This window comes from Sorex fumeus, unplaced genomic scaffold (assembly GCF_029834395.1).
Source record: "Sorex fumeus unplaced genomic scaffold, SorFum_2.1 ptg000078l, whole genome shotgun sequence".
NCBI lineage: Eukaryota > Metazoa > Chordata > Mammalia > Eulipotyphla > Soricidae > Sorex > Sorex fumeus.
Window position 1 is genome coordinate 3,126,679 of NW_026606135.1, and position 144,179 is coordinate 3,270,857.

Sequence of the window (144,179 nt, forward strand, 5' to 3'; positions counted from 1 at the left end):
TACCTCTTCTCTACATTGATTACATTCATTATTTTGACAAAAGATGCACCGTTATTGTTTAGAATTTCCCCCCCAACAATCAGAATTGCTGAAAAGGCATTGTGAAATACTTGTTTTCTATAGCTGGTATGAGAATCATATAATGTCATATAATGATTTTGGATTTCTGCAAAGAGCCAGATCATTACGAGATTGGTTTCTGTGTGTCTGGTGTTATGGCTGTGCCGGAGAGCCACTCATCCAGGGCAACTTGTGAACTCGGTAGGGTGTGAAGAACGAGCCAGTACAGCCCCCCTTCCCATGAGACTGTAGTTGCCCCTTCACTGCTGGCTCAAACCTGGCTTTCCTTTAAGCTCTGAGGCAGCGGCCACCTTGCTGCCCGGGGGCGGGGGGGGGGGGGGGGGGGTGGCGGAAGGGAGCAACACCTTTTCCCTCCCGGGGAGACGTGGCGCTGTAGTTTAACGCATGGAATATTCACTTTTCTGCTGCAAGCTGTCGGGCTCTGGACTAAGTCCTTTTGCCTCTGGAGCCATGACCGTGCCAGAGAACCGCTTGTGGGGGACAACTCGTGACCTAGGTAGGGAGTGAAGGACTAGCTGGTACCGCCCCCCTTCCCATGAGACTGCAGTTGCCCTGTCACCGTGAGCTCATATCTGACTTTTCTATAAGCTTTGAGGCGGTGGCCACCTTGCTGCTGGGGGGGAAAAAGGCGGAAGGGAGCAATACCCTTTCCGTCCCGGAAACCCCCCCCCAATTTTTTTCTTTTTTCTTTTTGGGTCACACACCCCGAGATACACAGGGGTTACTCCTGGCTTTGCACTCAGGAATTACTCCTGACAGTGCTCAGGGGACCATATGGGTTGCTGGGAATTGAACCCGGGTCGGCCATGTGCAAGGCAAATGCCCTACCTGCTATTCTATCTCCAGCCCCCAAAACCCCCAAATTTTTTTCAGAAGAAAGGATATGAAAATTTAGGGTTTACCATCTCTTTTTAAAATTTCTCCTTTCTTAATAAATTAAGTGTTAATTGTATATGCTTGGCTAGTTTGGTTAAGTTTTCATTTTGGTGCATGGTTGAATAATATTTAACAAACATTTTATCAGCTCTTGCTTAAGGGTTCTCTCAATGTTGAAAGTAAACATGAGCTATCGTAATGGAATCTTTATCCCTTTAAGTATAGCATTCAGACAACAAATAAGGTCTCAGAAATTAATTGCACTACCATATGATTCTGAACTCATCTGTGTGTTTTTATTATGTGTGTTTTAAATTCATATGTTTCATTATGTAGGCATTACATATTCATCATATTTATTGTTTTTTAAATTGAGATAATTTTTTCTTATGTCTAAGAAGGATAGCATATTGTTATTCAAAATACTTCTCCATTCAGTTCAATTTATTTATCTATGTGATTATTCTATTAAAAAAATACTTTTCATGGGGGTATGTTGTCCACGTTGGAGATTAAGCAGTCTCTGTCTGAGATGTGAATGCTCATTCTGTTTTTCTTTTTGGAGGAAATCCTTGTTCTTTATTAAGCACATGTCCTCTTCCCTCTTTCTCTCTCTCCCTTTGTCCCTTTTTATTCCTCTAAACAGATTTCTCTGATAAAACTTAACACACACACACACACATACACACACACACATACACACACATCGTTTATTTTATCTTCAGCATATTCTCTTCGGAGGATTGTTTGAATCGTTGGGGGGAAAAAGGCTCAAAATTAGGACATATATCTGATGCTGTTAAAAACAGACTTAAATGAAATATTTACCAATGAAGCAAAAAGTCTCTTCCCAATGACCAACATGGAAGAGTTGCAGAAGAAACAGACTTTGTTGTGAATGTAGATGTAAGCATAATTTAGTTTCTTAGTGAAAAATAGAAAATAAAAGCATGAATGAATTAGTGGGGATCAAAATAGAGACATTAGTTTTGACTAGAGCCTGGTAAATGGCAGAGGTCTAATTTCTAATCTAAAAACATGGAGTTAAGGTATTTGCTAGTGAGGATACTTCTATGCTTAAGAAATATAGTTAAATAAAAGTGGCTTAACTAAAGCCTTAAACTATCCAAGATAACTGTTATCTGACAAGAACCATTGTTGATACAGGCTTTAGTGACACCATCAGGAATCCACTGCTAAGTTAGATTCAGTAAGTTTTCTCATGGCAGTACCTTTGCTATAGCTGTCATATAGAAGCATAACTAAGTACTTTGAGAAGAGCCATTTCTCCTCTACATATATTTTTGTTGGTGAAGAGAACACTTTTAAAAGGCCTGCCAGTCAGCTTTAAATCTTTTAGGTTCCAGTATTTAAGGTTGGGTTATATTGCTCATGCCTTTGTCATAAGGGAGGTTAAATGGAGGACTTTTTGGAAAATCTGGCTCCAGAAGTACAGGTGGGCTTTGCTAGCAAGGAAGGCACAAAGGATGAAAAGAGTAATGGTTAAGTGGCAGTCAATATTATTTGTCACATTTGTCACAGGGGGAAAAAAACTGACCTTAGGGTACCAGAGCAATAGTACAACAGGTAGGGTATTTGCCTTGCACGGAGCTGACCTGGATTTCATGCCAGGCATTCCAATGGTTCCCTGAGCTTTGCCAGGAGTGATCCCTGAGCACAGAGCCGAGAATAAGCCCAATCACAGCCAGGTGTGTGGCCTGAACATTAAAAACTGGCTTTGGGTCCTTAGAGATATTACAGCAGCTAGGGTGCTTGCCACATATGGTCCACAGAGCCCACCAGGAGTAATCCCAGAATGCCGAGCCAGGAGTAAACCCTGAGCACTGCAGGTTGTACTCGCCCCTCCCCAAGAAAAAAACCAAACAACAATAACTGATCTCTTTGTTATTTTATTGTGGTGATACATTTCCTTTGAATATAAGCACCATTCGAGGTATGAAACACTCTTAAATAGTATACTGGGAAGAATGATACTTGTGTTTTCACATTCTCTTTGTTGAAAAGTCTGTAGATTGTAGTTCCCTTTGAAAACTATAATCACCACACTTTCATGTTCTCTTCATTGAGCAATGTGCAGGGTTAGTTCCCCTTGAGATGTCACAAAATAGTTCTCCCTTTTCCGTGGTTTCACTTCCATGGTTTTAGTTACCTGAGGTCAAACGTAGTCCAAAGACGTTATGTTCGGTAAGATATTTAGAGAAAGAGGTATAGAGGAATCATGAGAGGACAAAAGAGCAGTTACATCAATTTTATCACAGCATATTGTTATAATTGTTATGTTAATCTCTTAGCTATGCTTAATTTACACATTAAACTTTATCTTAGCTATAGGAAAAGTAGTATTTATGGATTTTAGTACTATCTATGACTTGTAGCATCTACTATTGGAGACTGATGTTTTTGGAACAAATTCCTCACAGATAGGAGGAGTACTCCACTTTGGTATTACTCTGTGATGTCAAATAACAGGAAGATTAATCTAACACACAGAAATGATAAACATTTCTTGTCTTTGTCTTAAGGGTCCTAAAGGGTTCGGTCTCACTGGAGTCTTATATACTCTCATGCGCACAATTTCAATTAGTTTGGGATAAGACCTTTTGGGGAAATGGCCTACCGGAGCAATGCACAGAGGACCCTGAGGTCACCTGGGCACTCTATGGTGCTTGGGTTCTAATAGTGCCATGATTTTGGTGGTGTGGAAGGGGACCATGCGATGTTGCAGATTAAATTGAGCCCAAGTATGCAAGGCATGCGCCCCTAGTCCCTGTGTTATTCCCCCTGTGCAAGGATAAGAATCAGAAGATCGTGGAATGGATTTTCAAAGTGGCCTTTACTTTTAATCATTCTTGTCCACAAAGTTTTTTCATCAAACATAGAATCTTTATTATTTCAATCTTGGAGGGCCATTTGAAAACCAGTGAAGGACAATAGGATTGCATCTTAGATTCTAGTAATTGGTTCCTGCCAGACCAGTACAATGCAAGTACCAGTCATAGAGTGAAGAGAAAGAAAAAAAGACAGTGACTGTGTCAGTGGGAAGACTTATAGAAGAAATTGTGGTGGAAGGGTAAAGTTAGCGCAAGGTCTGTGCCCGCATATGTTTTTTTCTAGTTAGGATGTAAAATGGTTAAAGGTAAAGGTAAAGGCCCTCCTGTTGTTCATCGATTTGCTCGAGTGGGCCCAGTAACGTCTCCATTGGAGACTTTGTTGTTACTGTGTTTGGCATATCGAATACATCACGGGGAGCTTGCCAGGCTCTGCCGGGTGGGCGAGATACTCTCGGTAGCTTGCCGGGCTCTCTGAGAGGGGCGGAGGAATCGAACTTGGGTCGGCCATGTTGGCTGCATGCAAGGCAAAAGCCCTACCGCTGTGCTATCGCTCCAGCCCTCAGGACTTAATTCTGACTCTATCCTCAGGTTTCACTCCTGGTGGTGCTTGGGAGTTGTATTTGGTGCCAGGGATTGAACCCAGGTCAGTTGCATGCATGGCAAGCACCCTACTCCCTGTACTATCTCTCTGGCTCTTAAAATGGAGAGGGTGGTTTTTTATTTTTCTTTGTATACTTGGGTTTGATGTTACATTACTACCAAAGTATATAGTATTGTTGTGTGAATTTCTACCCCCAGCCCCTGACAAAGTCCCCATGATCTCTCACCCCATGTCTGTCCCTATGTTACCTCTAGTAAGTCATTATTCTCTGTCATTCCTCCCCCGCAGGGTTTGGTAATCAGTAATGTAATGCAAGGTCAAGGGTTTGATATTGTCTTTTCCCTTGTTGTCTCACTATATTCGGTACTGAGTGATATTATCTAGTATTTGCCCTCATTTTGACTTCACTCAACATGCCCTCCTTTTCTGTCCTTGCAGCGAATTGCAGGATTTCAATTTTTCTAATAGCTGCCTAGTATTCTGATTGGGGTAGGGTGGAGGTGGGGGGGAGGGTGGCAAATCTGACAATCCTAAAAGCTTAATCCTGATTTACTATTAATTTCTGACTTACTATTTCTTCATCTGGTAATACTAGCTCTCTGCCCAGTATTCTTATTTATTTATTTTTTTAGAGCCTTACCCAGTAATCAGTAATGTAATGCAAGAGACATCTTATGGTGCCAGGGATTGAACCTAGGAATCCTGGATACAAAGCATGTGCTCCAGTCCTTTGAGTTATCTCCTTAGTACCTAGCACTGTAGCATTGTCCTTCTGATGTTCATCGATTTGCTTGAGCAGGCCAGTAATGTCTCCATTGTGAGACTTGTTGTTACTGTGTTTGGCATATTGAATACGTCATGGGGAGCTTGCCAGGCTTTGCCGTGCGGGCGAGATACGCTTGGCAACAGTTCTATATAAGGACTTGTTTAAAACTGAGTGAAAAAAGCCCAACTCAAACTTTAAAGCAAAACGAAATAAAGACCACAATTCCTATACTTAAGAGGGACAAATTTCAGGGCTGTTCTGCAGTCTCCAAGGTCTCAGGAACTGAACCAGAAACCTTGTGCTACCTAGAAATCTTTCTATTCATTTTCCCAGCTGTCTCCACAATGAGGGGATACTTCACACATCGTCACATGGTCTCATTTAGGCAGAACTTGTCTCAAATTTCCAACAAAAAAAGGACATTGATGTGCCTTATGTAGGTCATTTGTCCACTCCATGGACCAATTACTCTTGCTGGGTTATAATGTCTCTTCACTTCAGTTTTTCATAAGATGATCTGATTGGACCAATCGTGATATCTTAGTACCTATATTACAATTTTATATAGAGCCTTTCTTTAAAAATTGCATTTTTCTTAAAACAGAAACTTATTTATAGTCTTTATTTGACTTATCTAAAACTCGATGGTTGTCTATTTTAGCATTTTAGTATTAGAATTTAAAGTTTAAGATTAAACTTTTTATCTTTTATTTTCATTCAGCCATTCATTTCATTTAAGAATTCTTTATTGATGGTGGTGGGAAATGGGCACTGGTGGAGGCATGGGTATTTGATCATTGTATAATTGAAACCCAAGCACAAAAATGTGTAAGTCTGTAACTGTACCTAATGATGTCTCACTATTAAAAATTTTAAAAAAATACAATAAAAAAAAGAATTCTTTATTGAGTACTTGTTTAAAGAGATACTGGAATAGTTTGTGAACTAGGTAGAGAAGGACAGAGGTTTCAATCTGGTTGGGGAGATTAAGTTGTGAGGAGTACTAGTTTGGAAATAATAGGGTACTACTTTACTGGATAACAAGAAATTCCTACTCTGCATGATAGCCAGGGAAACCTCTTTAAGGAAGAAACCTTTTTTTTTTTTTTTCCAGAGAGGTGGGGGCGCTTTTTGGCCGCATTCAGTGGTATTTAGGGTTTACTCCTGACTCTGTTCTCAGGGATCACTCCTGGCAGGATCTGGAAGATTATATGTGGTCCCTGGGATCCAACCTGGTCAGCTTCTGTGTGCAAGGCAAACACCCTGCCTGCTGTACTATTTCTCTGGCCTCAGGGAGGAAATATGCATTTAAATTAAGACTAAAGATTGAGTTTGAACAGACCCTGTAAAAACTATGGTAACTAGTAAAAGAAGCAGTATTTGGAAAAGCCACGATATAGAAGACTTTGACATTTTCTTTTCTTTTTTCGAAACATCTGAAAGTGCTCAAGAGTATTCTGATAGAATTTTCATGGCTGTGGATATGGGTTCAGGGATCACTCCTGGTAGTGCTCGGGGCACTCTGTGCTATGACAGATATCAAACCAAGACTGGCAGTGTGGAAAGCAAGAAAACTTAACCCCTGTACTAGCTTTCTGGTCCAGAGCTTTTTCCTTGCTAAATTGTGCTTAGTCTTGAATGACACTTCTTTGCAACTTTTATGACTGATATTCTTGCTCCTGTGGGTAACCCAGTCGGTCTGTTTTGGCCCAGTGGCTCAAAACAAACTTCTTAATTGTTTTTTATGTTAGGCTGGCATGCTTTCAACTCTGAGACAGCTTTATAGCAGTATGATCTAGGCATGTTATTGGCTATTGCATTGCTATGCATCTATAGAGTATTGTAGGTACAATTTTTGCCAAAGGACTTTTAGTTCCCTGGGCTATTTCCCTTGGTAAAGGGAAATGTAGTTACCTACTATTTTTGGTTCTCTTCCATATCTTCTATTATTTTTTTCACCCTTCCTTACCAAGATTTAGACCCAGATGGGACAGGGGAAAAAATTTCCAGCATATATCTATGCTATATTCTAACTCTTTCCTTTTCATTCTTTTTTTTTTAAATAAGTATCTGTGTGTGTGTGTGTATGTGTGTGTGTGTGTGTGTGTGTGTGTGTATGTGTATGTGTGTGTGTCTGTATTTATTAAAATCAGGTTGTATTTTTTCCTTGTTCTTTCCTTTTTTAGTGTGTGTATGGGCGCACACTTGGTAATGTTCAGGGATCACTCCTTGTGAGCCTAGGGGACCATATGAGGTGCCAGGAATCGAGTCAAACCTGGGTTGGCTCCGTGAAAGGCAAGCGCCCTACCCACTTTACTATCTCTCAATCCCCAGCTTTATGATATTTAAAATCATGGTCTAAGAAATTTATGTTTCTAAGCTCTTAGATACTGCAATCGAAAGGTCACTTAATCACTTAATCACTTAACTTCCCGTTAATCGTTAATCGTCGATTTGCTCGAGCGGGCGCCAGTGACGTCTCCATTTGTCCCTGTTGCATGCTAGTGTAGCCCAATGGCGTCTGTTCGCTCTAGGAACATGAAGAGCCTCAAACCGATCGTTCATGATCTTGATGAAGAAGTTTGACCATTTGGTAGGTGGGCGGTCACGCGGTCTTTTGACATCCCGTGGAATCCAGTCGGTAACAGCTCTAGCAATTGAAAGGTAAGCATTCAGAATTTTGGTTTGAATACCATAAATATAGGAATCAAAACTATGAAACTATTAAAAGGTAAAGGTAAAGGCCCTCCCGTTGATCGTCAATTTGCTCGAGCGGGCCCAGTAATGTCTCCATTGAAGACTTTGTTGTTACTGTGTTTGGCATATCGAATACTCTCGGTAGCTTGCCGGGCTCTCCGAATGAAACTATTAGGCAAAGAAAACAGGAATCCATCATCTTAGAGTTGGCAAGTTTTTAAAAAATATAACCCAAATGAACAACCAAAGGAAAAATAAGTTGAGCTTCATCAAAATCAAACATTTGTGCATCATAAGGCACCATTAAGAAAATGAGATAGAGAAGTACCAAAATCTTCTCCTTTTTGTTCTTTGATGGGATGGGAATTGAACCCTGGGACTTACACAGTGCAAGGCAAGTGCTTTACCACTGAAGAACATGCTCAGCTTTACAGTATCTTTTTATAGAGAGTAAATGGGTTCAGACTCAGAATAGAGTTCTACAGCACTATATAAATTTTGCCATCATCACTGAATAGGTAACAAATATAAAATTCTGGGTTGGATATGAGAAGAACAAAGAAGGCAGCCCGAGTGGAGTATCAGCACCTAAGGACTGAGTGAAGAAAGGAACAAGTGTTCTGAGAAGTAGAAATAGAATGTTAATTATCACAGAAGCTCTCCCACTTTATTTTAAGCTTCACGAGGGCTATGGCTCTGTCATGTTCATTATTTTATCTTTCTCTTCATAAAGTTGGTTTTCAGTTAATGTTGTTGAATGACTGAATTTTAACAAGAATAGGCAGCAGTGTTCAATGTAGCAAATTGGTAAACGGGTATCAGAACAGAGCAATTAGTAGCTAATTCATCATTTATTGCACTGTCTGCACTGCATTGTCGTCCCCTTGTTCATTGATTTGCTCGAGTGGGCACCAATAACGTTTCCATTGTGAGACCTGTTGTTACTGTTTTTGGCATATCGAATATATCAAGTGGAGCTTGCCAGGCTCTACCGTGCAGGCAGGATACTCTCGGTAGCTTGCCACCCAGAACTCTTATAACGGAATTTGTAACTTCTTACAGTGGACTGGACTTAATAATAAATGAAAAAAAAACACTTATTAAGAATCACTTATTGAATACACAGAATTAGAATATTTAATGTCTGAAATTATAAAAATGCTTTAATTAAATGTCTAATACATGCTTAACCTATGTCAAAATATTAAAATTCTTTTGGTAAGATTTTAAATATGCTGTAAAATGTATCTGTTTGCAGATTAAGATACATTAACTCCTTTCTTCTCAACAGGTCAAATCTAATCAAGCACATATACATTACTTTAAGATTGAGTTAGTTCAAAGATATGACCCAGATTGAAAAGTAGTTCTTAATTGGCTACCTTAATTTTGCTAATATGTTTTACTGAAATTTCAGACAGCAATCTAAATCGATCAGTTATCTGTCTTACTGAAGTAAGTTTTACTAATAACAATACTCACGAATAGCAAGGAGAAGAATGCTGGGCACAAAACAGCCCGCACCTACACTGAGGTAATAAACACTGACTCTCACCTCTGCGGGCCAAAGAGGGAAGAGGGTGGCTGGTATTACTGCAGTTACAAGAATTAATCCCATGCATCATCTATTGCATCATCTATTGCAGTAGTTCCTAAACTTGAATACATACTGGAATCACTGGAAAAACTTAAACTATTGAAACTCAACTGCTTCAGTGTCCTTCAGAGAGTATTCTGATAAAATTGTCGTGGTTGTGGTCTGGCTCTCAATCATATTTCTAGGAATATGAAAAAGATTGTTTAAAAGCTAAAAATAGTTTCCATATGACCCAGTGATTCCACTCCTTGGCATCTATCTCAAGAACATTTATTTACAAATATTTCTTTAAAAACATATGTACACCTACATTCATTGCAGTGTTATTTACAGTACCCAAGTTCTGGAAACAATCCAAGTGCTCAACAACAGTTGAGTAGATAAAGATATTGTAGATAAAGAAATTGTAATTTACATACACAGTAACGTACTATTCATCTGTAGAAAAAAATGAAATCTTGCAGTTTGCACAACTTGGCTGGAACTTCAGTGTTTTATTCTAAGTGAAGTGAGTTAAAAGGACAAAAAAGAAAATTGTGTGTGTTTGCATTCGAGTGTGCATGTGCCAGCCTGTGGCTATTTTTGACAGAGTACATGTGTATGTACTGTGCAGTAAGTGTGCTGTACTTACTTTGCATCCTGCTAGTCCCTGAATACACAGTGCCAGTTTGAATCCCTGGCACTGCATATGGCCCTCTGAGCATTACCAAGAGTCACCCCTGAGCACAGACCCAGGAGTAGACTTTAAATACTATGTTTGTGGCCCTAACGCACGTGCGTACACACACACACAAGAAAGAGAGAGAGAGAGAGAGAGAGAGAGAGAAGGGAAAATGCCAAATGATCTCAATCGTATGTGGAGTATAAGGAGGCAAAGCAAGGGAATAGATAATGATCACAGAGAACAAATCTGACATTCTGCCTATAGAATGAGTTTGCAAAGGATGAAGGAAAAGCAGGAGTGAGAAGGGACAAAGGACTTCTGGTATTATGGTGGTGGCTGTAGTACCATAGTATTATATGACTACACCATTAATATTAATACCATTTTAAATAATAGCTCAGGTAAATTCTGAGGAAAAAAGATTGATCATGGGGAAAAAAAGTGGGGTAGCAGGAAGTAGGTAGAGGGATCTTCTGTGTCAAGATAAGAGAAATTTCAGTAGTATGTTTATATGTTAAATAGGAAAAGTCAGTAAAAATGGAGAAATTGAAACTAGAGTGAAAAGGAGATTTGTGAGACTGCACAGTGTCCTTGAGATACAGGAAATGGAGTGAAGGTATTGGGTTTAAATAGGAATATAAGTTCCATTCACGTAGAATAAAGGAAGAAGGGGAGTGCAGATGGGGAATTTGGAATATCAACACAAATGATAGCATGTTTTTTGAAAGAATTGGGGTATAACATCATTAGCTGAAATTATAGGGGAAAAAAGATGGTAATTTGAAGGAGAAAATCTGAGGAGAAAAGGAAATTTTGAGACGGCCAGTGAGGAAAATTAGAAATTAACCAAATGGGAGGTAGTTCTTGCGTTAGTTCTTTTTTTTTTTTTTTTTGTGACTGGGATAGGTAAGTTGTTTGAGTAATTTTCACCCCTTCTTTCAAGGCTCAGAACCTTCAGTATCTGGGCAGACAAGTTGCACAGTGAATTAATCTTGGTATGGGTTTTGCAGTGTGGCAGAAGAGATAGGGTGCCAAGATTCAAATAATGAGGGTGTTTGAAGTGATGGGCCTTTGAGTCTATACTGAAAAGTGCTGAGATATGAAGTGGTTGAGATTGTATATTGAAATTTAATATTTTTATTTATTTATTTATTTTAAATATTTTTTTCTTTTTTTTCTTTTTCTTTTTTCTTTTTAATAATTTTAAATAAAAACTTATTTCTTTCTTTTTTTTTTCTTTTTTTTTCTTCTTTTTTAAATTTTCTTTCTGCTTTTTCTCTTTTTTATTTTCTACTTTGTTTTATTTTTTTTTCTTTTTTTTTATTTTTGTGCTTGGGTTTCAGTTATACAATGATCAAGTCCCCAGAAATTTAATATTTTTAATGGGAAATAGCTCAACAGGCTGGAGCACATATTTTGTGTACAAGAGGCCCTGGTTTCTTCCCAGGCACCATGTTGCAGCCTAAGCAACCCTGTGTACTCAGAACCAGGAGTAGCCCCTGAGAACTCATAGGTGTGGTCCCCCTACACCTCCTCCCCCTTAAAAATAGGAGAAACAGTTCAGACTGAATCAAAGACATGACTAGGGAAAGGGTTTCTGAAGTGTAGAGAAAGTGAAGGTTATTGGAGTACGGATAAGGGAAATAAAAACTAATGAATCCGCTATATAGGAAGAGAGTTACTCCAAAAGGTGGCAAAGCAATGTGTGGAAAGGTTCAGAACCGGTTCCAAAGTCTTAAGCTTATGTGGGACAATGATCAGTAGGTCAGCAGATGACAGAAACAAGAAATAGGGACAGATGATGCCAACTTCAAAAGACACCAACTTCTACATTATATGAGAATGTAGAACTATGATAAACAAAGAATGCCATCCATGCTTTACATTTGTAAGGTGAGAGAAAGAATAGCTTGCTCTTCATTTTAATTTAGATAAGACTGAATGTAAAATTGTTCAGATTTTAAGGCATTTATTTATAATAGAATAGCATAATGGACTGCTAGGAAATAAAATTATTGTGAAAGTGTGATGGTGGTAGAGGTGGAGGGTACAGAGAATACAACAGAAGTGAATGAGATCAGTGCAGTAGGAAAAATGGGTTTTATTTAGAGGGGATTAATTATTGAAAGGGCTTACATTTTGGGTGACTGTAGTAGTGGTAGTCTTAGCTGATACCAAAATTATTATTTTGTGGAAAAATGTATTTTATATTGACAGACTGATATGCTCAGTTATACACAAAACTTGATAATTTCATTGTTTTCAGCTCTACTAATCAATGTGTAGCAATCTGGATCTTTGCTCAGCATGCCATAAAGAACCTGAGCATGGAGTTGTTTCTCTTCTGTGTCAAGGTTTAACCCTGGGTGAGGAGAAATGTAGAATGGAAGTTATTTGGTGTCACTTAATCTTTTGACCTTGACAAGCTTGCTTTGAAGGGGTGGTGATGATACTGAGCCCAAATTAGGTGTGAAAAATCACTGGGACCTCAGGCATTTGCAAAGCTTGATGCCAGGTTGAAGGGGAGTATGAAAAGTTACGAGTTCCAAAAGGAAGGAACAGCAATAATCTGGTTTCGTGATCTCTTTGTAAGTCTAATATCGCAATAATATTTAGGTCATAAAGCATAACCCCTGGTATTTGGGAATTAGAAAATGTCAATAAGATAGCAAAATAGTACATTTAAAGCTTAGCTCTCCCAAAATGTTTTTTTAAACCAAGATTACATATTACATTATTTTGGCATATTTAAAATATATTGGGGTGGGTGGGGGGATTGTTCTCTGGGGACGGAAAGATAGTACAGCAGATAAAGTGCTTACAGCCACACCTGCCATCCACTATGATTCCTTGTGCCTTGCCAAGAGTTATCCCTGAGTTCAGTGTCAGGAGTAAATCCTGAGAATAGTCAGGTGTGGCCCCAAAACGAAATATCACTTGATCACTTGCCAGTCTGTTACTCATCAGTTTGTTCAAGCGGGCACCAGTAATGTCTCCATTTGTCCCTATCGCGTGCTAGTGTAGCCCAATGGTGTCTGCTTGCTCCAGGAACACAAAGTCTCAAACTGTTCATTCAGGGTCTTGATGAAGAAGTCTGACCATCTCGTAGGTGGGTGGCCACACTATCTTTTGACATCCTGTGTAACGGCTCTAGTCCAGCAGTCATCTTCAAATCGTGTTACGTGTCCAACCCATCTGATTTTCAGTGCCTTGGCAAACAAGACAGCGTCCCTGATTTTCAATCGTCGTTGGAGGTCGGAACTTCGGATTCCTTCTCTCACTTGAGTGAAGCGTGATATTCTAAGCATAGCTCTTTCGATTCCTCTTTGGGAGACCCGTTCTCATCCTGTTTTTGTAGGGCCTAGGCCTCTGAGGCGTATGTTAATGCAGGAAGACCGGTGGAGTCAAAGAGATGTGCCCGGAGCCATAGGTTCTTCCGTCCTCTTAGCTATTTCTTCTACACTCATTCCCTTTAAAATGAAATATATTAAAATAAAATGAAATATGCGCTCAGACTTTCTTCAGTTTTGGAATAATTAGAATTGTGGTGTTTTGTAGAAATACTGATATGTGTAATTTTATGATATCATCTGTCTGACATTAAATAATATATTACACCCCACAAGTTTCAGGCACTGAGTCTATGTGCTGGTTTCTATAAAGCAAGATTGCTGGTTGAATATTAAGGATACAAATAAGGGGGTCAGAGAGATAGCTCAGTGAGCTCAGCAAGTACTTTGTTTGAAGGAGGCCCAGGTTTAATTTCTGCTACTGCATATGATCCCTCGACACGAACAGGAGCTGCTCCTGACCATAGACTAGAGAGTGGCCCCTGAGCACCGCAGGATGTACCCTGTGAAACCTCCCTGCCCCCTAAGGATATAACTCAGGAGTAGCCAGGTGGAAGAGCTATGCCTAATATGGTATGGAGGAAAGAAGTATTGAGCTATTCTATGCATATTTTATATGATTCCCTTTTATTACATCGATACACTCATTTCTTAGAAAACATTTTGTTTTATAGATGGAATTCTCCATTGTGCTTTTAAGTTTTGCTTTTTAAAATTGTTTTGAAAACTATTTTGTGCTGCATTTCTCCCATTATATCAATATGTTAATTTTTGGAAGAAAGAAGACTAGAAGGGACATCAGGATGTGGTAGAGGTTCTTGGGCATTTTGGTAGTGGTGAAGATGCAGGAACTTTTTACTTGAAACATAAAAGTTAACACTGTTATACCCATGGTACCTAACTATAGTTAAAAAAAAAGTAATTTTCTAATGGATGGTTTGTAAAGTGGGTTCAATATGTAAGTTTGGGAAACTATGACCTTTCCTTCTTGGCAATTCATAATGATTATTAGCTTAATAAAACTATACTATTAATAATTTAATATTTATTAGACACTTTTTAGGTTTTGTATTTTAATTTTTCTGTTGTTGACTTACTCCTAGCTCTGTGCTCAGGGGTCACTCCTGGTGTGTTTGGGGTACGATATGTCATTCCAGGGATCAAACAGGAGGTAGGCTGCATGCAAGGTAAATACCTTAACCTCTGTACTATCTCTTGGCCCAGCACCTATTTTAAGGCTCTAACACCACATTTGTCACTATTTCTAATCTGTGCAGAAACTCTAGATTCTACAGTTACCTTATTATTTTTATAATGGGGCTACATCTGGGCATTAGGGTTCCTAAGGCCATTCCTGGCAGAGTTCAATCTTGTGAGAGCTGCTGGTGCTCAGGGGACATAGGGGCCACTGGTCCCACACCTGGAGTTGCTGGGGAGTGGGCACTAGGAGGTGCTTACAAGCCGTGCAGTGCCCAGGATCAAACTCGGGGCCTTTGCATGTTAGGCATGTGCACTACACTTGAACTATCTTCCAGGATCCTATTACGTTTTTCTAGATGAGAACACTGAGACTCAGAGTGGTAGGTAACATGGCCAAAGTTACATGATAATGCTAGTAGGTTTTAGAGCCAGGATTCAAATCCAGATAGATTGACTCCAGAGGACGTCCTTTAAAGTATTGCAATGTAATGTTTGTAACTGGTAAGGGAACTAGTTTAGCATTAAGTTCAGCATTTCTCAAACTTGTTTGACTATGGAAACTCATGATCTTCCAGTATTTTTGTAGGGATTAGTCTTCTATGGATTTAACACCAAGGAATGCTGCTTTGAGCCAGCTTACTCTGGTGATCTTTTAATATTTTCTAAACAGGTTTGTTTTGGATTAGAAATAGTTATGTCTTTTTTTGGGGGGGGGGGGGGGAGTGCTCTCTGTCTATAATCACTGTCCTGTCACTGTCCTCCCATTCTTCATCGATTTGCTCGAGTGGGCACCAGTAACATCTCCATTTTGAGACTTATTGTTACTGTTTTTGGCATATTGAATACATCATGGGGAGCTTGCCAGACTTTGCCATGCGGGCAGAATACTCTCAGTAGCTTCCCGGGCTCTCCGAGAGGGACAGAAGTTTCGAACCCAGGTCAGCCACATGCAAGGCAAACGCCCTACCTGGTATGCTGTTGCCCCAGCCCTCTGTCTATAATAGTAAATGTTATATTTATATTACTTTTTTCTACTTGACGGCCTAGTATTTTGACTTCAAGGTGTTTTAAAGTATCCTTAAAGTACCCTTCACGATGACCTTTCCAGAAATTTTTCAAAGGCCAGTATAACTTTATTACTAATTTTGAGGTACTAGAACAATTTATAATACTCTGTTCAGTCCTTAGAATCTGTTGTATTTTCCCCAGAGACGTTACTGTACAAGAAACAAGAGAGCTGCTTGTGCTTTGGAACATTATAATAATTGACATGAGTTTGAACCTTGGCTCTGCCTCCTTTACTAGCTATGTGACCTTAGTCAAGAATAATGTTTCTTCTCTTTTTCTAAGAAACACTTGGTGTTCAGTGGATCATATAGTATCCAGGGATCAAACCCAGGTTGGCTTAGTGCAAGGCAAGCACCCTATCTGCTGTACTATCTCTCTGACCCAAATGTTTCTTTCTTTGAAAGACAAGATAAATATTTTGCTGGTTGACTATGAGAAATTAAATGCAAAAATTCAAGTGATATCTTGCATATAGGAGATTTTCAGCAAATATAAATTACCCTTTCTAAGAAGGTTATCTCAGTTCTATAACAGAACAAATTATGAAAATAGAAAAGGAAGGTCAGTTTTAAGCATGAACTATCTCAGTGTTATGCTGACATCAGCCACATTTCTGATAAAAAAATGTTGTCATGATACAGGTTGAATGGGAGTTAAAACCAGTTCCCTTCCTGCTTTCCAACTGACATAATAAGCAAAACCTGACTGGGCAAACATAGACCTATTTATTAGATCACTTATTATTAATGTTAAACTAGCTTTGGTGCTGACTTCTCCTGTTCTTTTTGAAATTTCACGGTTGTCATTTAAAATCTGACAGCCCTTCAAAAGCTTCCTATATTGCTTAATGGTTTAAAATCATTCTCCAAATCATAGAAAGTATATTTTCCAAAGTGGCCTTCGTCTAGCAGTTTGTTCAAAATCAGATGAGGATAGAATTGCTTATATTTTCACATTTAGTACTTGAGGTTTATATAGTTTTTAAAATTTTTTCATTTTTATTTTTTGGTTCAGTTTTTATTGAATGATAAACGTTTGGGCTTTATAAATAATGCTTAACATGTATTACCAAAGCATAAATAATCATTTAAAACAAAACTATTAAGGGGAAAATCTGGGAATTTTCAGTTTCACAATGACCTACCCTCTAACAAAAAAAAACGGTATATATGGAGGATCCTTAGTATTATATTCCAATGCTCATCTCACTGATATGTCATAGTTATTGATAACTGAGTTTCCTAATTCCAGTTTTGACCCTTGCAACTTCTGTAATTTTAGACCTTGTTCAACCTAGGCTTCAGTTTTCTCAGCTAAAAAAGGGAATGCAAATATTAATTTATTTGGTTTTTAGTTTGGGGCCACACCTAGCTATGATGCTCAGGTCTTACTCCTGGCTCGAGCTCAGGGATTGCTCCTGGCAGGCTCAGGGGACCATATGTGGTGCTAGGGTTGGAGCCCGGCTTGGCTGCATGCAAGACATGCCTCAGTATTATCACTCTAGCCCCAGAGATACCAATATTTGTTGCTCTCCCAGGACTATAATAACAAATGACTTGTTCACGAATTCTTTTTTATTTATTATTATTTGGTCATTGTCTGGGGCCTCATCTGGTGGTGCTCAGGAGTTATTTATTGCTCTGTGCTCAGGAATTACTTCTGGCAGTTCTTGGGGGCCACATGGGATGCTGGAAATCAAACCTGTGTTGGCCACATACAAGGCAGATACCCTACCTGCTGTACTATTACTTTAGCTCCTAGAAAGTATATTCTGAGAGAATATGATCGTCATTTAAACCAAAGATATGATCCTATAGCCCACACTTAAAATGATTTAGCCAAAAATGATTTCTGACAGATCTTGTTTTGAATCCTAACTTTGCACTGTATCAATATTGTTACCTTACACAAGTTACTACTGTGTGTAAAGTATTATGAAGCTTCAGTGAATACTAATAATAACATATATATGTATAATCTATTTTAATGGACTGGTTTACATATACCCAAAATACTTATTATTTGGAGATAAAACTTTTTTTGGCGGAGGTTTGGACCACACTGTTGCTCAGACCTTACCCCTGGCTCTGTGCTCAGGGATCACACTGATGGGGCTTAGAGGACTGAACAGAGTGCTAGGATCAAACCAGCGCAGCAGTTTGTACAGTGGGCAGGGTACTGCACATAAGGCAATTGCCCTGCCCACTGTACTATTATTCTGGCCCCTTAAGAAGAAAGGTATTTATTATGATACTTTGCATAATTTTGTATGTCAGGGGTCTACTTAAACTCCTTAAAAGCAGACAGGAATGGGACCAGAGCAATAGTCAGCAGGTAGGGCATTTGCCTTGCACATGGCCAACCTGGGTTCAATCTGCAGCATCTCACGTGGTCCCCCAAGCACCACCTGGAGTAATTCCTGAATGCAGAGCCAGGAATAACCCCTGAGCATTGCTGGGTGTGACGCGCCCCCCCCCCCCAAAAAAAAAGCAGACAGGAAGATCAAAAATGAGCATTGGATATATTATGATGTAGGTGACTGAATTTTGCCCTGCATAGAATCCACTTTGGCAGAAGTGATGCTTTCTTTTGTAAATGAAATAAAGTAGTTGGCTGTTACTTCATTTGGCCAAATTGTTTTCTTTGATTTTTGCCTTTTTTTCCCCTTGAGTATCAAATTATTTTCAGAGGTTGGTTCATAAAGTTTAGAGCAGACCAGATAAATTTTTCTATTTAAAAAATATTTTTTTTTTTTTTTTTGCTTTTTGGGTCACACCTGGCGATGCACAGGGGTTACTCCTGGCTTTGCACTCAGGAGTTACTCCTGGCGGTGCTCAGGGGACCATATGGGATGCTGGGAATCGAACCCGGGTCGGCCGCGTGCAAGGCAAACGCCCTACCTGCTGTGCTATCGCTCCAGCCCCATTTAAAAAATATTTCTATTGAAAAAATATTTCACGACTGAGGAGATAGCTCAAAATTTTCAAGTCCATGTTTTGCATGTGAGAGCCCAAATTTGATTTCTAGTACCACTGGAAATGGTCCCCTGCAGAGAAAGTTTTTCATCTTTTGCTACGCTTTAACTTCTGTATGATACTGGTTATAACATTTTTTGCTCATCTTATTTTTAATTAATAATGGAGTGGTGATCCTTAAGCATTTCTTATGAGGACCAGGACCTAATCCCAGAAATACTTACCTAATCTGCCTGATAGTTCAGTTCTCATGTCCAGCAGAGTTTTGGGTCACCAAGGTCACTTTGGCAGTGCTTGCGGGCCACCAGGGTCATATCTGACAGATCCATATGCATTCAAGGTATGTGCTCCTGACCCCTGAGGCCTGACCCCTGTCTTTTTGCCCTTTCTGCTCATTTAAAAATTCACTTTAGGGTCTGGAGAGATGGTACAAGGGTTAAGGAATTTAGCTTGTCTGCAACAGACTGGTTTGACCCCCGCCACTACAGAGCACCACAGGAACAATCCCTGAGTTTAGAGCCAGGTGTAAGCCCTGAGCATAGCTGGGTGCAGCTCCAAAAACAAACAGCCGCCCCTCCCCCAACAAATTAACAATTCACTCTGGGGCCGCAGAGATAGGTCATCAGCTGTATGTATGCTTTGCATACTGGAGGGCTGGGTCCACCCTCAGACTCTTCATGGTCCCCTGCACACTGCTGGTTCAGCCCTAAACCAAAAATTAAACAAAAAACAAAAGTATATTTGAATTGTTTACATATTATTTAAAGTTCTACCTTGGTAGACTAATAGTGGCAAAATTAGTAATTAGAGTTTTATGAGAATTCCTAAAAAAATAGAAAAGCTTAAGAATAGTATTGGGTAATATAGAAAAAGGTTTAATTTTGGGAATTTTTATAATGTCCTTGTCAGACTGACAGTATTTTAGTGGTATCAGGAAATCTAATCCAGGGCATTATGCAGCTAGGCATGCGCTCTGCCACTGAGTTATATATCCAGCCCATCCCATTTTATTTTGCAAGTTAACTTTGATAAGATTTTGACTTTTTTTTGTTATGTTCAATTTCTTATAATGATTAGATGATTCACATAACATAAAATAATATCATATATGTGTGTGATATATATGAAACTATTCATATAGGTAGTTTTTATATATGAACTGTATATATATGGTAGGGGATAGCACAGTGGGTAGGGCGTTTGCCTTGCACGTGGCCTACCCGGTCAACTGGAGTTCGATTCCTCCACCCCTCTTGGAGTGCCTGGCCAGCTACCAAGAGTATTCCGCCCACACGGCAAAGCCTGGCAAGCTACCCGTGACATATTCAATATACCAAACACAGTAACAATAAGTCTCACAATGTTACTGGACCCTGCTTGAGCAAATCGATGAACAATGGGAGGACAGTGACAATGACAGTGATATATAGTTTCATATATATATCAACATCAGAACTTCTGAAGGTACTATAATTAGGGAGCAAAATTCTGCTGTCCCTCAAACATGTCTTTCGTAAAAGGTTCATTTTATGGAAGGGATCTTTTCTTTTTTTTGCGTCACATCCGGCGATGCACAGGGGTTACTCTTGGCTCTGCACTCAGGAATTACTCCCCGCGGTGCTTGGGGGACCATAAGAGATGCTGGGAAGCGAACCCTGGTTGGCAGCATGCAGGACAAATGCCCTACTGGCTGTGCTATCACTCCAGCCTCCATGGAAGGAACCCTTAAGGGATCCTTAAGGCATAGTGAAGATCAACTTTGTAGAAATATTTACATATAAACATCCCCCTAAGGTCTTTCTCCTTCTAATCTAAGATCTAATCCAGAGGTTTTCAAATTTATTTGGTTTATTTGGTTTACTAGCTCCTCCTTCCCCAGATCCAAATCTGCCTCTTCCTTAAATGAACAAAGAGAAAGCACCCTCTAGTTGCATCCGAGGCTTCTGCCCCCCACCCCAACTTTCCCATGCTCTGAAAGTGGTATTGTGTGTATAGAAAAAATTGCAATATGTAGAATGTAAAAAACACCCAGGCATAGAATAATTTGCTTGCTAGAGGCAGAAGAAATAAGGGAGAATGTTTAAAGGTAAAGGCCCTCCTGTTGAAAGGTGGTCAAAAGATACAACTTGTAAGAGTAGTGAGTTCTAGGGATGTTATATGCAGCATGATGACTGTAGTGAATAGCACTATTGTTTATTTGAATGTTTCTCAGTTTTTTGATTTTAGTCATGGGGGCCATGCCAGTGACACTTCTGGTAGTAATCTACATAGTCTGGGGACCATGTAGTGTTAGGAAATTAACCCAGGGCCTCACACATGCCTTGCATGTGTCTAACCATTTTTACTATATCTCAGCCCAAGTGGATCTCAAAAGTTCTGGTCTCAAGGTAAAATATTGTAAGTATAATTGATAATAGATGTTAACCAAAGTTATTGTCATTATTTCAATATGTTTATAAAAACAATGTATACCAAACTGGGCAAGGGATACCTGGTAATTTTTTTCTGAAGTGGGTATGTTAGGCCAAATAAGGTAGGGAACTAATTAGTACAATTTTTTGTTTGTTTTTGGGTCACTCTCGGTGCTCAGGGCTTACCCTTGGCTCTGTGCTCAGGGTTTACTCCAGGTGGTGATTAGGGGACCATACGTACTACTGGAGATTAAACATCATGGTTTACAAAGTTGTTCATGATGTATTTATTACAGGCATTCAACATTGCAACACTAGTCCCATCACCAGTGTGACCTACCCCTCACCACTGTTTCAACTGGGGGAGTCTCAGTCACCTCCCCAATCCTGATTTCTTTGTGGACACAAAATAATTTATATTAACTTGTTGCAACTAAATGGCTAATGGAATTACTAAAAAATACTTCAGTAAAAGAAAATTTGTGAAAATTGTTATGTCTAATCCTGGGATTAGACAAAACAAACAAAACAAAAAAACCCAAAAAAGCAACTGATTCAAATAGTACTCTTATTTCTATTTATTCATTTATAGATATTTTTAAATTCCTGATATAAGACAGGTACTTTGTTATCTACTGATTATGCTTTGCAAGGATACAAAATGAATAAAGTACCAAAAAATATCCTGGGCCGGAACAATAGTACAGCGGGTAGGGCATTTGCCTTGTAAGTGGCGTACATGGGTTCAATCCCTGGCATCCCATATGGTCCCCTAAGCACCTCCAGAAGTAACATCTGAGCATTGTTCAGTGTGACCCAAAAAGCAAGAAAAAAAACCGCAAAAAACAAAAGACTCCTAATCACAGATAATAGCTATTTTATTGCTAACTGTGGAAGCACAAAAGAAGTTTCTGAAAGTAACCTAATATAGTTATATGTATTGCTTTCTTATGGGCTAGAGTGATAGCACAGCGGGTAGTGCGTTTGCCTTGCACGCAGTCTACCTGGGCTGACCCGGGTTCGATTCCTCTGCCCCTCTCGGAGAGCCCGGCAGGCTACCGAGATTATTCCATTCACACAGCAAAGCCTGCCAAGCTACCTGTGACATATTCGAAATGCCAAAAACAGTAATAACAAGTCTCACAATGGAGACATTACTGGTGCCCGCTTGAGCAAATCAATGAGCAACAGGAGGACAGTGCTTTCTTATATCTCTTTTCTTCTTTTTTTTCCACTGACCTTTTGGATCTCACCGGGTGATGCTCAGATGTTACTCCTGGCTCTGCACTCAGGAAGCCCTCTTGGTGGTGCTCAGAGGACCTTATGGAATTTGGGGGATCAAACCTAGGTTGGCCACGTGCCAGGCAAACACCCTATCCACTGTACTGTTGCTCTGGTCTGATACTTTTTTTTAGGTATATTTCCAGTTATTGGTAGTTATGGATTAAATTGCCATAGCACAGCGGGTAGAGCATTCGCCTTACAAGCGGCCAACATGGCCGACCCGAGTTCGATTCCTCCGTCCCTCTCGGAGAGCCCGGCAAGCTACCGAGAGTATTCGATATGCCAGACACAGTAACAACAAAGTCTCCAATGGAGACGTTACTGGGCCCGCTGGAGCAAATCGACGATCAACGGGAGGGCCTTTACCTTTACCTTTTAATGTCCAGGATCTCAACTTTATTTCATAATTTTGTTTCTTTGGAAAGATGTAGCACTGTCCTCCCGTTGTTCATCAATTTGCTCGAGCGGGCACCAGTAACGTCTCACAACAGATTGTGAGACTTGTTACTGTTTTTGGCATATCGAATACATCATGGGTAGCTTGCCAGGCTTTGCCGTGTGGGAGGAATACTCTCGGTAGCTTGCCGGGCTCTCCGAAAGGGGCGGAGGAATCGAACCTGTGTAACAAACATTAAAAAAAAAAGTGGGGCTGGAGTGATAGCACAGTGAGTAGGGTGTTTACCTTGCACCAGCAGACCCAGGTCCTATTTCCAGCATCCCATATGGTCCCCTGAGAACCGCCAGGATATTTCTTAAATTTTATACAGTGAAGTAAAACTGAACTTGCAGAATTCAATATGTTTGTAAATTGAAGATTTTGTCTAATACTGTTTTTTTCCCCCTTGTTGTTGTTTGTTTTGGGGGCAAATCCAGCAGTGCTCCAGGACTCTTTTTGACTCACTGATCAGGGAACACTCCTGGTGGTGCCTCTGTCAGCATATGAGGCAAGCACCTTAAGTCCTGTACTATCTCTCTTGTCCAGACACTTCATCTAATTTTGAAATGAAAAACATTCACTTCAGCACTACTGAGTTAATATATAGTTGGTACAAAGAGTGATAGATTGATCAGGATAAAACTTGAAAGTATAAGATAAAATATGGTGACCTGAGGGGCTGGTGAAATAGTACAGTGGGTACTTGCCACGTACATGTACCCTTGCCATGTACAACTACAAGTGTATCATGAAATAGGACCGGTACACTTGCAATGCACAAGGCTGGCCCAGGTTCAATTCCAGGCACCCCATATGTTCACATATGTGAACAAAAGTGGGTGTGGCCCCCAAACAAACAAAAAGTATGGTGATCTGAGTATTTTTTTCAGGTAGTTATAATTTTAATTATGATAAACTTATAACAACTTTTATTTTTTGTTTTTAGGGCCATCCCCAGCTGTGTTCAGGGCTTAATTCTTGGTTCTTCACTCAGGAATCACTCCTGGGAGACCATATGTGGTATTGGGGGTGAATCAAGTTGTCTGCATAAAGGACAACCTGCTGTAGTGTCTTTCTAGTCCTTATCAACAACTTTTATTAATTTTTGTTTCTTTTTTTTGATAAATAGATTTTTTTTCTATACTTCTTTTTCTTTTTTAAAAAATTGAAGTATCATGATATATATGGCATCATTACAAATGGTTTTATGAAAGACTGAGAAGAAATTTATTGAAGACAAAGTGAGGAAAACTAACTTAGATACAAATGATCCTAACAAAAATGAAGTTAGTTACATTAATAAAAGCTGTTCTTATCCATAATAATATGTTGTTGTAATTTTAAAAAATTTTGGCATTAATTTGATTTATGAAAGAATATCACCTAATTCCTGAGGTGATATTTGTTACTATATTATTTAGAGTTCTTGTTAGCTATCAGGTCATATCTTAAAGTATTTTTATGAATTATCTTCATTCGTCGATTGCCTCGAGCAGGCCCCAGTAACGTCTCTTTCATCCTAGCCCTGAGATTATATTCAAGGCTCTTTAGGAGAATGAGACCCATCATTGTTACTGGTATTTGGCATATTTGGTACGCCACGGGGAGTTTGCCAGACTCTGCCCTGTGGGCAGGCTACATTCGATAGCCTGCAAGTTATCAAGTTATCTGAATTATCTTCATTAATCTTTTTCATTGCTCTATCCTGAAAAATGTGTTGAAGTGACTGTGAAGTAGATGCTACTTTTTGAGAGGTTAATTTGCCTAAGATCACATAGTTGTAAGTGGTAGAGACAAGAGTAGCATGGAGTTCTTATTTTGACATTTATTTATTTATTTCCGATTTGTTTCTTGCACCATACCTAGTGGAGCTTGGGGCTGTTCCTGGTTCTGTGCTTAGGGAACAGTGATGGAGCCTGGACCTCCTATGTACAGAGCATGCACTTAGCCCATTAAGCTCTCTGATTAGCCTTGCATTTCTTAAATATATTGCTTTTTAGGGAGTTCTGCCACCAATTTATAGAGAGAAAATTCCCAGTGAGTGAAAAATCTAACTTTGAGATTTAGTATTTATTTCTTTAAAATGAATGTGTAGGGGGCTGGCACAATAGTACAACGGGTAGGATGTCTGCCTTGCATGCAGTCAACCCGGGTTCGATTCCCAGCATTCCATATGGTCCCCTGAGCACCACCAGGAGTAATTCCTGAGTGCATGAGCCAGGAGTAACCCCTGTGCATAGTCGGGTGTGACCCCCCCAAAAAATAAATAAAAAATAAATAAAATGAATGTTTTGTTTGTTCATAGAATATGTTCTTTAGGTTTCTTCTCAATCTGAGGAAGAATTTGGGAAGCCAACCTGAGAAAGTCCTTACAGTTAAACATCAAACATTGTATTTATTTCCACTTACACTTAATATCTAGCCTAAAGACAGAGTGACACAAATTGCATGTGTTTGAAAAACCTTAAAAATTTTTCTCTGATAAAAGTACTGTTTTCTTCAAGAAGTCTCACAATGGAGACGTTACTGGGCCCGCTCGAGCAAATCGATAAACAACGGGAGAACCGTGACCGTGACCATATATTATTCAAAAACTGCTAATAGTAAAGTTGAAAAATTAAGTCAGGGCCAGAGGGAGAGTACAGGGGTTTCAGTGCTTGCTTTGCACGCTGCCAACCCAGGTTCTACTATAGACACTGTATATGGCTCCCCCAAGAATTGCCAAGAGTGATCCTTAAGCACAGAATCAGTCAGTATTAAGCTCTGAGCGCAGTCAAGTGTGTGTGTGTGTGTGTGTGTGTGTGTGTGTGTGTGTGTGTGTGTGTGAGAGAGAGAGAGAGAGAGAGAGAAAAGTACTGTTTTCTTTTACAAAATTAAATATTATGTATTTATGTAATTTATTTTAAAATAGGCTAAATGATTTATAATTTTTAACTAATCATATAGGCTTTATAGAAGAGGGGAACGAAAAAGTGGAGGTAGTGAGAGGGAGAGAGAAAGTGAATATGAGAGAAATTAGAGAATATGTCTTTCTATTAGTATTTGGAAGGAAGAACATAGAAATTAAGTGGTTTTCAACACCCAAAAGGAGAGAGAGAACAAAAGGGTATGCCCTGCCACAGAGGCAGGGTGGGATGGGGGGGATGGGAGGTGGGAGGGATACTGGGATCTGTGGTGGTAGGAAATGGGCACTGGTGGAGGGATGGGTACTTGATCATTGTATAATTGAAACCCAAGCACAAAAATTTGTAAGTCTACAACTGTACCTCATGGTGTCTAATAAAAATTTTAAAAAAAAGAAATTAAGTGGTTTTTATTATGTCTTATTATTATAAGAGAATGTGCTGTCAGTATCACTTATAATGTTAATGTTGAATCACTTGGTCTAGAAAGTCTTTGCCAATTTTTTTTTGATTTTTCAAGGTTTTTTAATGATAAAATTAAAACTCTTCTCTCTTTCTATAGCACTGTAGCACTGTCCTCCCATTGTTCATTGATTTTCTCGAGCGGGCCCAGTAATGTCTCCATCGTGAGACTTGTTGTTACTGTGTTTGGCATATCGAATACATCATGGGTAGCTTGCCAGGCTTTGCCATGTGGGCAAGATACTCTCGGTAGCTTGCCAGCCTCTCCGAGAGGGGCGGAGTAATCGAATCCGGCCCAGCCGGGCCAGCCGTGTGCAAGGCAAACTCCCTACCGCTGTGCTATCACTCCAGCCCGTCTCTCTATACTGTTTTTTTTTCCTCAGTGGGGCGGGGTTGGAGGTAGAGAAGGTGCAGGTTGCTACACTGGGCAGTGCTCAGGGCTTGCTCTTGGCTCTGTACTCAGGGATTACTCCTGACAGTCTCAGGGACCATACTGGATGCCAGGGATTGAACCTGGGTTGGCCACATACAAGGCAAGCACCCTACCCTCTGTACCATCACTCCAGTATCGTTTCTCTATTCTGTATTCTTTGCAAGGAAATCACTTAAGCACAACTTACACTTAAGGAGTGGTTAGTTATGCCCCCCATCCCCCACCGCAATTCTCAAGGGTGGTATAGCTACATTAAAAATTTTGCATTTTTGTGCATAAGAAAACTGACTCTTTGCTCTCATTTACTTATTTCATTTTTGTTGTCTTTCACCATCCCAGGCAGCACTGGAAGCTGGAGGCTACTACTGACGTTAGTGCTCAGGAGCTGTTTCTGGTGGTGCTTGGTAAACCATGTGGTCCTGGGAATTGAACCTAGGTCTCCTGCATGCAAAGCATACACTCCAGCCACCTTTTGAGTTATCTTCCCAGCCCTCTAGTCTTTTTTTTTAAAATTAGTCTGAACTCATGGATATATACTTTATGCTCTTTTGTGTGTGGGTTGGGGGCAGAGGGGGGACACTCCCAACAGTAATCGGGTAGTGGGGGTATATGTGTTGGAATCAAACTCAGTGATTCCACTGGTAAAACACGTACTCCATCTCTTAGGGACCTCCTTTATGCATAAGAAAAAACAGCCCTACACTCTCTCCTTCCTTTTATGGTTTGTTGTGGTGGTGGTGAGCAAATGTTGCACATACTTGGTTTCTGTACTTGTACATTTTTTAGTTGCAGTTTGGTTGTGGAGTACCGGAGTTCACTTTTTGTAGTACTGGGATCATGAACAGTATTGTCATCAGCATTGTATCTGCATGCAGGTGGTACTGGGCCTCAAACTCACCTCTTTGTGTCTTAGCTACGTCTGTAATTCTCCTTGTCTTAATTATTTCAGTTATCATACAGTTATTTGTGGCTCATTTATGTTAGTGAAATTGTTCTAGCTTTGGTCTTTGGGAACATTTTCAGTTGTTTTCTTGTCTCTGTCATGGTCATGGTCCTCCCGTTGTTCATTGATTTGCTCAAGCGGGCCCAGTAATGTCTCCATCATGAGACCTGTTACTGTGTTTGGCATATCGAATACATCACGGGTAGCTTGCCAGGCTCTGTCACATACCCCAAATATACACGTGTGCGTGTCCACACACACTCACACTCATACTCATACCTCTCTTTGTGGTGTCACATGATGCTTCAGGTTCATCTTGATTAGGTCTTGCCCCAGTCCTGAAATCAACCATTTCTTTAAGGATCTTTGCCTTCTTCAACTGGAGAAAAGAGAAACCAAGATACAGGTGCTAGATATGTTTGTTGATACTGGAGTGTTGTTGCTTGTAGACTCCCTTAGCTCACAGAGCAATGAAATAATATGTGTATATCCTAACATGTATACATATATATGTCTTTTAAATCTTTTAAATATTTCTGTATGAATCCATTTATATATCTATTAAACTACCTGAATTTATACTGATGTACTTATATAATTTTTATTTTTAATCTTTTGGGTCATACCTAGCAATGCTCAGGGGTTTCATCTGACTCTGAATTCAGGAATTACTTCTGTTGGTGGTTGGGGGACCATATGGGATGCTGGGGATTGGACCTGGGTTGGGCACTTGCAAGACAAGCACCTTACCCTCTGTACTATCTCTGCAGCCCATGTATTTACAAAGTGAGTCTGCTCATCCTATCTTCCTTGCTTTATCTAGAAACGACTCTAATAGTGGAAATGTGTCTCACACCATCTGTCATCTGTTTAATTTCAGTGTACATGTGAATTACTCCCACCATTTTGAAAGCTGATGACTTATCTGTGAAGTACAAACAGATCTCTACAATCTTACTTGGGCTCATATCCCAGATCCTGCTGAAGTGAAAGTCATGATTCTCACCCTCTAAATATTTAAAGCATGTGATGAACTGTGTCTAACTAAAGTGCATCAGAGTTCAGACCCAACTCAATTGCAGGTAAGATCAATTCAGTTTTCATTCTGGTGGTCTGGCTATAGTCATATCTACTTCTAGTGGAAAAGTACTGCTTATGTCAATAAAAATAAATTTTGGTATAAAATACCTGGCTTATAAAAATGTTGCTATTCACAAGAAAATGTGACCAAAAGTAATACAGTGAAACTGACAGTGTTTTAAGGTAACTGAAAAAATTTGCTTGTGGATTTAGTGAAAAGGCATACAGAATGAACAAACAGGTGAAAATTTTTTATAGGTGTGGAAACTATACTAAAGGACAAAAATCAAAATTTTAGATAATAGCAATATTAGAAATTAAGATAATTTTAGACATTAATATAATATATAAGACATCTTTTACACTATATATAATCTTAATAGCATCCTGGCATCAGAAGAAAGGGTTAGTGGATATAAAGACATGTTGATAGAACATTTGATTTAACAGATTGATTTAAATTTAATAAAAAGAGTAGGAGAGTGGTAGTTAAAGAGCTTACCAACCATACCCGTGAGATAATTACAGATAATCTGGTAAATGTGCAGTTAGAATTTTAGAAAGAAAAGGGAAAAGTGGTAAAGGACATACTTGAAGAAACAGTGGTTCAGAATTTTGATAATTGGTCCAGAGAGGCCAATAGTATAGCAGGTAAGGTGCTTTCCTTGCTTTACATGAGTATCACCTGGGTTTAATCCCCACCTCTACATACGGTTCCCTGAGTTCCACCAGGAGTGATCCCTGAGGCTCACTGAATGTGACCTCCCAAAACAAACAGGAAACGTCTAATTTGATAAATTATATTAACTTACAAATTCAAGAACAAGATCCAAGTAGGTGAAATCCCAAACAAGAACCATTATCTAAGCAAAAAAATAGTATATTACATATACATATGTATTCCAGCAAAGCATATCATTTTCTTACCAGCAAAAGAAGAGTAAAAGATGTCTTAAATATTTGGAAGTGCAATAATAATTATGGTAATGACTCACCATAAGGAAAAGGAGGCTTGAGGATACAGGAATGACATTCATAAAAGTGTTGAAAGGGGGGAAAAAAACAGCCATGTCAACTTATAATTTTATATTCACTAAAAATACATAACCTATAAAATAAGGTTAAAACAAATATTTATAGACATTAAAAAGTAAAATAATTTGTCTTTAGTAGACTTGAAATGCCAAGAAATAATATAATATAGTCTGTGAGCTAGAAATAAAAGTGATCAGATGGAACCTTGAATCTTCAGCAAAAAATGAAGAACAGTGGGACTGGGAACGTAGTTCAAGTGGTAGAGCACATGCCTTACAAGTATGAGGCTGTGGGCTACACTCCAGGAACCAAGGCACTGGATGTGGCTCTGGCCTTCAGTACCTCCTTTTTTGTACACTACCACTACCATATTGGCTGCAACCATAGAAGTAGTGTAAAATTATAAGAATTCAAAAGGTGCATTTGTAATCATACAGCCATGATTTTCATATTCTAAATTATTTTTGTTTGAAAGTGCGCTGTAAAATCTTCAGTATGCATTTGCTTTCTTTTGGAGCCATGCTCAGCACTGCCCAGGGGCTCCTCCTGGCAGGTCTCTGGGAACCATGTGCTGCCAGGAATGGAACCCAGACATCTTTTACATGGAAAGCCCATTGAGCTATCTCCCTAGGTCCAACATGCATATTTTAATTTCTAGGGCAAATGCTAAATGTAAAAAGTACTGTAAAAAGACAGTATAGATACTAATGTAGGATTAACTGCTGTGAAAGTTTCCCTTATGCTTGAAACCAGTGGTCTTGAACTACCAGTCCATGAAAATTACTGGTCTAAGGCCTTGGTTATAACTGCTGGCCTGTAAACTAGGTTAAGTGCTTGTCCACTGGTAAAAAGATTGAAGAAAGTTACTATAAATAAACAAACAAACAAAAGGGGGATAAAAAATGTGAAACAAGTTGTTTTAGACATCAGACAACAAAAGTTATAGGACAGTGATTGTTAAATAAACAAAATAAATGACTTGAATCTTACAGGATCCTAGCATATTGCCTGCAGGCATTTTCCAGATTATATCATTTTATAGGGGAACCTAATTAGAGCCCAGAAGTCTGAGAAGAAGCTAAAGCTGTCAGTATTTGTGGTGTAGAAAACTAGAACAGAGAGGACCACACAGAAATCTACAGAACAAAGAGTCCTGGAGTTCCTTAAAGGATCATTTAGAATATTTAGAATCATCTTCACATGCAAAGAATGAAACTCCACAGTGCTAGGGAATGTCACACTGTAAATATGTTCATCAATTCGAGGAGCTCATACATTGCAACAAATAGTTTGTCACTCTTGACAATAGTGGAGAAAAGTGGAAAAGACTTTTCAGTTTTGGGGTTACACCCAGCGATGCTCAAGGCTGTACTATCCTTTTGTCCCTAGTGAAGAGACTTTTGTACTTGGGATATTGTCTAGAAACCTTGAAGTAGAGTTAAATAAGCTATAAAGACCTCTTTAAAATTAAAATAAAAATTTGTGTGTTTTGGGCCACACTTGGCTGGTGCTTAGGGGTTACTCTTGATGGGCTTGGCAGACTGTATGGGATGCTGAGGATTGAACCTGTTGGCTGCATGAAAGAAAGGCAAGTGTCCTACCTGCTGTACTATAAAATCACCCTCATAGGGCTTAAAAATCACCTTAGTAGCGCTTATAATTTAGTGGACTTTTTAGGTGTAATTCTTTAACAATGAAGCCCCCTTATATTGAAATTTTGTTCTTTTTATAACCTTGTAGATAAGTCAGTGCGTTCTTAATATATTTTACATAACCAAGCAGTGTTATGTCTTGGATTTTAATACCACAGTTTTGCAAAGACAAAATACTGGAGAGATAGGATGGATGAATAATTTTAAGACTTGTCATATATTGCCCTCCAGAAAATTTTTTACCGGTTTAAACTCCTATGAGTTTGAGTAATTTCCTGGTATATTTTTAACTTGTTAATGAGTCTTTGCTACTTTGATTGGTAGAAATATTTTATTTGTATTTTTTTTATTTTTTGTTTTTTTTTTAATGCCAAGGATTGAACTTAGACCTAGACATGCCAAGTGCATGCTTTGCTGTTGACACACCTTCCCAGCTCTTTTCATTTTTTAAAGGAGAGTAGATGTTTTCAGGTTTTTTTTTAATTGGGATCACTGCAGTGGTGATTAATCCTTGTATAGACATGCTGACATTTCCAGTCTTGGCCCTGCAGTTGCTCAGAGTTTGCAACTGGCAGTGCTGGTGATGTGGGGGCGTGTGGTATCAAGGATCTAATTCAGGGCTTTGCACATGTTTATCGTGTCCTCTGCTACTGACTATCTCCCCGACACTGTTTTTAGTATTTTAAACCACATATTTCTCTTAATTAATTTCTTTTTGTTTGGAAGCACAACTGGCAGTACCCAGAGGTTTCTTCTGGGCCTGCACTATGAAATTATTCCTGGCTGTGCTCAGGGAACCATATGGGATGCCAGGGATCAAACCATGGTCAGCTGTGGCAAACACCCTACGTGCTCTACTATCTCTCTGGCTCCTATATTTCTTTTTATATATAAACCTACTTACCTTTATTAAAAATGTTTTAATTTAGGGAGGAAAGTGAGTACACTGGTGATGGCAGTGGTATTGGAATTATGTGCATGAGAAATCATTATTAAGACTATTATAAATTATGCAATCTCAGATACATGAAAAGTAATTAACTAATAAATTAACATCTCCCGAGCAGTGCTCAGAAAGCCCTGGAGTTATCCCATAAATTCTTGGTCTACTGGGCCCATGGCTCCATGTTAGGATTCTGTGATGTGATGCTACTTAGGCCCAGCAGTTCTAGGGGTCTACCAGAGCTACACTGCATAGGAGATCAAGAAGTGCCCAGGTAGAATTGGGTCCTTGTGCATAAAAGATGTGTACTCCTCAGCCCTGATCTGTCTCTCCCACCCCTTGCTTATCTCTTTAACTAGCTATTTTTAATTAATTTGTGTTTCCTTGTACATGCTTACATACAATTCCTAATTTACTAAGGGTAGTACTGTAGCACTGTCCTCCCGTTGTTTATCAATTTGTTTTAGCGGGCACCAGTAACGTCTCACAACAAATGGTGAGACTTGTTGTTACTGTTTTTGGCATATTGAATATGCCACGGGGAGCTTGCCAGGCTCTGCTGTGTGGGCAAGATATTCTGGGTAGCTTGCCGAGTTTTCCGAGAGGGACAGAGGAATCGAACCTGGGTCAGCAATATGCAAGGCAAACGCCCTACCCTCTGTGCTGTAGACAGTTTATGATTTTAATTATAAAGTATACATTAAAAACAAAACTTGAAATTTGAAATTTTTAAAAATTACTACAGTTATATTGGTTTCTAAGGGTATAAATGCTTATGTGTCCTATGGGAATAGTGTTATTACACCAGGCCTACCAGCAAAGGGCCAATATCCCTCCACCACAGTCCATCAGACCCTGTCATTTTGCTGCCCATCGTCCTGATAACCTCAGTCTATGGTCAGAGTCTAAGGATTTCTTTTCATTGGAAAGTATATATCCTATACGGGTTGTTTTTTCTTTGTGCTTTCAGGTATGTGTGTTGAATTTTCAAGATTTAGGATTCAACATTTGTTGAGTAGCTGCTTTGTGCCCATCTCAAAATAGCACTATAAGTTAGGGATTGATGGTTGCTCTCATTTTTCAGATAAGAAATCATGATTGTCATTTGACATATATACAAGAATTTAATTTTTATTTTGGTTGTTTTAAAATATACACAGAGCCAGAGTAATTAATTGAACCCCGTAACTAGCAGAGGAGTTTTAACCCACATAGTTCTTACTCCCAATCCCATTCTTCCAATTACAATTCAGTGCTGCCTTTTCATTTTGTCATTCAGTGATATTGAATAACTTACACGGCTTAGTGTTTTTGGTAAAATAAATTTAGATGGATATGTAGTATTGTTTTGGATTGGTAATAAGAATGAGAAAACACTCTCTTTACACCACATATATTTTGTAATAAGCATTTTTAGTGGAGTGTTTGGCAAAGACAAAACCTGCTGATACAGTTCTTCCTGTTTTATAAATCTTTGACCCATTCATCAGACTCTGACCACTCTAAAGATAAAGGGTTATGGTTGTATTGGTCTATCTGACTGAAGTGGCCTTTTACAGATTGAGAAATTGTGTAAATTATTAACTACGGTAATGGATATGTACTTGCAAGTTTCATCTGGTATCTTAATGAGTTTTAACCCTTTTAATACACCTAAAACATATTCTAGAATCATTGAAATGTGTGTTTTCCTAACAATGCTTCAGTCTGTTTTTGCTAAGACAAATGTTTTATTTACCCCCTACCCTGATCGCATCCTTCCGCTTATATACTCACAACTTCCATAAATTAAAAATACTTTGTAGTAGTAGTCTTAGCATATACACTTAAAATTCTTTTTTTAAAATTACGTGACCTTGCTTTCAAAACAAAACGAAACAAAACGAATCAGTTTTGTTTTGTTTTGAGAAGGGGAGAGTCTCATCCTTCTGGAATATATATATATATATATTTAGAAAAATATATGAAGGTATACTGAGATAATGATTATATATAAATAATCTTGTGTTCTATAGAACTTTGATTTATTTCCGACATTTCTAGTCCGAAAAAATCTCTTGATTCTCCCGACTGCGTTGTGTCATCCCATTTTGCTTATACTATTTTCCCCTGTCTACAGAACAGCAGGTCTCTGAATCTTGGAGAGCTCGGGCTCATGGCCTTACAAATCAGACCAATTTGCATCCACAGACTATGTAATTTACTCTGGATGTAGGGTGATTTAATATGACATTCTTTTGAAGAAAAAAAACTAAATAAAATACTGCTTTTTATTTAGTTTGCTGTTATCTTGTCAAATATAGAGATACTAGAAATAAAAGTGATACTAGGATAGTCAGTGGCTGGTCATATAGGTTGGTAAAATATAATCAGATGTATTTTTTTAAAGTATATCTGTTTTATTAATTTGGGGGTGCTCCCCAGCAGTGCTCAGGAATCCAGAGGTGTCTCCAGTGTGGGCTTGAACGCTCATCCTGGAAATGCTGTATGAGGGCTTAATAGTTTCAAATGGCAGTAAGATAGGGGTTGAAAACTGACCTTTGGATTTGACTATTAGGGTTACACCTGACTGTGCTCAGGGAGTTTCCATGGGTTATCAGGACTACAGCTGGCAGTGCCCAGGGAGTTAGTTGGTGCTGGAAATTGAACCTGGAGCCTCACACATGCCAGACATGTGCTCTGACCTTTTGACCTATCTCCTTGGATACCAAAAAGTTGAACATTTGGTAGTTAGATGAATGATATTGGAAGAATTTCTGGGGAGATGTGAGGAATGAGAAGAGAGGGTCTAAGGAAAAGGAGGGAAAGGGAAAGGAATCAGAGAGGTAGAAGAGTTAAGAAAAGTAAATCTTCTAGAAGTCAGTGAGCTTCATAGGTAAAGTATGGAAGTACCTATTTGACCGTTTGGAATTTGTTGTCATCTTAATAGAAGCAGGAAATAGAAAATTGAAGGACATTTAGGAGAAAATGTTAAGTGAGAACATGGAAACAGTGTCTTACATTCTCTTGAAGTATTTTGGAAATATTTTCGAAGTTACTTGTTACAGGTCTGTGATTTGGGTTAGGCAATTAAGGCTGCTTTCCACCATGCTGGGTGGTGGGGAGGCATGTCTTGGAGAGTTTATTTAATCCACTTAATAAACATTATTTAAGTTTAGTTTAAAATTTTGTAATTTAATGTTGTCTAAAGAACCTATTAAAAAAAAGTGTGTAAAGGCAGAATTCTACTTTGGTTGATTTGACCAGGTTTTTTCCTTCTATAAACGACATTACATTTAATTTTGTGGCAGCTCAAGACAACCATGTTATAATTGTCATATAATCTCTTCCATTAGACTCTAACTGCCTTATGGTTACTGTTGAAATAGCTTAATGCCTTGCACAGTGAGTAAATCTCTTACATGAATGATTGAATGAATAAACTAATGATCTGTTTCTTAAACACAAAATAATTCTAATTTTATGAGCTTACAGAATCAAAAAGGTAGAATGTTTTAGGAAAGAGGGCTTAATAGTTTCAAATGGCAGTAAGATAGGCGTTGAAAACTGACCTTTGGATTTGACTATTAAAGGTCATTAGTTTCTTTTAAAAAAGTGTTAAAGCAAAATGATTGGAGTAGAAGCTGCAATTAAATGGGGCATGAGGCCTTGGAAAATCGCTTAAAAGACTGCAGTGCTTGTCTTGTGTTCAGGAGCCCAAGTTCATCAGGCACCACTTGTTTGCCCCAGCATCAGCAGGTATGGCCAAGAAAAAAATAAATGTCAATGGGACATGAGAACAAAGAACATGAGATTGTAAAATACTTTAGATTTGAAGCTAACCAGAAGACGCGTTGGGGAGAAGCCCAAGATTTGATAGGGGTAGCTCATTATTAATGTCATGCATTTTTTTTTTTTTACAAATGTGTCTGAATATTCCCACCTGTATAACAGATAATACTTTTCTGGTGTTTGATCTTTTGAACGTAGTTTTGCTGTGCTATTTGGAGCCCCCTAGTGACTATTATAAAAATAACATTTAAATGTAAAACCTGAATTAGTAAATGGAAAATGGCTATTATTTTCATGAAGGTGCAATATATGGTTATAGTGATTAATGATAATTATTTCTTTGACTTTTTTTTGCCATACTCTATAGTGCTTGGATATTACTCCTTTTTTGTTTTTATTTATTTAGGGTCACACCAGCAGTGTTCAGGGATTATTACTGGCTCTATGCTCAAGGATCACTCCTGGGGGAGCTCTGGGAACCATATGGTGTGCTGGGGCTTCAACCTGGGATGTCTGTGTGCAAGCCAAGTAACCTACTCAACTGTATTATCATTCCGTCCTTATTCTCAGTTCTTATTCTGAAGTTTATGTTTATGGTTATATAACCTTGCAACATTGTATTTAGTTTGAAGATTTTAAAAGAAAGGCTTGAATTACCAAACAAAAGAGATTTATTTAATTATTGTTAAAACTATCCTATAGTACTATCCTCCCGTTGGATTTGGTCGAGTGGGCCCAATAACATCTCCATTGTGAGACTTGTTGTTACTGTGTTTAACGTATCAAATTCACAAGCTTTGCCTTGCGGGTGGGATACTCTCGGTAGCTTGCCGGGCTCTCTGAGAGGGGAGGACAAATCGAACTCGGTTTGGCCATGTCTGCTGCGTGCAAGGCAGATGCCCTACCACTGTGCTACACATTCACTGTTCATCACAGCAAAACTTAAAATATAGAAATCTTTTAAAAATCATCCTTAATCTTGCGGTTTTTTTTTTTTTTTTTTTTTTTTTTTGCTTTTTGGGTCATACCCGGCGATGCACAGGGGTTACTCCTGGCTCTGCACTCAGGAGTTACTCCTGGCGGTGCTCAGGGGACCATATGGGATGCTGGGAATCGAACCCAGGTCGGCCACGTGCAAGGCAAACGCCCTACCCACTGTGCTATCTCTCCAGCCCCTAATCTTGCTTCTTAACATTTTCTTTCTAGGAATTTTTTGCATTATAATATATTTCTAAACAACATAAGGAATATTTTTGTAACCACACCTGGGTAACCATACCTGCGTAGTACTGTAGCACTGTCCTCCTGTTGTTCATGCATTTGCTCGAGCGGGCCCAGTAACGTCTCCATCGTGAGACTTGTTACTGTGTCTGGCACATTGAATACGTCACGGGTAGCTCTCCAGGCTTTGCCGTGCAGGCAAGATACTCTTGGTAGCTTGCCGGGCTCTCCGTTAGGGGCGGAGGAATCGAACCTCACTCAGCTGGCCGGCTGCATGCAAGGCAAATGCCCTACTGTTGTGCTATCGCTCCAGCCCACACCTGGGTAAAAAATATATTAAATATGAAATTTCTAATGTATTCTTTATCACATCCCCATTAGCCTCTCCTAGAGATAATCATAATACTGATATGATGTTTTTTTTTTTTCTGGCATATTTAAAATCTCAATATATTGCTCGAGCGGACCCAGTAACGTCTCCATTGTGAGACTTACTGTTACTGTGTTTGGCATATCCAATACGTCATGGGTAGCTTGCCAGGCTTTGCCGTGTGGGCGAGATACTCTCGGTAGCTTGCTGGGCTCTCCAGGAGGGGCGGAGGAATCGAACCCAGGTCGGCCGACCTGGCCGCGTGCAAGGCAAACTTCCTACCCACTGTCTATCGCTCCAGCCCCTCAATATACTGATATTACAAATTAGATGTTCTTCAGATTGCTTTTATGACAAAGTTATGTTTATAACATGTATTCATGTGACTTGTAGTCATTTATTTTTGCTGCCATATTATTGGTACTTTCTTTGGAGAGACCTCCTAATAGGTACTCTGGGGGTCATTGTGCTGCTCCTGGAATTTCTCATTCAACTGTGCCATATGGTTAAATATTAGGGCACTGGCACGTAGTGCTTCTTGGGATCTATTACGCAGGTGTTTCATATTAATATTTTTTCTTAAGAGATTGTCATTTCTTATTTGTAGGTGATAGTATTTATTATATAATTTTGGGACTCTTCATTTACAATCACTTCTTTTGGGTGTCATACCTGATGCTCAGGACTTTTTCCTGGTCCTGTGCTCAGGGATCATTCCTGATAGTTCTTAGGGACCATTTACAGTGCTGGGGGTCAAACCCAGGTTGGCTGCATTTGAGGAAAGCATCCTGCCCACTGTGCTAGCTCTCTAGCACTAATAAATACTTTTTGAAGGTCATTTATGTTCAAATAGAGGTATGATTTTTATCTCAGTGAAGGTGAGTGCTTTAATTTTCTCGTGCTAAGTGACATAGTAGTTAAAATTTAAAGTTAGAATGTATTTACCCACAGATTGCAAACATAACTTGTATTTTAGAGACAATTAAGAAATTAAAAAAACAGTGCTAGGGAAGAAGCTAAGATGGATTTATCTCTGGTACTATGTGGTCTTATGGCCCCAAGCATCACACTGCTGGGCTGAGCACCAAAACATTAGGCCAAGCATCTTTAGAGGGGGAGGAGGGAAAAAAGGAAAAATAACACTGATTGTGCTAACAGTTTGGATTTAAAATAGATAATACAGTCATTTGCACATTATCTTCTATTTTTTGGTTTTGGGGCCACACTTGGCAGTGCTCAGGGCCCCTGGCAGTGCTGGGGGAAGCCAAGGATCAAACCCAGGTTGGCCCCATGATAGACAAGTGACCTGCTATGTTATCTCTCAAGCCCCTCATTTGTACATTTTGAAGTGAACCGCATTTTTTTTTCCCTCTCTTACTTTCACTATATTCTGATTTGAATCTTTTTTTTCTTTTCTTTTTGGGTTACCCTCAGTGATGCTCAGAAATTACTCCTGGCTCTGCACTCAGGAGTTACTCCTGGTGGTGCTTGGGGGACCATATGGGATGCCAAACCTGGGTTGGCCACATGCAAGGCATACAGCCTCCCCACTCCACTATTGGCCCCTGGTTTGAGTCTGAATATTGGTCTTGGCAATTAATTTTAAAGGAAGGAGACTCTAAATTTATGAAGTAACTTGAAATATGAAAAAAAGCAGAATTTAAAGATGGCTATAGTACAATTAAAACAAGACTTTTGCACCTTTTTTACTGACTTATTTTAAATGTGCAAATATAGGGGCTGGAGTAATAGTACAGCAGATAGGGTGTTTACCTTCCACTGATGACCAAGGTTCAATCCCTGGCATCCCATATAGTCCCTCAAGCACCCCAGAAGTAATGAGAAGATCCAGGGTAACCCCTGAGCATCACCAGGAGTGGCCCCCAAACCAAAAAATTAAAATATGTAAGTTTATACAACATAAGAACTAAACATACTAAGAATTTACCCATTTGATATTTGTATACTTGAATTTTTTTCACTAAAAAAATCTATGTGAGGGGCTGGAGAGATAGTACACAGGTAGGACACTTGCCTTGCATGTGGCTGGCCTGAGTTCAATCCCCAGCATCCCATATGGTCCCTAAAGCACTACTAGGAGTAATTCTTGAGTGTAGAGCCAGGAGTAGCCTCAGAGCATCACTGAGTGGCCTCCTTCCTTCACTTCCTCACCCCCCAAAAAGAATATGTGAGTATTTTTTATTTCTTTTTTGATTGTTTCCCCCCAAAATGCTTTCTTATACATTGATGAATTTTATGATTAAGTGGAGTATGAAATAATCTCTGTTCATTATGGTTAGGGCTCATAATTTATTTTTGTGAGGGACTTTCTAGATGCTCAGAGGACCCGGAGGTCACTTTGGGCTGTACTCTGCCAGCAGGCCTGGTGGTTCAGTGCATGGATCAAGGAGTGCTGAGAACAAATAATGTCTAGAGGCCATATGTTCTAGGGATTGAACTGGGATCTCAAGCATGCAATCCTGAGGTACTAGCCCTTTGAGCTACTCTCCTGTCCCTCGAGTTATAGTTTATATTATTTATTTTTGACATATTATGAAGTTAATATCAATGTTTAAAAGCCTACTGACAAAATTCTCATTTTAGGTATTTCTTTTTTCCCCCCAGAAACCATGAATGGAGGATCTCAAATTCACATTTTTTGGGGGGCTCCAATTAGTTCATCGGAAATGACAGTACCACAGGAATCAACTTCTTTAACTTCAACTGCTGATCCCTGGAAAAAAATTAAGCTTTTTTATGATCAGCATTCTTTACATCTAAAGGATGAAGAATGCAAGCATAATCTTGAATATGATCAAGTAACAGATGTTGTTGACCCAACAAATCCTATGAATAGATCTGTTGATATGAAAGATAAACTTGTACATTGTATGTCTGAAACACAGACTCTTAAATCTCAGAAGATTCACTCCTTTGGAATGAGTGTTACTACTAATTCTGATGTACAAATATGTGGATTTAAGAACAGAGTTCAAGATTTAACTGAGGAAGAAAAGTATCAAAAACATTTCAGTGAAATCAAGAAGATCACAAGTGAACAGCATAAAAACCAGTCAAATTTATGTGGTCAAAACTTTCAAAGTAATTCCTTTCAGTTAGATCATAAATTTGAAACCCTGTTAGATTTGGAACGTGATACTGAACAGGTTAAGATAGGCCCAGTAGCAACTGAGACAAAATGTATAGCAACAGAACATCATGAAATAGGAAACAGAAGTTTGAAGTTTTTTTCTTCAAATACAGTAGATAAGCCAGTGTCTGCAAGGTCAGTTAAGATGGTCTCAGATCTTAAGATATCTACTGATACTGAATTTCTCAGTATAATGACCTCTAGCCAGGTTGCTTTTTTAGCTCAAAGGGAGTATGAAAAGCAAAATTCTACAAATAAAAGGGCCATAAGCTTGGATATTGAATCAAAGGCAGGTGACGGGGAAATAGGAGTAACTGAAGAAAAAGAGATTCAACCTAAGGATGATTTGGCAGAAGGCTATGAGAATGAACAAACCCAAGCATATTCCCTTGAACTTTTTAGTCCTGTTTGTCCTGAAACAAAAAGTTGCCATAGCCACATCGAGTCTGATAAAGATCTTAAAGGGAATACAGCATTTCAGCAGATCTTCACTTCTGAAGCTAAACTGCCGCCAAATGAGATATATGTTGAGTCCTGTAACTCGGGGATACTATATTCACAAGTAAATACCTTCCACAAAAGTCCTGTTAAAAGAAGTTGTACTTCTCAGGATAAAATGTGCCTCTCTAAAGCTCAGTCTAAAGTTCTCCAAGTAGCTAAGAAAATTAAGTTAGTTTCTAGTACTGAAGATTCTACTGTAGCAGTGAACCAGAGGAAGGCGTATGGATTTAAGGGAGTTAAAAAAACAACATTAATAAAAGATTGCTTTTCTAAAAGTCAGAAGTATAATTGTTTAGTTATGGTGTTATCTCCGTGTCACGTGAAAGAAATAACTATAAAATCAGGACCAAATTCTGGCTCAAAAGTACCTTTAGCAACAATTGTGGTGATTGATCAATCAGAAACTCAGAAGAAGGTTTTTTTATGGAGGACTGCAGCATTTTGGGCACTTACATTGTTTCTTGGAGATATTATATTACTCACAGGTAAGGTCATCATGGTACAGTGGTAATTTATTTTATAAAATAAATAACCCCCCCCATCCAGCCAGACTCTCTTAAGCTTTTGAGACCTAGTCTTTTTTTTTTAACCATCTACCTTTCCTGGACGCTAGCATGATACATTTCTATAGCATTGGTGTTAGTTTCCTTATCATTGTTAATGATGATATAATGATAACAATACTGTACACTGCTCTCTGAGGACCTTTGTTCTGTTCTAGTTCTATTCTTCTTTTCTACTGAATTGTCTTTAAGAAGCGTTCCTTTGAAACCTTCTAACTTTGTATATTAGCATCCAGATCATATCATCAGGTTCTTTGTTTTCTTACAGTTTTATCTATGTGAACTTATTATTATTATTATTATAATTATTATTTGCTTTTTGTATCACACCCAGTGATGCTCAGGGGTTATTCCTGGCTCTGCACTCAGGAACCACTCCTGGCAGTGCTTGGGGGACCATATTGGATGCCAGGGATTGAACCCAGGTTTATTGCTCCAACTTTGTAGACTTATTTTTGTTTGTTTTTTTTGTCTTTTTTTTTTGCTTTTTGGGTCACACCTGGCGGTGCTCAGGTGTTACTTCTGGCTTTGCACTCAGGAATTACTCCTGGCGGTGGTCAGGAGACCATATGGGATGCTGGGATTTGAACCCGGGTCGGCTGCGTGCAAGGCAAATGCTCTACCTGCTATCACTCCAGTCCCAGTAGACTTATTTTTAACCCTTTTTTTATTTACTAGTGGTGTTGAGTGCATGCATAATATTTTACCATGTCTTATAATCACAGTATGAAGAAATTGGTGGCATGATAAAAGTTTTCCTTTTTACTTTCTAGATATTACTGTTCATGAGGATCACTGGGTTGGTGAGACAGTACTTCAATCAACATTTACCAGCCAGTTATTAAGTCTTGGGAGTTACTCATCTGTCCAGCCTGAACAATGTAAGACACGGTTTAAAAATAAAAAATTTTTTAATACTTGAAATATTTACACATAGTAGGATAAGGGTAGAGTTAAAATAATAATTTAAGAAAATATTAGTCATACAGGGAAAAGGTGCTTGCTTTGCATGCAGCTGATTGCATATAGTTCTCTTGAGAGCCATGAGGAATAATCCTGGAGCATAGAACCAGGAAAAAGCCCAGGGCACTGACTGTTTTGGTATCTACCCCCTTCCAAAAAAAAAAAGGAAGCCAAACAAAAACAGATTTTAATAATTTTTCCCTAGGAGCATTGGTTTATTTTATTAAAAATTGTTTGTTGATTGCAGCACTCTTTACAATAGCCAGAATCTGGAAAAAAAACCTGAGTGCCCAAGAACAAATGACTGGTTAAAGATACTTTGGTACATTTACACAGTGGAGTACTATGTAGCTGTTAGAAAAGAGGAAGTCATGAAATTTACATACAAGTGGTACTGCATGGAAAGTATCATGCTAAGCGAAATGACTCAGAAAGAAAGGAATAGACATAGAAAGATTGCATTCATTTGGGGAACATAAAGTAACAAAATAGGAGACTAACACCCAAGAATGGCCGAGATTAGTACCAGGAATTTTACTCCATGGCTTGGAGGCCAACCACACATGCTAGGGGAAAAGGGAGCTCAGATAGAGAACGGAGCACCAAATAAAGGGTGTTGGGAGGATCCTCCCAGGATGGGAGAAGCATGCTGAAAGTAGACTATAGACCAAACATGATTGTCACCCATTGCCTCTTTTGCAAACCACAACACCCAATAAAAGAGAGAGAACAAAAGGGAATACCCTGCCACAGAGGCAGGGTGGGATGGGGGGCTTGGGGGATGGGAGGGATACTGGGATCCGTGGTGGTGGGAAATGGGCACTGGTGGAGGGATGGGTATTTGATCATTGTATAATTGAAATCCAAGCACAAAAATTTGTAAGTCTACAACTGTACCTCATGATGTCTCACGGTCATGGTCACGGTTATCTCGTTGTTCATCAATTTGTTCGAGCAGGCCCAGTAACGTCTCCATCATGAGACTTGTTACTGTGTCTGGCATATTGAATACGTCACGGGGAGCTTGCCAGGCTCTGCCATGTGGGCGAGATACTCTCGGTAGCTTGCCGGGCTCTCCGAGAGGGGCGAAGGAATCGAACTCGGGTCGGCCATGTTGGCCGCTTGTAAGGCAAATGCCCTACCGCTGCACATATACAAAAATTGGAACGATACAGAGAAGATTAGCATGATGGCTCACTAATAAAAAAAAATGGGGCTGGAGCGATAGCACAGCGGTAGAGCAGCCGGCCCGGCACAGCCGGTTCGATTCCTCCGCCCCTCTCAGAGAGCCTGGCAAGCTACAGAGAGTATTTCACCCGCATGGCAAAGCCTGGCAAGCTACCTGTTAAGTATTCAATATGCCAAACACAGTAACAACAAGTCTCAAAATGGAGGCGTTACTAGGCCTGCTTGCGCAAGTCGATGAACAACGGGAGGACTCTATCTCTCTATCTCTATTAAAAATGAAAATAGAGGGGCTAGAGAAACAGCTCAATAGGCTGAGCATGTTCTTTAAATGCAGAAGGCCTGGATTTGATCCCTGCCATTTCTTTCTCTGAGATAATGGAACACCCTCGGTTTTGGGCCTGAGAGACAGTACAAAGGGTAGGGTGCTTGCCTTGATTTGGATTCAACCTTTGGCATACCATATGATCTCCTGAGCACTGCCAGGAGTGAATCCTGAACACAGAGCCCAGAGTAAGCCATAGGCATAGCTGGATGTGGCCCCAAAACATTAAAGCAAAACAAAAGCCTGGGCTTTATTAATAGTTGTGGCTTGGAAGCTTCTTCTGTTTACCACTACTAAAAAAAAAACCTACCATCTTTTTTTTTCCTACCTTCTTCTATGATATCTATTTTTTTCCTTTAAAATAAGCTTTTCCATGAAAAAAAAAAGAGTCCTTTAAAAAATTCAGGAAATAGAAAAGAATACAAAGTGAGGAAGACAGTATAAATTGTAAGTTATGATCTATGAAGTCAAATAGACCAGCATCTGAATTCTGGTCCTACCACTTCCAAGTCTGTATGTTTATGCCAATTATTTAACTTTATTATGCTCCTGTCCTTTCATCTATGAAATAAGTAAAAGTACATGTATCATGGTGGAGAGATAGTACGGGGTAAGGTATTTACCTTGAATGCAGCCAACCCAGTTTTGTTTCCCAGCATAGTGTATGGTCCCTCGAGTACTGCTGTGAGTGACCCCTAAGTACAGAACCAGGAGTAAGCCCTGAACTTTAACAGGTTTGGCCAAAAACAAACAAATACCCCCCTCCCCCAAACTGAGAAATTAACAAAAAACCTAAAAATATAATCATCACAATATTGTTAAAATTAAATGAAAACAAATACAAAGTATTGAATCTGCATAAAATATGATCACATTAGGGGTAGAAATAATAAGATGGTAAACTATATTTCAGAAAGTATTGATGTATCAGAAAATTGCTATGGAAATACTTTGATTGTACAAGAGATTATTAGAATAACAAAAAATAATTTAGCACGTGGAAGGTATAGCATGGAATTTCATTGTGTGAATAATAAGAATTATCTAAGATGGAGAAAGCAGAAGAGAATAATAATTAAAGCAACAAGCATGTTTGGGAAAGTCAAGATTTCCCTAAATCCAGGAAAGCTAGTCTGCAAAAAATCAGTACTGGACTTTCCTCATAAAACAATGTCAGGTTCTTTACTCAAAACGTGTATGTTAAAAGAGGACATAAGGCACTCTACACTGGCTTGTTACAAGAGTGGTCACAACATAGATCTCATGCCTGCTTTCATGGAGCTCGTATTCCTGGGTAGAAGAGAGACATGAAAACAAATCATAAACAGAAATGCAAATTAAACATTTCCAGGTAATAGCACTGTCCTCCCGTTGTTCATCAATTTGCTTGAGTGGACCCAGTAACGTCTCCATTGTGAGACTTGTTACTGTCAAGTAATCAAATATGTCACGGGGAGCTTGCCAGGCTTTGCCATGCGGGCAAGATACTCTTGGTAGTTTGCTGAGCTCTCTGAGAAGGGCGGAGGAATCGAATTTGGATTGGCCATGTTGACCGCGTGCAAGGCAAACGCCCAACTGCTGTGCTATCGCTCCATGAATGCTACTAAGGACACTAGCAAAGGACTGATATATAGAAGACCAGGGTTTTCATTGGTCATGAAGTGGAATCAGGGTTAGAAGTGTGCCAAGTGCCCTCTCTCTCCACCAGTGTTTTCAAGCTTTCCTAGCTACCACTCCTTCCCATGTAAACTCAGTTTTGTAGATGAAATTTTTAGTTCTGATGATTTTGACCATTTCCCCATCTTCTGGGCCCTAGCAGGTATGTTTCCACATAATACTACTAGTATTGAAAATAACTTGAGTAGCACTTGCAACCATTGCCACTTTGAAATTATGGTAGTTGTTACTCTGCTATATTTTGTTACTTAGTATATTAAGGAGACATATAAGTTATATTTTAAAAATATGTTTGTTGGGATCAGAGTAATAGTACAGCAGGTAAGGCATTCGCCTTGCATGCAGCCAACCCGGGTTTGATCCCTGGCAAAGCATATGGTCCCCCGAGAACCACCAGGAATGATTCTGGCTGTGAACTCAGAGTATTCCCCGAGCATTGCCAGGTGTGACCCAAAAAGCCAAAAAATATTTTTAAAATTGTTATTATATTTCTGTATAATTAGTATTGTAATACCAGGGCTACAACAATAGCACAGCGGGTAGGGCATTTGCCTTGCATGCAGCCCAGCCAACTGGGGTTCAATTCCCAGCATCCCATACGGTCCCCTGACCACCGCCAGGGGTAATTCCTAAGCGCAGAGCCAGGAGTTAACCCCGTGCATTGCCAGGTGTGACACAAAAAGCAAAAAAAAAAAAAAAAAAAAGAAAGAAATTATTATTATTATTATTATAATTTTTGCTTTTTGGGTCACACCTGGCGATGTGTTCAGTATTATTTTGGAACAAAAATATTGTAAAGTTAGATAGCAGAAATATAGGTAAAGGTAAAGGTAAAGGCCCTCCCGTTGATCGTCGATTTGCTCGAGCGGGCCCAGTAACGTCTCCATTGGAGACTTTGTTGTTACTGTGTCTGGCATATCGAATACTCTCGGTAGCTTGCCAGGCTCTCCGAGAGGGGCGGAGGAATCGAACTCGGGTCGGCCATGTTGGCCACTTAGTAAGGCGAACGCCCTACCCGCTGTGCTATCGCTCCAGCCCTGCAGAAATATACAACTTTGAAATACTAAAAAGAACCCTGTGTTTGTATACTTCTTAAAAGGTAAATTTGGAGCTGGAGCAAATGTATAGCAGGTAGGGCATTGCCTTGGATGTGGCCAACTGGGGTTCAATCCCTGACACCCCGTATGATCCCTTGAGTACTGCTTATTCAGGGAATGATCCCTGAGTGCAAAGTCAGGAATAATTCCTGAGCCACCGTTGGTGTGGCCGAAAAGCCAAAAAAAAAAAAAAGAAAAGAAAAATTTATTTATGTGAGTTATAATCTCCATAAAGTTATTATAAAAATGGCATTTGAATAATTGGCCTTTATGCTTTATTATACTATCACTGTCACTGTCCTCCCGTTGTTCATTGATTTGCTCAAGTGGGCCCAGTAACATTGTGAGACTTGTTACTGTGTTTGGCGTATCGAATACATCACGGGTAGCTTGCCAGGCTTTGCTGTGCAGGCGAGATACTCTCGGTAGCTTGCCAGGCTCTCTGAGAGGGGGGGAGGAATCAAACTTGGGTCGGCCGGGTCAGCTGCGGGCAGGGTAAACACCCTACCCTCTGTGCTATCACTCCAGCCACTATCACCCCTTTTATAAACCTGAAAATAGTTGTCACCAGTTAATACCTGGAAAACTCTAAAATATTTTCCCAAAACCATTGTCTGAAATTTTAACTTCCCTAGGCAGTTTTCTGTGTGTACCTAGAATGCTTACTTAGGTATACCCGTGTATGTTATCGATTTTCTCTACATTGACAATATGGAAATTGTGAAATATATGAAACTATGTCCCTAGCACCTGCTATAATTCCTGGCACATCTGGTGGTCTACTGAATGACTATCAGTAGGTGGTCTATTGATAGGTGAGTGAATATGGAGGCTTCAGTGTGGTATAAGAAATGTACCAGAAAAAGGTGCTTGCTTCCCTTCCATATGGCTAACCCTGTTCAATCCCTGGCCTCATGTATAGTCCATGAGCTCTGCCAGGATTGATTGATTCCTGAGCATAGAACCAAGAGTAAAGCCCTGGAAAAAAATTTTTCTTTTTTGGCTTTTTGGGTCACACCTGGAGATGTGCAGGGGTGACTCCTGGCTTTGCACTCAGGAATTACTCCTGGCAGTGCTTAGGGGACCATATGGGATGCTGGGGATCGAACTTGGGTCAGCTGCATTCAAGGCAAACTCCCTACCCACTGTACTATTACTCCAGCCCTCACCAAGGAAATTTTTATCTCAAAAATATCCATCTATCAGGTACAGAGAGAGAGAGAGAGAGAGAGAGAGAGAGAGAGTGAGAGAGAGAGAGTGAGAGTGTATGTCAGGCAGGGTGCTTGCTGTGCATGTGGCCAACCAGGGCTGTATCCCCGGCACCACATATGGTTCCCCTGCACTGTACCAGGAATGATCCCTGAGTGCAGAGCCTGGAGTAAGCTCTGAGCACTGCTTGGTGTCTCTCCCCTCAAAACCAACCAAACAAACAAACAACCAGATCCATCTATCTGTATTTAAAATGTGTCTACTTGATTATAATATAGTTCAATAAAAATGAGAAAGAGATAAACATCTAAATAGCATAACGACAAATTAAAAAAACCAATATAACAATTATGAGAAATATAATGCAACACATGCTCAGATGCTAAATGACAGATATAAAAGCTGTCTCAGCTCAGGGGAAAGAAATCATTTGCAGAATGTACTGGTTGCTCTTCTATGTGATATGTAGGCCGAAAGGAGGATAACAGCATTGCAAACTGAAATGCTGAGGAGGGCAGCTAAGGAGTGGAAAAGAATAAGGCTTATGCAGTTAGATAATGCTTAGTGTATTAAAGGGTAAAATGTTAAGGGTCTTGGGAAAGAATGGCAGTGGTTGACATAGCAGGGAAGGTGTGATTAAATCAATCAAGAGCCAGGGATTGGGAGTTAATTGAAAATAAAAGGAAGCTGAAGACAAAAATTTAACTAAAATATTGATCTTGGTTAATAGGTAGGAAAATGGTATCATTAACAAAATAGAGAAGAGAATAAGACTGATATTTTTGAAAATAATTCCCTCTCATCTTTTCCACTGATTGAAAAATAAGCATCTAACTCAAGAATAAGCTACATATTTTGCACGAATGAAATAGTGTTTATATTTAATCACACTTTCACAATGTAGAGTTCTAAGAAAATATGTATTAAGAAACTATAATGTTGCCATCTTTTTTGAGTGTTTTTCTTTCTTTCTTTCTTAGATTCTAATCTAGTTAGTTATATGGTACTTCAAGACTTATTGCTGTATTTGTCTTCAAAATATTCCTACCTCAAAGATCTTCCTCAGAGGCAGCCTCAGAGGATGAACAGAATTGAATTTGTAGAATTGGAGCAGCTTCAGCCTGACATACTAGTCCATGCAGTACTAAGAGTTGTTGATATTACTATACTCACAGGTAAACATTTGAGAGCTTCCTTAATTTTATATTACTAAAAATATTAATTTCCAAAATTACCATTATGTATAATTTTATTTTCATTATTTATCATTGGGCTGGAGTGATAGCTCAGCGGGCAGGGTGTTTTCCTTGCACATGGCCAACCTGAGTTCGATTCCTCCGCCCCTCTCGGAGAGCCCAGCAAGCTACCGAGAGTATCTCTCCCACACAGCAAAGCCTGGCAAGCTACCTGTGACGTATTCAGTATGCCAAACACAGTAACAACTAGTCTCACAATGAAGACATTACTGGGCCTTCTCGAGCAACTCGATGAACAACGGGAGGACAGTGCTGCAGTGCTATTTATCATTAGCTGTTGAAATATAGTAAATATACAGTATGATGTGATATTGTAGAATAATTCTCTTTCCTTTTCCAGAAGCATTGTACAGTTATAGAGGACAGAAGCAAAGGAAAATTATGTTAACAGTGGAACAGACCCAAGGTCAACATTATGTGCTAGTATTGTGGGGTCCTGGGGCAGCTTGGTACCCTCAACTTCAAAGGAGAAAAGGTAAATACATCAAAAAAGAATTCAACTTATTTATATTTAGGTAAATGATTAATGCTTGTGAAACTAAGAAAGAGAATTTAAGGAAAAATTAGACTGCATTTGAAATAAAAACAATCATGATTAAATACTCTTTTTCAGGTTTCTTTTATTATAATCTATACCTCCTATAAGCAATTCAGTAATTTAAAAAGTTCTTTATAAGTAATGGTGACAAAATAAAAAATCAATAGTATTTTAATTTTTTAAAGTTTCCATTTGTTTTCAGATATACTACTTTACCTTTTTTGTGAAGATTTTATCTCCTTCAAGTGATGTTCTTTACAAATTTAATCCTGGAGAAGGTTCTACAATTTTTATTCAGCCAAACTACTTTGATAAATAAACCTCTCTGGTTATAAAGCCAGTGTTAGGGAAGTTACATCAACTCTTTCAAGTCACATTGTTACTGTTTAATAAATTACTGTGTACCAGGATTTTGTTCTAGTTGTTTTAAAAATGTGAACTATTAGCTATCTATAGAATGCTTATGTTTGAAATATCCAGGAGTATATTTAATTTAAAATGCAGGTTAAATAGTTTTGATATATTGAATGTAATTTCTCTTTTAATATGTAATATTTTCCTTTTGATTCTCTGAAACCCTTTAGTTGTGACAGGGATAGTTTAATTAGTAACTTAGGAGTAATTTTTGCTGTTAAATTAATTCAGTGATTCAATGTGTGAATCATTCTTTTTTATTGCTATTTAGGCAACATGGGTATAATAGTGTTAATTTTCGTAGTATTATAGTTCAAAGAATTGTTTTTTGAAGTTTGGGGTTATATTTGATAAGGCTCAGGGGAATTCTCCAGCTCAGTGTTCTGGGGATATTCCTGGAGATGCTCAGGAGACCTTGCATTGCTGGGGATTGCCCCCGGGCCTCCTCATGAAAAGTATACACTCAAGCCCGTTGAGCTAACTCCTAGGCCCCCAAATCTTTCTTTGTGTTTTTTTTAAACCCCAAAGGGTTAATATATCTTCCCAAACTTCTGTTTACAAAACAGTTACCAAAAGATAGGATCAATCACATCATCCCTGTTAATCATTAATAACCGATAACTAGAATTAGAGATAATTTTGACTTTTATGTTAGGATCAAACAGTAACAAATATTTGTTTGGTTGAGAAATCTGACAAACAAATGTCCGTGGTAGTTTACCCATCATTATTGATCACTACATCATAGTTGGGAACATGAATTTAGCGCATGCTGAACAGAATGTAGGTCAAAGATATTCATCCATTTATAATGGAGCTATAGCATAGCAGATTGCTCAATGCATAATATGACTAAACAATAAGTCATTTGGTTAATAAAAATTATATTTATCTCTAGATAATCCTTTGGTTTTTGATATTGAGAATTTGAATTCTGAAATTAAGGTGTAATTGTTTTACTTATTCATTCAACACACTTTATAACCATTTTAAAAAGTTTTAGATCTAACTCGCACCTCAGGATTATTCTTTTTAAATGAGAAGGTCTCTGTTCCAGAAATTATTAGCTCTCTCTGTGGTGCTTAGGGCTTATTTCTGGCTCTGCATTTAGGGATCACTCCTGCCAGGCGTAGGGGATTACAAGGGGTGCCAGGGATCAAACCTGGATTGGCTGCATGGAAGGCAAATGTCCCAACTACTTTACTGTCACTCTGGCCACTCGGTATTTCTTGAGGCATTCTTTGTATTAACCTTTATACTAGGCACTGGTTTTATTATTCAAGAGGATGACACACTCATATTTAGAAATGGAATCTGTCAGAAATTGCTGTTATTGAAATTGCAGATAATGGGGGCTGATGTTTCGGGGAAGAATAGTAGAAATCCCCAAATCCCCAACCCCCAAATCCCCAAACCCTTTGATATTGCATCAGTGGTAGGAATTGGTGTGCCTCTTATGTAGTATGCATTCATCTAGTTTAGACTCTAATAATGGGGAACCAAGGATGTAAATTTCACTGATTAGGGATGAATGGGTATGCATAAAAATGATATTTGAAATCGAATGCCATTCCAGTATATTTTGTTATTTTGTTAACTAACCTCAGGGGTTACTCCTGGCTCTGTACTCAGGAATTACTCTTGGTGGGTTTGGGAGACCATATGGGATGCAGGGATCAAACTCAGGACAGCCGTGTGCAAGACAAGTGTTGTACCCACTGTTCTGTCTTACAGCCCCATTTCTATTTCTTGAATATGCTAATCCTTTTGTTTTCTCAGAATTTTTAATTCACCTGTTTCTTTTCCCTAGAGTGTTTTTTCCTCTGACTTTCCCACATGGGTAGCTCCTTCCTCTCTTAACTTCATTTTCATATGTACTCTAAAGCCTTGCATGTGTGTATGATATTTACAGTTGGACTACTCTTTGTAGTCCATGTGTGCCACTTAACAAGTCTAGCTAATTCCACCCCTCTCCCCCAAATAATGAACGAAGGACTAGGGAGATAGATAAGTGGACTAGAGTATATGTTTTGCTTGGTGGGAGCTCTGGAATTGATTCCAGACACACTTGACCCACCTCTCCCTCAAGATACTGCTGAAAATGACACCTGAACGTTGTGCTGGGAGTAGCATCCTGAAGTACTACAGGGTGTGGCCCCCAAACAAAACAAAAAAATTGAATGAAAGAAGGAAGGAAAAAAGAAGTCCAAGCAGTCATTCAAAATTTCACTGTCTTTAAGGAATAAGAGTCTGGAGTTTGAGTTAAAAATATATGAACATGAAAACTTTGCAGTCCATGGGATGTGTTAAGAAATTATATTTAGGAAACAGTGAGATAGCTACTCTTGCAAATATGAATTGGAAAGATCTTATTTTGGAAACCAAGACACTATATAGGAAAGCCTTAGCATTTGAAACACTAAGGACCTTAGAGATAGCTCTTTCTGCATTGAACTACTGACTGAGTTCGCCGAACATTGCTGGTGGCCAACCCCTCCCCAAAGAAATAAAATTTTCTTTTAAAAAATTTATAGTAAGGGCTGGAGAGATAGCACAGTGGGTAGGGCCTTGCACACGGCCGACCCGGGTTCAATTCCCAGCATCTCATATGGTCCCCTGAGCATTGCCAGGAGTAACTCCTAAGTGCAGAGCCAGGAGTAAGCCCTGTGCATCGCCGGGTGTGACCCCAAAAAGCAAAAAAATAAAATAAAAATAAAAAATTTATAGTAGTTTTACCAAAGTCCATGGTATTGATGTTCAAAGTTACTGTACCCCACCACATCAAAATGCTCATGATCCCCCACCATTCAAGTTCTTTCTAATAATGCTCTGTCTGCACAAATTTACTGACTTGCTTTAAGATTCTCCACGGAGAAAATCTATCCAGTGAAAGAAATCAGGGGGCACGTAAATTATATGTCCTGAAATAACTGGGAAACTAAAAATACCTTGTTTTTGAAAACCTAGTGCTGAGAAACCTTTTTGTTTTATTATAATTTTAAAGTTGAATTTATTAATATGAAATACAATTTTACAAGCAATTCTAGGATATTATGGTTCTAAGAAGTAGAATCAGTACTGGGTGAATTAGAATAGCTGTGTTTGTATCTAAATGTGTGCTTTTTATATGTGTGTTTTGGTGGTGCTAGGGATTGAACCCAAAGCCTCCCACATACAAGGCAAGCATTCTACCACTGAATTCCATCCCACTCTAAATGCTTTTTATTTTTTGTTGTGGGAAAATGTAGCCAACTACTGAGAAATCAATGAGCTATGTTGTAGTAATTATTTTCTGTTTATCTGTCTTTATTCTGATGTATTTATATAGGTGCTAGGGATCAAATCCAGGTCCTCATATATGTGAAAAATGTGCTCTGTATGCTTGATTATTGGCTCTATATGCTTGTATTTAAAAAAAAAGGGTCAGAGAGGTGGCTTTATTGCATGAGAACAAACTTCTCATGTACCAGGCCAGGGTTTGATCCCCAAACTGTATAGGGCCAACCACATTGGGAATATCAATGGTTATGACCCCAGTACAAAAACAAACAAAATTTTTGCCTGTTGATATAAAAAAGGAAAGTTGCCACTCTGAAAAGCAGTTGGTTGTGATAAACTAGGGCTGTGATGCAGTCAAGAAATCTTAAATTTTTTTTTAATAAAAAATTATTCTAGGGTAGGAATGATAGTACAGGGTTTTGCACTTGCTTTATATCTCCTTATCCCAGTTTGATTCCCGGCACCATATATAGTCCACTGAATTCTGCAAGGAACCACTCCTAGCAGAGCCAGGAATAGTTCCTGAGCACACAGGATAAAACCCCACCATTAGAAAACAAACTGTAATAACAAAAATAATAAAATTATGTCTAATATCCTTAGAATGTTTATACAAATCTATATTTTGTCTATGTGATAAAAGTTGTATTTCATTGATTTAATCAGGGCTTTCAGTATGAGTCTGAGTCTACATAATTGATCTTTGCTAACTTTTTGTTTTTATTTGTTTAAGATTGTATTTGGGAATTTAAATATCTATATGTTCAGCGCAATTGCATTCTAGAAAACCTAGAATTGCATACAACATATTGGTCAACATGTGAGTGCCTGTTTGAGGATGATGTAAGAGCAATTACTTTCAAAGCAAAATTTCAAAAAAATGAGCCCTCTCTTGTGAAAATGTCAGATTTAGCAACACACCTAGAGGATAAATGTTCAGGTAAGCTCCATTTATAGTTTATATATTTCTAGTTTCAAATATAAGCTAGAAGGAAGCTACCATGTATAAGGAAAACATGAAATTGAATATAAAAGTGAAATGTACATTTTGTAAATAACTGAACCAGAATTTGGATCCTCATAGGTGTTCTGACTACAATCTTTTGAAGTTAATTTTTAATTATTATGGATCTTTAGAGCCTTAACATCTTCGTGCTTAAGTTTCATCATGTATAAAACAGTAATATTTCTACTAGTCATACCTTTTTAGGTCATGCTGAAATGAAGTATGTCAGAAAACTTATGTTTGGAACAGTGCATGGCATTCACTCATAGTGTGTGGCTTATTATCATATATTGCTATGATTAATGATGGTGGCACCACGAGGAACTGCTTTTCTCTGTTTGCTTTATCCCTAAAATTCTTTCCTTTTCCCTATTTAGCTACCCTCTTGGTACTTTCTATTCTGTTACTACTTAAGTTTTATTTTGAAATAAATGACTCTTTGTAAAAAAGCACAAAATTAAATTTTTAAAGGTGCTACCATTTATTTGTTGCTTATAAGGCAGGAACTAATCAATTCTGTTTTACTGGTTTTCACCAAATTATGCATACATAAGCACTGTATAGGGGCTGGAGCAATAGCACAGCGGGTAGCGTGTTTGCCTTGCACGCGGCCAGCCCGGGTTCGATTCCCAGCATCCCATATGGTCCCGAGCACCACCAGGGGTAATTCCTGAGCGCAGAGCCAGGAGGAACCTCTGTGCATTGCCAGGTGTGACCCAAAAAGCAGAAAAAAAAAAAAAAGCACTGTATAGGTACTGTCCTCCCATTGTTCATCGATTTTCTCGAGCGAGCCCAGTAAGTCTCCATCATGAGACTTGTTGTTACTGTGTTTGGCATATTGAACACATCCCGGGTAGCTTGCCAGGCTCTGCGGTGCGGGCGAGATACTCTCAGTACCTTGCCGGGCTCTCCGAGAGGGGCGGAGGAATCGAACTCGAGTCGGCCATGTTGGCTGCGTGCAAGGTAAATGCCCTACTGCTGTGCTATCGCTCTAACCCATGCATACATATATGTAGAAATAAAGAATATTTTTGGGATACAGTGATAGCACAGCGGGTAAGGCATTTGCCTTGCATGGCGCTGACCTGGGTTTGAGTCCTCCATCCCTCTCAGAGAACTAGTACGCTACCTAGAGTATCCCACCCGCACGGCAGAGCCTGGCAAGCTCCCCGTGGCATATTCGATATGCCAAAAACAGTAACAAGTCTCACAATGGAGAAATTACTGGTGCCCGCTTGAGCAAATCGGTGAACAACAGGAGGACAGTGCTACAGTGCTACATGGATCACTAAAAATACTTCTTATTCATGGCTACCAGCAGCTCATCATTTAATAAATCAACACTATGAAAATGATCTCATGAGTATCTGTTGAAATAGAGCATTTTATCAACTTAACTTTTTATTCATGGCTAAATTCAAAGTGGATATAGAATCTGAAATTTACTTATGCTATTTAAAATGCTATTAAAATTTACTTATGCTTTCTAAACTCATTATGTGTATGGAACCAATCCTTACAAGCATATTACATAGAAGGCGGCCTTTGCATAGAAGAAGGCCTTTGATACGGTTTTTTTCTGCATGACCATATGCTTTCCTTAAACTAGATTTAAAGATTTTTTTGAAGTAATTTATTTAGAAAGAAACAGTAAAATCAGTATTATATTCAGTAAACCACATATTTTGTAATGAAAATGGAATAAAATAGTGAATAAATTCCTGAAACTTCAGTTGGTAGTAACTTTTCACTCTGTTGCACTGGCTTCCTAACTACAAATGATGCTAAAAATATGCTAATTCATAATAAAAGTTATAATAAACTAAAACACTTTTGAAGCTAGGAATAAGGGGGAAATAAGTGTTGAAAAAATGGAATGATAGGGGCTGAAGAGCTGGAACAGCAGGCAGGGCACTTGGCTTGCATGTGGCCAATCTGGGTTTGATCCTAAGCACTCCATATGGTCCCCTGAGCATTACCAGGAGTGATCTTGAGCTCAGAGCCAGGAGTAATAACCCCTGAGCATTGTCAGATGTGACCCCAAAATAAAAGAAAACAAAGCAAAACAAAATTTGCTATGTGTTTTTCCATAAGCCTAGGGTTTAGTGTTTTTTATATATATATATATATATATATATATTTGAGTTAATCTTAAGGGAGTCCACTTCCATGTGATTCTTAGGAGGCTGGGGAGAGGAGGTTGGGGACAGGTAGGTAAGCCCTCCTGCGATTCTTGGCCAACTGGTCTGGTAATGGGACTGTTTAGTTTTAGTTTTAGTTTTTGTTTTTTTTCTTACTGGGTCACACCTGCCTATGCACAGGGGCCACTCCTGCACTCCTGGCTCTGCACCCAGGAACTACCCCTGGCAGTGCTCAGGGTACCATATGGGATGCTGGGAATTGAACCCGGGTTGGCCATGTGCAAGGCAAACACCCTACCTGTTGTGCTATCGCTCCAGCCCCTGGTTTTTGTTGTTGAGTTTTATAAGTGCTTCTCTTGGATATTAACCATTAATCAGATGTATGGTTGGAAGTGTTCATTCCAATTAAGTGGTTACCTTTTTATTTTAGCCCACGTTTCACCAGTTGATGACCTCTTGATCTGGACTTTAGCACTTATAAAAGGATGAACAAATTCTGTCTTTTCACTTTGGAAAGTCAGAGAGAGTGCTCAGATAAAATCATTGATCTCAGTATTGGGGTAAGGGAGTTACCTCGTTAACTCAAAGGACTTGAACATATGCTGGTTTAATACAGGTTATTCCATGGTTCCCAGATAACGGCCAGGAGTGGTTTCAAAACAAACAAAACCCAAAACGATTTCAGAAATCAGTTACGGATCTCACTAGTATATAACAAGCAAATATAAATTAGGGGAAAAAGATAGCTGACAAATGGTAGATTTTCAGCGTTTGGTTGATGGATGAGTGTATGAGGTGGTAAGTAATGAAAGAACATGCTTGAGGTTTTTGGTGTGTCACATTTGGTAAATAGAATCTCAGTGTTCTTGTGGTTACATAACCAACATCCAGAGGTGGACTATGAGTGGGCTGGAAATTGAAAAAGAAAAGTAAAAATAATATTACCAAGTTATGTGTCATTTTAGGACAAAGAGAATAGATAGAATATTGACCTGTTGAAGTTTGAAAATGATCAACTTCAAAAGAGAGAGAGAGAGAGAGAGAGAGAGAGAGAGAGAGAGAGAGAGAGAGAAGAGGCTAGTATCAGTGTTTGAAGGAATTTCTCTTTAATAGAGGGGTTATACTTATTTTGCATGATTCTATAAGACAGGGAAGAAGAAAATATTCACATTTTCAGCCAGATTAGTCATGTAGATCTTCAACTTCAGTCTCAGATTGGTTATCTCTTTTATTCTAGAGTAAAAATATTTTCTCCCAGTTTGTGGGTTATCTTTTTGTTCTGGTCATGGTTTCTTTTGTGGTTTAGAAGCTTATTGGTTTGAAGTAGTCCCACCTTATTTTATTAGAGCTGAAGCTATGAGTAAGTAAAATTATCTAGGAAAGGACTAAAGAACCAAAGAGCAAGGAATAAAACCTTGGATATATCCTTTACTATAAGTAACCTATAATCAAGTATGTAATTAACCATAGTTATAAATTAAAGTTATAATTTTAACCCTATGACTTTTTTTTTTTCTTTTTGGGTCACACCTGGCAATGCACAGGAGTTCCTCCTGGCTCTGCACTCAGGAATTACCCCTGGCGGTGCTCAAGGGACCACATGGGATGCTGGGCATTGAACCTGGGTTGGCCGCATACAAGGCAAATGCCCTACCGAGCCCCACTGTGACTATTTTTAATACTGTTTTTGGTTTGTCTTTTATAGGAGTGATTTTAATCAAAGCCCAGATTTTAGAGCTGGCATTTCCTGTTACAGCAGCTCAGACGATAACTCTAAATGCTGACAGTTCTCTGCAGAGTATTTACTTTTCTCTTCCCAACATTATATATACTGGTTGTGCAAAGTGTGAAACAGAACTAGAAAAAGATGAGAACAAGATCTACAAACAATGCTTTAGCTGCTTGCCATTGACTATGAAGAAAAGCTTTTATAGGTAAGACTAAAAATTATGTATGTCAACTTGTACTTCCTAATGAGAACTAACTAGAGCATATATAAGATAATAACTTCTGCACTCTGATTAGTAGTCACTCTAATCAGTAACTTCTCCACTACTGATTAGATTAGTAGCTGTGAAACTAAAACTTTCCAGTAATCATTGGGAGATTTTGTTTTCTTCAAGCAGCTACGCTACACAGTTTTTACTTAGTTTACATGTTTAACCATGATCTAAATTGCTCATAAGAAACTCATTACCCACATTACTAAATAATTAAAAGGTTAAAAGTTTTATATGGCCTAACCTCTGAGCTGTGGACATCAATGAAATGTTTAATCATAATTTTCCCAGCTTCATATTAGAAATTATGGTTAACCAGCTCACATGATCTTTAAAAAATTTTTTTTATTTGTTGTGCTCTACAATTTACAGTAATGATAGGGTTTCATGTATACAACGATCTAACCTAGAGTATCTTCTTGCCTCCACAATTGTCCCAGCTTTTCCCTCATGCTTCCCCACTCCCAATCCTGTACAGTGGTAAACTTTTCTCTAGACCGCTTCTTAGATTTTGTTGCTCTTGATCTTTTAGTTTCTTTTTCTGTTTCTTTTTATCTCACACATGAGAGCAGTCATTCTATGTCTGTTCTTTTCCATCTGAGTAATTTCACTCAGCATGATATTCTCCAGATCCATCCACATGGCAGCAAATTGCATGATTTCATCTTTTCTTAGAGCTGAGTAGTATTTGAAATTTTGGCAATCATGAATAGTGCTACAATAAATGTAGGAGTGCATATGTTTTTCATGAACTTCTTTGGGCCTTAGGATGGATACCAAGAAGTGAAATTTCTGGGTCTTATGGAAGACCAATTACTTGTTTTTGAAAAGTATCCATATTGTTCTTCCCAAAGGTTGAATTAGTCAACATTCCCATTAGCAGGGAATGATGGTTCCTTTTCCCTACAACCACACCGACACTGGTGTTTTTGTTCTCTAGATGAGAGCCAGTCTCACTGGTGTCAGGTTGTATCTCATTGTTTTGATTTTCATTTCCCTGATAAGTGATGCATATATATACATACATATGCAAGTAATGCCAAATACAGTAACTAGTGTCACAGTGGAGACGTTACCAGGCCCACTCAAGCAAAATCGATGAACAACGGGAGGACAGTAACAGTGACAGTGACATGTATGCCATCTGTATGTCTGTATGTCTCCTTTAAGGAAATTGCTGTTCATTTGTCCCTCCCATTTTTTAAAAACAATTAGTTGATTATTTTTTCGTTTCTAGTTCTTGCATGTTAACCCTTTGTCAGTGTCAGATGAGTTGTGGGCAAATATTTTCTCCCAGTCTGTGACTTCTTAGTTTGATGTAGTTCCATTTGTTTTTCTTGGCTTCCATTTGCTTGGCTTGGCTTGGCTTCCATTTCATTGTAGAATGCTCTAGATTCAGTGTCATGAAGTGTTCTGCATGTTTTCCACAGTCTAATTTATGGATCAAGGTGTTCAGTCTGCTTTGAGGTGACTTTTGTGCATGTTATAGCTATACACTTCAAGTGTATGATCATCTAATTTTTTAAAAAATTTTTATTAGTGAAACACCATGAAGTACAGTTGTAGACTTACAAATTTTTGTGCTTGGGTTTCAGCTATGCAATGATCGAGTACCCATTCTCCACCACCACTGATCCCAATATCCCTCCCATCCCCCATCCCCCCATCCCACCCTGCCTCTATGGCAGGGCATTCCCTTTTGTTCTCTCTCTCTCTCCTTTTGGGTGTTGTGGTTTGCAAAAGAGGCATTGAGTGGCAATCATGTTCGGTCTATAGTCTACTTTCAGCACTCATCTCCCATCCTGGGAGCATCCTCCCAACACCCTTTACTTGGTGCTCCCCCTCTATGTGAGCTGCCTTCTCCCCCAGCATGTGCAGCTGGCCTCCAAGCCATGGAGTGAACCTCCTGGTACCTATCTCTGCTATTCTTTGGTGTTAGACTCCAATTTTGTTATGTAATATTACCCAGATGAATGCAATATTTTGATGTCTGTCCCTCTCTTTCTGACTCACTTCACTTAGCATAATACTTTCCATGTAGTACCACTCGTATGTAAATTTCATGACTTCGTCTTTTCTAACAGCTGCATAGTATTCCATTGTGTAGATGTGCCAAAGTTTCTTTAACCAGTCATCTGTTCTCAGGCACTTGGGTTTTTTTCCAGATTTTGGCTATTGTGAAGAGTGCAACAATGAACATAGAAGTGCAGATGTCATTTCGACTGTACTTTTTTTGCCTCTCCGGGATATATTCCCAGGAGTGGTAATGCTGGGTCAAATGGGAGCTCAGTATCTAATTTCTTAAGAAACATTCATACTGTTTTCCAAAAGGGCTGAAACAGTCAGCACAGCATTCCCACCAGCAGTGAAGGATAGTCCCTTTCTCACCACATCCACACCAACACCCATTTCTTTTGTTCTTTTGGATGTGGGCCAGTCTCTGTGTTGTGTGATATCTCATTGTTGTTTTGATCTGCATCTCCCTGATGATTAGTGATGTAGAGCATTTTCTCATGTGCCTTTTAGCCATTTGATTTCTTCTTTGGGAAAGTTTCTGTTCATTTCATCACCCCATTTTCTGCATCATCTAATGTTTGATAAAGGAGCTAAGAGTATGAAGTGGAGCAAGGAAAAACCTCTTCAGCAAACAGTGCTGGGAAAATTGCCAGTTACATGTGAAAAAATTGTTTCCAGCACCATATATGATCCTCCCAACACCAGCAGAGGTCACTCCTGAGCAAAGACCCAGTTAAAAGCCCCTGAGCATTGGGTTTGGCCCTAAATACTAGCCCCCAACCCCAATAACAATGAAATAAAACAAAGTCTTGGATAACTTTATAAATTACATTCCCTTGAAAATTAAACTTGTTATTTTATATTGTGGTATCTAAGACTTAATGTCAATAATGTTCAGCTTGTTATTATAGAATACTTTCAGAACATTTATGAAACTTAGCCTGTAGACCTTATTTCCCTATACATATGCTTATATTTATTATAAATAAAGTAAATGAGTTTTGAACAAAATGTAGGGAGAAGGAGATTGAATTAAAAAGTATGGAATCGCTTTTCTGCTCCAAGCTGCTGGGTTCTGCATTAAGTCCTTGTGCTTCTGGGGCTGTGGTCGTGCTAGAGAGCCGCTCGTGGGGGCAACTGGTGACCTCGGTAGGGCATGAAGGACGGACCGGATCAAGTCTGCCAGAGGGGAAAGGGTGTTGCCCCATTCGCCCTCACTTCTCTGGAAAGAAGGATGGTGGCCGCATGGGAGCCTTGTGGACAGCAGGTATGAGCCGGGGGTGTGGGGGCGACTAAAACCTCATGGGAAGGGGGGCGTTCCAGTCCGTCCTTCACACCCTACCGAGGTCACCAGTTGCCCCCCACGAGCAGCTCTCCAGCACGGCCACAGCCCCAGAAGCACAAGGACTTAATGCAGAACCCAGCAGCTTGGAGCAGAAAAGTGAAAGGACTATGCGTTAATCCAGGCCATCATGTCTGCCCGGAGGGGAAAGGGTGTTGGTCCCTTCCACCCTCCTCCCTCTGGAAAGAAAGATGGCGGCCACATGGGAGCCTTGTGGACAGCAGGTATGAGCCGGGGGTGTGGGGGCGACTAAAACCTCATGGGAGGGGGAGCGTTCCGGTCCGTCCTTCACGCTCTACCGAGGTCACCAGTTGCCCCCCGCGAGCGGCTCTCCAGCACGGCCACGGCCCCAGAAGCACAAGGACTTAGTGCAGAACCCGGCAGCTTGGAGCAGAAAAGTGAACGGACTATGCGTTAATCCAGGCCATCATGTCTGTCCGGAGGGGAAAGGGTGTTGCCCCATTCGCCCTCTCCTCTCTGGAAAGAAAGATGGTGGCCGCATGGGAGCCTTGTGGACAGCAGGTATGAGCCGGGGGAGTGGGGGGCGACTAAAACCTCATGGGAAGGGGGGCGTTTTGGTCCGCCCTTCACGCCCTACCGAGGCTACCAGTTGCCCCCACTAACAGCTCTCCATCACGGCCACGACTCCAGAGCACAGAAACCAATTTTTTAACTATCTGACTTTCAGTAGAAATACTTCCAGGGTCAATAAGTAAAATAGCAGAAATCCAAAACCAACATTTAATTCTTGAACCCAGCTGTAGAAAGCAAATCACTTCACAATGCTTTTTCAGCATGTCTGATTTGAGGGGGGGGTAAACTCTAAATAATAGTGGTGAATCTTTTATTGAAACAATGAATCTAATTAAAGCAAATAGAGTGTTAACTAGAATTCATCTGCCCCACAGGGACTGGGAGGGGTGGGGGGTGGGGTTTTATTGGGGTTCTTCATGGTAAAAAATAAGTATTGGTAAAGGGAAATGTGTTTGATATTTGCATGACTGAGACCTAAACCTGAAAGCTTTGTAACCTTTCCCACGGTGATTCAATAAATAAATAAATAAAAAATAAAAAAGTATGGAATCCACAAAACATAATTGGAATGTATTTCTTAATCAATAGTTAAAATGTATTTCTTGTCAAGCAATAGCACAGCCAGTAAGATGTTTGCCTTGCACACGGCGGACCTGGTCGACCCAAGTTCCATTCCTTTGCCCCTCTCAGAGAGCCCAGCTAGATACCTAGAGTACCTAGCCTGAATGGCAAAGCCTGGCTAGCTACCCATGAAGTATTGATATGCCAAACACAGTAACAAGTTTCACAATGTTACTGGGCCTGCTCAAGAATAAACAACGGGGAGGACAGTGAAAGTGACAGTGATTGTTTATTAGGTAACATGTTATATTATTTTTTATGTTACCAATTAATGTAACTATGTTATTATGTTAATATGTTAATTATGGACAGATCTGTTGCCCAGTAAATATTCCTAATGGAGGGGAGAAATTTTAAATTTTCAATCTGTAGGGGCAAGAGAGATAGTACAAAAGGTAGGGTACTTTCTTTTGTTTCCCAGATGTTCCGTTGTGCCCTTCCAGGAGTGATCCCTGGGCACAGAGCCATGAGTAAGTGGTGAACACCACTGGGTATGGCTCAAAAACCAAAAACAATTTAAAAAAAAAATCTTTATTCTGGAGAGCTTCATAGATCAATATTACTCAAATAATACTCAAATAGTACTCAAATAATATAGTACAAGACATAAAAGAGTTCTGAACTATAATGTAGCACTATAGCACTGTCCTCCTGTTGTTCACGATTTGCTCAAGCAGGCCCAGTAACATCTCCATTGTGAGACTTGTTACTGTGTTTGTCATATCGAATACGTCCCGGGTAACTTGCCAGTCTCTGCCGTGGGGGCGATATAACTCTCGGTAGCTTGCCAGGCTCTCCGAGAGGGGCGGAGGAATCGAACCCAAGTCATACGGGTTGGCCGTGTGCAAGGCACACACCCTACCTCTGTGCTATCGCTCCAGCCCGCATTAAAGATGTGGTGTTAATTTTTTATATTAGTGGAATACTACATGGCTGGAGCGATAGCACAGCGGGTAGGGCATTTGCCTTGCACGTGGCCAACCCGGGTTCCTTTCCTCCGTCCCTCTCGGAGAGCCTGGCAAGCTACCAAGAGTATTCCTCCCACACGACAGAGCCTGGCAAGCTCCCCATGGCATATTTGATATGCCAAAAACAGTAACAACAAGTTTCACAATAGAGATGTTGCTGGTGCCCGCTCGAGCAAATCTATGAACAACGTGAGGACAGTGTTACAGTGCTACAGAATACTACATAGTTTTTCTAAGTAAGAGTTATTTCATTTAAAAGCTTTTAAATATTTTTTAGGGTTTGGAGAGATACTACAGTTTTGATGTACATTGGAGAGTAAATAATAATAAGGTTCAGTATGGGAAAAGTTAAGGGACTATATTGCTTTGTTTGGAGGGATGATAATGGTTTGAGTAGGACTGAGCAGGGAATGGATAAATTTAACAGTGGTTGGAAAATAGAATTGACATTAGGGATTGAATTATAGGTAAAAGGATTGAAATGTTACTGGTTATTGATAATTGGGGAATATGATTTTTGTTTATTTAATAAAATAAGCATTAATGGTACAAGTGCTAAGAGGCAAAAAACTGGAAAGTAGATGAATATATAGAAATGTAGTTCAGCCAAAGTAGTCTGAGGTAGCTCTAGAGGTATAAAATTATGATAACCTAAACTTTCCCAATTTATTTATCCCATATCTAATCTGCTGGCAAGTCCTATAAAAATTGGAAGGGGATTGTTGAGCTACACCTGCAGTCCTCAGGGCCCTTTCCTGACTCTGGCAGTGCTTGGGAACCAAACTAGGGCCGGCTGTATGCAAAGATCTTAGCTCTGGTACTATCTCTCTGGCCTTAGGTTTTATTTAAAAATTTTTTTGTAGTGATTAATTGCTATGTTTTTAATCTTTCTTAATTTAGTAGATTACAACCATGTACACCATTCGTGAGTACCAGACTCAGTGCTATGTTATTAACAACATAGCAATTAATCATCAAAAATGAACTTTATTGATTTATTTTCTGGTAACCCTATTTACCATTCCTTTAAATTTTATTGGACCAATTAATATGAAATAAATGTATTATATGCCTGCCAAGGGGGCAAGTATGGGAGGTGGGAAGGAACCTGCAGATATTAGTAGAGGAAAGGGAGTACTGGTGGTGGGCTTGGTATTGGAACATTGTATGCCTGAAACAACTTTATTATGAGCAACTTTGTAAATCACGGTGTTCCAATAAACACTTCTGAAGGGGAAAAAAGATACAAAAATCCTGGTGCAGGGAGCTTGAGCGATAGTACAGCTGGTAGGGTATTTACCTTGCACACAGCTGACCTGGGTTCAATCCTCTGTATCCCATATGGTTCTGCAAGCACCGCCAGGAGTAATTCCTGAGTGCAGATCCAGGAGTAACCTCTGAACATTGCTGGCCAAAAAAAATTTTTTTTGTAGGAGTACTGCTATTTATTCAGCCACTGATTAGCTGATTGAGTTGTGCATGAACTCCACCTTACTTTTTTTTTTCCCATTTTTTATAATTTTATTTATTGAATCACCGTGAGAGCAGTTACAAAGCTTTTGGGTCTGAGTCTCAGTCATACCCCCATCCCACACCCTTCCCCTGCCTGTGGGGCAGATGATTTCCACATTACTCTCTCTCTACTTTGATCACATTCACTATTTTGACACCAGACCCACCATTATTTGAGATTTTACCCCAACACTCAGATCTGCTGAAAAGGCAACAATAGGCAATTTGTGTTCTATTGCTGGTTATGAATAACATATGATGTCGTGTGGCTGCAGTAGGGCCATGTGGTTTTGAAATTCTGAAATTTTAACACTTAAATCTGGAGGGATTTCTGCCAAAAGCCACTGGGTTTAGAGATCTGCTCCTGAGTCTCTGGGATCATGGCCATTGAGCAGCTTGATGAGGAGCCAGAGAGGCCGTTCGTGGGCGTTGACTTGGGGTCTCGTTGGTGTGGGGAGGACAGGCCTGGCTCCACCCCCCCCCCCCCCCCCCCCCATCCCGTGAGGCCCAACAAGTTTCGTCACTGCGGGCCCAAGCCTGACTGTCCAATGGCCTCTGGAGCATGACAGTCACCAAGAGGGAGCAGGCGGAGGGACAACACCCTTTCCTCCCTGGGGTGGCCCGGCAACAGTAATGTACTGTGGAGTCCGGATGCATTTCTGCCAAAAGCCACTGGGTTTTGAGATTTGTTTCTGAGTCTCTGGGATCATGGCCATTAAGCAGCTTGATCAGGAGCCAGAGAGGCCATTCGTGGGCGATGACTTGGGGTCTCGTTGGGGTGGGGAGGACAAGCCCGGCTCCACCCTCATCCCGTGAGGCCCTGTGTGTCTCGTCACTGGGGGCCCAAATGTGACTATCCAGTGGCCTCAGACAGATGGCGGCCACTGGGCCGCCAGGGGGAACAGGCCAAGGCACGAAACCTATTCCCACCTGGGTTGGCCCAGCACCGGTAGCCTACTGCAGAGACCAGACGCATTTCTACCTAAAGCCACTGGGTTCTGAGATTCGTTTCTGAGTCTCTGGGATCATGTCTATTAAGCAGTTCAATCAGGAACCAAAGAGGCCTTGCCTCCAATTATATAGCTGAGCCGGAGGTGGTTTGTGGGTGTGTTTCCCACATACCTAACTTTTGGCCGTTTACTTTCTTGGTAAACTTTGCCCCAAGTTTTTGGGGTCTGGCCAAAGGCACAGCAGCAATTTTGGGGTATCTGGAAGTCTGAAGGCGCCACGAGGCTGCTGATGCACTCGCCTCACAGGTACAGATTGACCTGCTGGCGGCACCATACCCCCGGCCAAAAAATTTTTAAAAAATAAAAATCCTGGTACGGTACGGTTTTCTGCACTGAGTAGGGAAGGAAAAGTGCCCAGGATTAAAAAGGCTCTTGGGGATCTATTCCTATTTATTAGAGAAATATTAAGATTGCTTTCCATAGAGGTGGAACCAGATTACATTCTCACCAACAGTGGATGAAGGTCCCTTTCTTACCATGAGAAACCATTATAAATAGCATTATAAACCAAAAAATTAAATTAAAAAATATTTTTAAACCTACCATATAAAATAAATCAAATATTCTTTTTTGTTTTATTATAGTTCAGATAACATGGGTGCAATGGTGTTAACATTTATGCTTTAGGTACCCAAGATACTTCACCTTCACTATCAACAAAGTTCTGAAAACCTGGTCCTTGCGTCACATCCAGTCCATCTCTAAATTTTGTTTCCTGAGTCCCTTCCCCCACTTTTTGGTAACCTCAGTTCTGTAGTCAAAGTTCCAAGAATTTGTTTTTATTTGGTGCTCTCTATTCAGAAGTTGTATTGCATCTATGCATTTCCATATTTGAAATTTTTTTGATATATTAATTTCTTTGTAGGTCAGCTTTAATGACCATCAGTGATGAAAAAGAGAAGGTTTGCGTCCATGTGGGATCCAAGTTGATAGAGAAGATTCTTCTCAACATTCCTCCTGACTGGCACAACAGAATTATAGGTAATTTATTAACAGACCTTTGAGAGGTTGTTTTAATAAAACCTTTCAGTTCAGAACTGTAGCTAGAATTTTGGAACAAAAAGAACATGGTTCTATAAGCTAAGAGTGTTTTTCTTTTCTTTACCTATAAATGTGAAATGATCATTCAGCTTGAGTAAAACATAAGACCATTTAAGTTGGAAAGTAAGGCTTGTCCTATATCTACTTCAGTACACGAAGAGAAAATAGGCACCAAATTACCCTCTCACTTTAATCCCAAATTGGTTAAAAAAAAAAGGGGGCCCTGCTAGCACCTTGGTTTTTTTGACACTTAAATAAATGTGTGACAGTATATATTTGAAGATAATCTATTGTCAGTGGAGTGGATTTGTATCACCTTCAGCTGTGATCTAGGTAGTATAGTGGCCAACAGCAAAGAGAGAAACAAATTAAAACCTTGTCAGTTGATCAAACTCTATACCTTTCCTCAAGTGTCAGACTATCATGGTTGCAGGTTTAGTTGGTCACACTGTCTCCTAATAGTGGATGAAATAGCAGGGGATTTTGGCAGTGGATCCTCCCCAGTAGTGTTTGGGAGTTCAGAGGGCAACTTCCTGTGATACTTAGCTCAGTGGTACATGCTTGACAGTTCAGTGCTCAAGCCCGATAGTGCTAAGGAGCCACGACCACTCCTGACATGTGTCTACTCATTTTTTCTTTAATTCTTTCTTTTGGTGAAGGGGTGGGGAGTGAGGGCAGCTGAGGGCTCACTCCTGTCTCTGCACTCAGAGATCACTGCTGGTGGGCTGGGGCACCAACCTTCCAAGCAGAGTGTGACCTGAGACCCCCAAGGATGTCTGTCAAGGTCTTTTTTTTTTTTTTAACCATGGTTTAAAGGGAAGTGTTGGGGCAGGGTGGGTGTCAGGGTGACATGATGGGGTGGCTAGGGGCTCTTGCTGGTCCTGATTGACACGTGCAGGAGTTGCTGTTGGTAGTCTCTGGCCACTGACTGCGTAGACTGTGTGGGAGGGGTATGTAAGCCCCAGTTAAGTAGGCTGAAAAATCTCTGACTGATATTTGTTGGTTTTTCCATTTCCCTGGTGCTTATTTAACCTGCCCACATTACTATCAGTTCAAACTGTGTTATCTGTACATTTTTTCTCCATGTTCAGCAGGAATTGTGTGTCATCATTCTAGAGTTCCTATAGCAGCTTGTGACCATTAAGAGAAGAGACAGAAATTTAGGGCTAGGGCTAGAGTACAGCGGTAGGGCCATTGCCTAGTACACGAATCACCCAGGTTTGATCCCTGACACCACATATGGTTTCCAATCCCTGCCAGGAGAGAGCAATGAGTGTGGAGCTAAGCAACTGAATATAGCTAGGTGTGGCCCTAAAACAAACAAACAAAACAACCAAAAAAGGAAAAAAGAAAAGAAAAAAGATCATTTTAAAGTAAGTTTGGGCTTGGAAAACCAAGGGCACATTGAACCTTTCATTGCTTGCCTTTCTATTAAACTGGAAGGGACACCAAGAACTCTGTTTGTGTGTATTTTAATTTTCCTTAGCCCCTTCATCAGAGGTCACCTACGGCATGGTGGTTGCAGACTTGTTCCACTCCTTGGTGGTGGGCAGCGGGACACCTTGTACAGTGAAGGTGCAGAGCCTTTTTGTCTTAGATGAAAACAGCTACCCATTGCAACAAGATTTCACCCTGCTGGATTTTTATCCTGACAGTCCTGTCACATGAAAAGAACCCAGGAACATCAAGGAAGAAGGTACTGAAGTGATCTGTTTTTTAAGTAAATGAGTTTTTCTTTGAGTTTTTAAATAAATATATTTTTGTAATAAAATTATATTAAATATATAAATTAAACTTTTTAAAAAAATCATCTGTGAGTGTATTTTTTTTTTGGTTTGTTTGTTTTTTTACTCTTGCCCTTTCAGCTTCTAGGAAATGATCTAGCAATAAAAGTAGTATGTAGCAGTTCTCTAGGAATTAGAGGATCTATTTATTCCTGACTCCATTCTAGGTACCATAAAATACGGGGGGTATAAATATACCACAGTCTCTCAGGTGTTGTTTTTCTGCTATACTCGCAACTCTGGGTTTTCTTTTCATATTATTCTAGTAAATTATCATCTGAAATAATTTTCTTGATTATAATAACTATACAGGTATGTGAATTAGTTCATCACACCTGTTTTAACAAGTTCAGGATAAACATGTCTTTCCTTTTCTTTCCTTTTCCTGGATGGGCCTCTGTGCTAAATTGTATTTTAAGTCTTGGGTTCTTTTTTGTTTGTGGAAAGGTTCTGATATTCAAGTGGGATGACAAGATTGTACATAGGTCCACTCTATAGACATTTGCCAGGAGTCCACCACATGGTCACTGTCACTGTCCTCCTGTTGTTCATCTATTTGCTCGAGTGGGCCCAGTAACGATATCCATTGTGACACTTGTTACTGTGTTTGGCATATCGAATACGTCACGGGTAGCTTGCCAGGCTTTGTCGTGCAGGCGAAATACTCTCGGTAGCTTGCCGGGCTCTCTGAGAGGGGCTGAGGAATCAAACCTGGGCTGGCCAGGTCAACCACATGCAAGGCAAACACCCTACTGCTGTGCTATCACTCCAGCCCGAGATAGGCATGGGTAATACAAAGTAGTTAAGAAAGCCTGCCTTCTGTGAGTTAGGCAAGCTGTTTAAGAAGTACTTAAAATTGTATCAGTACTAGTATTAAGTCTATGAGGAAGGCAAAGGAGGGAAGGAAGAACTTACCTCTTGGTTGCAAGTATTGTGCAAGAACAGTTTGTCTACAAATTTTAATAGAAAAACATTTCATAATTATATATATTAAAAACTTTTGTGATTTTTCTCACAAAACTTTTTCATAAGTTGTTGAAAATTAATATTACTATAGATTGAGAATAACCTAGTTGACCATGTGAAATGTTTTATAGAAGAAATTATCTAATTTCTTATAATAATATTGAGTAAAATGTTTTATTTTACTCTGTCACTGTCACTGTCCTCCCTTTGTTCATCAATTTGCTCGAGCGGGCCCAGTAACATTGTGAGACTTGTTACTGTGTTTGGCGTATCAAATACGGCATGAGTAGCTTGCTAGGCTTTGCTGTGCGGGCGAGATACTCTCAGTAGCTTGCCAGGCTCTCCGAGAGGGGTAGAGGAATTGAACTTGGGTCAGCCATGTTAGCTGCCTGCAAGGCAATCTCCCTACCCACTGTGCTACGCTCCAACCCATTTTACTCTTAAAAAAAAAAAAGACAATTTAAATGTCTGCTTTTTAGATGGGCTGGAGCGATAGCACAGCGGGTAGGGCGTTTGCCTTGCATGAGACCGACCTGGCTTCTATTCCTCCGTCCCTTTTGGAGAGCCTGGCAAGCTACTGAGAGTTTCCCAACTGCACAGCAAAGCCTGGCAAGCTACCCCTGACGTATTCGATATGCCAAAAATAGTGAAAACAAGTTTCACACTGGAGATGTTACTGGTGCCCGCTCGAGCAAATCCAGGAACAACGGGAGGACAGTGCTATGGTGCTACAGTTATTTTAGATGATGAAATGGTTTCTTAGAGAGTTTCTAGATATTGTAATACCTATCATGAATCAGAAGGACTTGAACAAAGAGTTCCTCTATTTTAGTGTCAGCTGGGGAAAGATATATGAGAGAAATGAGGTAAGCCAGTTGTCCTTCTGTCTTTGGAGGTTTTGAAACTCTATTGTTATTAAGAAGATCATTATACCCACTTAAGTAATATATTTGCAAAGGGCAACCTCTTTGTTTACACATTGTTAAGGAATTTATGATACTTTTCAATCTCATCCTCAGCTTTATAGTTTTTGGAAAAGTTTTAAAAGCCCATTAAAGTAAACTTACTAATAAGGATTCACTGTAGAAAACTCAAGACACTGTAGGCATTAAATTGGAACTAGAGAGGTAGTACAGGGATTAAGGTGCTTGACTTGCAAACAGCTGACCCCTGACACTGCATATGGTCCCCTGAATGCTGCCAGGAGTGATCCCTGAGCACTGCAAGTGAGGTCCCCAAATAACAACAAATAGATATTAAAATAATTTGTTGTGGAGGTGGGGGGGGTGTTGGGGGGGAATAGCCAAAGTCTGTAGTGCTTGGGATGATTCTCAGCAGTGCTTGGGGCTATGGATGCTGGGAATCAATGGATGCACCGTATACAGGGCAACTGCCTTGACTACAGTACTGTCTCACCAGCCCCCACCATTGGTTACTTTCTATGTAACTCATTCTCATAGGTAAGAGGTAATGTCTCTTTAAAATTTATTTTTGACTTTAGGGGCTGGAGAGAGGACAGTGGGGAGAGCACTTGCCTTGCACGAGGCCACCCAGGCTCTATCCCCAGCATTCCATATGGTCTCCTGAGGACCACCAGGAGTAAGCCCTGAGCACAACTGTGATCCAAATATAAAAACAAAAAAGATATAACTAGAAGTTTGTACCTTTTGACCACCTTTACTCTTTTCACTTCCCTTCCCTTCCCTCAGGCAACCACTATACTGACTGCTTTTTTTTTTTTTAAGGAATAGTTTTAAGGGGCTGATCGATAGCACAGAGGGTAGGGCATTTGCCTTGCATGCGGTCGACCCGGGTTCGATTCCCAGCATCCCATATGGTTCCCCGAGCACTACCAGGAGTAATTCCTGAGTGCAGAGCCAGGAGTAACCCCTGAGCATCGCCGGGTGTGACCCAAAAAGCAAAAAAATAAAAACAAAAAAAATAGTTTTAGTTCACAGCAAATTGGAGGGAAAGATACATTTTTCACAAATCTGTCTCCACATAGGTTTGCCCAACTTTAATGGTACCTTTGTTTATAACTAATGGATTCACATTGATGTTTCATAATTACCCAAAACCCATGACTTGCATGTTGATTTACTCTTGTTGCTATGTATTGTATGTACAATGACATGCTCTTGTGTCTTAAGGCATTTTTGCAGCTATGTTTAAAAGGTGTTTTTTCTGTAGTTTTTTTTTTTTATTATAAAAAGAACATGTTAGTCTGGGGAGATAGCTCAATATATTGGAGCACATGTTTTGGACCTGGTTTGGACCCCATCACATGATTCTGAGCAGCAGCAGAAGAAATTCCTAAGCACAGAATCCCAAACACCATCAGATTTGGCCCCAAAGCAAAAACCAAAAGAAAAGAAAAATGAAAACAAGAACACATATTCTGTTGCCTGTTTGTGTATTTCTTAGGTTGTGTTTACTCATCAAATTAGTCAAATAATCTATAGTTCTAGCTTTACTGATTCTTAAATCTAATTTTCTATTCATTATTGAGAGGTTAAAGTCTCCCATTATGATATTCGATTTATTTGGGGGTTGGGGCCAAATTATGATTTATTTGGGATTGGGGAGCCACTGGCCACACCTAGTTTTCTTTCTTTTTTTCAGTGTGTACTGACATTTTATTAGACTCATACTCAAATGGCTTGAACATTATCACTATGAAAAGTGCTCTAGCACTCAAAATGGAATATCGTTCTCATTATTCCTTACACATTTTAACTTCCTGGTAGTCTACAGTTTTTCATCATGCCAACCTTTGTGTAATTACTCATATAATTGCATCCTTGTGTATTTACTTTCATTTGTCATACATTTTATATTCCTTTTTCTCTCCTTTGTTGCCTTATTTTACATTACTTCATTTTCCTTTTATTCCATCTTTCCCTACCCATTAGTTGCTACCCACACAGTAATTGCTTTAGTTTTTCCCTAGAGGTTACAATTTATATCTATTATTCATTATAGTCTAATACAATATTTTTATTATTGTCATTCTGATCTTAGAATGCTCTATGTCCATTCTCATTTTCATGTTCGATTGATATTATTCACCTTAATTCCACATATAAGTTTACATTGTATAGAACATAACTATTATTTCTTTACTCAAACAATACTCCTTTATATTCATTCACATATTCCATCTTTTTTAAAAATTCTTTCTTGAATTTGGGGGGATTCCATCTGATCATTTTCCTTTTGCCTGAAGAACTCACTTTAGTATTTTTTTTCTCACTTTTTGGGTCACACCCAGGAGTGCTCAGGGCTTATTCCTGATTGTGAACTTAGAGATCCCTCCTGGCGGGATTCAGGGAACTGGCTATATGTAGTGTTTGTTATGGAACCTGGGTCAGCTGCATGCAAGGTAAGTGTCCTACTCACTGTACTATCTCTTCTACCCCATTTTAGTATTTCTTTTAGTGGACATCTACTGGCAGAAATTTTTCTCACTTTTTGAATGTAAATTTATACTTAAAATTTATTTTCTTTTTGTTTTCTTTTGAGGCCACAGCTGGTAGTGTTCAGGGGATCATATGCAGTGGCCGGGATTGAACTCTAGTTGGCCATGTGCAACACAAGCACCTTACCTACTGTATTATTTCTCTGCTCCTCAAATTCAGTTTCAGAGTATGTTGCTGGGACCAGAAAAATGCCTTGCATATAGTAGCTAATTCTAATTCAGTGCCAGGTTCCACATAGGGTCCCTTGAGCACAACCAAGAGTGGTCCCTCAGCACAGAGCCAAGGGTAAGCCCTAAGTACAGCCAGGTGTGACTCAAAAGCAGTATATTGTTGACAGGGAATTCCCAGTTTACACACTCCCTTTTTTCAGCCATTAACAAATGGTATACATTGTTCTCATAAAATTGTATACATCGTATTTCAACTGACAAGTGAGTAATCAACTGCCACTACTTCTCTTTCGAAAGAACTGTCTCCATACCTCCTTGTCTTCTTTTAATATTTTCTGTTTATTTTTTAACAATTTAAAGATAATTTACTTTTATAAGTTTTCTCTGTATTTATTCTGCTCAAAGTGGGGGGTCATAAAGTTTCATCAGTTTTGAAAATATTGTGGCTTATATCTCTTCAGATATGATTTCTGCCCCATTCTTCATCTCTTATTCTGAGACTCCAACTCCACACGTGTTGTCTCTTTCCACCATTTCCCACAGGACTCTAAGGCTCATTGCTGTTCTTTTTATACCCAGCCATTGCTATTCTTTCTATATTTGTATAGTTTCAATAAATATTTCTTCTCCGAAATGTAACGGTAACTCACTTATGTGATAAGTCTTTCAGTCCAGTGATAGTATTTTGTTAATTTCCATTTGAGGTTTTGTTAGAGATTCTGATTCCATGAAAAATACCTCTTTGTCAGTCAGGTCTGACTATCATAATGCCAACATCTAAATCATTTGTGTCTGTTTTATTATGTCGTCCCTCCCTGTTTCTTAGTATACTTAATAACTTTGTTATTGAATGCACCATTATGAGCTATTAGGAGTCATCTATCCCAAGAGAGGGTTTCCTGTATTTACTGGGAGACTTACAACAAGTACAGAGGCTGCCTGCTCCCCCTAGGCGGCTCGGTGGCTGCCATCCTCCAGAAGCCATTGGACAGTCAGGTTTGGGCCCTCAGTGACGAGACACGTGGGGCCTTATGGGATGGAGGTGGAGCCGGCCCTTACTTCCCCACCCCAGCAGGACCCCAAGTCATCACCCACGAACAGCCTCTCTGGCTCCTGACAAGCTGCTTAATGGCCGTGATTCAAGAGACTCAGAAACAAACCTTGGAACCCAGTGGCTTTTGGCAGAAATGCGTCCACACCCACAGTAGGTTACTGTTGCTGGGCCACCCCAGGGGGGGAAAGGGTGTTGTCCCTCCGCCTGCTCCCCCTAGGCAGCTCAGTGGCCGCCATCCTCCAGAGGCCACTGGACAGTCAGGTTTGGGCCCTCAGTGACGAGACATGTGGGGCCTCATGGGATGGGGGTGGAGCCGGCCCTTTCCTCCCCATCCCAACAAGACCCCGAGTTGCCGCCCATGAATGGCCTTTCTGGTTCCCGATCAAGCTGCTGAACGGCCATGATCCCAGAGACTCAGGAACAAATCTCGGAACCCAGCAGGTTTTGGCAGAAATCCCTCCAGATTTAATTGTTAAAATTTGGAATTTCAAAATCGTGCAGCCACTGCTGTAGCCATGCGACATCATATGTTATTCATATCCAGCAATAGAAAACAACTTTTCCATTGTTGCCTCTTCGGTAGATCTGAGTGTTGGGGTAAAATCCCCAACAATAATGGTGGGTCTGGTGTCAAAATATTGAATGTGATCTAAGTAGAGAGAGAGTAATGTGGAAATCATCTGTCCCACAGGTAGGGTGAGGGTGTGGGATGGGGGTATACTGGGGTTTTTGGTGGTGGAGAATGGGCACTGGTGAAGTTACGGGTGTTTCATTGTATGACCGAGACTTAAACCCGAAAGCTTTGTAACTGCTCTCACGGTGATTCAATAAATAAAATTATAAAAAATGAAAAAATAAAGTAAGGTGGAGTTCATGCCCAATTCAATCAGCTAATCAGTGGCTGAATAAATAGCAGTACTCCTACATAAAAAAAAAAGTACAGAGGGAGGGAGAGAGAGAGAGATCCACTTTAATCCAATCTGGTATTAAACTGACTGTAGACTTTACACTGGTATTTACCTATTTCCAAACATTTTGTTTGTACTTTAGAACACACTCAACTGTGCTCAGGGATCACTCCTGGCAGCAGTGCTCAGGGGACCATATGGGGTGCTGGGGATAGAACCCAGATAGGCTTCATGCAAGGCAGTTGTCTTACCCACTGTGCCTTCTTTCTGGCTCCTAAAGCCAGTTTTAATTTATTTTTTAAAATGTTCTTGAATCACCATGAAATACACAGTTACAAAGTTGCTCATGATTGAGTTCCAGTCATGCATTGTTTCAACACCTACCCCTTCACTAATGTATATTTCCCACCACCAATGTCCCCAGTTTCCCTCCCACGACCCTCCTGACCCACCTCACCCTCCACCAACCCCCTGCTCTAGCCTGCCTCTATGACAGGCATTTTCGGCATTTTCTCTCTCTCTCGCTCTCTCTCTCCCCCCCCTTCTCCTGGAGGTCCTAGCCAGTGTAATTAATATTACAATCTTCGATCCTAAACTCTAATGAAATTTGAAATTTTTTTTTACTCTGTGTGTGTGTGTTAGGATTATGATTATAAAATCATGTCACTTAAAAGCACTAGGTCTTTTTTTTTTCTTTCCTCACTTGGCGGTGCTCAGGGATCATTACTGGTTACTACTCAGGGGACCCCCCCCCCCCCGACTCGAAGAGCCCAGCAAGCTACCAAGAGTATCCTGCCTGCACAGCAGAGCCTGGCAAGTTCCCTGTGGCATATTCAATATGCCGAAAACAGTAACAACAGGTCTCACGATGGAGACGTTACTGGTGCCCACTCGAGCAAATCGATGAACAACGGGAGGACAGTGCTACAGTGCAGTACTACTCAGGGGATCATATATGACACCAGGGCTTGAAACAGGATTGGCTACATACAAGTCTAGTACCTTACCCTCTATACTATATATCTGGTCCATAAAAATACTGTTTTACTTCTTTGCAGTCTGGGTGCCTATTACTTCATTTTCTTGACCACTTACCCAACCACTGAAATATAGCAAAAATTACAGCAGGCATAAATTGGTATAAAGAAAGATGGTGCACTCAAATAAAATCAAATTCTATACTAGCAAGGGCTATACAAGGCTATACAAGGGCTATACAAGGGCTGGAGCAATAGCACAGCGGGTAGGGCGTTTGCCTTACACGCGGCCAACATGGCCGACCCGAGTTCGATTCCTCCGCCCCTCTCGGAGAGCCTGGCAAGCTACCGAGAGTATTCGATATGCCAGACACAGTAACAACAAAGTCTCCAATGGAGACGTTACTGGGCCCGCTCGAGCAAATCGATGATCAACGGGAGGGCCTTTGTTCTTTGTTCTTGTTCTATACTAGCAATTAAAATGTAACATCACCAAGAATAAGTCTAATGAAAGGTATGCAAGAACATTTTACTGAAACCCACAGAACAATTTTAGGAAAACTTGAGGGGAACATGAACAGATGGAGGGACACAGCAGGTTTAGTAGGCTAAAGATTCAGTTTTGTAAAGATGTCAAATGGCCTGCCTGATCTGTGCACTTCATGAAATATCAAATTCTAGCCCTCTTCTAGTGTGGAAATAGGTAAATTTATTCTAAGTGGCTCTATGGAAATGTGAAGGACCTTCCTGTGGAAGTCACTTTTAACATTTGAAACATCCCAGGCCAGCTTCCTCTGGTTTGTGGGAAGCACTTGTGTGTTTTTGCCTTGGCTTTGTCAATAGACAGGAGTTAGACAATACAGCAACCCTTTCTTCCTCCTCTTCAGGAGAGACGTGATCATCTTGTTCACTGAGATTCTCCAGTTTGAGTCCGACACCCCAATCCACCTTATCCTGCAAAGGGGCTTTGTTTATTTATTTATTTGCTTTTTAGGTCACACCTGGCGATGCACAGGGGTTACTCCTGGCTCTTCACTCAGGAATTACTCCTGGCAGTGCTAGGGGGATCATACGGGATGTTGGGAATTAAGCCCAGGTTATCTGCATGCAAGGCAAACGCCCTACCCGCTGTGCTATTGCTGCAGCCCCGTCCTGCAAAGGGGCTTTGTACCACATTTTCCAACTGGTCCGGGAGAGTGTATCAGCAGGCATGGACCTCACCTTGGCATGTGAGCACCACTGTCTCAGTACTCCAGGTGGAATGGAAACAGTCCCATTGTGGTAGACTGCTATGTGAACATAGAGCTCTGTGGCATATTAGAAATGACTGAAGTGTTAGGCCAGAGAGATAGTTTGAAGGACTGGAGTGCTCGCTTTGCATGTACAAAGTTCAGGTACAATCCCCAGCACCACATAGTCCCTTAAGCATTCACTGAGAGTGTCCCTGAAGCACAAAGCCAGAGATAGACCCTGAGTATTGCCAGTGTGGCCCAGTCGCATGCCCTCCCCACAAAAAAAAAAAATTGCTGGAGTGTGTACTATGTTGAAAATATGTACGTAAAATAAATGAGAAAAAACAAACACAAAATATTCTGTCCACATGGACCACTGACAGGTCTAACTTGTATTTGTGAAGTCAAAGAGGCACAGATTGAATGTAAGTTTGCTACCTACCATCTTTTGTTGAGGTTTCTTCACTGCTAAGAGATGATAGTGATTTATAGCTTTGTTCTAGCTATACAATAACAGTGCATTGAATGTGCAAGGAGGAAATGCAAGCTGCAGTCATGACAAACACAATTTCCTGACCTCTAACTTCAGGGGGAGTTGATGGCTGTGGTTTGCGGGAACTTTTATCTCAGTGCATTTCACACCACACCTACCACCACAGCCAACATAATGGAATTTCTAGCTTTACAGGAAAAGCTCTCAACCCTGTGGGTCATGTCTTGGCCATGTGTTTCCACCATTTCCGGCCCAGAGTGAGAATTGCAGGAGCTGAACTCTGTTAATCAGTGAGACCACAGAAACCAGGAGCAGAACCTGTACGACCAGGGCTGTGAAGGTTTAGACTAAGGTGATGTGATGGGAGATGGGTAGCCATAGTCCCGAGAGGAACCTAAGGCACAGGTGAGGTGATTGTTACCTGTTACAGGTGCTGCTCAAGACTGCACTTGGCAGCTTCATCTCAGACTATGCTCTGTACTGTGGACCAAATGAGTCCCTAGACCATCTTAGTTGGACCAATGAGTTGTGTACCAACTGAAATGATCCCTGACCTACCCATTATTTTTTTCTTGGCCAGAAGACCAAGGATCCACATTTGAAAAACAGTGCTGGTTTAGCATCAACACATCAGCAGTTTTTCAAGATGGTGGAAAACAGGCCTAAGCTCCTGTGAAATAGAACATTTCTTCTGACTTCTGAGATGCAGATCCAAGCTGGGCTGTGACCACCAGGAAGCCGGGACTCCGAAGCCTGAAGAGTCGGGAAGGCCCATCAGGCTGGTGAGCTGGAGCTGGTCACACTGCAGACCTGGTTTGGGCTCCTCTTGCCTCCTGCACACCAGTGTTCCCCTGGCTCGGGCTGGCCCCGCAACCCAGTGAGATGCTGGATGAAGCATCCGTGTCTGTGTCTGTCTCACACGACTGTCAAAGAGGGTGAAATCGATTTGAGGTTCCAGACCAAGAGTCAGGGCTCGGCGGCACAGCAAAGCGCATGCCAGCGCATCACTAGCTCCTTGGGCTTGTTGAGCATCTCATTCCAGTGCTCCAGCTCTCGGCCTCGGGCGTACATGTAGGGACCCACCACCACCCTGCCCAGTGGGTGGCTCTCTGCAAAGGGGAAAAGACCGTTATTCTCCAGGGCACAGAAGTCACATTGCACCTCTATATTCCCCACTCTCTCTCACCCAGGGAAGAGGGAGCAAGTCCTCTCTCTCCCAAGCATGAGCTGACAGTCATCCGAAGTGGTCCTGAATTTGCATTCTGGATAAAGGGGCTTGGGTGGAGAGTCTGCATTTTGGGGGGCACAACTCTGACCCTCAGCCTCCTGACACGCAGCATGCCTCAAGTCAAAGAGATGGGGGAGGCAGGGGACTCTCCAGAAAGCTCTCCTCTGCCAGCCCCCTTAGGGACTCAGCAGGAAGGTTCGAGGGCTTGCCCCTGCCGTGGGCCATGGAGGGGATGACTTGTCAGCTCTGTTCCACGAGACAAGCTGACCATGGCTCTGCCTTCTCAGGCAGGGACAGTGGACCCAAGGTGGGGGGCAAATGTGGCGTCACTGGCTGGGCAACTCACCCAGGAGCCTAAACTTGTGTAAAAGCACCTCAGGATAGTAGATAGATGGGACAGATAGATTGCTCCATAGCTGGAAGCCTGCCTCATGAGCAAAGGGGAGAAGGCAGCTGGAATAGAGAAGGGATTGCTAAGAAAAAGATGGCTGGAAGAATCGGTCGGGATGGGAGATGTGTGCAGAAAGTGGATAAAGGATCAAATATGGTAACCTCTCAGAGTCTGTATTGCAAACCATAATGCCCAGAAGTAGAGAGAGATTATGGGGAATCATGTCTGCCATGGAGGCAGGGGGAGGGTGGGAAAGGGGGGGTATACCGGGGATATTGGTGGTGGGGAGTGTGCACTGGTGGAGGGATGGGTGTTTGATCATTGTGTGATTGTAACCCAAACACGAAAGCTTGTAACTATCTCACGGTGATTCAATAAAATTTTTAAAAAGTTAAATAAATAAAAATGAAAGGAGGGAAACATTGCAGGGAAGATATGGCCTCACAGCCACAGGTCACTTAGCTGCCCCCAACCTCATACCCACTGTCAGTCACTTGGGAAACTTGCCCAAGAGTGAGTCCCAGGGTTCTTCCTTTCAGGGGTCATGACAGTGGAACAGAGATGAAGCTGGGTGAGTGCCCCCGCTCTCCTTGGGCAAGTCGCTTAGAGTATCTTCGAGCCTGGCCACGCAGGTTCCCTTAGGAACATGGCCAGTGTTGACCGTGTTCCCAAGCAGAACCCCGGCCCCCAAGACCATGCTGCCTGCATGCTCAGCTTCTTCTTTACCAGCTCTTGCAACAGCCCAGCAATGGGCCACAGCCTTACCGGCTTCCTCAGTGCCCTGCAGCACCATCAGGCTGAGGCTGGCGGTGTCCAGCTCATCGGGGTGGACCCCGAAGCTGAAGGTCTCCATGTAAACAGGGTCGGCAGAGCCCAGCACGGTCGATGTCCTCTTGCACTTGACAAATTTGTTGTGGTTCAACAGAGACACCTTGACAAACACACCTGAGGACCAGTGGAAAGGGTGCCTGGAAGAGGTGGGCCGGGCCCGGTACCCCACCAAGGGAGGCCACCAGACTGTGTATCAGGAACCCGGGACTTAGTGCCAGGGCATCCGGAAGGGAATCACAAGAGGAAGGGGACAGATGGGTAGATGTCTGAGAGTTGAGGAGACATCTAGCCCCTCCTCTGCCTTCCTCTGCCCATCCCAAGTCTGAGCCTGGTTTTACCATAGCCCGGTCCCCTCTACAGCACATTGAACACTTCCCCTTCTGAAGACCAAGTTTGTAGGGGGCAGGGTTCCTGCAGGTTGGGATCCACAGTGGAAGGCTGAATGAATGTCAGCTTCCTGAGTCAGAGCCCCCTGGCTGGGGGAGACGAGTGGGTGACCTGAGGGGGACACGGGTTCCCAGAGGCCCGAGGAAGCAGCACTCTAGGCTGCTTGCCACGGGGAAGGCCTTGTTACTCAGGCAAGGGTCAGCCTATCCCATGCACCTCCTTTTTTGGGGGCAGGAAGGTAGGGGGTTTCGCTTGGGGTATGAGGACTCCTTCGCAGAGGGTATTGTTAAAGACCCAAGAAGCTGCCGTGGGAAGAGGGAAGGCCTTGATGGAGGCCAGGGGTACAGCCTTGGCTTCAACCTCCGGCCATCTCCCACACAGCTCTCTGGAACAGGACGCCTGAGGAATGAGCGCTTTGTCACTCATTGTCACTCACTCTGGGCCCTCGACCAGTAGCCTCTGGATAGCTGGGACTCAGGGTCCCAGCCCTTGGCTCACAGGGCAAAACACACCGAGGGGGAAACTTACTGGCAAAGCTCACATCTTCCTGGAGCTGGAGGCCCTGGGCGCGCAGCACGACCACGGTGAGGCGGTTCAGGCTGTTGCTGTAGCTGAGGCAGAACTGCAAGTCGCCCAGCTCTGAGGGAGCCTGGAAGGGTGAGACGAATAGACCCTAGTCAGTCTGGGTGCTGGACGGCCCCTTCCTCCTGCTCCCAGCTGTCAGGCATGGACCAACTCCTCACCCCATTGTCAACCATAGTCAACCCACCACCTGAGGGAATGAAGTCAGCAAAGCCAATGGGCTTCACAGCAGTGAGGACTAGAACTCCAGGGCTTAACCCAGGGGAACGGGGGCAGCCAAGGGCTACTCTGAAGGACTTCTGGGTGGAAGAATAGGGGTAAATATTTTCCTGGGCTGGCCCATTTCTGTTCAAGGAGTCACTTTTCATATCTACCAGACCTAGATGGGAATTCAGAGGTGCATGTGTATGGGGTGGTGGGGGTGGGGAGTGAAGGGGAGTGGGGATGATGTGGGTGGTCATACCCGAGTGTGCTCAGGACATACTCCTGGCTCAGGGATCCCTCTTGGCAGGGCTTAGGATCGAGCCAGTGTTGGCCATGTGCAAGGCATTCACCTCAGTCCCTGTACTATCTCTCAAATCCCAAAGTTCAGTTTTTGAGGTTACTCCAGGACAAAGGGGCTTCTAGAGCCTCAGAGAGGCGTCATTCTCCCACACTTGGTTATCCTTCATGGCCCCCACCAGGCCCACACTCTGAGTCACACTTGCACATATGGTGGCCCTGGGTCAGTGGGTGGCAGCATCTGATGACCCTGACCTCACCTCCAGGCTCTCAGGTTCCAGGTCTCTGCAGATGATGCGTGGACAGCCAGCAGCCAGGGTCTCGTTCTTGAGGGGACACAGCACGTGGCCCAGGAGCTGCTGCTTTCTCTGCCTGTCCATGTGGTACACCGAGAACCTCAGCACCCGCTGTGCGATGCTTCTGCTGGAAACCTGGTGGGCAAGGATGGTCCAGGCGGGGGTGAGCCATGGGTAGGGATGAGGATGGAGTGGTGTGGTGCATTGTCTGAACCCAGGAGCTTTTGCAAGGGTTCATCTCAACCAGAGACCTGCACACACAAACCAGCCTTCTCTGGGTCCTTCTCACACTGGACTCAGTATGTGCCAGAACTGGAGCATCCTGGAGCCACTCGCAGTGTGGTCTTAGGTCTGCGTCTGCCAACCCTCCCCTCCCCTGACCCTGTTAGAAAGGCAGGACCTTGTATCTCATCCCAGACCATGAGAAGAAATTCCCAGGTAGACAGGACACCCAAGGCAGTAGTGTGCACATAAAAGTGTGAGAGGCAGAGCTGGAGAGATAGTACAGTGGGGAAGGTGGTGCTTGCCTTGCATGTGGCTGACTGGTTCAATCCCTGGCACCCCATATGGTCCCCCGAGCTCTGCCGGGAGTGATCCTTGGGTGTATCCTGAGCATCACTGGGTGTGACACAAGAACAAAATCAAAAAACAAGCTTCCTTGCCACAAGTGGAAAGGTGGGGGAGGGCAGTTCAGATAGAAAAAGGACCAGCAAGACAATGACAGTTGAAGATGAACTGAGGGGCTGGAGCAATAGCACAGCGGGTAGGGCATTTGCCTTGCACGCGACCAACCCGAGTTCAATTCGCAGCTTCCCATATGGTCCCTCGAGCACCGCCAGGAGTAATTTTTGAGTGCAAGGCCAGGAATAACCCCTGAGCATCAGCGGGTGAGACCCCCCCCCCCCAAAAAAAGGAAATGAACTGAGATGAACTGAGTGTCTGGACAAGAACTGAGTGCTGAGTGGAGGTAAATGGACATACATGATAACCTCTCAGTATTTATATTGTAAACCAAAATGCACCAAAGGAGAGCGGGAGGGAGGAAGGGGGAGAGAGAGAAAGAGAAAGAGAGAGAGAGAGATGCCATAAAGAAAAGAAGAACAGTGCGTGCCATAGAGACAGGGTGGACTGGGGGAGGGGGAGAGAAAACTCGGAGCATTATCCCTGCTAGCACAGAGAGAAGGGGATAGTCGGCACAGTCTCTGCTCCCTGCCTGGAGGTCAGAGCACAGCAGACCCTGATGTCCCAGAGACCGAATCACCCAACCACCGAACCTGGAAGAGGAAGCGCTGGTCGAAGTGCGGGTTGCTGGGCTCGCCCGTGGCCTTGGACTGGAGGAAGCGTCTCTCGTCTGGCAGCAGGTGGAGCTTCACTAGGGTGCCGCAGGACTCGGAGGGGGCTTGCAGCCGCTGTGCCTTCATCAGGCCCACCAACAGCCTCTCGGCTTCCTGATGGTACTCCAGGGAGAACCACAGCCGTCCCAGGCAGCCTTCGGGGAAGTCTGACTCGCTCTGGTCCTCTGGGACTTTGGACAGCTCTGAGTTGATGGTCCCCACCACACACGGGTCTCCTAGGAAACAGGACAGAGAAGATGGAAGGAGGCAGCAGGCTTTGGGCTCCCCCACTCCCCTGCCTGTCTCATCTCACTGAGCCATTAGGCCGTTCACTGACTCTCCTGCACCCACCCACTTGCTCACTCTCTGTTCCAGAGTGAACACTCCCTTCCCTATTGTATTTCTCCCAAGGCTGCTTGGCAGCACCAAGCCACTGCACTGCTTCTTCCCCGGGGCCCTGTGAAGTCCACAGAAGTCATCTGGCCTCTGACCCTTGTGATCAAATCCCCTCCCCAGAATTCAGGGCCCAGCACCCAACCTGGCCATTTTCGGTGGCCCAGCTGGTCACTGGGAGCTTCCCAAGAAGGTCTGTTTGGAAGTTTTCCAAGCAAAGCAGTAGGCCGCCAAAAATTGTGTGACCACATGCCAGCCCTCCAGATCTACCAAGCGCTTCTCCTGGAGCCTCTCCTGCACACTGGGGTTCCATCCCTGCTGGGGTGCTTCTGCCCTAGGCTAGCCTTCCAAATCTCAATCTGTGTAAGACGGGCTGGAAATGCCTCACAAACAGAGGCAGAGGGTGGTCTAAATACAGTCGGGCTAGGAGCTATAGGGCTAGGAGCTACCCGGCCCAGCTTGGGGGCAAGCAGGCACCCCATGGAAACCCAGGTCCTGCTGAGAGTCACACAGCTGGGTGGCAGCTCTGCACCCTGGCAGTGCACCCAACCCCAGTCGGGGCCTGTGGGGAAGACTCACCAGGTTTGCTGCTCCAGGTGTGGGGCAGGAGCTCTGAGGCCTGGCAGGGGTCTGCGGGGGCCTTGGCCCATTCTCCACTGTGCAGGGGCACCCAGTCTTGGCCTTGGAAGGATGGGGCCACCACAAAGGGCACCGATGGTGGTCTGTCCAGAGCCAGAGAGACAACATGGAGGTGGCTGCTGAGGCACCATGCTGCTCAGGCAAACAGCTTCAGAAAGCTCAGCTCGGAGAGGATGAATACAGGATGGAGGAGGAAATGCCAGAGGGATCCCGGGAGAGGATAGAATACCACTTTTCTTCTCTCTCTCTCTCTCTCTCTCTCTCTCTCTCTCTCTCAGCTTTTTTGGTTCACACTTGGTGATACTCAGGGTTTAATTCTGACTCTGCACACAGGAGTTACTCCTGGCATTGCTCAGGGGACCATATGGGATGCTGGGGATCGAACCTGGGTAGACTGAATGCAAGACAAATGCCCTACCTGCTGTACTATCACTCCAGCTCCAGAACACCATTTTCTGAGCCCACACCAGGTCACACGCGCACACACACACACACACACACACACACACATACACACATACACACATGCATGCATGCTGGTGCACAGAGACGCATGCATACAGACATACACACATGTACCATCACACACAGGCACACACACCCAGGCACACAGTCATAAACTTGCACACGCAGGCACACATAGAAGCCAGCAGCAGGAGGGAGCTGGAGAAGGAGCACTTGTCTGGAGCCAGCCTGCTGGGCTCTGTGCCTAGTTGCCACTTACTCATTTTGTTGTCTGAGCCTGGTACTTGCTAAGGTTCCTGGAACCCAGAATTCTGCAGATGCCAGTGGGCTTCCTAAAGCCTGCGCCGCCTTGGGTTCTGTGTGAAGGTGCCTGGAGTTTCCATGTGATCGCTGCCAGAAGGTGCTGGCCTGGACAGGGCGCTCAGAGACATCTTTCCCTCCCCTACCCCTCCAAGGGAATGCTGTGGAGAGGGTCTTAAGCAAGGCTGTGAGTTTGCTCAGGTCCCACACCTGGCCTCACCTGCTTGTTTGGGTTCTGGCCCTTGGCGGACAGAGCTTGTCCTCCTGGATACTAGGCACAGCTGTGGCCCCTGGCAGCTCCTCATAGATGAAAGTGGCGCGAAGCCTCTTCCAGAGATAGCAGCTCATCCCAATCAGGAGTAGAATTAGCAGTCCTCCGGCGAAAGCCCCGATCACCAGGGCCACCAGCTCTGGGGGCCAAGACCACCAGGTCTGAGAGGTCTGGGGAAGCCACTCCCCTCCCCACCCCAGCCTGCTCCCTTCCCTGCTTTGGACCCCAGGAGTGGCAAGGAATCAGGCTTCTGTTGGGGAGGGGCTGCTGCAGGCTGGGCTCTGCGGGCACTCAGAGGAAAAGCGATTTCCTGTGGCATCTGTGAACCAGGGCAGAGCCTATTTGTTGACGAGGGACTTGGGATTCTGGCTGAAACAAGTCTTGACCATCTGAGCAGACATTTCCCAGCCCCTTCAACCCCTTGGCTTCCTGTTCAGGCCTGAAGGGGAGCCCAGATGTGGGCAGGGTTAGGAGGTGGTGAACTAGCCTGCACCCAGAGCCTTGTATTCACGGTGCTGAAACCCCAGAGGCTGGGATTCTCCAAGTTTCTCCAAAACCTGCCCGCAGGATCGCTCTGGACAGGGGGTGAGGGCGAAGGGGCATGAGCAGGAGTGAGAAGCCCAGAGTCTGCACTTACATCCCCAGGTTTGTTAGAGCCTCAGTGACTCCTGCCCAGGGGCTGTGGCGGGAGCCAGCCACCCTGGCGGGACAGAGAAGGTGCGTCTGGTGCGGGTTTGGACCAAGAGCGCTGGCTGGCGAGGAGAGACCCCCACATTCTCTGACTCCTCTGCAAGGGGCTGGCTTCCCTTTCCACGCCGCCCCTGGTACCTCTCTAGGAGTCGGATGCAGGGCTGGGGCTGGGGCTGCGGACGCAGGGGAGCTCTGCAACCCTGGGGAGGGGCAGAGGGGCACTTACCCTCCATGGGGCTGCCCGGCTGGCCCAACCTGTGCGCCGTGGTTCCGAGTCTCGCTGCGCCCGCTCGGCAGAGCCGCCTTTAAAGCGCCGTCGGGCGGGCGCGAGGGGCGGTCCCTGGTCGCGCGTCGGTACCGGGCGGCGGCAGCAGCAGCAGCACCGAGAGTCGGGGACCGCAGCTCCGCCCGGGCGGGGAAAACCAGGCGCTCCTGGACACTGCAGGGCACCCGGCAGGGCGGGGCGCGCGAGGCTCCCGGAACGCTGGGAACCCGGTGGACTGCAAGGGCCCTCCACGCCGGTCTCCAGGACCAGTTCCACTACTGACCCTTGTCACTGGCCGCCGGAACCAGCAAGGTGCCGGCCGGGATGCATGTCCACTTTGCGCAGACCAAGTCGTCTGCGCCAGGTCCTGCTGCGGGGACAATCCCTGGGTCCCCAGTCTTAGCGCTTCGTCCAGGGGTCTTCATCTCCAGCGCTGCCCACCTGAGCAGGTGCCCCACGCCCCATCCCCAGGCAGTGGGTCTGTGCCTGGTTGGTTGGTAGGATTGCGTTTGGGACCCACACAGGAGGTGATCAGGGGCTACTCTGGGTGTGGGCCCGGCTGTGGCCACCGCGCCATAGAATCTTATGACATGGGGAACAACCCACCCCACCCCCACCCCTGCCATGCCTCCACCAGCCCTTTGCAGGGATCCTGCACGCACAGCCCGAACTCCGGATCTTTGCACCCTCTCCCCAGCAACCCCAACAGGTGAAGGAGTGTGGGGAGAGCAGGCCCTGTGGGCCAGTGCTGCAGCTCCACGCACTGTTGCGGGTGGGTGGGTGACAGGGCTCCTCCCAGATTATGTCTTTGAGGGGGCGTTAGAGCAGCTGTTGGAGGAGGTAGGGGCCACAGCAATTGAATTTAACATTAACGGCTCTTTGAACAGAGCGGGCCTGGCCGGTTACTATAGTGGTTGTTAGTAGACCCCAGGCTGCCCCTATCCAGCTAGCCGAAGGGGCTCTTCAGGCTCTCTCCCAGGGAGCAGGCACACTCTAAAGAGCCTGCAGAGTGTGTGGGTGGCAGGCTGGTACGGCATCTGAGAGCTCAGAGCCCCTGTCACCTATGGTGGTCTGTCTGATTTACAACCTTGAAGGTTGTGTGTGTGTGAGTGTGTGTGTGGCAGGGGGGTGGAGTGGGCAGGGGATTCTTCTCCTCTGATGGTGGTCAGTGTGCCAGCAATGCATCTGCCTGAGACCTGGATGAGCTGGTGAGTCAGCCTGGGTTGCCCCTGCCTAGCAGGGAAGGTGTGGAAATCTTGGGTCACCCCCTGCACGGAGACAGTGGGCCACTCTCTGGTATAGGGTGATAAGGAGGTAGGGCCCCACCCCTTCTTACAGGGAAACAGTCTTGCCTAGTGGGTCTCTCTCCCTAGAGTTCTGAAGCACTGTTAGGAGCTGGAGGGGAGTGGGATGTCTCAGGCAGAGTGTCTGGAGAATCCAGATTCTGAGACAGTGTCAGGAAATGGGTCTCTCAACCCTCCCATCTTCCCTCAGGAAGTCGCCATTAGTTTCTTTTCTTATTCTCAGGACCAGTACCTTGATGTGTGCCCAAGCCAGAGGGCAGGAGACAGGCAGGCCCAAGAACTGTGTTTCTCTGGAGGCTGAGGGACTCCATCTCTAGTCTTTTCCAGCTTTTAGAAATCGTCTGGAAGTTAACCCCTTCTCTGCTGATGGTTTCCAGGACCATGACCAGGATTTTCTAATCTCTCCAAATCCCCTTCAACCTCACACCCATTTCCCGCCCCCCCCCCCCACCTCTTATAAGGTTCCTTAGAATTACATGAGGCCTATTCAGATAATCCAGGATGATCTCATCTCAGGAGCCTTAATCACCTTTGGCCATGCAGGGTTCTGGGTTCTGGGAAATTAGGATGGGTTTCTTTGGAGTCACTATTAAACTGAGCACAATGTTCTCCGGGGGAGACAGTTTGCATCCACTGTCTTCCTGCTGCTGGAGTTCTCAGTGTATCCCATGGCTGGGAGCAGACTGTAGCAAGCCCCATGTAAGCTCTTTGTGATCCCCTCTGAAATGCCGAAGCACACATACACACACATACACACTTAGATGCACACATACACACACATGCTGCCTGATCCATCTAGTTGATCTGACTGCATGTGCTCTAAGCCCTGAGCTGCACTTGGTCTATTCTGGGTGTAGGGAGAAGTGGGTGCTCTGGGAAAGGGAATATCTTTCGCCCATCAGGAAATGCCATGTCCAGAGCTGCCCATTTCTCCTCCCCCCATGCTGTGCTTGTCCTGGACCCTTGTCTCCTCTCTGGCTGCTTCTCCATTGCTTTTTCTTTTCTTTTCTTTCCTTTCCTTTCCTTTCCTTTCCTTTCCTTTCTTTTCCTTTCCTTTCCTTTCCTTTCCCTTTCTTTCTTTCTTTCTTTCTTTCTTTCTTTCTTTCTTTCTTTCTTTCTGCTTGCTTGCTTTTTAAATCACATGGGGCAATGCTCAGGAGTTACTTCTGGCTCTGCACTCAGGAATTACTTCTGGTGGTGTTCAGGGGATTGTATGGGATATGGGTATAGAACCCAGGTCAGTTGTGTGCAAGGCAAACACCCTACCCACTGTACTACTGCGCCAGGCCCTCCTCTGTCCATTTCTATCGCCTCCAAGGACATCCCAGGTCTCTGTGACCCCTCCCCAGAACTGCTGCATCCATCCCCACTCTGCCCTCCAGTTTGACTCCCGCACCCCACCCTGCAGGATCAGAGCCACCACCTCAGTTCATGAAAACAAGTCAAAGGCATTTTATAACCCTCTGAATGAGAGGTGGGACCAGATCTGGCCCCTGCCCCACTCATTCCTCTCCTTTCCTCTCCTCTGATCAGATGAGAGGCTCACAGCAGGCCCCAGGAGGTCATTTCTTGTGGACATGACCATGCTGGGTTCCCTCCCACTGTCCCATGAGGCCTCGGAGAACAGCCCTGGAGCCAACCCTCCTCAACCCAGTGTCCTGCCTGCCAGCCTGCAGCCTGGCCCTAATTCCTGTTTGCAGATCTCGCTCCTGATTGAATCTCTGGAAACTGAGGAATCTGAAGGCAGCAGCAGGCAGGGTTTCTCTTTGCCATGGGCGAAGCAAGTCATATTTCCATGGGCAGGAGTGTTTCCAAGGAGGGCTGCAGGAAACCAAGTGTTGAAAGGCCTGCAAATGTCTGCAGGTGATGAATAATTCAGTGCAATGGATGATTCACGGGAAAGGCCACTTTCAATTAACCTTAAGAAGCAGCTCGGTCTGAGGAAGTGTCATCTCTCATCACTTAGGAACAGAGAGGCCCGAGCAGGATAAAGGGCACTTTCAGGGCCACGTGGAAGATGGTGCTGGTCACATTTATGTAAATTCTGGCCTGCTCACCTCCGGAGCACAGTGGGGAAGGGCCTTCCCTCATCAGTGCTGTCTCTCATCTCTGACTTTATGAAGGAGGCCTCAGCCTTCATTTCCTATTGCCCCTTCTTTGGAGGAACTTGGAGGGAGCATTTACTACTGTTGCTGGTGTCAGAGGCTCCCCCTCAGCCCCCGCACCTCATCCTGCTGACCCCACAGGTGTCTCACCCAGGGCTAAGTACCCAGAGTCCTGGGATGGAGGTCAGAGTTTTTGTGTCCTCCCCACCTCCTGGGAAGGGTCTCTGCTCCCTACGTGTTTGTCCTCCTTCCTGCCCCCTGCCAGGCTTTTGGTCCTCTCTCCCGCAAGAACATCTGTCTTTCCTTTCCCCAGAACGATGCTTCTCTCTGTGTCCATGCAGTGACTGATAGAGCTGATCTCTTCCCCTTTCCCACATGCCCAGCTCATCCCTGTCTTGAGGCCCTGACTGTGACCCAGGCCACGGTGATGGGTCCATAGATGGGGGCCAGAATCTCATCAGGACCATGGAATGGTCATGGGATCTACAGGGGAGAAAATACTCCATTCATTATCTTTATTTTTGTTTGGGGTACTATATACTAGTAGTGTGTAGAGGTAGTATTACACACTGAGTAGTGCTCAGGGATTATTCCTAGCTGTTTTCTGAAATCACTTTTGACAGGGCTTGGGGAACTCTGGTGATGGGGACCAAGTCTGGGTTGGGCATGCACAACAGAGAAAAGAGAGAAAGAAATAGGGAAGGGGAGAGGAGAGAAGAGGAGAGAGAGACAGACAGAGAGAGAGAGAGAGAGAGAGAGAGAGAGAGAGAGAGAAGGAGGTTGAAGAGAAAAACAGAAGAAGAAGATGATGATGAGGGGATGAGGGGAGAAAAACATTTGGGGTCTTCTCCTTCTAAAACAATGGTACCCCTCCTGTTCTCGGAGAACTCACCACCCACTCTTAGTAATAATGGCTCGTGTGTGATTGACCCCATCCACCCTATGCTTTAGAGCTGGCCTTGATTCCAGAGTTTCAGTGATAGATTGAAGTTCATGGACCAGCCAAGACCAATGAGATGCAGTGCTGGCTAGTCTCAGATTTTTTACATTTCTTAGGTCACAGTGATGGTTAAGAGCTGGGTGGTGATTCGCATTAATTCTCTATGACTCAAATCTAGAATTTTTGGAGAACTTTGGGGAGTTCTAATAACAATAATAGCTAATGCAGTAATTTGGCATTGTTTTTCAACTCCTTAAACTTTTCCCCATGGACTCAGAGTGGTGAGGGCATAATCAGGAAACTGCTGAGAGCCACGTACATATGGAAAGCCTGACTAACAGAGATGGAGAGATGCCAGGTTCTAATGGCATCATTTGGGCCTGTGGGTCCAGCCAAGTCTGACTGTTTTGGACTCCTGACTCTAAAAAGCCAAAGGAAAGTCCTTTTGAGTTGGGCTTCTGCTATCTTGAAGCCAGAAGAGTAATAGCTACTATAATAGCCCTCTGCAGTTTTACAAGACATGTAAGAAGAGGCCGTTAAAGCAGAAGTGACAGCTAGTGACCCCAGAATGTGAGAGGACACTTGACCCAGGACCTGAGTCTATTGGCGTGCTGGAACTTGTGTGTTTTCCTATGACATTAAAGATGACCTGTGTCTCTAATATTGAATTGTGAAAATAGCAAGAGGTAGTGCTCTGCAATGGATGATTAAGAAAGGATGGATGCATTAAGAGTGAGATGGTTTTTCATGAAACCATGCCACCATCATTATTATAAATCATAGTGCCTAAAAATATTAGAACTGCATGGACTAGGAAGAGCAGGGAGCTTCGGTAACTTGTTTTGAAACACAGCAATTTTGTGTCACTAGAGGGTGCTAGTTGGTGCTAATAGTGGCACAGGGTGTCTTCTGTCTTCCGTAGAAAGCAGCAGTGGCATTCTCCAGGTCTATCCACTAAGCAAATATGGAGAATATCATGCTAAGTGAAATGAGTCAGAAAGAGAGGGACAGACATAGAAGGACTGCTCTTATTTGTGGAGTATAAAATAACATAGCATGATCCTGACACCCAAGGACAGTAGACACAAGGGCCAGGAAGATTGCTCCATAGTCAGAAGACTGCCTCATGAGCTGGGGGAGAAGGCAGCTGGAATAGAGAAGGGATCAGTAAGAAGATGATAGTTGGTGGGATTGGTCTGCATAGGAGATGTGTGCTGAAAGTAGATAAAGGACCAAATGTGATAGCCTCTCAATATCTGTATTGCAAACCATAATGCCCCAAAGTAGAGAGAGAGAGAGAGAGAGAGAGAGAGAGAGAGAGAGAGAGAGAGAGAGAGAGAGAGAGAGAGAGAATGGGGGAAATTATCTGCCATAGAGGCAGTGGGAGGGTGGGAAAGGAGGAGCATACTGGGGACATTGGTGGTGGGGAATGTGCACTGTGGAGGGATGGGTGTTTGATCATTGTATGATTGTAACTCAAACATGAAAGCTTGTAACTGTATCTTATGGTGATTCAATAAAAGAAAGTAAGATGAAAGAAAAAGAAAGAAAGAAAGAAAGAAAGAAAGGAAGAAAGAAAGAAAGAAAGAAAGAAGAAAGGAAGGAAGCAAGCAGCATTTGGCTCTTTCTATATCACTATTGGCTATCCCCAAAGCCTTCCCAATTCTGGTTTAAGTCAACATACATCTTTATAACAAATCTTATATCCCCACCAAACTTCAGGTGGTCTCTGATTTAGTTTGTGAGACTAAATTCAGGTGTCTGCCCTTACAATTCTCCAGGTTTGGTTGGATTTTGTATCACTGAAGCCAGTTTTTTTTTATTCCAAACTAATATTTATAAAAGAAAATTTATTAAATTTATTAACTCTCTCTTAAATGAAAAGTCAAGGGGGAGATCAGCTTTCATCTTAACTTGATTCAGGGCCCAAAGAATGTCTGGGAATCTTGCTTTTCTTGCCACATACTCACTTTGTCACTCTGTGGATTGGCTCCAGAAATATGGTTGCTTAATTTCCATATGTCTTAGGAAAAAGAGGGGGTTTCTTTCTCAAGACATTCAGAAAAACTCCTGTGGCTGTTACTAGCTCTAAGTGGGATGCATGTTTATCCTGGACAGCCGCTGTGACCAAGGTAAAGGGACATGGGGTTGGCTCAAAACTAGTGATATGCTCTTGCGTTTGAGACCCACCTGAAGCTCAAGGTGTAGAGGAAAGGAGAAAGTGATTATTTTTTTAAATTGAATCATTGAGATAGACACAGTTACAAGGTTTTTCATGATTAGATTTCAGTCATACAATGTTCCAATACCCATCCCTTCACAGGTGCACATTTCCCACCACCAATGTCCCCAGTTTTCCTCCCACCACCCTCTTTCCCCACCCCAATCTCACTCCCCACCAACCCCCTGCTCCAGCCTGCCTCCATTTTTCTTTTCTTTTCTTTTCTTTTCTTCTCTTAATTGAATCACTGTGAGATACAGTTACAAAATTTCATGCTTGACTTTCGTTCATTCAGTGATCAAATACCCATCCCTTCTCCAGTGTACATCTTTCACCGCCAAAATCCCCAGTATTCACCCCCATCCTAACCCTTCCCCTGCCTGTGTGGCAATTTCCACAAAACTCTCTCTCTACTTTGATTACATTCAATATTTTGACACCAGTTCCACAAATATTATTTGTAATCTCTCCGCCACCACTCAAACCTGCCAAAAAGGCAATGCTAGACAATTAATTTGTTATTGCTTGTTATAAATAGCTTAAGGTGTCACATGGTACAAGAGTGGCTATGTGCTCCTGAAATTCTAAATTTTAATAGTTAGGGTCTGAAGAGATCTCTGCAGCAAGCTGCTCGGTTCCGAGATTCTTTTGTGTGTCTCTGAATCATGGCCATTAAGGGGCTTAAATAGTAGCTGTAGGCAGTTGGTGGGCATAATGTCAGGGTCCTATCGGGGTGGGGGGATGAGAGGGACTGGCCTATTCCCCATCCCATGAGGCCCGGCATGTGCCGTTACTGCTCCGGTGTACCTGGGCTTCTCATTGGGTTCTGGAAGATGGCGGCCACTGGGATTCCTAGCGGACAGGAGAAGGGACAGCACCTGTGCCTGTCTGGAGTTGTCCGGCAAAACTGGCCTGTTACAAAGTCTGGAGACATCTCTGCAGCAAGCTGCTCGGAGATTCTTTCGTGTGTCTCCATCAGGCACTTCTCTCTCTCTCTCTCTCTCTCTCTCTCTCTCTCCCTCTCAGTAAATTTTAGAATCTGGGTTGAATTATCAGAAGATGAACTTCAAATATGAGTGACTTAAGCAAGATAGAAGGCTTTCTCTCTCACCTATGTGCAGGCACGCAGCTGGGAACCCAGATTTTTCCCTTTCTTGTTGCTTCCTTGCAATTCATCCATGTGCTTTGAGATATTTGCCACCTCTACCACCCACGGGGTGGCTATAGGAAAAAGAGAAGAATTCACCCCTTCTGTTCTACTGGTCTGTTAAGTAACCAAATTGTAGTTTCCAGAAAGATGAGGAAATATAGTTTTCCTTCACTCCCCAACAACCCTGCTTCCGCCCCATGGGTTTCCATATTCCCAGACAAAAAGCAGGGAACCTTTCAATGTATAAAGGGATAGTGACCATTAGGGGGACAATGAACTGTCCTAGTCCTAGACAGTTTCTTTGCCTTCCCTCATTCTTCCAAATATTCTTTCTTTGGTGGTGGTGGTGGAGGGGTGCACACCCAGAGGTGCTCAGGGCTTATTACTGGCTCTGCACTCAGGGATCACTTTTGACTGTGCTCAGGGGACCATATGAATCAATCAGGGTTGGCTGAATACAAGACAAGAGCCCTACCTACTGTACTATCTTCCCCTCCATTCCCCAATCTCCTAATGTTCTTTATTTGGGCTAGAAAACTCCAATGTTCCAAACGTTGCCTATAACCGGCTCCCAGCCTAGGGTCTGGGCAAAGATGTCCAGCACTGTTGGGCTTACCTGTGCTGTTTCATGATGCATGTCCCTATAGACTAACATACAAGTTATGTGCTTTATCACACCTTAGACACAGCAGTTGGTAAGAACAGAACACAGTATGAGTCCCTATCCACAAGAAGGAAAAATGGAAAATCACTACAATCTTTGGTTAGCTGCAGTCATAAAGTTCTTTGGGCAGAAATTGCAAAAATGCTTAGGGGGTAGGACAAATTCCTTGAATGACAGCCCTCTCTCTAGGACTGTTTCTTTGCCCCCACCCCTCCAAAGTGCTTCCCTATATGGCCACTCTCTTCCATGGTAAAATCTGGACAACAAAGTTGCCTGTCTCCTGGGTTTTCACAATTTTGCAGCAAACTTCTGGTCATCTGAGTTTGGTGGCTCTGAGCCAGTAATTTATAGAAGTCAACAGTTAAGGCTTGGACTGGGCAGTCCCACGGTTTGTTTGGTGGTCGTGTTCCTCCCAATCTTGGAGGACTTTCTTCCTTTTTGCTTCTGGTCATTCTCTTGTGCACAAAGACTATCAAATCCTACAATTCTGATCTTTTACTCACCAGCCTGCTGCCTCCACTGTACATCTTCCTTTCAATCGAGACCAGTAAAAGCAATCAGCTTCAGCAAACCTTTATCTACCCTTTGCCACTGAGTTGGATTTCACTATTAGGCTGAGAATATTTGAGAGAAAGTGACTGAGAGCAACTAGGGATCAACCATGGTTCCATCTATTCTTTTTTTCTTTGTACCGAATTTTTTTAACTTAATACTTTAAAAGCTTTTCATTGTTTGAGATTCTGTGATTGACAATACTGTTAATAATGATTTCTCATGCACATAATTTCAACACCACACCCATCACCAGTATACCCATCTCTCACCAAGGACTCAACACCCCTCTCCCCATTCAGTCATCCCCCCCCCGCCCCCCCCACACACACATCAACTAGATTGTGTGGATCAGTTCAGTTATTCCACTGTGTTACCTTTGCACCTTTGTTGCTGTCTCTTTGTGTATCTTTAGGTCACATATATGAGAGAGATCACTCTGTTTCTATCCCTTTCCTTCTGACTGACTACACTGAGCATGATCTCCTCTAGTTCCATTCATGTTACTGCAAATTGCATGATTTTGTTCATTCTTAGAGCTGCATAGTACTCCACTGTGTAGTTATACTGCAACTTCTTAATCCATTCATCTATATTTGGGCATTTGTGTTTTTTACACATCTTGGCTGCTCTGATCTACTCTTGATAGTATTTTCTTTTTCTCCAGAAACAGCTCATACATCTGCTTAAGTTTGTAATGTAGAAGCAATTAAAATTTTCAATCTGAAAAACTTATCAATGTAGGTTGAGTAGGCCCCCATAGATGAGGGAAGTTTCACCTAGCACCATTATATTCCCTTTCATTGTTAGCTGCATGCTGGCAGATTTTATTCAAATTCTTCTGATTCATCTGCTCGTTGAGTGTGGCAAGAAGCAGGCATGCAAACAACAGCATTCTGAAAATTCAAATAATTTCCCTAGAACTAGAGATGACTTTGTAAGGTATTGAAGGAATCGGTTTATCAACTGTTTTTATGCAGCATAACTACAGTTTCCAGATTTACAGCCTGCAATATCTGTGCTGAGAATGTAACTTAATTTTTGCTATTTGCAATACTTGTCTTCCAGGTAAAACATTCAATTTTGATTAGTATATAGGTGTTCCTTTCTGAGAGAATACCCATCCCAAATGTTTTCCACAGGCTAAAGTCTTTCATGTAATCTTTCATGTAATATTTGTGTAATTTTTCATGTAATATTACATCTTCCATATAATATTGAATCATACAAAGTGGGCTGATAAACAGCTGTATGGTATTTGGATTTAGGCTCCTTTTATCCCACAGCTATGACCAGGGGTCTTGTGTTCATCTGTGGCTTAATACCATGAATTTATGCCAACCGAGAAGAGGGAAAGGGCAAGGAAAATTCCTTCTAAAGAAATGTCTAGGAAATTGCACACATCTTCTGCTAACTTCTCTCTGTACAGAAACTTATCACATAGCATGCCTATTTGTGTGGTGTCTGGGAAATGTGATCTTTGTTCTGGGCAGTCATGTTCTTCATTAGTGGAGTTCAATTACTATAAAGAGGGAGAATAAACATCCAGGGAGCCTCAGCGCATCTTCCTTAGAAGTGATCTCACTAATGAAATCGGCACGGGTTGTGAGGAGCCTAAATGCAGCAGATGTCAACTACTCATCGCTGGTGTGCTCCAGTTCCTTTGGTCTCCTTTGATCATTGAGGTTGTGTTCTCCATGTGTATCTGAAATTGCTAACCTTGAGTCTTTCCCATCACACATGCCTTGACATAAGGCATCTTTGATTCAGCTGATGATGCCTCTGAGCTCATATCTAGGGTGGGCACTCACTAGGAACTCAATAAATTTACTGTATTATATAGAGATATTCTTCATTAGATTTAGGTATTTATGGGCAAACTACCCTCCCTCTCTTCTTTTCTTCCATCCTTCCTTCCTGCCTAATTCTTCCTTCTTTATTAAGTGACAACTGGATGTCACCTAATATATATATATACTAGGTACCCAGGGATCACGTCTGGCAATGCTCAGGGAATCTTATGTGGAGCTGGGAATTGAACCGTGCAAGGCAAGTGCCTTATCTGCTGTTCTATATCTGCTGTTCTATCTCTCTATTCCTCCAGGGATATTTTCTGCTTAAAACAGATATTGTTCACCTTACTCAAATCTCTCTCTTTCAGAATGCGAAGATGACTCAAAGGGCTGGAGTGATCTGTACACTGAGTCAGGAGTATCCCTTGCGAAGTATGATTGTGGTCCCGAAACCAAACTAAAACAAATTACTTAATACACAAAGTTCTCTTGGGAGCCAGAGAAAGCAGGAAGGGTGCTTGCCCTGCATAAAGCTGACCTGGTTGTGATCCTGGCATCCCGTATGGTCCCCCAAGCACTACCAGGATGAGCATTGTCAGGTGTGGCCCCAAAATAAACAAACAAAAGCTGTCTTTTTGAGGCATTGATGACAACAGACACTTGAACTTTCAGTCCTTCCCTGAGATTCCCAGGGATGTTGTCCCCAGGGGCCATCGGTGTTTCCCTGTGTTCAATGTTGCTTTCTGTTTAGTGTGGCAACTACATTTTGCCCTTATGCCACCCTCTGGACCCTGAAGTTGCTGATAGTGCATGTAATAACCTGCTAGGAAGAGCAAGTGATGCAGGCTGGCCAGTTGGAGAAATCTTCCCTTACCACAGTAGTCAAGCAAGGCTTGACTTGATATTTAGATCAGAATATTTAGATCAGGGAATGTGAGAGTGATATTTAGATCAGGAGATGTGAGAGTGTAGATTTGGTGCTGCCAGAATTCCTGGTTTCCAAAAGAGAGTCTATATATAAAAATGAATCTATGGGCTCGAGGCAAAGTTCAGAAGTTCAAGTGCTTGTCTTGCCACGGCTGGCCTGTGTTCATTCCTCTGCACCAGATATGGTCCCCTGAGTACAGCCAGGAGTGATTCCTGATAGCAGAGCCAGAAATATGTCTTAAACACCTCTGGGTGTGGCAAAAATACTTCCTCCACCATTCCTGCTATTCCTTCCCTTCCCCACAAATAAATCTAACCCAGAGAGAGAAGAAGCAATGAGACTACCCACAAGATTTGCACCTTTGGCTTGAGCCCAAAGCTAGACTCAGTAAATTCTCTTGTTTGCCCAAACTAGACAACGTTAGGCCTTCCAGTCTGTTGTGACTCACATTCCAAAGCACTTAACCTAGTTTTCATAGGGACAAAATTTGGTTTTCATATTTCTATTCCATGGGATCATGTGCCATTTAGCTAGATGACAATATGTACAGTTAGAGTTGGCTTGAATGCAAACACAACTGACTCATGGTAAGCCCTGCTGTTGAGATGTGCTCGACTACTACCAGCATCCAGAATTCTGGGCTCTACTTCTTTCTCTTGCTCTATCTTACAATGATGTTCCAGCAAAAACTGCCATGGTTGAAGATTCTTTCTGAGGGATATTATTGCTGCTGACAAATCTTGTGTGGGTCTCTATATTGCTTATTCATCATCTAACATTTCCTTGGCTGAAGGATTCTTCCACTCTCTGCAATGACTGCTATGATTTTCTTTCCTTCTTCCTTCTCCAGACCTATCTTTTCTGTTTTGGGGGAGGAAATGGACTAGGGGCTGGACCACATCCAAATGAGGAGGACCTATTCTTTTTTTCTTTTTTGTTTGTTGGGTCACACCCGTTGCTGCACAGGGCCCACTCCTGGCTCATGAACTCAGGAACCACCCCTAGTTGTGCTTGGGGGACCATATGGGTTGGTGGGAATCAAACCTGGTTTGGCCGCGTGCAAGGCAAACTCCCTACCCACTGTGCTATCGCTCCAGCCCCAGGAGGACCCATTCTTGAGTCAATGCTTGGGGTTTCCCCACAGGTGCTCAGGGGACCACATGTGGTGCTGGGGATTGAACCAGGGTTAGCCATGTGCAATGAAATGCCTTAACACCTGGATTATCTCTCTGCCCTTCTGTCTTCTGCTTTTTATCTTAAACCATCTTGATATTAAGTGATCATCAGTAAGTGAACTTGCTTTTGCAGAAGAAACAGAAACAATTAAAAAGAGAGAAACTCTCAGACTTCAATGTCCAAATCTAGTACTTTACCAAAGCCTTACCTCTATCATGTCTTCTTGCCCTCCAATTACTTGTGGGGAAGCTTAAAGCATTTGAAGCTTAAAGCATAATCCAGCCACCTGGGGACCTTATGTCAGCAGTGAATCTCATGCTTCTTTTTCATTCATTTTCTCTCTATGGGGCCTTCTTGCTGGCTGTCAAATTGGCTCAGAATGGTTATGGTGTGCAGTGGTTATATCTGTGTCTGGTCACCAGGCTCTACTCGACTCCTGGGTCAAATATCCTTTGCATATGGTCCTGGTAAACTGTGGGTGCATGTAGTGCTGCATGTGGCCAAGTGTTCCGCTCACTGCCGAGGACAGAGGGCTTATCGCTGACGTAGCCAAGGAACTCCTGCTCCCCCCAAATTTGAATCTTGTGCTTAGGATAAATACGGAGATAAATAATAACTTCCTCCCATAGTGTAATGTGTTGGGGGAGACACTATAGGGCGCTCCTCTTGTTGAGATCTGTTGTCACCTGACTGCTGTCACCTGTGTCCAGTCTAGCCCTCCATGGTTACTTTTCCTTCTACACTCCCAGCACATCCGCTTTTTGCTCAGCTTAGCAAGAGGTGTTCAGTTTTGCTTGAAGTCAGGACTCCTAAACTTGGCAAAGCAAGAGAACCCAAACCAGAAAATATCTCTCATGGCCCCTAGTCCCTTCCTATATACCACTGTTCTTTCTTCTGCCATTTACAGCCCTGTTTATAAGTTATTTGAGTCACACTGTACTCTTCCACTCCCCTCCGATGCTTCCCACTATCTACTCTGGGAAACACCTCCTTGAAAATGCTTGTGTTAACCCCTCTAGGTTCCAGACACATCCCAGATTTCTTCTCTCTTTCTGGAAGCTCCTTCTCAATCTTTTGTCACCAAGATTGGCTCACAGCTGAGCCCTCTTTTACTTCACTGTCCCCAGAGACCTTATTGACTCTGACTTCAGGGATGCCTGTGCTTGGGGATGCCCAGATTTCTGGAGAAACTCCAGTCTCTTATGTGTGCTTGCTTATGACTGCCTAAGATAGGGCTCTGAGGGAAACCCCACTTGCTCTTCTTCCACCAGGGATCTGAATTTTAGGAGATGGCTGCACTTGGCTACCTCTCAAGAAACCCCACTCCCAACTCCACGCCTTACAGTCTAGCTTGTATTTCCAGAACCTGACCCAGGAGGAGCACAATGAATATTTGATCGAACGACTGTCTGCAGCAAAAGCATTACTATAGAATACTTCCATAAACCCCATCTCCCTAAGGCCCTGAGTCAGTACAATTATTATCCCTGTAGAAAAGGAAGCTGATGCCTAGAAAACTGGAGAGTGCTTTGTAGGTGTGGGACAGCAGAACTACATGAGGGACCTGCATTGTGGTTCATGCCCAACTTTCCATCTCCAGCTCTCTCTGGGCAGCTCGCAGAGCCAAGGGAGCCTTCTTGACAAGCCAGACATGGAAAAGGACCAGTTGGGCAATGGACAGAGACACGAGGGATGCTGGGGAACCCTCGTGGCAGGCCCAGCTACATGAGTCTGAAAGTCTCTGCCTGCTCGTGCCCAGGAGGCTGCCCTTGAAACACTTGGTGGGACTCGTGGAGGATTCCCCAATGATCAGGGAGCTGGATTCCCCAATTTTGCATCCAGCAACTAATTATAACCAGGATAGCTCCCATTTTCTTAGGGGCTCAGTGCAGAATATGAGTAAGAGGCCTGAGGAGTGGGAAAGGAACCCTCCTGAGCAGATCAGGAATGCATGGTGAGCTCAGCAAATATTTCTCTATTGGTAGAACCCCCAGCTCCACCCCAGCCACGCTGCATGTAGTGAGAAGGCCAGGGTCTCAAACTCCTCTGAGACACCACTCTTGGCACCCCAACACTCACAGGAAAACAGTACTTAGGGCAGCCTGAGTCCTTCTGAGCAGAACCTCACCCCCATGCAGTGAGTGAGCTGCTGAGTTGAAGTTATTATTGAGCTTGGAAGAATGGTCAAAAAAGGTAGGATGAAGGCTTACAGGCCCCCAGCTGCAGGCTCTCTGACTGGGGATGGGGTGGTGGCAGGAAATGGTGTCTATATTTTAAAATCCAGGTTGGGAAGCCTGAGCACATGACTTACAGGGTCAAATATACATGACATGATGTCCGTTAGGTGGTGTTTCTGTAACTGTCTAATGAGACAATCTCATGGGACCAGTTTAAGGCGGAGAGGGGTCTGACATGAGAGAATGCCTGGTTTGTGTGTGGGGAGTGGGGGGCACAGGGAAAGGGGGTCCTGAGTCACATTTGCTGCTCAGTGTCTCCACTCCTCTGGACTAGGTGTTGGGCTCTGGGGCTCCTGTCTGGGCTCTGCATTTCCAGGATGGGGACCTTTCTGCAGACACCCCCCCCGCTGAACTGGGAGAGTCCAGAGAGGTGAACCTGGAGTTTGAGGTCTGCCTAAACAGGATACGACTTGGTTACCAGGTTGCTGGACTGGGGCATGCAGAGTTAGGAGTTGAGTTAGGAGTCACATCAGAGATCAGTTTTGGCACTCAGTTCTCAGACTGGCCCAGAGGAGGATAAGAGGAGGATAAGCTCCTCTTACTGGATGACCCTGGAGGTGGGAAATATGAATCTCTGAGGGCAGCAGGGCACGGGGAGTCATTGACCACCTTTGGATAGTGTGTGTCCCTGGAGCCTGACCAGCAGCTGTTTGAGTTTGGGGGATGTTGAATGCGGCAAGTTTTTAGGTTCCCAGGCCGGATGGATTTTGGTGGTGGTGGTGGTGTGTGTGTGTGTGTGGGGGGGGGGGGGGTGGAATGGGGGACATTCCGGGTCTGTAGAGAGTAGCAGTAGTAAGTAGTATGGAGTGGCCCAGAGGTTGAATGCCTGGAGTCAGATTAGGTGGAGGGGTAAAGATGGGGATTGGGAAATAGCGCAGAAAGGCGTGGGAGAGCCCAGTCCTTGAGAAGCTCGAGTTGACGCAACCCTGGGAATGGAGTCTAAGGAACTGAGCTAGTAAGGACCGAGAGGCGCTCTCTGGGGAGGGGATGGGAGCTTGGAGAGGCCAAGAGACACGAATCCTCCCTGAAGTGCAAGGGGGGTGTGAGTCCCTTGAACTATGGGATCCAGGACTTGGAGAAAGGGAGATCGTGAAAGCGGGGTTAGGAGGGACCAGCCCAGTTTCCTGAAGGGCAATGTCCAAGTAAGGGTGGGGGTGATGGGTGGGGAAAGAGGCGGGGCCCCCGAAACTTGTTAGGGGCCGGGTCAGGACGTCAATCTCATACGGGAGTAAGGAGGTCGACCGAAGGCCGATAGACCTTGGTGAGGGGCGTGGAGAGAGGCGGCCAGCCTGTAAGACTAGGGGGCGGCGGGCTGGGATCAAGAAGATCTGGGTGTCTTGGGGGTTCGTTGGACTGATCTTTAAAACAGTGGCTCGTGGTGGGGGTAGACCCAAAAGAAGGAGTAGGGCCATATCGCGGAGGGGATCGGAAGGGAAGACTGGGGGCTCGTTGGGGCAGAAGTGGATGCCGAGCAGTAGGAAAGGTGTGTGGTTGGGGAGCAGGGAGCGGGGCGGGGGCGGGGCCACACAGGGGCGGGGCCCGAGTTGGGGCGTGTCCAATTTGGGCGTGGCCTTCGGGAGGCTGGGCCTTTGGGGGGCGTGGTCTGGTTGGTTGGGGCAGGGCCGGGTTGGTTGGGGGCGGGGCCGGATTGGTCGGGGCGAGACCGGGTTGGTTGGGGGTGAGACCGGGGCGGGGCCAGGGCGGGCCCAGGTGAGCGGGGCCACCGCCCCTCCGCCTCTCCGCCCCGCCCTCTCCCCGGGCTCCTCGAGTCTTTCCCAGCGGCTGGCTCCTCGGGCCTGACGGACGGTGACCCGCGGCGTGTCGGTAGGCCCTGCCCGGCGCAATCCCGCGCCAGCTCGGACTCCTGCTTCGGCTCCATCTTGGGTCGCGGCGCCGGGCACCTGTGGCGGCCGCAGGAGCAGCGCTTCCTCCCGCCTGCGCGGCCCCGGGCGGGCAGGAGCATAAGAGGTCAGCTTGGTGCATACCCGCCGGGGGGAGGTGGGTGGGTGGGAGGAGAGGGAGGTGGGCGAAGGACCGGCGATGCCTCCCTGCCGGCGCCCCCCGAGCCCGACGCATCACCTCTCCCTGCGCGCAGACCCTCCGCATCCTCGCCTGGTGCTCCGCGCCCCTCACAGCCGCATTCCCCATCTCCTCTGGCTTTGCCAATCCCCACCCCTCTTCACTGTCTCATCTGCCTGGCCTCCTAGTTTCCAACACTCTGCCCTGTACTCCGACTCCTGCACCACCCCTGCGCCCAATGCTTTCCCCCCTCCCATACCTCCCCTTTGCGTCTTTATTCCGCACCCCACTCTTCCCCCCACCGCCCCCTGCGCAGATCTCATCTCCCTTCTCGCGTCCCTGCTGCCCATCTCCTGTCCCCCGGCCCCTCGTCCTTCGGTGGCCACCTTTGTTGCTGGGAAGGTCTGCAACCCAGTTCCAGGCCAGGCTGAGGACCTCCCCCCACCCCCCACCCCCCACCCCCCACGCACCCCGCCCCGGGAGCCCGCCCGAGTGGGCTGTGAGTGAAGGGGGCGGGGAGCCCGTGTGATGCGCTCTGTCCAAAGGCAGCCTGGCTGCGCGCACAGTGAAGTCGTGCGGCCGCTCTGGCCTGCGGGGAGCCGGCCAGCCGGCCTGTTGTGTGGCCTTCTGGTGTGTTCGCCATGTGCGTGTGTCCGTGATGGTCCATGGGCGCCCCGTGAGCAGACAGGTAGAGACACACCCAAGGCAGCTGGCCGGCTGCTACATCCTAGGTGACCCCCGGGAACTGGGCAGATCCTTTGGGGAGGATGCTCAGGGCTGGGAGGAGGGTGCTAGGCCTCACTGGGGAACAGAAGTGAAGCGCTGAGGACCACTGATTCACAGTCACCCCATTTCCTGGCACCGTTTTGTTCACCTTCATGCTCTGTGTGATGGCGAGGCTTTGTTCTCTCTGTGGCTCAGGAATGTTCCCCGCTGGTTTGTCCTACTTTGGCCTGAGCTTTTTTTGGGGGGGAGTCAGGCCTCCCATTGTGGCTGGGATGGGCGATGGCTCACCACCAAGGAGCAAGCCAAGCCCCCACCATGCAAAGAGGTGTATGAGGTCGGGTTGCCCCATTTTTTTTTTTCTCTCTTTTCAAAGAGAAATTTAAGTAATTTCCTCTCCTGACCACAAGGTTTGCTTTTCCTGTTTGGGTTTTGCTTGAGTAAAAGTCATCATCCAAGTACTTAGTTCCCTAGCAAGGGGTCTTGTGATGGATGCCACAAGCATGGTCTGAGACGGGCTGCTGGGATTGACTCTCTAGTCCCCTGAGAATACCCACAAAGGCCTGTACTCCACTGCTAGGGCGGTGTGAAGGACTTGGAATCTGTATGAGTCAACGTGTCTGTCTCGTTTGTTGGGAAAGTCTGCAAGTTTCTGCAGAACTGACAAGGTTTACTCAAAATGGTGTTGGTTGGTTGTTGCATGTGAGGCTGTTTGTGTCTTTATTTACCCACAAGCTGAGTGTCAGGGATATCCCCACATTGGCCACAGGCATCCATAGTTGACATGTTGGGCATTTCAAATGCAGCCTCCAAATCTGTGTGACATGTATGCTGTAATTGTGTATGTGTGTGTATTCTCCCAGATCAGGTTTAAAATAGACTGGGTAGTGGAGACACTTGGGACATTGAGAACTTGGTGGTGACCAAGTTCTGGGATGGGATGAAGGTAGAAAGAATGAGTTGGTAAACTAGGCTGGCAGTTTGACCATTTCCCGAAAGGGCTTTTCTGTCCCCATGCTGCCTTGAGTATATGTCTGTTGGGTGGGAGGGACAGGGATGATTATTAATGATCTGCATGCTGTTGTTCACAACAACTCAGTGGGAAAGATTTGCTTCCATTTTGCAGATTGGGCAAACTGAGGCTCAGAAAGGTTGGGTGACAATCTAAGGGAAAATCCCACCTAGAACAAGGAAAAACCAAGGGTAGAAGCAGATTCCCTGCTCTGCCCGTGACTCCAAGCCCTCCTGGTTAGCTCTCAGGATCTGGGGAGGCCCTCTTGGGGGCAAGGATCTTGGGGGCAGGGATCATATGGGAAAACCACCTTTCACAGCATTACCCCAAGTGGCTTCCCTTAGAGGTTTCCCTTCCTCAGGGCTAGGAGGACTTTGCTATCAGAGCAATGTTCTGCTGGGGGCCAGCTGTGGATTCTTTCACATTTCTCAGTGGCTCAGTTTTGTCATTGCCTAAGCAGGTGGTGTTAGAAGGGAGCTAACAGATATATACCCGCCCCCCCGTTTCACTTCCTGGGGGTATCTGGGTGATGGCTGGCCCTGCCATCTGGTGAGGCAGGTGTCGTGGGCCCCCTGTCACAGAAATTTCTTGCTAGCTCCTGGTGGGGTTTGAGGGTCCCCCAAGCCTCATCCCACATGATTTTCCAGGGGGCATAGGCCTGGCTTGGTTCTTTATGGGCCTGCTCCCAAGGAGGTTCAGTGCTGGTGGCCTCAGCCGGGGCCTATCAGGGCTGCCTGAATCAGGTTCAGTTGGCATTCTTAGATCTGTGTTTAGTTGCTATGAGCCAGCAGGCATACCTTCTGCCATGCCCCCCCACCCCCCCGCGCCCCCCGCAACTTCCTCTCGGTGCATCCTAAGACACAGGTGTGCTGGGGATTGAGGCCTGTTCCCACGCATCACTTGTTTTGGATGCCTGTTAATGGGCACTACGGGAGCGCCAGGCATTGTGCTAGGTACCAGGGCTCCCCTGAGCCAAGGCAACAGGTAAGTAAAGAAGATGCTAATAGCCGAGGGGGGGGGGTCACTTCCAAGATGGATGATGACATAGTGCTCAGAGGAGGCTGGGAGAACCTCAGATATGTGTAGACGAGATCTGACTTCTGGCTTAGCTACTCATCCACTCTGTACCCTTGGACAAGTAACGGAACCTCTGAACTCTGGCCTCCTTATCTGTAAAATGGGCATATGATGTAGCTCCTGAACTTGCCTTGGCAATTAGTGCTGGAATGGATGAGTGTCTGGCACATGTGGGGTGATTTAATACTGAGACCTGTAATAATGCTAATTACTATCATTACTGTGGTTTTATATACTCCTCTTTGCACGTCTTTTTTTTTATTAAAATTTTTTTTAATAGTGAGACATCATGAGGTACAGTTGCAGACTTACACATTTTTGTGCTTGGGTTTCAATTATACAATGGTCAAATACCCATTCCTCCACCAGTGCCATTTCCCACCACCACGGGTCCCAGTATCCCTCCCACCCCCCATCCCCCCATCCCCCCTGCCTCTGTGGCAGGGCATTCCCTTTTGTTCTCTCTCTCTTAGTGGGTGTTGTGGTTTCTTTGCACTTCTTGAGGGCTGCCCATTGGTCTCTCACCTCATTTTCTTGCCCATTCTATGGACCAATCTGAAAGACCATTCAGCACTCATGTGTAGCAGCACATATGTGTGTGTCTGTGTGTGTTGTATGTCTCCATGTGTGTCTGTGTGTCCATGTGTGATCTGCATGTGTTGTGTGTCTTTGCGTGTTGTGTGTCTGTATGTGTTGTGTGTACATATGTGTCTGTATGTATTGTGTGTTCATGTGTTTCTGTCTGTGCCTGTTTGTGTCTGCCTATGTGTGTCCATGTGTGTCTGTGCATGTCCATGTCTGTGTCAGTTTGTGTGCCCATGACTGTTTGTATGTCCACATTTGTCCCTATGCATCTGTCTCTGTGTGCCCATATGTTTGCATGTGTGTCTGTACCTGTGTGTGTCCATATGTCTATGCATGCCTCTGTGTGTCCATATGTCCATATGTGTCTGCGTGTGTCTGTGTGTAGAGTTGCAAAGCTTTGAACAGTTGTCATTCATCACAGTGATGCACAGGGTAGAATCCTTATATTGCAAAGGGTAGAATCCTTATATTTTAGCAGTGGGTACAGTAGAATGAACTCCATAGTTTGCCTCCATAGCTTGCTTCTAGAGCCATGCTCTGTGGCTCTAGAAGCATCTTCACCGTCGCTACAGTGACCATTAGCCATCTCTGGGGCACCGGGACGAGAGGCTTGTAGTTAGACAGAAACTGAGTTTCCCGGGTGCCCTTCCCACATTCCCTTTGCTTATCTGGCTAGGATGGTTGATTTCTCAGCAGTTCTTATCAGCGCAGGGGTGGAGGGAGGGGAGGGGATTGCCCAAAGTGCAACTCTGCTTGCTGTCCCCACCCTGTTCCTCCAGCCTGTCCTGCCTGGCAGGGAGTCCCAGGTGAGCTTCCTAATTCGCAACTTTGTCCAAATCTGGGACCTTGCCCACCCCCTCACCCCTCCTCTCTCCTCTCTAGGCTGGGCTTAGAGCTGCAAAGCTGGACAAGATCTTTCATACAAAGTGAGTTTTTCCGTTTTGGAAAAACTCTCTCAGACCCTGCCCTTGGTTGGATAGTGCTGAGTGTTTTTTGTTTGTTTTTGTTTTGGGGCCATATCTGTCTGTGCTCAAGGCTTACTCCTGACTTTGTGCTCAGGGGTCACTCCTGGTGGTGCTCAGCGAACTGTATTCATTGCTGGTGCCCTCCCTGATGTTCTATCTCTCTCTGACCCCACAGTTTTCTCCTGTGTCCCGTTACTTCTCTCCATCAGACATTAGGCAGACGTTCTCTGAGGGCCAGTTCCAGGTCAGTGCTGGACGCCGGCCAGACAGAGGGGAATAGGCTCCAGGTCTGGTTTTGACAGCTTCAGGCTGATGAGGGGCCTGCAGTTGGTCAGATGTTTCCATCCAGGCCAGGCAGGGCTCAGTCAGAGATCGAGCCCGGCCTGCTCAGGACAGCTGCCCCTGGAGGAGATGCTGAGGTGGCAGGAGCCAGCGCTGCCTCTAGGTCGTGAATGGATCGGCTCTCAGGATCAGAAACATCCCTGTGGCCCGAGAGAGGGACAGGACCAGCAGTGAAGTTGGGAGCTAGCAGGGCGCAGGCACACTTGGCAAGAGGGGATTCAAACACTGCGTGCTGGTGTTGGACCCCATTCCAGGGCCATCTACAGACCTGAATTTGTTCCCTGACCCTGTGTCCAGAGTCTGGAGAGCAGGGAGTTGCTTGGGGATGATTGAACAGATGCGGAATGTGCCTGCATCTACGGGGCTGGTGTGTGTGTGTGTGTGTGTGTGTGTGTGTGTGTGTGTGTACGCAGAGGTGGGAACAGGGAGCCTTCCCTTCCCCAGTGGCCAAGACTGTGTCCCAGGGTCTTGAAGCACAGTCAGTCAGTCTGGAGATGGGAAGCGTGACAGAGGTGAATCCAGAGGTGTCCTCAGAATCAGAGGTGTCTTCTGTTCACTGCTTGCTGATCCCACGAACCCCTGAATCCCATCTCTACCGAGGAGGCCCTCAGATTCGCTCAGGGCACTGGTGGTCATCAGAGGAACCTGGCTGGTGTTTGCTCCTGGAACTTCACTGCTTATTAAAGTACTAAGCAATGAGCCTTTGCCCCAAAGCCCTAGCTTCCACCCCCATGCCCGATGTAGCCTCTTCCCGGGTTCTCCTTCCTTTGTGAAGTCTAGTAGGGGTGTGGCCCCACTGGCGTGGGTGGGGGGAGTGGTCTTCAGCACCCTGCTCGGGGACTGGTTCTGACTGCATAGAGCTTGTTCTTGGTGGTGTGGTGTGTCGGCCCCAGTGTGATGATAGGGGTCCCTATTCTGACACCATTTTGCTCCTGGGTCTCACTCCTCTGGCTGGGTTGGGTTTAAAGCTGCTCCCCAATATAGAAGGCCTGCATTTCATTTGTGGTATATAAAAATAATATGTAGTAGAAGACTAATATCCGTGGCCAGGGAAAGCAGGGGCTAGGAGGACTGGTCAATGGTTGGAACTAACCACAAGTGTGTGTGGGGCAGAGGGTAGGTAAGATAGAGAAGAGATCAGCATGACAACAATAGCTGGGAACAATCACACTGGACAAGATCTGAGTGTTAAGAGTAGGTAAGGGATATTCTTGATAACCTTTCAGTATCAATATTGCAGACCACAATGGCTGAAAGGGGGGGAGGAGAGAGAGAGAGAGAGAGAGAGAGAGAGAGAGAGAGAGAGAGAGAGAGAGAGAGAAGAAGAAGAAGAAGAAGAAGAAGAAGAAGAAGAAGAAGAAGAAGAAGAAGAAGAAGAAGAAGAAGTAGAAAAGTGCCTGCCAGGGACTGGAGCGGGTAGGGTGGTGTTTGCCTTGCACGTGGCCGACCTGGGTTCAATTCCCAGCATCCCATATAGTCCCCTGAGCACCGCCAGGATTAATTCCGGAGCGCAGAGCCAGGAGTAACCCTTGAATATCGCTGGGTGTGACCCCAAAAGCAAAAAAAAAAAAAAAAAAAGGATGTGGAGTGTTTTGCCCATTCTCCTTAAAAAAAAAAAGTGCCTGACATAGAGGCAGGCAGGGGGGAGGGGGAGGGGGGGTGATGGGAGGGAACCTGGGGACACTGGTGCTGGGAAATGTACACTGGTGGAGGGATGGGCGTTGGAATACTGTGTGACTGAAATCCAATCATGAACATCTTTTTTTTTGTTTTGTTTGTTTTTGTTGTTGTTTTTTGGGTCACACCTGGTGATGCACAGGGGTTACTCCTGGTTCTGCACTCAGGAATCACCCCTGGCAGTGCTCAGGGGACCATATGGGAAGCTGGGAATCGAATCTGGGTTGGCCAAGGGTTGGCCGCGTGCAAGGCAAACGCCCTACCCGCTGTGCTATTGCTCCAGCGCTGCATGGACATCTTTTTAAGGGTCTACCTCACAGTGATTCAATACAAAAGTAATAAATAAATAAAGCTGCTCCCCCCTGTTCACCGGCACTGTGGGAGCCCACAGCAGAATCCAGCCGAGGTGCTGTCACCCAGTTCAACTTCTCTCCTCCCCACTCTCTCTCCTGCAGGCAGCCATGAGCACCCGCCACCCTGAGCCAGCTGCGCAGGCACCCCGGAGCCCCGGCCCGCAGCCCCTGTCCCGGAGCTCGTCCAGCCTGCTGAGAGAAGGCGGGGGGCCCAGGCCCGAGCTCCGCAAGAGCGCCAGCAGCACCGTGTGGCAGCCCCAGCCGGCCGAGGACAACACCGGTCCCAAGGCACTGGCGGTAGCCGGACCCCAGGCTGAGGGCAGGGAGCAGGCGCTGACCTCCAGCCCTCGGGCCGGCCGCTGGCGGAGCAGCACCGTGGGCAATGTGTCGAGTGTGAGTGGGGGCGGCCTGTGTCACCTGCGGACCCCTAGCACTGTGGCTGTACAGAGGAGCCACTCAGACCTCACCCGGGTCATCCAGACCCGGGGCCCCAGCGGGGCTCACAAGGCCAGTCTCAGCTGCTCGGCCCTGGGCAGCTCGCCGGTCCACAGGGCTCGGCTGCAGCCTGGCACCACTTCCGGCCCAGGAAGCCAGGCTTCTGTGGACCCTGACCGGGACCTGGGTCCCAAGGATGGGACTTCAGACTCAGCCTGGACCCCGGGAGAGAGTCAGGTGTGCGTGCCACAGCTCGCCCACGGGGACGCAGACACCCAGAGCAGCAGCCCCCGGGCAGGGCCAGAAGCCCCTGGACAGCTGGCCGCCACCACCAGCCAGGCCTTACCCCCAGCAGCGCGGCATTGTGGCATGAGGGAGGCGGGGGCTGGGGGCTGCTGCCATGTGCTGCCCACCCCGGGCATCCTGGCCTTTCCCAAGCTGGTGGCATCCGTGAGTGAATCTGGTTTACAGGCTCAGCATGGGGCAAAGTTGCAGTACCTGTTGCCAGGGGTGCTCCCTGGACACACCCACTACTGTGCCCACCCTTGGGGTCCCCCTGGCTTTACCACGGAATCGGGCACCAGGACCAAGGATGTATGTACCATGACCTCAGCCAGTGACCTGGCGCCCACGCCGGCGGCCCTGCCCTCAGCCCAGGACGCTGGTGTGCAGGTGGCCCCGACGGCCGCCTGCAAGGCCGTGGCCACCAGCCCGCCCCCCGAGGCCCCCGTGGCCTTGCACGCCTTCCCGGAGGTGATCCTGGGGTCCGGCCTGGAGGAAACGTCCTCACCCGTGCGCGATGTGCGGTGGGATGCAGAAGGCATGACGTGGGAGGTGTACGGAGCCGCGGTGGACCCTGAAGTGCTCGGCGTGGCCATCCAGAAGCACCTGGAGATGCAGTTCGAGCAGCTGCAGCGGGTGCCCACCAGCGAGGACGGGCTGTCCGCCGAGGGCCGCCGGGGGCCCCTGCGCGCCGTCATGCAGTCCCTGCGGCGCCCCAGCTGCTGCGGCTGCTCGGGCGCAGCCCCCGAGTGAGAAGCTGCAGCCTCTGGACGTGGCCTGAACCGGGGACCGGGACAGGGAGGGCCCCAGGCAGGGCCCCAGGCTCCCTGGCCACAGAGGCGGCCTGGATGCATCTCTGCGGTGGGCGGCCTGGGGACCTCGGGACTGGAGCCCGGGGAGCTCCCTGCTCCCTGCAGCTGAATCCTAAGGGCTTGATTCCAGGAGCCGCATCTCTGTGCTCCCAGGGCTCTGGACGGTAGGGCAGGAAGGCAGCGGTGTGCGTGGGGAGGTCCCTATCTTTTTTTCTGTAAAAATAACTACCTGCTCAGGACCTCCTCAGGTCACTGTCCTGAGACTCCTGGTGGCTTCGGTCAAAAACAGTGCTGAGCTGAGATTATTCTCGAAACAGAAGGCGGGGGCCCGGGGGTGGGGTGGGAATGGGCGGGGGTGTCGGGGGTCTGCGGGCCTTCAGGGAAGGAGATGGACATTGTCGAGGCCTCCTCTGAGCCGCACTCACTGTGCTCATCACTTAACCTGTAAGTCTTCCACACAGTTGCTCCGTCTAAGAGATGAAATCATGAACACCTGGTTTGGCTCTCCTGGCCTGCCAGGCAGGAAGTGGTGCGCTGAAGGTCAAAGGCAGGGCTGGCGGAAGCTTGGGAGCGTCCCTGCAGCAGCTTGCTGGCTTCAGGCAGTCTCACACAAGAAGAGTTTGTTGAGCCAGGCTCTGTGGAGCCCTCCGGGAACTAGGAGGGGCTGCCAGTGCCCCTTCTAAGCCTACTGCAGGGGTGGTGGTGGTGGTGGTGGGGGAACAGGGCACTTAGCATTGCGGAAGGGTCACCAGGCTGTGCAGAGTGCTTGGAAGAGCCAGGCTCCCTCCCCCAACCCTCACCCCATCTGCCCAGCCCCCCAAGACCACTGTTAGGAAATGGACTCAGGAAGGGGGAAGCAGGCAACCACACATCCCTAAGATGTTTCAGTGCCTGAAATTGTGCCATCACTGCCTCATTCCTTTGGCTCACGGGTGGACTCTTAGCTGGTAATGGTTCTTGGAAGGATGGAGGGCAGGAATGAATGGGTAAAGGGTGGTTGATTCCAGGACTGGGGTGGAGCTGTGGGACCGTGTGTCCCATCCTGACCCTTGACAGGCAGTGGGGGTGGGGTACTGTACTCAGGACATACATGGGCACAGTACCCCTCCTGATTTTCCTGCCCACAGGGTCTCTGGCCTGAGGAGGATAGCACTGGGATTGTGCTATCCAGGGGGCTGAGTGTTGCAGAGTCGAAGCTTCGGGGAGCAGAATCCACCAGCCCAGCAGAGAGGGAGACTGTGGAGTGTCCTGCTCAGGTTCCCTGCACAGGTGGGCAGAGTCAGGGCCACAGACAGCTCTGTGCCTCGGTCCCCCATCCAGTGCGACCATTGGCCTGTGGCTCTGCCTGGAACCTGGGGGCTTGGTGGAGAGGGCTCACACTGCAGGGCTTATAAACAGGAGGGGCCTCATCCTAAGAGTGTGCAGGAACCAGAGGGGCAGTGCGGGGGTGGGGGAGCTTCAGGTCAGCCTTCTCCCAGGGCACTGTGATGGGTGGGATGGATGGACAGGTGGATGGATGGAACGTTTTCCTTCTAGAAACATGCCTTGCTCTCTCCTAGCTTGAAACCAGGTAAGACTCCACAGTGCCTCAAAAGCGACAGCCAATCAGGTCGGCTTCCCCTGGCAGGGCTGGGCAGAAGGGCTGGGGGTGGTGGGCAGGGAGGAGGGGATCTGCTCTTGCCCCTATTTTAATGTGGCCGACAGTTTTTCACACAGCCATGAGGTCATGGGCACCCAGCACCTGGAGGGGTAGTGTGTGGGTACCATACTGCTCTCATGCCTAGCTCCTTGCAGCTGTGGGGACTGAGGGAGGGCTGAGGAGGTACCTCCAGTCAGGGCCATGGCTGGTCAGGGTCTGGGGACAGTGTGGGAATGGACAGAGCAAGGGAGGAGACCCCAGGCATGGAGAGAGCCTGGTCTGAGGCTTGGAGGGACCCATCTTTCCAGCACAAGCCACAGCAAGGCCAGCTATGTTGGGATGTCTGTTTATTTGGAAGGCTGGCAAAGGGCCCTCCTTGTGAAAATTCTTTTGTAACTGAGGAAAGAAAACTGAGGACCTACAGAAGGACGTTGGGGCCAGATTTCACTTTAGAAATAACTTTTCTTTTAGCTGCCTTTGGAGAGATTAATACAGAAAAGATGGGTGTTGGGAGCCAGGGCCATAGGTGTGGGAGCCAGGGGGCCTTTTGGGGAAGGTGAGCAGGCAGCACACACACACACATACACACACACAGAGATGTTTGCACAAACGTACACAGATACACACACGGTGCACTGGGGCCAGAGAAAGGCATCCAGGAGGCCACTACCACGGGGACAAGGAAGGGGGGGGGGGTGGAAGGTTCAGGAGGGGCAGCAGCGGGAAGAGTTTCTCCTCTGTCATATGCAAATTGCCACAAGTTCACTCTGTGGGGTGGATCGGCTGCTCTGTGCCACCTTCAGGCGAGGGTGGCTGCAGGGCTGGGCGCTGCATGGGAAGGGCTGGTTGAGTCACCCACCTCCTCGAGACTGAGGGCAGTGTTTGCAGGCGGTGCTGGAATCCAGCCTTGCCGGTGCATGGCTGCCCGTGCCCCAGTCCCTCCTGGCCAGGCTTACTGCCAGTGGGAGCCATGCTCTTGGCTAGCTCACAAGGCTGCCAGGAAGGTCTTCCTGGGGTGACTACGGCTTTGGGGCTTCCTCTTGACTGCCCCCCACCCACACCCAGCCCCATCATTGCGGTGGCCCCTTCAGGGCCAGGCCTAACTCTCTGTGAGGCCATGGTTTGGGGGTCCCAGGACTGACTGGGTCACCGGCTCAGTGAATTAACTCTCTTCCTGCAGACTTGTGGTGCCGGTTCAGGCTCTGGGAGGTGGTGGGTGGCATTATTTGTATGTTTGTTTCAAACTTGAAATAAAGCATCAGTTTTGCTGGGGTGAGCTCCTAGGTCTTGTTTAGTTGACCCTTCGGATCAACCCCATTCCCAGGGCCTAGGCAGGAAGTGCCCCCCTCCCACCTTTGTCAGATTTCTTTCCTACTGTCTCAGCCTCTGGCAGCTTGCACCCCCCCTTCACCCCCTAATCAGTTGAAGCCTGACTTCCGCCATTGGTCACCACTGGGCCTGGCACATACTGTCCAGCTGGGGGAACATTCCTGCCAGAGCAGAGACTTCCACTAACAGAGAGCTTGGGGAGTGGAATGGCCTGTCCTGTTGTGAGGCCACCTCTGTGTCCCTGAACTGGGTTTTTCTCCTAGAAGGGGTACCGGGGGTGGCTTGTTAATGAGGGATTTCATTTTGAACATGGGGATTGGGGAGAGCCATACCTTGGTGGTCTAGATTTTGACTTTGCCTTTAGGTTACATTCCTTCTCCTTTGTCAAGTTGGCCGGTTTTGTCATCTGAAGTTATGAGTTGTTCTTTATCAGCAGGCAGAGCCAGGCCTGACAGAATCCAGTCTGTCACTAGGGCATCCGCTCTGTGAGCTCTGCTTGCAGGTCCCGGCGAGCCCACAGCCATCAGGGTGGATTTGCAAGGCCGGCAGCGCCCGTCACTCTGATAGCAGCTCCCAGGGCCCTCTGGGGAAGGGGAGGTGGAGACTAGCAGGGAAGGGGCCCCAGGCTGGCCGGGCCCCAGGGCAGCTCCCGAAAGCACCAGCATCACTGTTTGCTCCTTGCTGAAGAGTAAGGAGGCAGGTGGGATGTCAGACGTTGCCATATTTTAATCTTTAGTATTTTATTTATCTTTCTTTGACATCAATTTTGGTTTGAGAATAGTGCATTAAAACATTTCTCAATAAGTAGCAATACTCCTACAAAAAAATTAAATAAAGCATAAGAAAAAAAATTGAGAACTGTCAATATAATTGAACCTAAATCTTGTGTCTGTATCCAAGATGTTAATAGCATCATTTTTAATGAAACTTTACATTTAAAGCTAAACAGAAATGACTTCTTAAGTGTTTTTGTCTTTTATTTTTAACATCAAAACCATCTTTGACTTTGTATTATTGCATTGTACATACGAAGACTTTGTTGTAATGGGTTTGTCAGACCAAAAATAGTGAAAGGCTGTTGTCTTATTTGTAAAAACAAACAAAAAACCAACATTTCTCAGGCCAGAGAACTAGTACAGTGGGGAAGCCTTGCATGTGGCAGACCTGAGTTTGATCCCGGGCACCCCACAGGGTCTCCCAAGTGGTACCAGGAGTGATCTCTGAGCTCGGACCCAGGGGTCAACCCTAAGCATCGCCACGCAATCCTAAGCAAACCCTCTTATTTCTCTTCCTTACTGAGTGGGTCTTCATTGCTCTACATTTTTGCAGCTTGCACCTATCAGCATCTCTCTTCTCTCCCTGGCATTTAGACTCCCTCGATCCCCAGGGGTTTGAAGCCAAGGGCAAAGAGGGCCCCTTTCCTTCTCCCATTTCACGCACCACCCCTGGCTGGGATGGGATAGCGCGGGGGCCACTGGGGAGGGGACAGCTCTGCCACTGGGCTGGTGCAGCTGGGCCGCCGGAGGGGCTCGGACGCCCTCTAGTGGTCACCCGAGACGGGGCATCTGAGGCGCAGGATGGAGGCTGCAGCCCCTGCCCGTCCATGAATGACCTTGACCTTGGTCCTTGGGACTGAGGGCGGGTGTTCTCTTGCGCAGGGAGGGGAGGGGAGATCGGAACGCCTTCGATCGAAGCGTCTTTCCCTTTCACCTCCACCCCTCCTCCTCTCCACCGCTTGGCAGGAAGATTCCTGAGGGCTCTCAAGCAGGAGACCCAGGGGCTGGAGTCCTAAAAGGGAACACAGTGACTTCCGTGAAGACTAGCCTCCCTGTTCTTACCCCCTTGACTCCACACGTGGGGTTTGCAGGCTGAGGGGCCCGGAGGCAGAAGCCTTTGCCATGGGCCCTCAATCTCCTTGTTTGGCCATCTGTTGTCCTTCAATTTGCACAGAAGCTCTGAATGTGCCTGGGGTCCCACTTCCCAAAGGGTCCTCATTCTAACTTCTGGGCAGAGCACTGTGGACAGCGGGATGGTGCTTCCCCTCCCCGAGAGGAGCCTGGGCATGGGTGCCCAGGAGAAAGGGGGCAGCAAACTGCAGTTGGCCTTAAATTCCCTGCCACCCAGCTGTGTCTGAGGGTCTTCCCCTCATCACTCCTTGCCTGGTGTGGCCTGGTGTGACCTCCACTGGCTCCAAAGAGTGTCCAGAGCCAGCTGGGTGGGCAAGGGTGATAGTAGTCACCAAGAGGGTTCAAGATCTGTTTCTTATAGTGGGTCAGGGAGGAGCACTGGGGAATGCTTCATAATTGGGGCGTTTGGAAAGGATATATATATGGGCTGGAGCGATAGCACAGAGGTAGGGCCTTTGCCTTACAAGTGGCCAACATGGTCGACCAGAGTTCGATTCCTCCGCCCCTCTCAGAGAGCCCGGAAAGCTACTGAGAGTATCTTGCCCACATGGCAGAGCCTGGCAAGCTACCCATGATGTATTCGATATGCCAAACACAGTAACAACAAGTCTCATGATGAAGACGTTACTGGGCCCGCTCGAGCAAATCGATGAACAACGGGAGGACCGTGACCGTGATATATATATATATATATATATATATATATATATATATATATATATGAAAGAGAGAGAGAGACAGAGAGACAGAGAGAGAGAGACAGAGAGAGAGACAGAGAGAGATGAGAGAGAGAGACGAGAGAGAGAGAGAGAGAGAGAGAGAGAATGACCTGCCTTGAAACTTCTCTTCCTCAGTGGGGGATAACGGGGGGATAGAGATCAGGACACATTTTTCATCCTGCCCTCAAAGCCTCGTTCAGGGACCATCTTTCATGGACACATGGGTCTAAAAGCTACTGAATTATGACTCAAAAGTTATCATGCATCACAAAACAAAAGATAAAAAGAATTCAGGTTGCTATTCTATCAGGTTTGGTAGCTTATTTGAGGACACTCGAAAATGAATTTCTTTCCATGATTCTGCACAGTTACTGGTGTGGGTGAGGACTGTCCTCATGGTCACAAGATGGCTGCTGCTCCTCCAGATATCACACTCTCATTATAAGGAAAAAACCAAAAATCTGCCACAGGAAGTTTCCAATACATGCAGGTAATTGTGTGAAAACATCAGCGCCTCATCGTCTGCCATCAGCACACATTATTCTCTTCCCTGCTCACAATTAGCCTCACTGCCCAGCGACACTTGGTGCAGTAAGGGAAGCAGCTTGCCCAGTTTTATGACCAGGAAACGAGAGAACTGGAAATCACTCCAGTCTGTGGGACACCCAGCTAGATTTTTGTTTGTCTTTTTTTTTCTTTTAAAAGGAGTGTGGTGCTCGCTTCGGCAGCACATATACTAAAATTGGGACGATACAGAGAAGATTAGCATGGCCCCTGCGCAAGGATGACACGCAAATTCGTGAAGCATTCCATATTTTTGTAGACTATACACCAAACATGATTGCCACTCAATGCCTCTTTTACAAACCACAGCACCCAAAAGGAGAGAGAGAACAAAAGGGGAGGATGGGCACTGGTGGAGGGATGGGTACTTGATCATTGTATAACTGAAACCCAAGCATAAAAATTTGTAAACCTATAACTGTACCTCATGGTGTTTTACTAATAAAAAAATAAATAAAAATAAATAAGTAAAATAAAAAGTCAAAAAAAAAAAAGAAATAAAAGGAACATCTTTTACCTGAAAAAAAAAAAGGAGTGTGTATTGATCCTAAGAGTGTCAAACAGTGCAGACTTGGATTTTTGCTTTTAAAGACTTCACACATTCCTGATAAGAATTTTCAGATAGGGGCCAGAGCGGTAGCACAGCACGTAGGGTGTTTGCCTTGCATGCGGCTGATCTGGATTGGAGCCCCAGCATCCCATATGGTCCCCTGAGCACTGTGAGTGCAGAGCCAGGAATAACCCTTGAGCACCTCCAGGTATCGCCCTAAAGCCCAAGAAAAGAAAGAAATTTTTAAATATAGTGTAAAGGTGGGCTTCATTTCCCACGCGCAATTTCCAAGGGATATCTCTGTGATTTGGATGAGTCCCCTAAAAAATTTCTTCTCTAATGACAAACTATTCTGCTTTTGTTTATATTTGTTGTTGTTTTGTTTTTGTTTTCTTGTTTTTTTTTTTTTTTTTGGTTTTGTTTTTGGACCATATCTGGCAGTGGTGTTTGGGGTTGAAGTGGAGTCAGCTGTGCGCAAGACAAACAACTTACCTCCTGTGGTCTATGACCTTCTGCATTTATTTAAAAAAAGAATTAAGACACTGTGGGTCTCGAGAGTTAGTACAGCAGGTGAGGCATTTGCCTTGCATACGCTGACATGGGTTGAACCCTGCTGGATGTGAGCTCTGAGCACTGCTGGGTATGGCCCCAAACAAAGGAAGCTTTAAAAGGTTAAGGTTTGTGCAAATGATATTGTTCTCTATAGCTTCTGCTTCCATCTTTCTCATGTGTGTATTATATTGCATAGAATGAGTCTTATAAAAAGAAAAAAAAATCCCCAGCAGCCCTCATTTGTGGGGCTTCATTTTATTTCTTGTACTTATCCTATTATACAAGCTATGTAAACACAAATATCTTGCATGTATAATTTTTTTGGTGCACATATGAGAAAATCTGTAGGATAAAGTTTTCCTCAGATGGTATTTACAAAACACCCGGCAAGCTACCGAGAGAGTATCTCGCCTGCACGGCAGAGCCTGGCAAGCTCCCCGTGACGTATTCGATATGCCAGACACAGTAACAACAAAGTCTCCAGTGGAGACGTTACTGGGCCCACTTGAGCAAATCGATGATCAACGGGAGGGCCTTTATTTATTTATTATTTATGGATATTGGCAAATTGTTCTACCAAAAAGTTTCATCCAAGAACACACTTATTTTTCCTACCCATATGAATGTTATCAAATATAAATATTTTGACTAATTTGATAAGTAAAACTTTATTTTATATGAGACAGATGTAAGCTTTGTGTGTGTATGTTTGATCTTTTGGGCTATACTCAGCAGTGCTCAAGGATTAAGCCTGGCTCTGTGCTGTGGGATCACTCTTGACAGAGCTTGGGGGAACATATGGGACATTGGGTATTGAACCGGGGTCAGCTGCAAGCAAGGCCTATCTACTGGGCTTTCTCTCTGACCTCCAAATTAATTCTAGCTTTTATTTGACATATCTGGATCTGGGTCTTGGCGCCATGTAGTCCCATCAACAACCAAGACCCAGAGACTATAAAACCCAGCTCCCGGAAGAGAACAGCGCAGAGTCTCCTGCCCCTGCGCCTGGCTGTCCTCGCCGGGGCCCCTTGGAGGGGAGCGGGTTGCGTTTCCCTCCCCGCCCCAACCAGGGCTCCGGCAGCCGAAGACCTCCAGGACCAGCCACCACCATGCTGAGACCACTCTCCACACGCATGAAGGTACCGGCAGAGGAACAAAGGCATGCGGGTCCCGGGGCTGACATCTCCAAGCCTGTTCGGATCGGGGCTGAGCATCCTCCACCCAGATCCTCCATATTCCAGTAGGCAGGGGTCACACCCACCAACTGGCCCCCTGGCGCTGTGTAATCCCATCAATGGCCAAGACCCAGAGACTATAAAACCCAGCTCCTGGAAGTGGGCGGCCGCATTTGCGACATCTTATTATCTCATTCTTACTTTGGACAACTTGGCAGGCTACCAAATGTAACCTGCCCACATGGCAGAGTCTGGAAAACTCCCCATGGCATACCCAATATGCCAAATACCAGTAACAATGATGAGTCTCATTCTCCTAACCCTGAAAGAGCCTTGAATATGGCACTTTTTAAAAAATCTCAGGGATAGGATGAAGGAGATGTTACTGGGGCCTGCTCCAGGCAATCGATGAACAACAGGATGGTCGTGATCGTTGTGATCATGATCTGGATCTAGACCTGGAAAATTTGAGTATATTTATTAAAGGTCAAACTAAGAATATACCCTTGAACAAGTGATATGGAATGCTTCTTTTGACTTGCAAATCCATTATTGTGGGTAAGAATATGCTTAGCCAGATAGCTGCCTGGTGAGAATTCCTTGGTCCTTTGGTCCTCTCAAATATGATTCTGGGCAAATCACTGTACCTTCCTGATTTCTTCCCCTCAATGCAGGTAGAAATGGCACTTCACTCACTAGTCGGATTTTGAAGTTAATGGAATTATCCATGTAAAGTGTCAGCATTTTGCTAGCTCAAAATAAGGGCAGCACCTTCTCTGCACGTGGTGCCCCTTTCATCCTCCAGCTCTCGCCCACCTTCTTCTCTTTATTCTTTTTCAGGAGAGGAAGTGAGGCTGAGGATGAGTACAGGATCCAGTTTGAAGTGGGGGTCCCACACTTGGAGAATGAGCCAGGTGCCAACTGGAGAGACACATAAAGGTGACCCTTCAAAAGAAGCCTGTCCCCATCAGCAGATCTGTTTGTCACTCTTCTCTAACACCCTGGCTTCACCCTTGCTTCTCTGCTCAGACCCCCTATTTGTGAATGATTAAATGTAATTGCCCCTTATCCTTGGTTACAGTCTATGTATGTAGGCAGGAGCACTGTGAAAGTCTCTCTCTCTCTCTCTCTCTCACACACACACACACACACACACACACACACACACACACACACACACACACACACACACTGGTCTCAGCTCTGGTAGATGTCACACCCACCAGTGGATTGCATTCTGCAGTGCACAGGGATACTAGATGTAGTTTTGAAAGAAAGTGTCTGTGCTAGGCCCTACCTGTCCTGGTCCTGGTCCACAGCAGGCACAAGTGGGCATCCTTGGGGCAGAGCAGTGCCACAGAGAGACACCTGGGTGCTTTGGTCAAGGAAAGATGGCTGCTCAGCTTATGGCCTGAAAGCCACACAGCCCAGGCCTGACTGCAGCCCTCCTCAAGGCCAGAGTTATTCCTGGCTTTCTGTGCAGTTTATTTATTTAAAGGAAATTTTATTTTTATATTTTGAGTGGGGTTTAATCACATCTGGCGGAGCTCAGGAGCTATTCTTGGTTCTGTGCTCAGGTGTAATGCCTGGCAGGGCTTAGGGGAACATGTAAGGTGCATGGATAAAGCTGGTCCTGCAAGACAGGTGCCAACCCTGCTGTTCTATTGCTCCAGGTCATATACTGAGTTTGCTTTTCAGCTCTGTTGTGTTAGTGCCTTTGGGAAAGGATTTGAGGAGTCCGCTAACAATGATAACATTCGCTTCTAGTGGAGGAGCTGTGAGGAGGCTTGGTGGGTCCTTGCCTTGCAAGCATGAGGCTCTGAGTTGAATCTCTGATGCTGTTTATATGAGCCAAGCCCAATCCTGGCAACTCTCCACGTATAATTCCTGATGCTGGAACTGTTTCTGGCTCCGCTGCAGTCAGGTGTGTATGAGCCCCGAAACGAAAGACTGACCCCCTGGCAAGCATAAAAAAAACATGTGTAAGCATCAACACCCCTAAAAAGTGAGTACTCCAGGGAGCACCTCAACAGAGTGCACAAGCACCACAACTTGATGGGCCACCCCCGACAAGCATCACACTTCACTTAATCACTTAACTTCCCATTAGTCGTCGATTTGCTCGAGCGGGCGCCAGTAACGTCTCCATTTGTCCCTGTCGCGTGCTAGTGTAGCCCAATGGCATCTCTTCGCTCCGGGAACATGGAGGGCCTCAAACCGATCGTTCATGATCTTGACAAAGAAGTCTGACCATCTGGTAGGTGGGCGGCCACGCGGTCTCTTGACATCCTGTGGAATCCAATCAGTAACAGCTCTAGTCCAACGGTCGTCTTTAAATCTCATTACGTGACCAGCCCATCTGATTTTCGACACCTTGGCAAATGAGACAGCGTCCCTGATCCTTGATCCTCGACAGATGTCAGAACTCCGGATTCGTTCTCTCATTTGAGTGAAACGTGATATTCCAAGCATAGCTCTTTCTATTCTTCTTTGGGAGACCTGAATGGCGTTCTCATCTTGTTTGCGTAGGGCCCAGGTCTCTGAGGCATATGTTAATGCAGGAAGAACAGTGGAATCAAAGAGATGTGCCCGGAGCCGGAGGTTCTTCGTCCTCTTAGCTATTTCTTCGACGTTCTTGAAGGCGTTCCAAGCCGCTCTCTTCCTCCTGCGCAGCTCGGGTGCCAGGTCATTTGTCATGTTGACCTCTCGACCTAGGTACACATAGCTGTTGCATTCGGAGATGGTCGTTCCATTGAGAGCGAATGGGGCATCAGGAACAAGGCTGTTTCTCATAAACATTGTCTTCGTAAGATTCAGCTGTAGTCCTACCTTTCCACACTCACGGTCAAAGTCGGCCAGCATTTGTGCCGCTTGGCTGATGTTTGGTGTTATTAAAACAATGTCATCAGCAAAGCGGAGGTGGTGTAGTTGCCGACCATCTATCTTCACTCCCATTCCTTCCCATTCCAGTCGTCGCATGATGTTCTCGAGGGTGGCACTGAAGAGTTTCGGTGAAATGGTATCACCCTGCCGCACCCCTCTCTTGACATCAACGATCACTTCTTTGTAGAATGGTGAGATCCTGGTAGTGAATCCGCAATACAGCTCACGGAGGATCCTGATGTATTGGGCTTGAATGCCCTGATTGGCATCACAACTGAGAATGTGAAAAATACCCAGATGTTGCAACAAGAGCATCCACAGGGGAAAGGAAGGAGGAAAGATAAAAAGGAGTCACAGAATGCTGTGGACACAGGCAGGAGTGTCGCCGAGGATGCTCTGTCAGTGGTAAGGGCTGCCTGGGCGTGTTTGCTCTGACGCCTGCATGATTTAACTGCTGGGTGGGAATGGAACCCTATACATGCACAGGGTTCTATGTTCAGATGACTGAGTTCCAATTCATTAATCCATGGAGTTAATACAATTTTGTATTTGCAGACTCTGAAGCTTGTTTCCTCCCTGATATTTCTGCCCTTAACACCCCTCTCTTCTCTGCTTGGAAGCAGGGTCATGGCCAAGGTAACAGAAAAGAGTTTCAGTGTGAGAGGAACTCTTTCCTGGGAAGGAACTTGTTCTGTGGCAACTGCTCAGGATTCTAGTCCATTTTGAGCCATATTTATAGGGTTATAAATATTATAATTTGATTACTTGATCCCTTGACATCCCGTTACTCATTGATTTGCTCGAGTGGGTGCTAGTAACATCTCCATTAGTCCCTGTTGCATGCTAGTGTAGCCCAATGGCATTTGCTCGCTTCAGGAACACGAAGAGCCTCAAATCGATCATTCAAGGTCTTGATGAAGAAGTCTGACCATCGCATAGGTGGGCGGCCATGTGATCTTTGGCGTCCCGTGGAATCCAGTCGGTAACGGCTCTAGTCCAGCAGTCGTCTCCAATTCGCGTTACGTGTTCAGCCTATCTGATTTTCGATGCCTTGGCAAATAAGACAGCATTCCTAATTCTCGATCGTCGATGGAGTTCGGAACTCCAGATTCTTTCTCTCACTTGAGTGAAGCATGATACTCCAACCATAGCTCTTTCGATTCCTCTTTGGGAGATCCGAATAGTGTTCTCATCCTGTTTTCATAGGGCCCAGGTCTCTGAGGCGTATGTTAATGCAGGAAGAACAGTGGAATTGAAGAGATGTGCCCAGAGCCAGAGTTTCTTCATCCTCTTAGCTAAGTTTCTTCAATGCTCTTGAAGGCGTTCCAGCTACTCTCTTCCTCCTGAGAAAATCAGGTGCCAGATCATTTGTCATGTTGACTTCTTGGTACACATAACTGTTGCATTTGGAGATGTTCGTTCCATTGAGAGCGAATATCTGTGATCACTGGGGCATGAAGACCTCTTCCTAGGTCTCTCTCTCTATCCAGTTACATACCCATTGCCCTCATTTTGCATCTTTCTGTCCATTCACCTTCAACTATCTATTCCCCAATCCATCCATCTCCCTATTTATTCACTGGTCATCATTCACCACAATTCAAATATCAGTCCGTCCATCCATCCATCCATCCATCCATCCATCCATCCATCTTCATCAAATAACAACCCAATGCCATCTAACTAACATCATTTGTCACCCATCTATAGCCCCATCCACTATCAATCATTGACCCTGTATCCAATTGCCCAGTATCTTCACTCCTCATTTCTGACCTTTCACATTTCTCTATTATAGCTTTTCCCACACAGCTGGGCATCTGGTACTCAGGAATCCTCAAAAGCCCAGGTTCATGCTCCAGATGACAGCAAGTTGGGATTGGACTTGTTGGCAGTTGGATATGAGGTTAATCGTTCTGGAGAGGAAAGCAAAAAATGACAGGCTTTGGGGGAGTGCGGTGCTTTCATTTCAAAGCAAATGATACTTGGGACAGCAACACATCATCCTTTCTATAGAGATTCTTCCAGACCCAGGTGGAATGAGTGGGCAAGTCAGGAGTGGCATGTGTGGTCATGAGATTAATAGGAATATCCAGCCTCCCACCAGCTGGGAATCTGAAGGATAATTGAGGCTTGTAGAGATGGATTCTCTCTCTGCAAACATACTTTATGACTTATCCATGGTGCTTTGGTGACAGATGTGGCATTTGGGGGCTCAGGGAGGCTGCCAGTGTTCGAAGTCTTGGATGGCTTCCAGAGATGAAAACAAGGGGACAAGGATCACCTGACCAACACTGAAGCCAGGCTTCCACCCTGGCATTGCAGGTTCTTAGCATGCGGAAGAAAGTCTTGATCCTGCTGGTGAAAGCAAGAGTTTTAGGTGCTAGAAACTTCTGGAATAAACTAGCCCAGGAAAGAAAGTGACTGTAGGGGCTGGAGCGATAGCACAGTGGGTAGGGTGTTTGCCTTGCGGCCATCCTGGGTTTGATTCCCAGAATCCCATATGGTCCCCCGAGCACCGCCAGGAGTAATTCCTGAGTGCATGAGCCAGGAGTAACCCCTGAGCATCGCCGGGTGTCACCCAAAAAGCAAAAACATTAAAAATAATAAAAAAAGAAAGTGACTGTAGTCTGATGGCTCTTTTAATTTTTTTTTTTTCTTTTTGGGTCTTACCCAGCGATGCTCAAGGGTTACTCCTGGCTCTTCACTCAGGAATTACTCCTGGCAGTGAGCAGGGGACCATGTGAAATGGTAAGGATTTAACCAAAGTTGGCTGTGTGCAAGGCAAATGCCCAACCCACTGTAATATTGCTCTGGCCCCAAGAGAGATTTGACTATTTTTCATTTGACTGACAGTTTGGGGTATGCTTGTTCTAGGTATGAACATGTGGTTTCTCACTCCAGAGGACTCATGGGTTGAGGGGGAAGGTGAGACCTGTGGACATCCACTGTCAATCTCACTGCTCTACCCCCAATTCAGAACTTTCCAGATGGCAGTAATTCTTAGCAAAGATTGTGAACCTCATAGCAGTAGTGGCATATACTTTTTCTGGGGTGTGTGTATGTCATACTTTGCTATACTCAGGGATTGCTTTGCACTAATTCCTGGCTCTGCACTCAGGTATTAGTCCTGGCAGCACTCGGGGGACCATATGAGATGTTGAGGATCGAATCTGGGGTAGCCCATGAAAGGCAGATACCCTATCTGCTGTACTGTTGTTCTGGCCCCAGATGACGTGAACTTTTAAAAACAATTCTGGGTAGGTTTGAGTCCTCCCTTTTTGCAGGTGAGAAAGTTAAGGTTTGGAGAGGTGAAGGAAATTGACCAGGGCCACATCTGTGGCTGGTGGTGGAATCAGGATTTCAACTTGACTTTGCATCGGTCCCACTGCATTGCTTCCTCCCCACACTGGGTAGCAGAAGTTGTACTGTATCAAGTTCTTCAGGCAGACCCAGGAGGGGAGGGAGGTCCAGTCGGAGGATCCAAGCGCAGCACAGAGGGAACTTGAGACACCAGTGACCTGTTAAGTGAAAACTATAGAATCATGTGGGGTTTTCTTTTGGGGGGTGGTGGTGGTGCTCATAGCTTATTCTTGGCTCTGCACTCAGAGATCACTCCAGGTTTGGGGAACCATATGAGGTGCTGGGGATCCAACCTGGATCTGCCACATCTAAGACAAATGCCCTTCTGACACCAAAAGCACCCCATAATATTCTGAATCTTGCTGATTTCTCCAGGCTCAGCCTTTCGCCACACACCTTCTCCTTAGTCCCATTATCTTCCCGTGCTGTAAGTTCTGCTTTTCTCTCCCTGACATGCACCACCCCCAAACCGGAGAACTTCACTTTATCTCTCTAGATCCACCCAGGTGGGTTGCTGACTCAAATATTACAGGAGACGTATTCATACAAGTGCTGACCAGTGATGCATGCATGCATGTTGCTGACTGATGTCTGTCATATGGACATGGAGAACTCAGATCTCTCTTCACTCTGGGTCAGGGTGTCTGCCCAGGATGCAGAAACAGTCCCAGACAGGCGGGCTACTTCCTATGTGCATTTTCTAGCTGTGGCCTCATGGTGGCGCCATGAGGTCTGCTTCTGGCTTGATTTTCACAAATCAAGATTTTTTTTTTCTGCCCCCCACCAAGATCTTCTTGCTTATGGGCAAATCATCTGGCAAAGAGGCTTGACTTGTGTGAACCCCCACAAAACTCTGGAGTGTGAACAAATGAGGCTGCTTCTCCATCCCAGCACTGAGAGTTACTCCTGGTTTTAATTTCTTTTCTCTTGAGGTGCTTCTAACACATCTACTGCGTAGGCCACAATTATTTTGTCCTCTGCCCGTAGGATGGGCCTTTAAAACAATCTGACTTCTCGCCTGAGCGTCCCCTGACTTCCGTGTGCACCTAGAGGCTCTGTCCTCTGGATTTCCACAGCACAGAGCAGTAAGGCCCTAGGTTTTAGCAGTCAGGCCCATGCTGACAATGGGTTCTGACACTGGCACGGCTCAAAACTAGGGACACCTCACTCAGGGCAGGGACTTCGGAATTGGGAAGGGACAGGTCTAACCACTTCTACGGGAGCCTGAAAAAATAGACACTGCTGCCCAGGAAAAGGGAACCTGGAACAAAACAAAACGAAACAAGACACTTGCCCAGAAAATGGTCCAGGAAAACCCCAGACCTCAAAAAGGACAAGCAGCTACAGGGAAAATGGCAAAGGCAGCTCCTTGACTAGACTCTTGGCTAGGAACCCACTCAGCAACATCATCTCTGTTGGCATTTCCAAGTTCTAAATTGGTTGTTTGGGGTGAGTGCTTCCGGTCTGGAAGGTCAGGTGGGAGTGATCCCAAAGTCCTGAGAAGGTAGACACAGGAGGCAGCAGCAGAAAAGCAGCACAGAAAGCACAGAATTCTTTTTTTTTTTTTTGGCAGAAACAGGGTTTATTCATTGTTATAAAAGGTTGTAACGTTTGGTGAATGTTTATAAAAGAACAAAAACCATTTACATATGTATTTTACGCATATATATATATACACACATACACACACAAAATAAAAAACAAAATGAACAAAAAATCCAGAATGGCCCTTAGGCATATGAGAATTAAACATAAATTCAGAATGAATGATTATGATAATTTCCTTCCAATAATTAGTGCAGAGAAATTTTATAGCACATTCCCAACAGCACAGGATCCTCCAAATAACATTCCTCAGAAACAAATCTTAGAACTGCCCATATTCACTACCAGCATCTCCACTCTGAAATGTGAGCCCACTTTCACTGAAATAGAACTGATGTCGGTGGGTTCCACGGGTGACTTATGTGAAGCGGGGAGGAGAAAGACGATTACTTTCTCCCCAACTGCCTCTGCCACCCGGGAGCCAGGGTTACTGGGTTCTTGTTTCACCTTGCAGAAAGGAATTTCAGGAGTAGACAAACAGTGAAATAAATAGATTTTATTTGGAGGTTTTAAGGTGTGGATAGAGGGGGAGAGAGAGAGAGAGAGAGAGAGAGAGAGAGAGAGAGAGAGAGAGAGATAGAGAGAGAGAGAGAACGCCCCTACATACACCCTAGCACTAGACATGAAAGCATGAAAGTACACATCTCAAGAGAAGAGATGCAGGTGATACATGAAGCACAGAATTCTTGAGAGTTTGTTTGGAGGTTCTAGCAGGGCGTGTAATACTCATATATCCGCCACTGAGGAATGGTGTTTGTTCTGGAAAGACCGGCCTCTTGGACCAAGCACACAGCTTTGAGAGGGATGCACATGGAACAGTGAGGAAGGAAGGGGACACCCAGCATCAACCCTGGGGCGATCAGTGGGGTGACAGATGTCACAGCCACATCACCTTCACATCCTGAAGAGACAGAATTTCAGTGTCTGAGTGCTGGGGTGTCTTTTGGCTGAGCTCACAATATCTGTCTGGCTTCCTGGCAGGACAAGAGACGCACAAGTTCTTTCTCTATAATGATGTGATTAAAGATAAATTATTAATAGAATAATCACCCCAAAAACTATAGGAATGATCAATATTGATTTACTACTTTGGGGGTCACATTGATATCTCATTATAGAATGGCCAGGGAGGATATTGTTTTTGTGTTCATTCTGTGGGCTGGGAAAAACTAGATTTGGGGAATGAAATCACCTGTGTTCCCTGAGCTCCTGTGAAGAAGAATATGGGCTGCAGCCCCCCGGATTCCACCCTGTGAGTGCGTGGCTTGTGCCCTTCCTTTCCTGGTCTGGAAAGAGGTTGGGCTGCCGATGACCTTTGTTCACCAGAAACAAAAGGTCTACTGAGTAACAGAAGAATGTATATATTAGACTGCTCAGCGGGCCATGTTAAACATACTCCCTGGAACAAGACTTCTTCAAGCACAGACGGGGCTTCCTGCCCACACCCCTGGAACATGTGGTAAGTGGAGGCTGGGAAAAGATTGACACGAGGTGGTGGTGTTGGGTCGCTTCTCAGAAAGGTAAGGAGGTGAGAGATGGTACCATTCCTGTTTCCTCTTCAACATCTGAACACCATCTTGGTCAAGGCTGCACCCCATACATAAACCTTTATTTGATTCTTGGCCTTCACATTAGACCATATTTGGGTAGTTAAGGATATAATTGTACCCGAGGAAGCTGGGGACATCTGTTTTGGCACCTCTGAAGATCTATACATACATCTTAAGGTATTGTTATACATCTTAAGGTATTGTTCTTGAGTCAAGTCTTTTCATTCAGTATTTTCTAGAAAAAAAAAGAAAAACCAAAAAAAAAAACCCCCAAAACAATAGAATAGAACCAGCGGGACGTCAAATAAAGCATTTGAACAATGGGCAAATACTGTTTATAGTCATGGAGATATTTCTGTCTGAGCGAGGTGGGGTCAAGCTGTACTGGTTAAAACCTCTCTCCCTGAAGATATGAGCAGAAGTCTGATTCATGCATATGTAAGACCACATATACCAGGTTTATTACAGGGCATTTGGAAGGGCAAAGTTTGGGCATGGATGACAGCTTGTGTTTCCAGAGCATCACTTAGAAAATAAACAGTTTGTGAACTACTAATTCAGCAAACATGGTGTGCTTGACTTCCTGGAAATGACTGAGACAAGACTGCACCCACCAGGAGCCAGCAAGAAATCAGGCAGGGTGGAAAGTTCTAGGGTGCAATGAAAGCTCTCCACTCTGCTGATTGGAACTTGACCCTGAGGGGCTTTCGTTTCTGAGTGAGGTGCTATATTTCAAAGGGTGTCTATATGCCAATTCTTAAATTAACACTGAAATTCAGGCTCACATGTGTTAGATTTCTTTGCTTGTAGAAAAATCCCACTTAATCAGGAACTGGAGAAAAGAAGGGTTGGTGCAGTCAGGTGGGAGGAGTATCTGGGAGGAGCAGAGAAGCTATAGGAGTGGATGGGAGAAGACAGCAAGATCCCTGGGCCAGCGGCCTCACTTTATCACAACCAGAGAATAGGACCGAGTGTGGTATTATTTCTGAGATTTATTTTTATGTTTTTTTTTTCTTTTTGGGTCATACCCAGCAATACTCAGGGGTTTCTCCTGGCTCTGCACTCAAGAATCACTCCTGGCAGTGCTCAGGGGACCATATGGGATGCTGGGAATCAAACCTGGGTTGGCCATATGCAAGGCAAACACCCTACCTGCTGTGCTATCGCTCCAATCCCTCTGAGATTTATTTTGAAAAGAAGGAAATTCTGCATTTGTCTGGGCATGACAGAGCTGAGAAACAGGAAGAATCCCTCCTGTTCTCTTCACTTGGTCTCATTTGATAGGTTTCTGGGAACTGGTCTTTGCTTATAATTTTCGAATATCTCCCCCCACCCCCCCGCTCCCTCCAGGGCCTCTTGTGTCTGTGAGGAAATTCTGACGAAGAGTACCTAAGCAGCATTGACTGAATAAATAAAATAAAATACAAATAAATAAAAGCAGCTGTGAGTGAATAAATTCCACCTCTTTCCTCTCTAGAGCATCTGAAACTGAGAGAGAAAGAGAGAGAGAGAGAGAGAGAGAGAGAGAGAGAAAGAGAGAGAGAGAGAGAGAGAGATGGTCTTGATTTCTGCAGGAGTTGAACAGCAGGGAGTTTGGTCATGGCTGGTGCTAACAGTCAATGGGTGACCCCCAAGCTTCTTACCCAGAATAGTGCTGCATATTGTTGTCCCGGGCATAACACATCTATTTGTTGAATCGGTAAAGTGGGGATAATAACAAACTCCCAGGGAAAGGTAAGGAGTGGGCCTATGGTGCTTGGCACTTACTTCACCAAATGAAAACTTGTCAGGGCTTCTCAGACTGATCACCAGAAGATGGTAGTACAATGGACACCGCTGAGCCAGTAAGCTCACAAGTGAGATCAGCATTGAGGGTTGTTGTGGTCTTGTGATGAAATAAAGCACACATAATTTTATCCATATTTTAAATGAGATTTTTAATCAGTATTCTCAATTCATGGCACTTTTGATTAAGATCAAAGTTTCATCATTGGTTAATACCCAAATTTTATTTTATTATTATTTTATTTCTCCTTTCTTCTTTCTTTCTTATTTTTCTCTCTTCTTCCCTCACCCTCTCTCTCCTTCCTTCCTCCCTCCCCCCTCTTTCTTTCTTTCTTTCTTTCTTTCTTTCTTTCTTTCTTTCTTTCTTTCTTTCTTTCTTTCTTTCCTTCCTCCCTCCCTCCTTCCCTCCCTCCCTCTGTCCCTCCCTCCTCCTTTCCCTTCCTCCCTCCCTTCCTCCCTCCCTTCCTTCCTTCCTTCCTTCCTTCCTTCCTTCCTTCCTTCCTTCCTTCCTTCCCTCCCTCCCTCCCTCCCTCCCTCCCTCCCTCCCTCCCTCCCTCCCTCCCTCCCTCCTCCTCCTTCTTTCTTTCTTTCTTTCTTTCTTTCTTTCTTTCTTTCTTTCTATCTTTCCCACACCTGGCAGTGTTTAGGGCTTACTACAGACTGTGCACAGGATCACTCCTGGTGGCCTTGACGGAAAATATATAGTGTCAGGCATCGAATTCTAGTTGTCCTCGTGCAAGGCAAATGCCCTATCCATTGTCCTATTGCTCAAGGCCCTGATTTTTCTTTCTTTTTGGGTAACACCCAGCGATGCTCAGGGGTTACTCCTGGCTTTGCACTTAGGAATTACTCCTGGCATTGCTCGGGAGATCAATGCTGAGAATCGAACCTGAGTTGGCAAATGCTCTACCTGCTATACTATCGCTCCATGCTTCAGCCCCAACTGATTTTTCTTTTTCTTGATCTTCACTGTCGTTTCCCTCTGACCTTAAAGAATCCACCGAGTATGTTTGGCATAAGGCCTTCTTATGTAAGACTTTGAAAAATATTGAGTCATTTTGTGAATGAATCAATCTTTAATTTATTTACTTATTTTCAGTTATTGACCTTTCTATTATTTTTTACCTGAGTATTATTTAATATTGATGCAGCTATTTCCAGTCCTGTCTGTTTATTGCAATCCCCTGAGATTTTTTTAAAAAGCATACATAGGGTTAGTTTGCATGTATGAATAAACATTTCCAGACTAGAGCTTGACTAGCAAATAAAGCCATAGGAAGTCACATAAAACAAATGCATGGCCGAATGAAGTTTACAATCAATGGGAACATGGAATAACCACCATCCAGACCAAGAAAGAGAACTTTGCCCAAGGAGCCTCCCCGTGTCTCATCTCATCCCACCCCTCCCCTCCCCAAAGTAACCACTATCCTGATTTATACTTTCAAGTAACCTCCCTGCTTGCTTTGCAGTCTAGTTATTGCCCAAGTGTGCAATATAGTTGTCTTACGTATTTTGCAAAAATACAATAGAGCCAAGGTTGTGACTCAAGTGATAGAGGACATGCCTAGCATGTGTGAACCTTTAAGTTCAACCTCTGGCACTGTTTGGCTCCCCAGGCACTGCCGAGTAGCCCCTGAGCTCTGCACCCATGGGTCTGAATGCTGAGTAGCCCTTGAGCTCTGCACCCGTAGGCCTGAAACACTGGGCAGATCATTGCTGGAAACACCTCCAGCACCTCCACCTCCATCCTGCCCCAGCACTCCTCTGTGGTCTCTATAATAAATAACAGTATAAACAGAAAAAAATGCCATATCTTTCAAATTTTTTGTTTCCATTTAGGCTTCTGCTCTATCTTTTAAAAAGTCTTAGAACTGGGGGCTAGAGAGCCCAGTCCAAATCCTGCTCCTTGTGCTTTCTTAGACAAACTCCTCTAGAATTTATCAAACCCCGCTCTTTTTTGGTGGGGGGTTGACTGACCAATTCAGCCTAGTGGGAATCTCCTGCATTCCACATACTGATCCCCAGGTCTTGCTGCTCTCTCCTTGATCTTCCCATGTGGCCCCATTAGAATGATCCAGGAGTGATCCTGTGTACTTCCCTCCATGGCTTGGGAGGAATCAACTTGTTTATTTGAACTTCTGTTGAAGTCTCTTGTTGAAATCCCTCTCATTATACAACACCCTGGAGCCTTACTTCAACCAAGTTATAGATATATTTCATTTCTTTATTCCTTTTAATGCTTGAAAATGATTCCATTGTAGACTGCAGTTTTTAACCATTCAGCTATTATGGATATTTGGACCATTTCCATAGTTTGACTGTGCCCAGTGCTATTATGAACATGCATGTACTTGTACTTGTTCAAATATTTACAGCTGTTCTGAACATGTGCTTAGAAGTGGAAGTGTAGAGTCATATAATAAAACTATAATTAACTTTTTGCAGAGCCACTTAATCGTTTTTCATGGAAACTGCATCATTTTACTTTTCAACAAGCAATGTGTGAAGATTGCAATTATCTACATTCTTGCTTGCCAAGAATTGATATTTTCTATACTTTCTAACTTAAAAATTTTAAAAAATTATAGTTAATGGAGCGATAGCACAGTGGGTAGGGCGCTTGCTTTGCACGAGGCCAACATGGCCAACCAGAGTACGATTCCTCTGCCCCTCTTGGAGAGCCCGGTAAGCTACTGAGAGTATCTCACCCGCACAGCAAAGCCTGGCAAGCTACCCGTATTCAATATGCCAAACACAGTAACATATGTTAGTAGGCCTGCTCGAGCAAATAGATGAACAGCGGGAGGGCAGTGACAGTGACAGTTAATGTAATGTATTTACAGTAATGTTGACATTCATGATCTTGGTGTACCCAGTTATTTCACTATTACCAGAATGCCCAAGATCATCCTCCACACTCATACACCTGTGGTTATTTTCTGTTAAAAATTTTTTATACAAATCTAGAGTGCATGAAGTAGTGTATCATTGTTGTTTTGGGATTCACTTATGTTTCCTTAATAACTAAGAATGTTGGACGTCTTTTCATAAGCTTCCAGCATTTGCATGCTTTCTTTGAAGAAATGTCTATTCAAATTCTTTGTCCATTTTGAATTGTGTTGCTTGTCTTCCTGTTGTTGAGTTCTAAGATTTATTTATGTATCTTAGACACTAGATATTTATGACATATCTGATGTGCAAATAATTATGTGCAAATAATTTATGACACTCAAATTCACTCAAATGAGAGATAGAATCCGGAGTTCTGATCTTCGTCAACACTCAAGAATCAGGGACGCTGTCTCATTTGCCAAGACATCAAAAATCAGATGGGCTGGACACGTAATGAGGTTTACAGACAACCGCTGGACTAGAGCCATTACTGATTGGATTCCACGGGACATCAAAAGATCACGTGGACGCCCACCTATAAGATGGTCAGACTTCTTCGTCAAGACCCTGAATGATCTGTTTGAGGCTCTGCATGTTCCTAGAACGAACAGATACCATTGGGCTACACTAGCACGCAACCGGGATGAATGGAGACGTTACTGGCACCCGCTCAAGTAAATTGATGAATGACGGGGATTAAGTGATAAGTGATTAAGAATTTATGACATAACTGATGTGCAACCTATTATGTAGGTTGTCTTGAGTGTCTTGCCTTTTTTTTTTGGTCACACCCGGTGATGCACAGGGATTATTGCTGGCTCATGCGCTCAAGAATTACTCCTGGCAGTACTTGGGGAACCATATGGAATGCTGGGAATTGAACCTGGGTCAACTCAGTGCAAGGCAAACGCCCTACTCGGTGTGCTATCGCTTCAGCCCCTGTCTTGAGTGTCTTGATAATGTTATGTGATGAAAAAAGTTCTCTATTTTTTGTGAAGTTCAGTTTATCAACATTTTTTTTCTTCATCATGCCTTTGATATAGCACCTAACAATATACATCTTTTGGTATGAATATTTTACCTACATGTTTTTCTAATACTTTTATTGTTTTAGCTTTTTTTTTATATTCCTAATGCATTTTTTAAATTTTTTTGGGTCACACCTGGCGATGCTCAGGGGTTACTCCTGGCTCCGCACTCAAGAATTACACCTGGTGGTGCTCAGGGGACCATATGGGATGCTGGGAATCAAACCCTGGTTGGCCACGTGCAAGGCAAACGCCCTACCTGCTGTGCTATCACTCCAGCCCCTCCTAATGCATTTTAAATTAGATTTTACATACGATAGAGGTAGGGGTCCAAATTGATTCTTTTGTATATAGAAATCAAGTCGTCTCAACACAATTTGTTGAAGAGAGAATTCTTCCCCCATGGAATGGTCTTGCCACTATTGCCAAGAATCAACTGAACATAGATGTATGGGTTTGTTTTTGGACTTTTAATTATATTACATTAAACTATATGTCTCTTCTTAAGCTACTACCACATGGATTTGATTACCACATGGCTTGCGATTTTATAGCAAGTTGAAATTGCAAAGTTAAGATGTTCAATTGTGCTATCTTGGGTCCCTGGCCTTCCATATGAACTTAAGGTTCAGAATGTAAGGAAGAAAGAAATCATGTGATATTTCCATAGAAATTGCTTTGAATCTGGAGGTAATTTTAGAAATATTGCCTTATTAACAAAATTTAAATTTCCAGTTCAAGAACAATGATACATACGTTATTTCAATTTTTCATAATTTCTTTTCACAATGTTATGTATTTTTCAGAGTGTAAGTTTTGCGTTTATTTTATTGTTTTTACTTCGAAATATTTTATTATTTTGGAATTTCTGGATCACATAAAAGTTCTTTTTACATTTTTGGAGAAGTTTCTATATTGTTTTACACAAAGATCATAGTAGATGACAACTTCATGAAGGGTAAATGAGGGTTCCTATTTAACTGTATCTCTACTAGCAGTCTTTTTCCTGGACTTTTGAAGTAATTCTTACAGGTGTGTGTGAAGTATCTTTCACTGTTATTTTAATTTTAATTTTTCTGACATCAGTAGTAATGATACATTTTCATTATCTGTATATCTGCTACAGGAAAATGTATGTTCAACTCCTTTTCTTTGTTTTTGACAGATATATTTTATTTTTTTTTTATATTTTTATTAGTGAAACACCATGAGGTACAGTTGTAGACTTACAAATTTTTGCGATTGGGTTTCAATTATACAATGATCAAATTCCCAACCCTCCACCAGTGCCCATTTCCCACCACCATGAATCCCAGTATCCTTCCCACCCCCATCCCCCCATCCCACCCTGCCTCTGTGGCAGGGCATTCCCTTTTGTTGTCTCTCTCCTTTTGGGTGTTGTGGTCTGCAAAAGAGGCATTGAGTGGCAATCATGTTCGGTCCATAGTCTACTTTCAACATGCATCTCCCATCCTGGGAGTATCCTCCAAACACCCTTTATTTGGTGCTCCCTTCTCTATCTGAGCTGCTCTTTCCCCTAGAGTGCCCGGCTGGCCTCTAAGCCATAGAGTAATCCTCCTGGTACTGATCTCGGCTATTCTTGGGTATTAATCTCCTATTTTTGACAGATATTTTTAGTTTGGTTTTGAGTTTGTGAGTGATTTATATATCTTGGATATTAGTCCTTCATTAGGTATATGATATTTGAATATTTTTCTTCCAGTCAGTAAGGATGTGTTTTTATTTTAGCTGTTGTTTCTTTTGTAGTAGATTCAATGATTTTATTCCCTAGCTAGCCCAGGACTGTCTCCTGATATTATAAATTGGTCATTCTTTAATTTGACTTTTATTCAGCTGCAACTTGTACAATGATGTGCATGAGACTGATTATTGGCATACCCCGTTTTGCAGTAAGTGCTGCACCAACCCAGTTTTCACTACTTATAATAATGCTTCCTGCAGTCTCATATAGAACATATAGAATATTAAACCTTGGATTACTTTCAAGCCAACTACATTAAATGTTTTTCAGAAAAAAAATTATAATGGGAGAAGTAGAGAGCCAAAATAAAACTTTCAGACTCCAAAATAAAACTGATTTAGAGAAAGAAAAATTTAAGTTTTTCAATGAGAAAATGCAATGGTATTTCTTTAGAGTAGGAGAAGATTTTAAATTGCTTTTAGGAAAAATGAATTAGATGATGGGAGTTTAAAAAAAATTAAAAAAAAATTTTTTTTTATTAGTGAAACACCATGAGGTACAGTTGTAGATTTACAATTTTTTGTGCTTGGGTTTGATTATACAATGATCAGATACCCATCCCTCCACCAGTGCCCATTTTCCACCACCATGGATAATATCCCCCCCACCCCCATGCCCCCATCCCCCCCTGCCTCTGTGGCAGGGCAATCCCCTGTGTTCTTTCTCTCCTTTTGGGTGTTGTGGTCTGCAAAAGAGGCATTGAGTGGCAAACATGTTCAGTCCATAGTCCACTTTCGACATGCATCTCCCCTCCTGGGAGGATCCTCCAAACACCCTTTATTTGGTGTTCCCTTCTTTATCTGAGCTGCCCTTTCCTCTAGAATGCCCGACTGGCCACTAAGCTATGGAGTAATCCTCCTGGTGCTGATCTCAGCTATTCTTGGGTATTAATCTCATATTTTGTTACTTTATATCCCCCAGATGAATGCAATCTTTCTATGTCTATCCCTCTCTTTCTGACTCATTTCGCTTAGCATGATACTTTCCATGTTGTACCACTTGTATGTAAATTTCATGACTTCATCTTTTCTAAGAGCTACATAGTACTCCATTGTGTAGATGTACCAAAGTTTCTTTAACCAGTCATCTGTTCCTGGGCATTCAGGTTTCTTCCAGTTTCTGGCTATTGTAAAGAGTGCTGCAATGAACAAACAAGTGCAGATGTCACTTCGACTATACATTTTTGTCTCTCTGGGATGTATTCCCAGGAGTGGTATTGCTGGGTCAAATGGGAGCTCAATTTCTAATTTTTTGAGAATCGTCCATACTGTTTTCCAGAAGGGCTGAACCAGTCGACATTCCCACCTACAGTGAAGGAGTGTCCCTTTCTCGCCACATCCGCGCCAGCATCAGTTGCTTTTGTTCTTTTGAATGTGGGCCAGTCTCTGAGGTGTGAGATGGCATCTCATTGTGGTTTTGATCTGCATCTCCCTGATGATTAATGATGTAGAGCATTTTCCCATGTGCTTTTTTGCCATTCGGATTTCTTCTTTGAGAAAGTTTCTGTTCATTTCATTGCCCCATTTTTGGATGGGGTTGGATGTTTTCTTCTTGTGGAGTTTAACCAGTATTTTGTATATCCTGGATATCAACCCCTTGTCAGATGTGTAGTCGGCGAATTTCCTTTCCCATTCTGTAGACTGTCTTTGTATTTTGGTCACTGTTTCTTTGGAGGTGCAGAAGCTTCTTAGTTTAAGATAGTCCCATTTATCTATCTCTGTTTTCACTTGCTCGGCCAGTGGCGTGGCATCTTTGAAGATACCATTAGCTTCAATGTCATGAGGGTTTGCCAACTTTGTCTTCAATGTACCTTATGGTTTCTGGTCTGATGTTGAGGTCTTTAATCCATTTTGATCTTACTTTTGTACATGGTGTTAGGCAGAGTTCTGAGCCCATTTTTTTTGCATGTAGCCGTCCAGTGATGCCAGCACAATTTGTTAAAGAGGCTTTCCTTACTTCACTTCACATTACTTTCACCTTTATCAAAGATTAGATGATCATATGATTGAGGGGAGATGTCAGTGTATTCAACCCTGTTCCATTGGTCTGCAGTTCTGCCTTTGTTCCAGTACCATGCTGTTTTAATTATTACTGTTTTGTAGTACAGTTTGAAGTTCGGGAGGTTGATTCCTCCCATTTTCTTTTTCCCAAGAATTGCTTTAGCTATTCGTGGGGGCTTATTGTTCCATATAAATTTCAGGAGTGTTTGCTCCATTTCTTTGAAGAATGTCGTGGGTATCCTTATAGGGATTGCATTGAATTTATACAATGCTTTCGGTAGTATTGCCATTTTGACAATGTTAAGTCTCCCGACCCATGAGCAGGGGATATCTTTCCATTTCCTCATGTCCTCTTTTATTTCCTGAAGTTACGTTTTGTAGTTTTCTTTGTACAGGTCCTTTACTTCCTTAGTTAAGCTGATTCCTAAGTACTTGATTTTCTGGGGCACAATTGTGAACGGGATTGTTTTTTTCATATTGCTTTCTTCTCTCTCACTGTTTGCATATAGGAAAGCCATGGACTTTTGGGTATTGATTTTATAGCCTGCAACTTTACTATACGAGTCTATTGTTTCTAGGAGTTTTTTGGTGGAGGTTATTGGGTTCTCTAAGTATAGTATCATATCATCTGCGAATAGTGAGAGCTTGATTTCTTCCTTTCCTACCTGAATGCCCTTAATATCTTTTTCTTGCCTAATCGCTATTGCAAGTACTTCCAGTACTATATTGAACAGCAGTGGAGAGAGTGGACATCCTTGTCTCGTCCCTGATCTTAGAGGGAAGGCTCTCAGTTTTTCCCCATTGAGGATGATGCTTGCTGTAGGCTTGTGGTAGATGGCTTTAATTATGTTGAGGAAGGTCCCCTCTATACCCATTTTGGCTAGGGTTTTCATCATAAAGGGGTGCTGGATCTTGTCAAATGCTTTCTCTGCATCTATTGATATAATTATATGCTTTTTATCTTTTCTTTTGTTGATATGATGGATTATGTTGATTGATTTCCGAATGTTGAACCATCCTTGCATCCCTGGGATGAATCCTACTTGGTCATGGTGTATGATCTTTTTGATGAGTAGTTGGATTCTATTTGCTAGTAGTTTGTTGAGGATCTTGCATCTGTGTTCATCAGGGATATCGGTCTGTAATTCTCTTTCTTTGTGGTATCTCTGTCTGCTTTTGGTATCAGTGTGATGTTTGCTTCGTAGAAACTGTTTGGAAGTGTTTTTGATATTTCAATTTCGTGGAAAAGCTTAAAGAGGATTGGGAGTAAGTCCTCTTTAAAGATTTGGAAGAATTCACTAGTGAATCCATCCGGACCAGGACTTTTGTGCTTGGGGAGACTTTTTATTACCATTTCAATTTCCTTGATGGTGATAGGTCTGTTCAGGTATTCCAGGTCTTCTTGGTTCAGCCTTGGGAGTCTGTAGGAGTCTAGGAATTTATCCATTTCCTCGAGGTTTTGATGTTCCGTGGCATACAGTTTCTCAAAGTACTCCCTGAGGATCCTTTGAATTTCTGTAGTTTCTGTTGTAATGACCCCCTTTTCATTTCTGATTCGGTTTATTAGGGTTTTCTCTCTCCCTTTCTTTGTGAGTTTTGCTAGAGGCTTATCAATCTTGTTAATTTTCTTGAAGAACCAGCTCTTGGTTTCATTGATCTTTCGGATTGTTTTTTGGGTTTCCATCTCGTTAATCTCTGCTCTGAGTTTTATTATTTCCTTTCTCCTGTTCGGGTTGTGCTCCTTTTTTTGGTCCTTCTCCAAGCTCTTAAGCTGTGAGGTTAGGTTACTTATGTGTGCTCGCTCCTCCTTCCTGAGGAATGCTTGTAGAGCTATAAACTTTCCTCTTAACACAGCTTTTGCTGTGTCCCATAAGTTTTGGTAACTCGTGTTTTCATTTTCATTCGTTTCTAGGAATCTTTTGATTTCCTCTTTGATTTCCTGTCTAAGCCACTCGTTGTTCAGTAGAGCACTGTTTAATTTCCAGGTATTTGATTTAGTTTTCTGTTTTTGTATGTGATTTACTTCTAATTTCAGCGCATTATGGTCTGAGAAGATTGTCGATACAATCTCTATCTTCTTAATTTTTTGGAGGCATGTTTTGTGGCTCAGCATGTGGTCTATCTTGGAGAATGTTCCATGTACGGTTGAGAAGAATGTGTATTCAGCTTTTTGTGGATGAAGTGTCCTGTATATATCTACTAAGTCCCTTTCTTCCATTGTTTCCCTCAGATGAATTATGTCCTTGCTAAGCTTGAGTCTCGTTGATCTATCAAGAGGTGATAAAGTGGTGTTGAAGTCTCCCACTAGTATTGTGTTGCTGTTGATGTCTTTTTCCAAATCTATGAGTAGTTGTTTTAAGTACTTTGCTGGTCTCTCATTAGGTGCATATACATTTATTATTGTAAGTTCTTCCTGTTGTACAGATCCTTTGATCAATAAGAAATGGCCTTCACTGTCTCTTATGACCTTCCTCACTCTGAAATCGATGTGGTCTGATATTAGGATGGCTACCCCAGCTTTTTTATGGGAGCTGTTTGCCTGTAGGATTGTTTTCCAGCCTTTGACTCTGAGTCTGTGTTTGCTTTGACTATTGAGATGTGTTTCTTGCAGGCAGCAGAATGTTGGGTTCAATTTTCTAATCCATCCTGCCACTCTATGTCTTTTAATTGGTGCGTTTAGCCCATTGACATTGAGAGAGATTATTGTTATGGGATTTTGTCCCATTGTTCTGTTGAAATTTGGTGTATATGAGGGGCCTTTCTTGCCTTAAAGTAGCCCATTTAGTTGTTCTTGTAACCATGGTTTTGAGTCTATGAAGTTCCTGAGCTGTTGTTTGTCTGTGAAACTGTGTGTTGTTCCTTCTATTATGAATGAGAGTCTCGCTGGGTAAAGTATTTTTGGAGAGGCATTTATTTCATTGAGTTTTTTCACTATGTCCCACCACTGTTTTCGGGCCATAAGGGTTTCATCAGAAAAATCAGCTGTGAATTTTAAGGATGCTCCTTTGTAAGAGATTTCTTTCTTCGATCTTGCTGCTTTCAGAATTTTGTCTCTGTCTAAGGTTTTGGTCATTTTGATCAGAATGTGTCTTGGGGTATTTTTATTCGGATTTCTTCTAGCTGGTACCCTTCGGGCCTCCTGAATATGGTCACAAGTTTTCTTCAGCTCTGGAAACGTTGTAGCAATGATGTCTTTGACAGTTTCTTCTTCATCAAGGTTTTCTTCCTGTACCTCTGGGACTCCAATAATTCTTATGTTACCCCTCTTGGCTTCATCACGATCTTCTCTTGCCATCTGTTCCCGAATTGTGAGTCTCTTTTCCATTTTCTGCTCTTTTCTGGAGAGTCTCTGAACTTCATCTTCGAGCTCACTGATTCTGTTCTCAGCAGCTGTTACTCTGCTGCTGAGGCCTTCCACTGAGTTTTTCAAATCGCCTACGAGATTTTTCAGGTCTGACATTTCTGATTGCATTTTCCTCATTTCTGCCTTCAAATCCTCTTGTCTTCTATTGGCATTGCTTTCCATTGTTTCTTTTAGTTCCCTAAGCATCCTAAGTAGCTCCCTCCTGAATTCCTTGTCAGAGAGGTTGTCTAACACTGCAGTACTGTTGGTGTCATCTGGGCTAGACTCTTCAATAAGAAAGTTTTGTGGGCTTTTGCGTTGCTTTACCATTGTGAAAACTGTGGTTTAGTCCTTAACGTTCACTGTTACTATTCTGCTTGATATGCAGTGTGAGTTAAGATAGGATTATGAGTTATTGGCTACTGTGTTTCTAGTGACTGAGCTAAACTAGAGAAGTTTCCATCGAAGAAGGTAGCTTATGGTTCCTATGGCATATGTAGTGGGAAAATATTTCGTGGCAGC

General features: G+C 43.8%; 3 protein-coding genes, 1 long non-coding RNA gene and 1 other non-coding gene across 7 annotated transcripts; 3 read left to right on the top strand and 2 right to left on the bottom strand.

The window, feature by feature from the left end:
- Window positions 1–12,021: 12,021 nt before the first annotated feature.
- On the bottom strand, window positions 12,022–50,457 carry LOC130038645 (uncharacterized). 2 transcript variants are annotated; one of them, XR_008794745.1, is made up of 5 exons: window positions 50,353–50,457; window positions 44,983–45,054; window positions 37,360–37,621; window positions 27,879–27,978; window positions 12,022–13,604 (listed from the first exon to the last, which is right to left on the bottom strand). It is a non-coding gene; the product is annotated as an uncharacterized LOC130038645 (long non-coding RNA). The 2 variants fall into 2 exon arrangements; XR_008794744.1 differs by lacking the exon at window positions 44,983–45,054 and having other exon boundaries at window positions 50,353–50,433.
- On the top strand, window positions 40,300–69,775 carry SHLD2 (shieldin complex subunit 2). Its single transcript, XM_056130485.1, has 8 exons — window positions 40,300–41,808; window positions 42,660–42,767; window positions 49,323–49,517; window positions 49,939–50,073; window positions 54,563–54,769; window positions 58,682–58,910; window positions 67,845–67,960; window positions 69,507–69,775. The coding sequence occupies exons 1-8, from the start codon at window positions 40,302–40,304 to the stop codon at window positions 69,686–69,688; spliced, it is 2,679 nt and encodes an 892-aa protein (XP_055986460.1). The 5' UTR covers window positions 40,300–40,301; the 3' UTR covers window positions 69,689–69,775.
- Window positions 69,776–80,049: 10,274 nt separating this feature from the next.
- Window positions 80,050–89,343, bottom strand: SYT15B (synaptotagmin 15B). Its single transcript, XM_056130433.1, has 8 exons — window positions 89,193–89,343; window positions 86,651–86,840; window positions 85,606–85,748; window positions 84,574–84,869; window positions 83,264–83,434; window positions 82,449–82,569; window positions 81,468–81,647; window positions 80,050–80,192 (listed from the first exon to the last, which is right to left on the bottom strand). Exons 1-8 carry the CDS (start codon window positions 89,341–89,343, stop codon window positions 80,050–80,052), a joined length of 1,395 nt encoding a protein of 464 aa, XP_055986408.1.
- A 15,180-nt stretch (window positions 89,344–104,523) lies between these two features.
- Window positions 104,524–112,980, top strand: GPRIN2 (G protein regulated inducer of neurite outgrowth 2). 2 transcript variants are annotated; one of them, XM_056130447.1, is made up of 2 exons: window positions 104,524–104,703; window positions 111,582–112,980. In XM_056130447.1, exon 2 carries the CDS (start codon window positions 111,588–111,590, stop codon window positions 112,947–112,949), a length of 1,362 nt encoding a protein of 453 aa, XP_055986422.1. In that variant the 5' UTR covers window positions 104,524–104,703; window positions 111,582–111,587; the 3' UTR covers window positions 112,950–112,980. The 2 variants fall into 2 exon arrangements, with proteins under 2 accessions (XP_055986422.1, XP_055986421.1); XM_056130446.1 differs by having other exon boundaries at window positions 104,524–104,694.
- Window positions 112,981–119,314: 6,334 nt separating this feature from the next.
- LOC130038688 (U6 spliceosomal RNA) lies at window positions 119,315–119,421 on the top strand. Its single transcript, XR_008794757.1, has one exon. It is a non-coding gene; the product is annotated as a U6 spliceosomal RNA (small nuclear RNA).
- Window positions 119,422–144,179: the final 24,758 nt, after the last annotated feature.

Bases quoted from the DNA above. Each gene is read 5' to 3' on its own strand.
- GPRIN2 (XM_056130447.1), top strand. From the start codon at position 111,588: ATGAGCACCCGCCACCCTGAGCCAGCTGCGCAGGCACCCCGGAGCCCC.
- SYT15B (XM_056130433.1), bottom strand. From the start codon at position 89,343: ATGGTCCTGGAAACCATCAGCAGAGAAGGGGTTAACTTCCAGACGATT. The intron at 85,749-86,650 runs GTGAGGCCAGGT...GGCTCTGGACAG, and splicing joins GCCAGAACCCAAACAAGCAG to ACCACCATCGGTGCCCTTTG. The intron at 83,435-84,573 runs GTTCGGTGGTTG...CTTGCCCACCAG, and splicing joins ACCAGCGCTTCCTCTTCCAG to GTTTCCAGCAGAAGCATCGC.
- SHLD2 (XM_056130485.1), top strand. From the start codon at position 40,302: ATGAATGGAGGATCTCAAATTCACATTTTTTGGGGGGCTCCAATTAGT. The intron at 49,518-49,938 runs GTAAACATTTGA...TTCCTTTTCCAG, and splicing joins TGATATTACTATACTCACAG to AAGCATTGTACAGTTATAGA. The intron at 54,770-58,681 runs GTAAGCTCCATT...TGTCTTTTATAG, and splicing joins CCTAGAGGATAAATGTTCAG to GAGTGATTTTAATCAAAGCC.